The sequence below is a fragment of the Blennius ocellaris genome, assembly GCF_963422515.1.
Source record: "Blennius ocellaris genome assembly, chromosome: 4".
Taxonomy (NCBI): Eukaryota; Metazoa; Chordata; class Actinopteri; order Blenniiformes; family Blenniidae; genus Blennius; species Blennius ocellaris.
Genome location: NC_137653.1, coordinates 25,955,493 through 26,074,537, shown reverse-complemented (window position 1 = coordinate 26,074,537; position 119,045 = coordinate 25,955,493). Strand labels below are relative to the sequence as shown.

The window sequence follows — 119,045 nt, the reverse complement described above, 5'->3', positions numbered from 1 at the left end:
ATTTTTGGAAAAAATAGCGGACATTTTGCTGAAAGCCTCTAAAATATGTGAATAACGGCCGTCACTACTTGTCACCGTCTAATTTTGCTTAAATTCCTTTTTTTGTTTCCCGCCAAAATATAGCGATTCATCGGCCTGGAGTATAAAACTCGCAACTGACTTCTGGTTTGGTTTACAGAGTGGAGGGATTTTATTTCCAAGATGCTGAGGGGTTATATGTGCAGAACAAATATGGACCAGCGATCGATCTAATATTTAATCTCCAAAATGTTTTGGACACCCACATTTTTGGGGATTTTTTTGGGACGCCCAAAACACCGATTCCTGCCTCAAACCGTGCTCTCCGCTCTCCCTGCTGCCTGGCGTCGTGTGATACTCCGAATACTTGCACATCGCTGCATCCCTCATAAAGACAAAAGAGCCTTTTCTTTCAGATTTGCATTGCAGGTAGTTAAAGTTTCAACACGACAGACTGTACCTGGCGAGTCCAGGTCTCTGGTCTGTTTGAGTTTGAACTTCTTGAACGTCTCAGCCGAGACATGGAGAGAAGTTCTGCTCGTCACTGTTGCATAACACATGAAAAAAAAAACCTGTTCTCTGCTCCTCAGGTGTCTAAATTGGCTGCACTTTTAAAGAAAGTTCTGGAGATTGTCAGGTAAGAAGGATTCACCCGCAGGCCGGCGCGGGGGAGGAGGGGGGGGGGGGGGGGGGGGGAGGGGGAGGGGGAGGAGGCTGTAGGTTTGGATGTAAAGTCGGGAACGGCAAATGTCCTCAGGGGAAGAAATGTTGTTGGGTGTGTCTGATGTAACCGGTACGTTTGTAGGCAGTGACTGAGAGGAATGGTCATGTGACCCCCCCCCACCCCCCACCCCCCTCCCCCTGGTCCTGTCCGTCCTGCAGGTCCAGCCACGTGTGCGGAGAGTCGGAGCTGACCTGGATCCAGTTCTTAGACGGAGCCGTCGACCACAACCAGCAGAAAGCCAGAGACCTGATCCAGGAGGACAGTTAGTGTGTGTGTGTGTGTGTGTGTGTGTGTGTGTGTGTGTGTGTGTGTGTGTGTGTGTGTGTGTGTGTGTGTGTGTGTGTGTGTGTGTGTGTGTGTGTGTGTGTGTGTGTGTGTGTGTGTGTGAGACAATATCAGTGTGTACTGAAACACATGCATATAATAAAAGCATCATGTCTCAGCATGAGCGCGAGTCGTCAATCATGTGACTTGTTACTTTGGGCACCGATTCATGTTTTGTTTTTGTTTTTTTAAACAGTGGAGCTGAATTTGATTTCCTGCCAATTCCACCTGCAGCCTTTCATACAGGCAACATGTATAAAGAGCTCCTCCTGTGATATTAATCTAAACGACTCTTCAGTGGAAATGAGTGTTAAACTGTTGCTACGTTTGGTGGAATCTGTTCCTGGGCCTTCGTGTCCTGGAGCCTCGACATCATCACTCTGGTCACACCCACTGAGGCCTCACACCCATTTCTCCTGCAATAAAAAGCCTGTTGTTACACAATTTACTTTTTTCTCTCGTAATTCAGTACCAACACCCAGATTAACCAGCATCTTCCTCCTCTAACATCACATTATAGAGCATCTTCCTCCTCTAACATCCAGATTATAGAGCGTTGTCTTCCTCTAACATCAGATTATAGAGCTTCTTCTTCCTGTAACATCAGATTATACAGCATCTTCCTCTAACATCCAGATTATAGAGCATCTTCCTCCTGTAACATCAGATTATAGAGCATCTTCCTCCTCTAACATCAGATTATAGAACATCCTCCTCTAACATCAGATTATAGAGCATCTTCCTCCTCTAACATCAGATTATAGAGCATCTTCCTCCTCTAACATCCAGATTATAGAGCATCTTCCTCCTCTAACATCCAGATTATAGCTTTCTGAATGTAATTCAATTCTATCTAATGTCTCCAGCCTCTAATGAGCGACTGAATTAAAAAAATAAAAGTCTTGTAATCTTCAATGAGGTGATTACACTATAAAGTATTGAATGAAAGCCGAGATTACATTTACCAATTGAGTAATCCATAATTATGGGTACTTTGCACACCTCTGCAGACACAGAAACGAGATCTTTTCTCATGCCTGCTGGTTTTTCCGTGATTCATTCGTGTGTCATTGTTAACCGACAGGTTTGCTTCCCTGTCAGCTGTTTGGACCTTTACTAAAACGTCCCGGTGCAGCGCGGCGTGTCCTCCCACACGTGTCTGAGCCGTTAATCTAACATGATTTATGACCGGAGAATCCCCTCCGGGTACTTCCTGTACGTTTAATGACCTGCGTAGAATTTTAACATGATTGTGTTTTCAATCCTCCCGTCATGTACGGTGGAAATGCCAAGAGTCTCCTGAATATAGGTTAAAAGTTCATGGAAGTTGTGCCACTTCTCAAGGCCGTGTCTCCTCTCACAAGCAATGAGCACGTAATGCTTTACTGCAGGGGCGTCAAACTCTTTTTAGTTGAGGGGCCACGTCCAACCTAACCGGACCTCTGGAGGCCCAACAAGTCCAACAGAACATATTAAACTGCAGATATGGACAAATGTCAAAGTCTTTCCTTCTTTTGATCCTTTTGTAACTGCAAGAATTTGTCTATTCTGAAATATACAGATTAAAGTTAATCAGATAATATTATATTTGCACAAAACAAAAGCACATTATACCTGTACACCTGTATCTGGATATCATGTTTTTATTCAGGATTAAAACAATTTGTCATCATCTGGACATTGTTTTGAGTTTACGTGTCTAAAGTATAACTTCACATAAGTTGGACTCATTGTTTTATTGTGAAAGGTGTTGCGTTATGTGAACCTCCACAGACGCATTAATGTTGAAGGTCAAATTCTGACCAAGGGCGGTTTTGAATGTCATTTTTGCCAATCGGGTGTTTTTTGATCAGCCTCTGTCAGTTTTCATTTTTATACTTCACACTTCTAAATCATTTGGCCGGATTAGATCCTCTGGCGGGCCGGTTGTGGCCCCCGGGCCTCAAGTTTGACACCCCTGCTTTACTGTGTTAAAGGTACCTAAAAGTATTGGAATAGAAATTGAATGCCACATACAACCTCAGTAGATCTCTGAGGCTGGTCAGGTGAGAATGATAATGAACAAATACACACACACATCCACAATTTTCATTTCATTTTAAAAAAGTTCACCCTGAAACTGTCGAATGTTCTCTTTTTTGCAAACTTCTTTTTTTTTTATTTCCCTTCCGTCAATGTGTTTGTGGCGATGAGCCGGTGGATTCAGACGGGCGAGCCGACTCACTCCTCACACCTGCACTAGTTTTCCTCAAAGCACTTCCTGCGCAGCTTGAAACTAAAAGCAGACCGGCGAGTCTATGGGGTGATATTTGTGCCAACATTCTGAGCGAGCGATGGGAAAATTTGAGCACCAAAAAATTTATTGTGCAAGCACACTAATAGCATTTTGAGGAAATATTTAAATTGCACAAAGAAAAACTTGACATTGCACGATCAAAAATAATTTCTGCGCTCAGATTCTTCCTCTGCGTGCTCAACCTCTCTCTCTCTCTCGCTCGCTCAAATCTCTCCACCTCCGCTCAAGTCCTGCTGTGCGCTCGCTCAAAATGTGCAAAGCCCAAATGTGACAGACACGGTTGTCCACCAATCACAGAAATTTGGGGCGGGCGTGGAACTCTGATTGGTTCGGATTCTGGAAGTGCCTCATAACCAACGAAGAAGAAGAAGAAGAAGACGAAGAAGAAGAAGAAGAAGAGGGGAAAACAAACTGCGGGGGAAAACATGTTGTAATCCAGGATCATTATCTTTAGTTTTCCTTATTTCTGTTTTCCCCCGCAGTTTGTTTTTCCCTCTTCTTCTTCGTTGGTAATGAGGCACTTCCAGAAACCGAAGTAACCAATCAGAATTCAACGCCCGCCCCAAATTTCTGTGATTGGTGGACAACCGTGTCTGTCACATTTGGGCTTTGCACATTTTGAGCGAGCGCACAGCAGGACTTGAGCGGAGGTGGAGAGATTTGAGCGAGCGAGAGAAAGAGAGAGGTTGAGCGCGAGAGAGAGAGAGGTTGAGCGCGCAGAGGAAGAATCTGAGCGCAGAAATTATTTTTGAGCGTGTAATCTCAAGTTTGTCTTTGTGCAATTTAAATATTTCCTCAAAATGCTATTAGTGTGCTTGCACAATTAATTTTTTGGCGCTCAAATTTTCCCATCGCTCGCTCAGAATTTTGGCAGAAATATAACCCCGTACAAGTCAGGTCACATCAAACACGTTACACAACAACAACAACAAAAACAAAAACAGGGCGAATCCGCCGTCGCTGCTTCGTCTGGTGGAAGATTCCAACTCTCCGGCCTGGATTATTGACATCTCAGCTGAGGGGTGAAGCCGAGTTGAACGCTGCGATCAAAGTGAAGGATTCCCTGGTGAAACTGAAGCGCTAGGCCAGTCTGGTACTATTCCACTAAACTCCTGTTTACTGTCGGAGGAGAGCCACTTGAACTCATGTTGGACTGAACAAGACTGTTCATAAAACAGCTGAAGAGAGCTTCTCTCTCCTCTCCTCATGTTCTCGAAAACAACAGGCTCCGATTGGTCACTATTTCACTAAACTCCTGTTTACTGCAGGAAGGGACTGCGTCACATATGGTTGCTCCTCCCAACATTATTATCAGCACTTTATGGGTTTATGTCATTTCTTTAAGTTGAGCCGAAGTTGCCGTTTGTACGGCGACGGTGCAGGTGAAAACGCATCGGGGTTTTTTTTTTGGCATTTTGCGTTTGAGAAGATTCACGTTGAAAACGCCGTCCGTTCACTTGGAATTCGACCGAAGAATCCCTACAAACTCCGACGTTTCAGTGGACGGACGACCAAGTTGGATCGTTGCTACGGCGACTGTCAAAGTAAAACAAGTCATGTGCGTAACAACTCGTTACGTTTCAGAAAAGTTGCTTTTTCCACAGTCGGATCATTTTGCAAAAAGTTGGAGCCATTTTTTTTTTTTTTCTTTCCTTAAAGTTGCTTTTTCATGAGCTCAAAGCATCTTCGTCATATAAACAGACGCCCAACAATACTTTTACGTTTTCACTTGTAAACGCAGCCCAGAAGTCACAGGTTCACTGAGTACATAATGAAGTTGTGTGTGTGTGTGTGTGTGTGTGTGTGTGTGTGTGTGTGTGTGTGTGTGTGTGTGTGTGTGTGCGTGCGTGCGTGCGTGTGTGTGTGTGTTTATGGAGTTGTTGTGACATGCGCTGCATTCTTACTGGCTTTTATTCTTACCTTGTCCGACCTGTAATGGTCTCACCTCACCTGCCCCTCTCAGTGACTGGGTGTGTGTTTATGCATGGGTTTCTTTTCCTGACAGGTTTCATTGCCTTCAGGCTCAACCTCTTCCTGTAACATCATGTTTGAAATCTCGGTTTAAGGCTTCCAGTCTCTGCGGAGGGCAAAGGTGACCCTTGTTTAGGTCCATTATGGTCAGTTGAAGTACTAAATCACTATTTGAAAGAGAGAACATAACAACCCAGATCTCAGTATATTTTACTTGGAGTTCTTATTCTTTTGCTATTTCTACTTAGTTAAGGTTAGTGAAGAGTCTACATAATATTGTACATAATTATTTATCTTATTTTATTCTTTTCTTTTCTTTTCTTAGACTTATCCTATTTTATTTATTTTTTTATTCTTTGCTCTCTGTGTGCTGTTCCTGTCCTGTTAAAGCTGCTGAAACTCAAATTTCCCTGAGGGAGTCATCCCAAGGGATTAATAAAGTGAATCTGAATCAGAATCTGAATTTGATAGTTGAGTTAATTACACACTAATGAAGCTCATTATAGACACACATATCAGAACAAACATCGTTACCAAGCAAATTGATTAAAAAACAATGTTTTAAACCACCGAGTGGCAGAATCCAGTGTATTAGGTGTGATGAGTAAAGAGGAACATGCTCTAAAATTGTTATAAGTAGCTCGGAAACGATTCTGACAGTACCCACGAATAAATATCATTATAGATGCCGATATCGATACAAACACACCTCTGCCAATCAAAATATAAGAAAGAATACCTTCAACAAACTGCTGTTTTCTGCAGCAAGAAGTCATTAAAAAACAAAGTTTCTTTTCTCAGACTCCACTGCATCGTGGAGGAGGAACATGCTCTAGAATTGCAATCATGCCTCGGTTCAATGATCACATTTTTGAGCGACGCTCACTGGATTGAAGGGAAATAATTCAGCAGTTGTGGCAGTGAGGAAAGGGTTAACCGATGGGTTCCTGTGGCTGGGTTGGGAGTGACAGGACTTTTTAAAGGTGATCGGCCTGCTGGAGCCGCCTGACAGTGAAGCTGGGAGCCGGTCGGACACACTGCTTCTCCCCCCACCTGAGACACCAAACCTGCCAGCATGGAGACGGAGCCCAAACCCACCTGTGAGTACCAAACACCTGAACACCAGGTGTGACCGCTTCACCTGTATCAACCGAAGCTCCAGGTCTGAATGAAGGAGCCAAACTCACTCGTTCTCTCATTTCTTGTTTTCCTGCACAATTTGTTTTATTTAGTTTTTTCTTAAATGTTGTTCTTTAAGGATGTTTGTTTTATTTTGAGAGTGAAAAGCTAATCCAGGTCAGTGTGACATCACATGGTCCCAGTGGCTTTTCAGGTTTCTCCTCCATGTACTTCAAAAGCTGCTTCCAAGAGGAAAACAATAGAATTTTTCATTTTTTCACACGACGAGCGCAAACACCCCACGCAGAAAGTCGTACATCTCTTGAAATTGTGCAGCCAAGGAAAATTACATAATAGTACGCTATTTAGGGATCGGCTTCAGAAAGAGGAAATGACCTGCAGGTTTAAACTCAACCTGCTGAGAACTGACTTTCAGATTTTAACCCACATTTTGGTTAATCTGACAGATTTGAGCATTTTGCATGTGGGAAACGTGACTCAAGCGACACACACACCAAACTTTGAGTCACTTTAAGTTTTGTGTAAATGTACCTTTTGTGTTGATGTGAAGGAAGATTCAAGTGCCGACATCAAACAAGCCCCAACACACCTGCAGAGCAACAGCAGCTTGTTAATGCACGCACACACACACACACACACACACAGGGCCGCCCCTGGCCAAGTGGGGGTCCTTAGCAGGATTTTATTTTGGGGGCCCCCTTCCAATAACATAATAATAATAATAATAATTATTATTATTACTATTATTATTGTATTGACGTTTGGAAGCCATCTCTCTCTCTCTCTCTCGCTCTCTCTCTCTCTCTCTCTCTCTCTCTCTCTACTCTCCACCTGTAAACAACTGCCTGCCGGCCCATCTGACCGCTGATTGGTCAGATGGTGATGCTTCGCCCTTTCGTCTCTTTATTCTCTCTCTCTCTCTCTCTCTCTCTCTCTCTCTCTCTCTCTCTCTCTCTCTCTCTCTCTCCTGCCTCAGGCTGACTTGGTGGCGGTGTTCTATGCGCCTCTCGGCAAAATGCACCCACATCCTTTGCGCATTTGCAGATTATGATGATACTTTAATGATCCCGAGGGAAATTCAATTCACTTGCGCAAAATGGGGCCCCCCATGGATCGCGGGGCCCTACGCACAGCGTGTGTTCTGCGTGTAGGGAGGGGCGGGCCTGCACACACACACACACACACACACACACACACACACACACACACACACACACACACACACACACACACACACACACACACACACACACACACACACACACACACACAGATGCACCAGGTTGACTTTTATTTTGGAGTAAACTTTTGCAGAAAACCAAAGTGAAGTTTCTAAACTACGAATCACAAAATATGTAACGTTTCTCAGATGATTTAAGTTTTGTTCTTTGCCATGTGGAAGAATAAAGTTTTAAATTGACTCCGGAAGCCACAACCGCAGCCAAACATATGACTCGTCCTCTCTTTAGTATTTCAATGTGTGAAAAGTTACTTAACTGCAAATTTGGGTTAGCAAAGACAAAGCAAGACATGAGAAAAGGAGAAAAAAAAACAAAAAACAGAATAGACAATTTAACTGATTTGTTTTGCTTTAATGACGTCCTCCTGGCTCACCGTTGTGGCAATGAGCTGGTTCTTCTTCTGCTGGACTTCACTGCTGCATTCGTCACAATGGATCAGGATCAGGATCGGGATCAGGATCAGGATAGGGATCAGGATAGGGATCGGGATCAGGATAGGGATCGGGATAGGGATCAGGATCGGGATCAGGATCAGGATAGGAATCAGGATCAGGATAGGGATCAGGATCGGGATCGGGATCGGGATCGGGATTGGGATTGGGATCAGGATAGGGATCGGGATCAGGATCAGGATCAGGATCAGGACGCCTGCATGGTTTAGGTCCAGCCATGTTCTGAATCCTCCTCCGATCCACTTTCATACGGGGTCCCACAGGGCTCAATTCTCAGGCCTCCTTGCTTTTCCCACTGTGGGACAGCCAGACTCATGTCTCGTTAAAGAAGAACCATGATTCTCACTGACGCCTCGTGATGTTAAAACCCGGATGGCCTTTGAACCCTCGACCAATAGAACTGCAGTATGAAACGACGTCCTTCAAGCTCGCTTTGTGAAATTCACATCACAGGTTGGCCTCCTTTTCTGATCCACGACCGCCGTCCATCTTCGCGTCCTTTTCTTGGGGGGGGGGGGGGGATTTCTCTCCAAATACCAATTTCACATTTTTTTCAAAAAAAAAAGCCGCTGTCAGCTGTGAGAGCAGTGTGTTGAAGAGTAATCATGTATAAATACTCTTCGCCAATAGATGGCAGCACAGAACTTTGCCGTTGAAATCGAAACTGACAGACGTCAGTCTGGTTAATGTTAATCTGCACCACCTGCGGCTGCTCCCATCTTGTATCAAAGTACTGTGTCAGTGGCAGTGATGGAGAAGTTTTAGAAAAGGAAGAATGTGAACCAGGATCTCAGCTCTTCATCCATCAGGTCCAGGTTTCACACTGAGGGAGGCACTATTAAAAAAAGAAATTGGGAAATACTTTTTTTCTGTATTTATTTGATTCCTGTTGATAAAACTTTGATGAGAATGACTTTATATTGTTAATATAGGCTACAGAGTTTCACATTTTAACATTTTCGGGTGGTGGTGTGCCTCCAGATTTTTCCAAACAAAAAAGTGTGCCTTGGCTCAAAAAGGTTGAAAAACACTGCTCTAAATGATGGAAGGAGCCACCACTCTGCATCAGACAAGCCCCTTCACTCTACATTTTCAAAATGTATTTTAAAACCCACTGCACTTTAAACCCAGCTCGAGACTCTTGCCTTTTAATTGTATTTTTATTATTATTATTATTATTATTTGTACTTTATGTTTTCATGTCTATTTACCTGCAGCACTTTATTACAGCTGACGGGTTGGGTTTTTTTTTTCTTCTTCTTCTTCTTCTTTTCTCCTAATGACCTGATTGTGTGCAGGAGGAAACTGGTTATTAGACTTTCTGTCTAATGTTTGCTCAATGTGGCAGTCAGTTGGTTGCAGGTTCGACCCTGCAGGGCGTGCGTCTCACTCAGTAGCTCGTGCAGGACCGGCGTCCGTCGTGGAGTTTGCATGTTCTCAAATAACGATTCTGTTATGAAATACTGGATATGTGACCTTTCTAAAAGCGGCAGGTACAAAGAGGTAGTGTACACTGGTTAGATAACGTCAACATACCTGCAGTAACATCAAAGTATTTATGAGGTTTTCTCAAGCACACAAAAGCCCCAGAGGAAACACACCCAGCAGCGAAAACACCATCTGGGATCCCTGCTTGTCTGTCAAAACTCAAACTCACACACACACTTAATAGAGAATACTGAACAGGATCAATAAATAAAACTAAAAACAAACATACAATACACACAGATATTTACAGATTATTTTCACAATGGCCTTGTACCAACTTTATTGAAATGAGTTGCTGCCATCAAATGTATAAAACAAAAAAAGAAGCAAATATCGTCCCAAGTGTAAATGTTTGATATAAAATGATTTTTTTCTGCTTTGATTAACATTTAACACATATTTCTTTTGAAAACATCGATACACGTGAACGCCAACCTTTGCCTTCCTGCAAAACGGAATTCTTCATGATTAAAGCGTCAGTTGATCATTTAATCGGACGATGTTTGATTACGTTAAAAATACTGGGTGAGTTTCAATCACATCTGCTTCACATAATCTGGTAATCTGCACTGTGCACGTACATCTAATACAAGTTAATGTAAGGTCATTTGCTACCTGTTTGCTGGTTCGATTCCCACAGGCGACAGGTTATCACCTCCTCAGCTTTGCGTTCACACTGCAGCGTTTTGAAAATGGAACCATGTCGTAGTTAGTATGTTGGGCCACCAGTTGGTGGCACACACACACACACACGCACACGCACACGCACACGCACACGCACACGCACACGCACACACGCACACGCACACGCAGAGATACACTCTATACATATTAACAATGGGAGAACACAGACATTCGAGTACACATATGACCAAGTTGGATTGTTATTACGGTGACTGCCAAAATAAAATTCCCAGGGGTACGTCCGAAAAGTCCCTCCTATATCCTTACCTATGGTCACGGGGTTAAGGAAAGGTGTTCGGAGGCTTCCTAAAGCCGTTAGTAGAAAGGCCATCACGTTGGTGTGGCAGTCGGACCGCTCACTTAGTGATGTCATAGTAATGCGACAGCGTGACGTCTGGCGTAGCGGGGAAAGAACTACAAGTTTTCTAAAATGGACTACAAAAAGCACATTTGGGTTTCAGATGATTCAAAGTTGTTCGATGCAGATTATTGCTTTGGTAACTTACATGATATGCATCTTTTTTCCGCCAGCGTCATTTTCTGTAAATGCTCAGAAGAGCAGGTCCCTTTAACTGTTGTTGCCGCAAGGAATTGTGGGGCAACATGAGCTCCCCTCCTTTGATAAAAGATACATCAGTGCTATCCAAAGCTAAAGGAGGCTCTGAAGGAAGCAACAAGTCTCCTTTCCTTTGCTTATTGAGAATTCAGGCCATTCTTATCATGGCCACTAGACAAAACACTTCCGGGGTTCAGGAAAAGTCCATGGATAAGGAGTTTGGAGGGACATTTCAGACGTACCCCAGGAGAATATGGACTGGGAGTCATGACACCACGGAGGAAACTTTGACACTGATCACTTTGCTTTTTTCACTTGAGAACATTGTGTAGACGGGAGCTCAGGCTTTCTGAGAGGAGAGGGCGGGAATTAGTCCCTCCCTCATATACTCACAGCTGGATTCAGGCTGTGGAGCCGACCGGCCTAACCGACTGCCACACATCAAACTTGTTGCGTAAGTTGGGCAAAACAGTGTTTTTTGCTTGTGACCTCATTTCAGTGGGTCTGTCAAGTTTTCACCCTTTGCTGCAGGAACACAAAGCAGACCAGTGAGGTTTCCGTCCTTCTGATTCACACACGTCCTCCTTGACGTCGTAACTCCGCCCCAGCTCTTTCTGCACTCTATGGAGGGTGTTTACACCCTGCTCCGCCTCGCCCTCACCTACTTTCTGCACCTGCTGTGCCAACTGCCCGGCGTCCAACATGCCGAGGCAGGTTCCACCCACTCCAGCTCTCTGGCTGTTTGCTTTAGCGCTACAAGAAGTGGATTTAATGATCGAGAGTCTAACCTGTAAGGCAAACTATATTCAAACTGAGTATCCAGGCTTTTGTCGTTGTTGTGTTTCTTCTTAGAGCTCATGTAGACGGCCCACCACGGCCATAGTAAAGGGTTCTTCTGTGCATGCTCAGCCGGGCCAATCAGAACAAGGTTTCCCCCATGGTGACTCCCAGTCCATATTCTCCTGGGACTTAGTACTTTTATTTCTCGAATGTCCGTGTTCTCCAATCGTTAATGTTTGTATGTGCGTGGTTTCATTACAAAAACAACCAAGAGCACCCACTGGTGGTCTAACATGAAAAATACACCTTTTCGGAGTTTCTTTGTGAACAGATATCGTTTTTAAAACTTCGCTGTGTAAATGTAAAATCTTCCTAAAACTAAAACTGCAAAAACAATGTGTTTTCACTTGGAACATCATTACGAGGGTGCAGAGGTTTTTTTTTTTTTTTAATTCCTAATCCAACCTCACAACTGAGATTTCTTAATTTCTACGGAAAGTTCACCCTGTGTGGGTTTTCTATAAGTACCATGTTTTTCACACTATAAATCCCACTTATTTTTTTTTGTTATGTAGATTAGATTCGGAAGACACTTGTATCTCAAAATGTACTTGTACATACCACCTGTGACCACTAGATGTCTCTGTATGACAACAGAAAGCTTCTATAGTGCCACAGAAAACCTCCTTGATTGCTGTATTTAGCAGAGCAAGAAAACATGTTGCCGAAAAAAGAAAGATTTACACAGTAGAATATAAAGTAAAAGGATCAAATGTGCAGAAGGAGAGCAGCAGAAAGAATTCAGAATGTGTGACAAGAAGGGAACACAAAGAAGTGTGGGCTAAATTCACAGACGTTGACCTTGTGTGTGTATTTTTTGTGTTTTTCTTCCAGTTTTGAAGGGAGTGTATCTCTTCAATGGGTCCAACAACATAGCCCACCACACGGATGAAATCACCTTCAGGAAGCTGATCGTCCGCCGAGGCCAGAACTTCATCATGTCCATCAGACTCAACGGGGCCTTCAACCCCAGCGTCAACCCGCTCACCATCACGGCTCAGACCGGTCAGCTCACTTCTCAAAAACACCCGCTTTCATTGCTTCTGCACAAGTTCTAGCCATGTTTCTTCCATTGCTGTATAAAGGCAAAACGTTTCTAGAACAAAAAGGTTGTGGTGGTTACATTACCATTTTAATATTTCAACTTCGATACAGTTTGTGATTTAAAGAGGAAACACATGAAGCGTGACACATGAAATTGTAGTTTTTTTTCTTATTTCGGGATTTGCAGCAGCTCATTTCCAGCTTTGTTTTTTTTTATTTTTAAAGCAAACTATTTAAATAAGTTCTTCCCCTGTTGTACATCTGGGGGCAGTGTTGAGTCCACTCCTTGTTTGTTGCTAGCTACGGTGAAATGGGTCAACCGTGTTTCCTCTCATTCAGATGACTTAAGTCATTGACACCGAGGAAACTATTCCAATAAAATACCTTCTAATGAGCTTGGTGCATGCGTGAAATGTATGGCACAGAGGATAATTAATACTCGTGGATGTTTATTTGGCACACACCTGTACCTTTGACATTCCACTGTCATTTTTATATAAGCCCCAAAGGCCTCATGGCATGTTTGTGTGGAGTATATTATTACTCCTTTAAATCCAGCCTACATCCATTTACAAACTATTAGACAGTGTCTCATTGTTGTAAGATCCGGCTTTTCTGGATCCGTCGTGCCATCGTTCACCTCATAAACCCAATGAACCCGAACACACCTCATGCTCGCAGCAACACACCCACCACTGCATAATAGTGAATGTATTTGTGAATTGAATGGTGTGTCTGGTCGATGAGACATTTAAATCCATGGTTTGAGAAATTAGAGCAAAAGCACCTTGTGTGGTTAATTTATGCAGCACTGGTGGTCATATTCCACTATATATATATATATATTTTTTTTTTTTTTTTTTTTTTTTTATAACATTTTATAGGACATATAGTATATATCCCATTTTTGGAGAGCAAAAAAAAAAGCCAAGGATTTCCCATTTTGATGAGTATAAAGGTGGTTGGGCTGCTCAAGTTACGACCTTTTGTCGAGGACACTGCGATTTAAGTCTGAGGCATAAAAGCTGGTGACAGTGGATGTTTTTTATTTTTTTAAATAAAAGCCAAGGTTGGAACGTCAGGCTTATAAAGAAGCCGGTTGCATAATGTATATCCAGTCAAGGTGAGTAAATATCAAGGTGGAGTCGGGTATTTAGTGGGTGAGGACTGGTAGACGTCTGGGAGAAAGAAAAAAAATACAATGTTCACAAATGAGCTGTTTGGTCTGTTCAGGACTTTGAAAGAAGACCTTTAGTGGTCCTTGTTAGTGGTCCCTTCCCACTGATGACTTTTATCAGTTGATAATTAAAGGGGTCATATTTTGCAAAATTCCATTTCTAAAGGTTTTCCAGCAGTACTAATCGTCTCCACACCTGGAACGACGCCCCAGAAGTGAAGACAGTGTGTCCTCTCTCCCCCTGGCTTGTTGCAGGTTTTAAAAAGTGTGTTGCTTCAACCAGCCAATCAGAAATCAAACCCTATATAGTGTCATCGGGGGTTTAGCCAATCACAATCAAGGTAGGCTCCTCCCCTTTGACACCTGCTCTGGCACATGGCACCACGAAAGGAACCACTTCCTCCTCTTCCCAAGATGGGCATGTGTGGGCGGAGCCAGTCCAGCTCACACAGACACAGTAGATTCTGAATGTAGCTCCTATGATCCAATATTCTGATGGAGGAGGATCAAGGAGGAGCTGGAAACTTTGAAACATTTTTGGACCAATGAGACCAAGAGGAAGTGTCAGTATCAAAAAATCCATACTTCCTTCACCACACTTGTCTGTAAATAAGATATTTACATGATAGTTACCGACCTTCATGTTTGGAGCTGAGATAAAGTCTTTTTTTGAAAGAAAGTACCACTCTGTACTCTGTTTTGCTTTTCTCATAAATATGAGGTTACCTTGAGACATTAAGCTTTATTTTTTTCGAGATAAACTATTATTGGTGTTGTAACATCATGTCAGACCACAGCTATGGTTCTATGGATGATAGACTCCCTCGGTGGCTCCATTCTCTAGGAGAACATCCGAGCGAAGACCTGGGGACCATGTCATCCTTCAGTATCCCAGACAACGTGGGACGCACATCGTCGGCAAAGGTGGCGTGGAAGGCAGACCTCCAGAGTTACTCCCCGATAAAAAGGGGCGTCTTGACTGTCTTCATTATGCCTCCCGCCAACTGCCCCATCGGCAAGTACAAGTTGCTCGCCAAATACAAGGGAGAGGAGGCTCATCTGGCGGACCTGGTGGTCCTCTTCAACCCCTGGTCTCCTGGTAGGTTTCTCATCTCCCCGTCAAGTTATCTGTGAGCATTATTTCATCAGATCCCAGGTTAATGTGACCTGGGAGAGAAATACGGTGTCTGAGTCGCAGAGAACTCGATCCATTGAAACGATACGATTCACTCTCTTTGTAGAGGACACCGTGTATTTGGCCTTCGAGAAGAAGAAGAAAGAGTACGTGCTGAACGAACAGGGAGTGATTTATAAAGGGAGTGCCAACTACATCATGTCCATGGACTGGGACTTTGGACAGGTATGCACACAAAAGCACACACACACACATTTAACAGGAATGGAGGACCAACTTCTCTTTTTGTTGTCTCCCGAGTCCAGTTCGAGGAGGACATGGTGGACATCTGTATGACGATCTTGGACAAGAGCCTGAGCTACAAGGAAGACCCAGCTGGCGACGTCGCTAAGCGTGCCGACCCCATCCACGTGAGCCGCGTGCTCAGCGCCATGGTAGGACATATAAAGAATCCTTCTGATCTCCACCGGAACCTCAGGTTCTCTTTCTTTAAACTGTTGATATTAGGTTCTGAATTGGAGTTTTGAAACGACCTGGTGAAGAAAACGATAATCTTTCTGAACTGATGTTACGGCCTCAGTTTCACTGTGTTGGCTGAAAGTTTCCGTTTCATTCCAGGTCAATAGTCTACAAGATCAGGGCATCGTGGAAGGAAACTGGGGTGGCGACTATGATGACGGTTTCTCACCGGGACACTGGAATGGCAGCCATGCCATCTTGAGCAAGTGGTACAAGAGCGAGTTTGAACCGGTCAAATATGGACAGTGTTGGGTGTTCGCCGGTGTCCTGTGCTCAGGTAAGGTGCCCCTCCCCCGCTCGCACCCTGAACAACATGGAGACGGACGTTCAATCGATTGATCTACCGGCTGGCTGACTGTGTGGCGAGCGGTTGATTGATTGATTGACCGATTGCTTGCAGTGATGCGCCTGTTGGGAATCCCCAGCCGCGTGATCACCAACTTCACATCTGCTCACGACGTGGACAGGAATCTGGTGGTCGATACGATCTACTCAGAAGACGGGATGGTGGAGAGGGAGAGGAATGACAGCATCTGGTGAGAATTAAAAAGGTTTTCATCAGCGAGAATTTAAATTGAAAGAAATATATACTGTATATGAAGAATGAAATAATTATGGTCATTGGAGCAGTCATCTTGAGTAGGATGGACTGGTAATTGTGCCATAATAACCTTTAAATTTCAACTTTAAGCAGAGTACATGTGATGAAAATATCAACATTTTTCTGAAATGAGAAACAACTACTACATAAACTATAATAATCTCAACATAAAGTGAATTTCAATGAAATATTCTGGTGCAAAATACAGTGAAACTACCCCAAAAACTTATAGCCACTGCATTACGTTTGTTTGTTTGTTTGTTTGTTTGTTTGTTTGTTTGTTTGTTTGTTTGTCTTTAAAGGAATTATCATGTTTGGGTGGAGGGATGGTTCAAAAGACCAGATCTGTCAGAAAAAGGCGAGTATGATGGCTGGCAGGTTGTGGATTCAACACCTCAGGAGTACAGTGATGGTACGTTTTTTTTTTCTTGGGGGGGGGTTGTGTTTTTGCAATATGCAAATGAATTAATTAGTGATTCATATAATATTAATTTATTATTACGAATAGATTTCCCTTCTGATAGCTACATTTCACAAAAAATGACTAAAATGTTTAATGTACATATCAGCTAAATGGTTCTTCCAGCAAAAGTTTAATAAAGGTGATTTTAACAGACTTGTGTTTGTTTCATGCATGTTGTTGTTTCTCACTTGTTTCGCAGGGATTTTACGCTGTGGCCCATCCTCCGTCAAAGCCATCAAGCAAGGAAGGACGGATCTAAATTTCGACACCCCGTTCGTGTTTGCCGAGGTGAACGCAGACTGCATCGACTGGGTGGTGAGTGAGCAGAGCTGCAGCCCCCTGAGGCTTCACTTTCTCATTTCGAGATGAAACCCGATAGGACTTCCGGTCCTCAACCAGTCACTGACAGTTTCCTGCTCTGCTCTGCTCGCCTCCTCAGATCACTGGTGAAGAGGAGACTGATCTCTACAAAGTCAACTCCGACACCAAGAGAGTCGGACAGAACATCTCCACCAAGGCGGTCGGATCCAAACACAGGAGAGACGTAACGGACCATTACAAGTTCAAGGAGGGTGTGTAGCATTAGGTGCTAATGGTGCAATATGTGCAATATTGTTTGACAAAATGTGGTAGATAATTACACAATGAGTTGAAAATGTATTAAACTATTATATATTGCACCATCATTACATGATCAAGCATGCTGTGTGACGGCTGAAATTCACCTTCCTTCGCTAACCTCGGTATGAGACGTTGTTTAAATGACAATGAGTCACTTAAGGGTTAATGAGTCCCTCTTCTCATTGTAAACAGGAGTTTAGTAGAGTAGTAGCCTTGAGATGAACAGTGCTAATGCTCATTGAACCTCTCTAGAGGCGGGTGTGGATGAATGGGAAGGTTCGGCAGTGCAGAGTAGGAAGTCGTCCTGATAGAGAATCAGGTGAAACGGTATCTGTTGATGGTTTCAGGAGATGAGATGGAGGTAGACGATCCACTCAAAGACAAAAAGAAAGGACAAAACAAAAACAGTAGCAGGGTCATGAAAATCCATCTCCTCCACAGGAACGTCGGAGGAGAGGGTTGTCTTCAGGACCGCTGTAAATAGAGACTACACCCGAGTGGATGAGTCGGCTAGTGACGAAGAAGAAAATAGTGAAGCTGAAGAAGTCGATAACCCAAACGAAACCCCGGTTGTTGAGACTCCACCACCGGAACTGACTATACGATTTGAAGAGGTACATCTCGCCAATCCCAGACTTTCTTGTTTCCTTCATTGTTCCTGTCTGGATCGTGGATGTGCTGCGTGTTTCAGGCGACGCAGCCAGTGAACGGTAAAGATGTGAGCATGATTCTGGTGCTGCACAGTGAGAGCACCGTCCCCAGAGACCTGACCATCAACATCAGCGTCCAGGCCATGAAGTACAACGGCGTGCTGTCCGGAAACATCCAGAGCGAGAAGATCTCCAAAACTCTGCTGCCTGGACAAGGTGGCTCCTCTGTTCTGTTTTGTTATGGAGAAGCACATTTGCTCCAAGCCTCCACATGCACTGGGGACGGTGAACCAACCCAACGTTGTCCTTGTTTCTGTCGTCTCTTCCAGAATTGTCCTTCCCCATCGTGGTCCCGTATTCGGTCTACCACAAGCACATGGTGAAAAGTGAGAGCATGAAGATCGATGCCATCGTGTCGGAGAAAGACGTGCCAGACCACACGTACCTGGCCGAGTGTGACGTGGTGCTGCTGGAACCCGAGGTCACAGTCACCGTGAGTAGATCACCACCAGAGGCCGGCCTGGATCGCTGGATTGTCACGTCTCCTCTTGACAACATGCAGGCTGCAGTTAGCACTCTGACTGTCTCTAGTGGCGGCATCAGTAGAGCGGTCGTCTCCCAATAGGAAGCTTGCAGGTTCGGTTCCCATCGCCACCTGTCCACATGCCCAAGTGTCCTTGAGCAAGACACTGAACTCCAAATTCCTCCCATTGGAGTGACGACGCCTTGCAGCCTCCATTGGTGTGTGAACGTGTGTGTGAATGTGATTAATGATGTAAAGTGCTTTGGGGCTGCTCATGCAGTTTAAAAGTGCTATATAAAGGAAGTCCATTGTCTACCTCACGGTGACAATGTCCCGGTTTGAGGTCTTTCTGTGTGGGTTTTCTCCTGGTACTAGTCTCCTAGATCAAGATCAACTGGTAAAGTGTACGTGGGTAGATTTGTATAGTATTCTGTATGTAGGTAGGTACAGTATAATGTAGATAGGTAGGTATAGTGTAATGTAGGTAGGTGGGTAGGTAGGTAGGTAGGTAAAGTATAATGTAGGTAGGTAGGTATAGTATAATATAGGTAGGTAGGTACAGTCTAATGTAGATAGGTAGGTATAGTATAATGTAGGTATATAGGTACAGTATAATCTAGGTAGGTAGTTAGGTATAGTATAATGTAGGTAGGTAGGTAGGTAGGTAGGTAGGTAGGTAGGTAGGTAGGTAGGTAGGTAGGTAGGTAGGTAGGTAGATAGGTAGGTAGGTAGGTAGGTAGGTAGATACAGTACAATGTAGATAGGTAGGTACAGTATAATGTAGGTAGGTAGGTAGGTAGGTAGGTAGATACAGTATAATGTAGATAGGTAGGTACAGTATAATGTAGGTAGGTAGGTACAGTACAATGTAGATAGGTAGGTATAGTATAATGTAGGTAGGTAGGTAGGTAGGTAGGTAGGTAGGTAGGTAGGTAGGTAGGTAGGTAGGTAGGTAGGTAGGTAGATACAGTACAATGTAGATAGGTAGGTACAGTATAATGTAGGTAGGTAGGTAGTGTCGTGGATTTTTGATGAATTGCAGTCCTGGGCCAAGTGCAACGTCAGTAGTCTTCCACGAGCATATGACAATAATTCTCTAACTATATTGATACTCAGCTGGTCTACAAAACAAAGAAAACAGGCTGGGAGATGAGATCTGGATGCAAACAGAGTTGTATTGCTAAAACCCGGAGCCCAGGTCGACCAGTGGACACAAAGTCAGTACTTCTCGGTTCAGTCTTTAAATACACTCCTTCGGGGTCGTCCCCCTCCCATCATACACATCCCCTTTTCTTCTTGATCATTCAACGTTAGTTTGGAAAGAACCGTGTTTCTTCATAATGCACATAATGCGTGTGAGAGGCCCCTCCTTAGCGTTCTTCCGTTCATTGTATGTTTCAATGGTGTTCGTCATCTGGCTTTAGTCCGGGTTTTTCCATGGCTGTACTGGGATACAGTTATAATTGACTTCTGGTCTTTCCACGGCCTGAGATTGATTTTTGGTCCTTCCACGGCTATTCTGAGACACGGTTATAATTGTTCCAGCTTGCTTTCCATTTCCAAAAACATTTATAATCTTGTTACATTGTTTTGGTTCAATCATTATGCATAGTATGTTCGAATACACAGGCACTCAAAATGGTATTACAGAAAAGGATAGTTATTCAACAGTAGGTAGGTAGGTACAGTATAATGTAGATAGGTAGGTACAGTATAATGTAGATAGGTAGGTATAGTATAATGTAGGTAGGTAGGTATAGTATAATCTAGGTAGGTAAGTAGGTACAGAGTAATGTAGGTAGGTAGGCAGGTATAGTATAATGTTGGTAGGTAGGCACAGTATAATATAGGTAGGTAGGTAGGTAGTTATAGTATAATGTAGGTATGTAGGTAGGTATAGTATAATGTAGGTAGGTAGGTAGGTACAGTATAATCTAGGTAGGTATTGTATAATGTAGGTAGGTACAGTATTATATAGGTAGGTAGTCTACCTGTGTGGGAGAGATCTAGTATAAGTAGGAAGGTATAGTCAGTATTAGGCAGACTAGGTAGTCAACTATAGTATAGGTAGGCAGGTGTATTATCAGATGGTACGTATATTAAATTCCATTGAGTACAATATTGGTATTTAGATTTAGTATAGGAAATCACTCTAGGTATAGCATTGGTTGATGGGTGCAGTATTGATATTGAGGCAGATTATCTAGTCAACTTAATTGGTTATTGTAGAGGTAGTTGAGAGTTGGGTAGGGTATTGGCAGATATGTACAGTATTAGTAATTAGTATAGTCAGTAGTCAAGTATGGTCGAGGTGGGCAGGTGACGTCCATCATTGTGTTGACAGTAGATGTATAAAGTATGACTGGTGTGTTTCAGGTGAATGAGGAGGTCAAGATGTTCCGCAGGGCGATGGCGGAGGTCATCTTTGAGAACCCGGTGGAGGAGAGGCTGACCGACTGCGTTCTGACCGTCAGCGGGAGCGGCCTGTTGAAAGACGACTTTGTATGCAAGTGAGTGTGATTTTTAATTAACCTTTACTCACCATTTGGGCCAAAATGGACCCATTTTGACGTTTGACACCAGTAAAAACTAATTGGGCAATCAGCTGTTGTGTTTTCACACGGTGAGGTAAAGCAAGGCCTTTCATTTGAAAATGACGTTCGTTTGCACGGAAAACGGCTGAAATGCTGAAAATGATGTAGTTAGTATGATGGGCCACTAGTGGGTGCTGTTTGTTTTTTGTAATGAAACCACACGCAAGGAACAATGAGCTCTAAATGTTAACAGTGGGAGAACACAGACATTCTATTGGACAGACCACCAAGTTGGATTGTCAAAATGAAAGCACCCAGGAGAATATTTTCTTCTGATTGTCTCTACTGAGCATGTGCAGAATGACCAGTGGCAGCGTTTCCGCCATTTACAAGGAGCCTGAGAATTTTTTTCAAATAATTGCGTTTTCGCCAGTTTCCGCTGAGAAAAGTTGCGCCTTGGGAGACATTCTCAAAAAGTTTTGTTCTCAGCGGCTCGGAGCACCGTTGCCGTGTGAACAGACACACGAAACGCAATGAAAGTATTGCGTTTTCACGATGAGAGCCTCATCTAAAGGTCCCGAAGGCACGAAACACAAATGTCACGTTAATTCCACATGATGGTTTCAGGCCCGTTATCAAACTGTGCCTGAGCTGCTCCTTGTTTATGTCGCCGGCAGACTTCCAGATCTGAGGTCGGACAACCGGGTCCGTGTCAAGGTGTACTTTGTCCCCTACAAGAAGGGAGAACGGAATCTCCTGGTTGACTTTGACTGCTCCGAATTCAGAGACATCAAGGCCAGCGCCGCCATCACCGTCATCCCCTGAGCGCCGCCGCGTCTCACCGCACCTCCTGTTTCCTGTCTCACTTCTTTTCTTCTTCTGGGAGAGTGTAATGTGTTGATTGCCCGGCGTGTGAACGTAGGACGGCCAGAGCCGTGGGTGTGTTTTTCCCGCTGCAATGCTTTGGTGTTTTCCCAACACTGTGGATGAGAGTTCTTCTTGTACGCTGCCAGATGTGTGTGTGTGTCTTGCTGCTGCTGCTGCTTTCCAACAACACCAAACAAATGGAGCCCATAAACACTTTCTCTTTTTAAAAGTTCAACTTGGCGTGCTCTCCAATGAAGGACACAGAAAATCACGGAAAAAAGGTGCTTTCCAAGCAAACACTTCTGTTTTTTTTTTTCTTAAAGGTGTACAGGAGGATTTTCCCGAATTTTAGGAAAGAACCGCCCTCTCCACCTTTTGAAAAAATGCACATGCGCAACGCTGTACCTGCTCCCGAGACGGAACGCCTACTAAAACGTGTGCGAGAGACATGCACGAGCCCAGTTCTCGTCGTGCACGCTCTGTTTACAAGTCACAAGTCGGCATCGCTCACACAAGCTGACTTTACAAGAAGATTTGCACTTTTTCCACTATGTCAGACTCGCCACCGGTAAGTGAAAGTCTATTTACGACAAGCAAACCTTTTTAAAAGCTGAAGGCATAGCTCACCATATACACCTGAAAGCGCGCATGCGCAGAAAGTGAAAACTAATAGATCCACGCTACCTAGGCACGAGCACGTACGACGGCCTTACGTAATATATCACCAGAATGATTGACAATTGGGAGGACCAATAGTCTTGATGATCCACCCGGAAAAAGAACATCCTCTTGTACACCTTTAAGTTGTTATTCCAATTCAATGTGCAGCTGCTTCCGTCCAACAGACTTTAAAGTGACTCGTTTTGGGATCCAGTTCTCCGTCAACACAGTGTTACAACTGAAAACGCATCATTTTTTGTTTCAGACATGTTTTGACAACGATGTAGTGAGCATGGTGGGCCACTAGTGGGCGCCTGTTGGTTGTTTGTGGAATGAAACAACACACACACAGGTGCGCGAGAGAACAATACGCCATGAAGAAGAACTATTTACTTCAGCTCTAGTTGTGCATGCGAGTGGAGCCGCTTCCCCGTTTCTACTGAGACGTTTTCAAAAACGTGTGTTTTCAGTGACTCCGAGCTCCGTTGTCACTCAAACGGACGCCCAAAATGCAATGAAAGTTTTGTGTTTTCACTTAAAAACGTTAGCAGTGCAGTGTGAGTTCAGCCAAAAGTCATCAAGCTACTGAAGTCGAAGTGCTTGACGAGTTAATATAACGTCCATTTAAATTGTAATATGTGGTTCTCCTTCACATGCTTCATGAGACGCCGTTCCACATTCCTGATGTGGAAGTGTGTGAGACCGCCACTCGACGTTTTACCACCTTTGTGAGAAAGTGTGATTATCAGTGTGAACCAACCATATGAGACAGTTTACATCACAGACACACACCTGCTTTATCTGCGTACATTAACCTGCAGCTTTGTCAGAGCCGTCCGCTTGTTTTCTGAGTGGGGTCGGAAACTGAAACTCCCTCACTCACACTCACACACACACACACACACACACACACACACACACACACACACACACACACACACACACACACACACACACACACACACACACACACACACACACACACACACACACACACACACATTTTGAAACCCAGGTTCATGTGTCTCCTAACAAGAGGTTGAATGCTGCTTATCAGTGAACTTTGTTTTAAACAACTTCTTGGAGTGTCCAGCTGAGTGGGATGATGTTAAAGTGCCTCCTAGTGGTTCAAAACAAGTCTATTTTCTCAGGTTGTTCTGTGTTTCTAAATGTTCTGGGAAAGCAAATAAAAAGCTTTATGGAGGGTCGAGGGATGCCTGTGTCTTTCTTGATAACCTGAGAATCTGAGGGATCTTTGGACTTTTTTCTATGTTTTATATGTAAAATAGATGATTTGCCCATTTATTGGTTTCATCTAAGTCTTATTGTTGCCCAACATAGTAATACAGGACACACATACATATAAATATAAATACATGCATACATGTGGTTCCTTGTTTTTTTTATTGTGTATAGAACTTTGAGGAAGAAAAAAAATGATTTAAAGATTTTTCAGATAGATCTCTAGAGTTCAAAAGCTCAAACTCGCTGCAGATGATTTTCTTTACCTTCTTTGTTCTCGATGTAAAAAGGTTGAAACTAAATCTTATGGAATTTTCCACATTTTCCACATATCTTATACTCACCTTTAAATCCTCAATTCGGGCGTCTCATTTTCCACCAAAGTATTGAAAGTTATCCAAACTTTCAACATATCAACCACCAACTGAAACTTTCCGATTTTATTTTGTATAGATATATCTATGTCCAAATTAAATAAAATAAATACTGCATTCCAACCAGGAAATAAAACCTACAAGTCAACGAATGATCTAAATCTATTAAAGGCACTTATAAATTCATATTTGTTATATTCTATTGACTTTTGGGGACGTCAAAGAAATCTTTCCAACACATTTTTCCACTGAGAAATGGAAAGTATCGACCTAAACATTTTTCAAAAAGGGAATCTAAAAACAAAAGTAAAATACAGATGTGTAAATTAAGAATTGTTGTTAATTATTTTTAGTTAAACATAATTGAACCCACACCTCAACTGGAGGAACTCGTCAATCATCGGGTGGAGCCTCCAGTGTCACTCCCAGTGCCTCCGGTCCGCCAAGTCCATCTCCGATTCCCATTCTCCGGCTCCGGCTCCTCCTGATCTGACTGCGGTTCCCTCGGAGTATCATGAGCTGGCACCAATTTTCAGTAAGGACCTCGCTCAAACTCTCCCTCCTCACCGGCCCTATGATTGCTCCATCAACCTGCTTCCAGGGGCTCCGCTGCCGGCGGTGCGCCTCTATAACATCTCACGTCCCGAGAAGGAGGCGATGGAGACCTACATACAGGAGTCATTTTCCACTCATCATCTGGACGGACCATAAAAACCTGGAGTACCTTCGCTCGGCCCGCAGGCTTAACTCCTGTCAGGCGCGCTTGTCCCTCTTCCTCAGTAGGTTCAATTACACTCTGTCCTTCCGACCTGGATCCCAGAACATCAAACCCGATGCCCTGTCTCGGCTCCACTCCAGACCTCATCCCGCCGTCCTGCATCCTGGGTGCCGCCGCCTGGGACATTGAGGTACCGTCCGGGAGGCTCAGGGGGCAGACCCGGATCCTGGCACCGGTCCGCCGGACCGCATCCACATTCCAAACTCCGTGCGCTCCCAGGTTCTTCAGTGGGGGCACAACTCCAAACTCACCAGCGACATTTCTGGTGGCCTGGCATGGCCCGGGAGGTCCGGGAGTTCGTTGCAGCATGTTCCACCTGTGCCCGCAGTAAGTCCTCCCATCAGCCTCCGTCAGGTCTCCTGCGTCCACTGCCAATTCCCAGCCGGCCCTGGTCCCACTTCGTCACCGGGCTCCCCCCTTCAGATGGGAACACCAGCATCCTGACCGATGCGTGGACTGTTTTTCGAAGTCCATACACTACGTCCCTCTCCTGAAGTTGCCGACGGCCCGGGAGACGGCTGACCTCCTGGTTCTCCATTGGTTCAGGCTCCATGGAATTCCCATGGATGTTGTGTCCGACCGGGGACCTCAATTCGCCTCCCGGATGTGGCAGGTGATCTGCTCGGCCCTGGGGGCCACGACCAGTCTCTCCTCTGGATATCATCCACAGACCAACGGCCAGACGGAGCGGGCAAACCAGAACCTCGAGGCAGCTCTCCGGTGCATGGCTGCCCTTCATCCTGGAGCTCCCACCTTCCATGGATCGAATACGCCCACAACTCCCTCACCTGCACAGCCACTGGAATGTCGCCGTTCATGGTATGTCACAGTTTTCAACCTCCCCTGTTCCCAGATCAGGAGCTCGACGTGGCTGTCCCTATGGTCAATGACCACCTACATCGGGTCCGGTAGGTATGGAGATCGGCCAGGGCAGCGCTCTCCAGATCCGCGGAGTCCAACCAATGACTCGCAGACCATCACCGCACTCCTGCTCCTGACTACAGACCCGGGCAGATGGCATGGGTGTCCTCCCGAGACCTTCCCCTCCAGGTCGAGTCGCCGAAGCCGGACTCCCCGCTACAGCGGCCCATTACCGGTCGCCAAGGTGATCAACCCCACGGCTGTCCGCCTCCAGCTCCCCGACTCCCTCAAGGTACACCCTACGTTTCATGCCTCTCTCCTCAAACCAGTCTCCTCCAGCCCCCTGTGTCCTCCTGCTGACCCTCCACCACCCCCTCGGATCATTGACGACCATCCTGCCTTCACCGTGTCCAAGATCCTGGATGTGCGGCCCCGGGGTAGGGGTTTCCAATATCTGGTGGACTGGGAGGGGTACGGTCCAGAGGAGCAGTCCGGGCTTCCCCGTCGGCTCATCCTGGACGAGACGTTCATCTCTGACTTCTACGCCGAGCACCCAGACAAGCCGGGTAGGCCGCCAGGTGGAGACTGTTGAGGGGGGGGGGGGCTGCAGTGAGGCGGGTCTGGTGCCAAAAGATTGTGTCTCTGTTCAGAGTCACCAGCTCCTCTCTTGCGCTCCACGACTCCCTGCTTCAAGCATCCTTGGCCACCCCGCCTTGCTGTACAGCGCGCCTCCCTGCTGCAGTCTCCTCGCCTGCGCACTCTGCATCCCAGAGTCTCCGTTCCCTCATCTGCCAGGTCTTGCAATAGAAATAAATTATTGCTAATTGTACCTGCTCTGCCTCCTGGTCTGCATTTGGGTTTCAGAAACTCCACGCACCAGCTCTCAGCCGTAACATCGTCACTATTTCACTAAACTCCTGTTTACTGCAGGAATTGACTGCGTCACATATGATTGCTCCTCCCAACATTATTAACAGCACTTTATGGGTTAATGTCATTGTCACGGCTGGGAGCCGGTGCGTGGAGCTGGAACCCAAAAGCAGAACTCAAAGCAGAGAATTGGGTGCAAATGTCAGTTTTATTGCGCAAACAGGGAAAGGGGAGCTGGAACGGTGAGGGAACCCGGGGGAACTCTCGGGGGCTTCTTGGAACCGGGACGGGACCCGGGGAATCTCTGGGGGGCTTCTTGGAACCGGGACGGGACCCGGGGAATCTCTGGGGGGCTTCTTGGAACCGGGACGGGACCCGGGGAATCTCTGGGGGGGGGCTTCTTGGAACCGGGACGGGACCCGGGGAATCTCTGGGGGTCTTCTTGGAACCGGGACGGGACCAGGGGAATCTCTGGGGGGGCTTCTTGGAACCGGGATGGGACCCGGGGAATCTCTGGGGGGCTTCTTGGAACCGGGACGGGACCCGGGGAATCTCTGGGGGGGCTTTTTGGAACCGGGACGGGACCCGGGGAATCTCTGGGGGGGCTTTTTGGAACCGGGACGGGACCCGGGGAATCTCTGGGGGGGCTTTTTGGAACCGGGACGGGACCCGGGGAATCTCTGGCGTCTGGAAACAGGAACGGGGACCACCCCGGGGAGGGCACTCACTCCCCGGGGAGGACAACACCGACTTACCTGCGGCAGCAGCCAACAGGAGGACCAGGCAGCACGGACTGGAGACCAAGAATCCTCTGGCCCCGAACCCACCTCACTGCAGGGCTTAAGAGCTTGGAGCAATCAATTGCTTGATTGCCTGCAGGAGCGTCAATCAGGGCGGGTCCGGAGCTGGAGCGAGGCGTGGATCCTAACAGTCATTTCTTTAAATTGACCTGAAGTTCCATTTACACAGCGACGGTGCAAGTGAGAATGCATTGTTTTTGCATTTTGCGTTTGAGAAAATTCACGTTGAAAACGGCGTCCAGACGCCCAACAATACTTTTACGTTTTCACTTGTAAACGCGGCCCAGAAGTCATGAGTTCACTGAGTACCTAATGAAGCGGTAGAATATGGTGTGTGTGAGTGTTCATAGATTTGTCGAGACATGCGCTGCATTCTTTATGGGTTTTGCTCTTCCCTCCAACCTGTAAAGGTGTCACCTCACCTGCCCCGCCCAGTGAGTGGGTGTGTGTTTATGGATTTCACGCCTTTTCCTGAGAATGAAGTCCAAGTTTGATTACCTTCAGGCTCAACCTGTTCCTGTAACATCATGTTTGAAATCTCGGTTAAGGCTGCACCTTCCAGTCTAAGCTGAGGGCAAAGGAGACCCTGGTTTAGGTCCATTATGGTCAGTTGAAGTACTAAATCACTATTTGAAAGAGAGAACATAACAACCCAGATCTCAGTATATTTGATAGTTGAGTTAATTACACACTAATGAACTTCATTATAGACACAAATATCAGTATAAACATCGTTACCAAGCAAAATGATTAAAAAACAATGTTTTAAACCACCTAGTGGCAGAATCCAGTGTATTAGGTGTGATGAGTAAAGTGGAACATGCTCTAAAATTGTTTAAGTAGCTCGGAAACGATTCTGACAGTACCCACAAATAAATATCATTATAGATGCCGATATCGATACAAACACACCTCTGCCAATCAAAATATAAGAAATAAGAAAGAATACCTTCAACAAACTGCTGTTTTCTGCATCAAAAAGTCATTAAAAAGCAAAGTTTCTTTTTACTCGGTTCAACTATCACATTTTTGAGCGACGCTCACTGGATTGAAGGGAAAGAACTCAGCGGTTGTGAAGGGGCCAGTGAGGAAAGGGTTAACCGATGCGTTCCTGTGGCTGGGTTGGGCGTGACAGGACTTTTCAAAGGTGATCGGCCTGCTGGAGCCGCCTGACAGTGAAGCTGGGAGCCGGTCGGACACACTGCTTCTCCCCCCACCTGAGACACCAAACCTGCCAGCATGGAGACGGAGCCCAAACCCACCTGTGAGTACCAAACACCTGAACACCAGGTGTGACCGCTTCACCTGTATCAACCGAAGCTCCAGGTCTGAATGAAGGAGCCAAACTCACTCGTTCTCTCATTTCTTGTTTTCCTGCACAATTTGTTTTATTTAGTTTTTTCTTAAACGTTGTTCTTTAAGGATGTTTGTTTTATTTTGAGAGTGAAAAGCTAATCCAGGTCAGTGTGACATCACATGGTCCCAGTGGCTTTTCAGGTTTCTCCTCCATGTACTTCAAAAGCTGCTTCCAAGAGGAAAACAATGCGAATTAATAACATTTTTCATTTTTCACACGACGAGCGCAAACACCCCACGCAGAAAATCGTACATCTCTTGAAATTGTGCAGCCAAGGAAAATTACATAATAGTACGCCATTTAAGGATCGGCTTCAGAAAGAGGAAATGACCTGCGGGTTTAAACTCAACCTGCTGAGAACTGACTTTCAGATTTTAACCCACATTTTGGTTAATCTGACAGATTTGAGCATTTTGCATGTGGGAAACGTGACTCAAGCGACACACACACCAAACTTTGGGTCACATTAAATTGTGTGTAAAGCCCCGTTTCGACCGCACAAAAAGTGCATCCGCTACGGTTCGCGTTTTTCACCGCAGGAATGCGGAAACAACCGCTCCAAACCGCTCCAAAGGCGGCTGCTTTTCCGCTCCCCTATCATAGGGGTACCCAGGACCATGGAATGGGTCTGAATTTGAGGAGCGGTCTGTTGATTGGTCAGTGATTTACTACACGTCCTCAATATGTTAATATGTCGGCTGGATGAATTCTATGCGGTCAGTGTGGTCAGCTTTGCACTGGTTGTTTTTTGGGGTTTTTTCCCTTTTCTTTTCTTTGCTGCTCAACTTTAATGTTGGTGTGGGGCTTGGGACTTTGCATCGCGTTGGAGCTTTCTGTGTGCAGCCGTGGGAGCGCCGCGCACACGGGAGCCTTTAGCTTTCTGTTCAAACGCAGGAGCAGCCACTCCACTCCGGCGCTGATTGCGCTCTAGCAGCTCAGTGCCGGAACAGGAAGGCTCCGAGCTTCTCTGCATCACGTCCGCGGTCTGTCCCCGCGATGCAGCGGCACTGACCGCGGTTGAATTGAACGCTGACCGTGCACGCGGCGCTTCCACGGCCGGAGGGCGCACGCCGCGCCGTGTGTCTGTGGTTTCTGTTCAAACGCGAGGCAGAGGTGGTCAGCGTTCTGTTCAACCGTGGTCAGTGCCGCTACATCACGGGGACGGACCGCAGACGCGATGCCGAGGAGCTCGGAGCTCGGAGCTTCCGTGTTCCGGCGCGGAGCTGCTGGAGCGCGATCAGCGCCGGAGTGCAGTGGCTGCTCCTGCGTTTGCAGAAAGCTAAAGGCTCCCGTGTCGCCAGCCGGGGCGCACTCAGGTGCGGAACAAGTCGCCGGAGCGTTCTCTCTCTCAGAATCAACACGGAAGTTGCGGCTGCAGCTCTGCGGCTGCAAAATACAGCCACAACTTCTAAACAACAGTTTAGAAGTTGCCTAAACAACAAGTGCAAGTGCAAAGTGGAGGACGTAAACAACAACAGAGGATTCATAAGATCTAGATCTGCAGCCAAGCTGAGACGACTGTTGTAACGTCACAAAACTGCGGAGCTCTTAAGCCCCGCCCACTTTTTATGCTCCTCTTTGCTGTGGAAATGGGTACCGGACCTGAGCTCCGGTTTCGCTTTGCCGCGCCGCTCCGTTCCGTCCCCGCACTTTTGAGTGGTGGAAACTGGGCTTAAATGTACCTTCTTGACGCCTGTGTTGATGTGAAGGGAAATTCAAGTGCCGACATCAAACAAGCCCCAACACACCTGCAGAGCAACAGCAGCTTGTTGATGCACACACACACCCACACACACACACACACACACACAGATGCACCAGGTTGACTTTTTATTTTGGAGTAAACTTTTGCAGAAAACCAAAGTGAAGTTTCTAAACTACGAATCACCAAATATGTAACGTTTCTCAGATGATTTAAGTTTTGTTCTTCGCCGTGTGGAACAATAAAGTTTTAAATTGACTCCGAAAGCCACGACCGCAGCCAAACATATGACTCGTCCTCTCTTTAGTATTTCAATGTGTGAAAAGTTACTTAACTGCAAATTTGTGTGGGGCCTTGAACGTTTGATACGCTCCCCATCAAAGTCTTAAGACCAGCGAGGTCTGGAGCTTTAGAAGGTTTTAAGTTGAGCTTCAAGGTACAAAAGCAAGACATGAGAAAAGGAGAAAAAAAAAACAAAAAACAGAATAGACAATTTAACTGATTTGTTTTGCTTTAATGACGTCCTCCTGGCTCACCGTTGTGGCGATGAGCTGGTTCTTCTTCTGCTGGACTTCACTGCTGCATTCGTCACAATGGATCAGGATCAGGATCAAGATCAGGATCGGGATCGGGATCGGGATCAGGATCAGGATCAGGATCAGGACGCCTGCGTGGTTTAGGTCCAGCCATGTTCTGAATCCTCCTCCGGTCCACTTTCATACGGGGTCCCACAGGGCTCAATTCTAGGTCCTCCTTGCTTTTCCCACTGTGGGACAGCCAGACTCATGTCTTGTTAAAGAAGAACCATGATTCTCAATGTCTCAAATGTCTCAAGGCCGAGGGCTCCGTTCTTTTCTAGTTTCTTTTTCGTGATTCTGCGATTCAGCTGGTTTTCGTTCACGTCGTTGCCAAAGTTGTCCTGCAGTTTGTCTAAATGATGGAAGGAGCCACCACTCTGCATCAGACAAGCCCCTTCACTCTACATTTTATACATTTATTTTAAAACCCACTCGAGACTCTTGCCTTTTAATTGTATTTTTTATTATTATTATTTGTACTTTATGTTTTCATGCCTATTTACCTGCAGCACTTTATTATAGCTGTCGGGGTTGTTGTTTTCTTTATTTTTCTTCTTCTTTTCTCCTAATGACCTGATTGTGTGCAGGAGGAAACTGGTTATTAGACTTTCTGTCTAATGTTTGCTCAATGTGGCAGTCAGTTGGTTGCAGGTTCCAATCTGCAGGGCGTGCGTCTCACTCAGTAGATCGTGCAGGACTGGCGTCCGTCGTGGAGTTTGCATGTTCTCAAATAACGATTCTGTTATGAAATACTGGATATGTGACATTTCTAAAAGCGGCAGGTACAAAGAGGTAGTGTACACTGGTTAGATAACGTCAAAATACCTGCAGCAACATCAAAGTATTTATGAGGTTTTCTCAAGCACACAAAAGCCCCAGAGGAAACACACCCAGAGCGAAAACACCATCTGGGATCCCTGCTTGTCTGTCAAAACTCAAACTCACACACACTTAATAGAGAATACTGAACAGAATCAATAAAAAACATACAGGTATAGATATTTAGAGATTCTTTTCAGAATGGCCTGAAATGTGTTGCTGCCATCAAATGTATTAAAAAAAATCAATAAAGAATCAATAAATAAAACAAAAAACAAACATACAATACACACAGATATTTACAGATTATTTCCACAATGGCCTTGTACCAACTTTATTGAAATGAGTTGCTGCCATCAAATGCATAAAACAAAAAAAGAAGCAAATATCGTCCAAGTTTAAATGTCTGATGTAAAATATGTGTAAATGATATTTTTCAGCTTTGATTAACATTTAACACATGTTTCTTTTGAAAACATCGATTCATGTAAAAGCCAAACTTTGCCTTCCTGCAAAACGGAATTCTTCATGATTAAAGCGTCAGTTGATCATTTAATCGGACGATGTTTGATTACGTTAAAAATACTGGGTGAGTTTCAATCACATCTGCTTCACACAATCTGGTAATCTGCACTGTGCACGTACATCTAATACAAGTTAATGTAAGGTCATTTGCTACCTGTTTGCTGGTTCGATTCCCACAGGCGACAGGTTATCACCTCCTCGGCTTTGCATTCACACTGCAGCGTTTTGAAAATGGAACCATGTCGTAGTTAGTATGTTGGGCCACCAGTTGGTGGCACACACACACACACACGCACACGCACACGCACACGCACACACACACACACACACACACACACACACACACACACACACACACACACACACACACACACACACACACACACACACACACGCGCGCGCAGATATACAACTACATATTAACAGTGGGAGAACACAGACATTCTAGTACACATATGACCAAGTTGGATTGTTATTACGGTGACTGCCAAAATAAAAGTCCCAAGTCCCAGGGGTATGTCCTAAAGCAGTTAGTGAAAGGCCATCACGTTGGTGTGGCAGTCGGACCGCTCACTTAGTGATGTCATAGTAATGCGACGGCGTGACGTCTGGCGTAGCGGGGAAAGAACTACAAGTTTCCTAAAATGGACTACAAAAAGCACATTTGGGTTTCAGATGATTCAAAGTTGTTCGATGCAGATTATTGCTTTGGTAACTTACATGATCTGCCTCTTTTTTCCGCCAGCGTCATTTTCTGTAAACGCTGAGAAGAGCAGGTCCCTTTAACTGTTGTCACCACAAGGAATTGTGGGGCAACATGAGCTCCCCTCCTTTTATAAAAGATACATCAGCGCTATCCAAAGCTAAAGGAGGCTCTGAAGGAAGCAACAAGTCTCCTTTCCTTTGCTTATTGAGAATTCAGGCCGTTCTTATCATGGCCACTAGACAAAACACTTCCGGGGTTCAGGAAAAGTCCATGGATAAGGAGTTTGGAGGGACATTTCAGACGTACCCCAGGAGAATATGGACTGGGAGTCATGACACCACGGAGGAAACTTTGACACTGATCACTTTGCTTTTTTCACTTGAGAACGTTGTGTAGACGGGACCTCAGGCTTTCTGAGAGGAGAGGGCGGGAATTAGTCCCTCCCTCATATACTCACAGCTGGATTCAGGCTGTGGAGCCGACCGGCCTAACCGACTGCCACACATCAAACTTGTTGCGTAAGTTGGGCAAAACAGTGTTTTTTGCTTGTGACCTCATTTCAGTGGGTCTGTCAAGTTTTCACCCTTTGCTGCAGGAACACAAAGCAGACCAGTGAGGTTTCCATCCTTCTGATTCACACACGTCCTCCTTGATGTCGTAGCTCCGCCCCAGCTCTTTCTGCACTCTATGGAGGGTGTTTACACCCTGCTCCGCCTCGCCCTCACCTACTTTCTGCACCTGCTGTGCCAACTGCCCGGCGTCCAACATGCCGAGGCAGGTTCCACCCACTCCAGCTCTCTGGCTGTTTGCTTTAGCGCTACAAGAAGTGGATTTAATGATCGAGAGTCTAACCTGTAAGGCAAACTATATTCAAACTGAGTATCCAGGCTTTTGTCGTTGTTGTGTTTCTTCTTAGAGCTCATGTAGACGGCCCACCACGGCCATAGTAAAGGGTTCTTCTGTGCATGCTCAGCCGGGCCAATCAGAACAAGGTTTCCCCCATGGTGACTCCCAGTCCATATTCTCCTGGGACTTAGTACTTTTATTTCTCGAATGTCCGTGTTCTCCAATCGTGAATGTTTGTGTGTGCGTGGTTTCATTACAAAAACAACCAAGAGCACCCACTGGTGGTCTAACGTCAAAAATACACCTTTTCGGAGTTTCTTTGTGAACAGATATCGTTTTTAAAACTTCGCTGTGTAAATGTAAAATCTTCCTAAAACTAAAACTGCGAAAACAATGTGTTTTCACTTGGAACATCATTACGAGGGTGCAGAGGTTTTTTTTTTTTTTTTTTAATTCCTAATCCAACCTCACGACTGAGATTTCTTAATTTCTACGGAAAGTTCACCCTGTGTGGGTTTTCTATAAGTACCATATTTTTCACACTATAAATCCCACTTATTTTTTTTTGTTATGTAGATTAGATTCGGAAGACACTTGTATCTCAAAATGTACTTGTACATACCACCTGTGACAACTAGATGTCTCTGTATGACAACAGAAAGCTTCTATAGTGCCACGGAAAACCTACCTGATTGCTGTATTTAGCAGAGCAACAAAACATGTTGCCGAAAAAAGAAAGATTTACACAGTAGAATATAAAGTAAAAGGATCAAATGTGCAGAAGGAGAGCAGCAGAAAGAATTCAGAATGTGTGACAAGAAGGGAACACAAAGAAGTGTGGGCTAAATTCACAGACGTTGACCTTGTGTGTGTATTTTTTGTGTTTTTCTTCCAGTTTTGAAGGAAGTGTGTCTCTTCTATGGGTCCAACAACATGGCCCACCACACGGATCAAATCACCGTCACGAAGCTGATCGTCCGCCGGGGCCAGGGCTTCATCATGTCCATCAGACTCAACGGGGCCTTCAACCCCAGCGTCAACCCGCTCACCATCACGGCTCAGACCGGTCAGCTCACTTCTCAAAAACATCCGCGTTCATTGCTTCTGCACAGGTTCTAGCCAGAAAATACACGAAACTGTTTCTTTTTTACATATTTGGGCAAATGGCTTGAATCTATTTTCTTCCGTGTTTTATTCCATTGCTGTATAAAGGCAAAACGTTTCTAGAACAAAAAGGTTGTGGTGGTTGCATTGCCATTTTAATATTTCGACTTCGATACAGTTTGTGATTTAAAGAGGAAACACATGAAGCGTGATGCACGAAATTGTGGTGTTTTTCTTACTTCGGAATTTGCAGCAGCTCATTTCCAGCTTTGTTTTTTTTTGTTTTTTTTAAAGCAAACTATTTAAATAAGTTCTTCCCCTGTTGCACATCTGGGGGCAGTGTTGAGTCCACTCCTTGTTTGTTGCTAGCTACGGTGAAATGGGTCAACCCATGTTTCCTCTCATTCAGATGACTTAAGTCATTGACACCGAGGAAACTCGTCCAATAAAATACCTTCTAATGAGTCTAATTTATTTATTTATTTATTAAAAAATTTTTAATAACATTTTATAGGACATAGAGTATATATCCCATTTTTGGAGAGCAAAAAAAAAAAACCCAAGGATTTCCCAATTTGATGAGTATAAAGGTGGTTGGGCTGCTCAAGTTACGACCTTTTGTCGAGGACACTGTGATTTAAGTCTGAGGCATAAAAGCTGATGACAGTGGATGTTTTTTATTTTTTTAAATAAAAGCCAAGGTTGGAACGTCAGGCTTATAAAGAAGCCGGTTGCATAATGTATAACCAGTCAAGGTGAGTAAATATCAAAGTGGAGTCGGGTATTTAGTGGGTGAGGACTGGTAGACGTCTGGGAGAAGAAAAAAAAATACAAAGTGTGTCCTCTCTCTCCCTGGCTTGTTTCAGGTTTTAAAAAGTGTGTTGCTCCAACCAGCCAATCAGCAATCAAACCCTATACAGTGTCATTGTAAGATCATGTCAGACCACAGCTATGGTTCTATGGATGATAGACTCCCTCGGTGGCTCCATTCTCTAGGAGAACATCCGAGCGAAGACCTGGGGACCATGTCGTCCTTCAGTATCCCAGACAACGTGGGACGCACATCGTCGGCAAAGGTGGCGTGGAAGGCAGACCTCCAGAGTAACTCCCCGATAAAAAGGGGCGTCTTGACTGTCTTCATTACGCCTCCCGCCAACTGCCCCGTCGGCAAGTACAAGTTGCTCGCCAAATACAAGGGAGAGGAGGCTCATCTGGCGGACCTGGTGATCCTCTTCAACCCCTGGTCTCCTGGTAGGTTTCTCATCTCCCCGTCAAGTTATCTGTGAGCATTATTTCATCGGATCCCAGGTTAATGTGACCTGGGAGAGAAATACGGTGTCTGAGTCGCAGAGAACTCGATCCATTGAAACGATACGATTCACTCTCTTTGTAGAGGACACCGTGTATTTGGCCTTCGAGAAGAAGAAGAAAGAGTACGTGCTGAACGAACAGGGAGTGATTTATAAAGGGAGTGCCAACTACATCACGTCCATGGACTGGGACTTTGGACAGGTATGCACACAAAAGCATGCACACACACATTTAACAGGAATGGAGGACCAACTTCTCTTTTCGTTGTCTCCCGATTCCAGTTCGAGGAGGACATGGTGGACATCTGTATGACGATCTTGGACAAGAGCCTGAGCTACAAGAAAGACCCGGCTGGCGACGTCGCTAAGCGTGCCGACCCCATCCACGTGAGCCGCGTGCTCAGCGCCATGGTAGGACATATAAAGAATCCTTCTGATCTCCACCGGAACCTCAGGTTCTCTTTCTTTAAACTGTTGATATTAGGTTCTGAATTGGAGTATTCAAACAATCTGGTGAAGAAAACGGTAATCTTTCTGAACTGATGTTACGGCCTCAGTTTCACTGTGTTGGCTGAGAGTTTCCGTTTCATTCCAGGTCAATAGTCTAGAAGATCAGGGCATCGTGGAAGGAAACTGGAGTGGTTACTATGACGACGGTTTTGCACCAGGCCACTGGACTGGCAGCCATGCCATCTTGAGCAAGTGGTACAAGAGCGAGTTTAAACCGGTCAAATATGGACAGTGTCGGGTGTTCGCCGGTGTCCTGTGCTCAGGTAAGGTGCCCCTCCCCCGCTCGCACCCTGAACAACATGGAGACGGACGTTCAATCGATTGATCTACCGGCTGGCTGACTGTGTGGCGAGCGGTTGATTGATTGATTGACCGATTGCTTGCAGTGATGCGCCTGTTGGGAATCCCCAGCCGCGTGATCACCAACTTCACATCTGCGTACGACGTGGACAGTAATATGGTGGTCGATATGATCTACTCAGAAAATGGGCTGGTGGAGAGGGAGAGGAATGACTGCATCTGGTGAGAATTAAAAAGCTTTTCTTCAGTGAGAATTTAAATTGAAAGAAATATATACAGTATATGAAGAATGAAATAACTATGGTCATTGGCGCAGTCATCTTGAGTAGGATGGACTGGTAATTGTGCCATAATAACCTTTAAATTTCAACTTTAAGCAGAGTACATGTGATGAAAATGTAAAATATTTTCTGAAATGAGAAACAGCTACTACATAAACTATAATAATCTCAACATACAGTGAATTGCAATTAAACATTCTGTTGCAAAATACAGTGAAAGTACCCCAAAAACGTATAGCCATTGCATTACGTTTGTTTGTTTGTTTTTAAAGGATTAACCATGTTTGGGTGGAGGGATGGTTCAAAAGACCAGATCTGTCAAAGAAAGGCGAGTTTGATGGCTGGCAGGTTGTGGATTCAACACCTCAGGGGTACAGTGATGGTATGTTTTTTTCTTCTTCTTGGGGGTGGGAGGGGGGGGGGGGGTGGTCGGGTTGTGTTTTTTCAATATGTAAATAAATTAATTACAGATTCATGTGATCTTAATTTAATATTATGAATACATTTCCCTTCTGATAGCTAAATTTCACAAAAAATGACTAAAATGTTTAATGTACATATTGTCACGGATCACGGACAGGACCCAAGTGCAGGACTCTGGAGGCAGGCTGGGTTCAATCAAGTCCTTTATTTCATATTGACAGCACTTGACTCAATCACTGGACAGGACAGACGAGACATGGAAGACTAACAAACCAACAATGACTAAACACAGACAGGACATATATATAGGGTAGGGTGATGACTGGAAAGTGGCCACAGGTGCGGTGCTGGAGCGCCCAGACCTATGGCCCGCCCACTCTTAAAGGAGACCTCAGTCTACCTCCCGACAGTACCCCCCCTCCACGACCGGCTCCAGACGGCCCAGGCATCTCAGGATGCTGTCTGTGGAAGTCCCTGATCATTTCTGGGTCCAAGATGTCCCTAGCAGGTACCCAGGCACGTTCCTCAGGGCCATACCCCTCCCAATCCACCAGGTATTGAAAACCCCGTCCACGCCGGCGAGCTGCCAGGAGCCGCCTGACAGTAAAAACCTCCTCACCCTCTACAATACGGGGGGGAGGAGGAGCTCTTGAGGAGGGCACCAGGGGGCTTTGCCCGGCAGGTTTAACCTTCGGCACATGAAAGGTGGGGTGGACGCGAAGCGAGCGGGGCAAGCGAAGGCGGACTGCAGAGGGACCAACCAGCTTCACTATGGGATAAGGTCCAATAAACCTTGACGCCAGCTTTTTCGCGTCTGAGCGGATAGGCAGGTCCCGGGTGGAGAGTCACACACGCTGACCAACATCGTAAGTTGGTGCGGGAACCCGGCGCCGGTCTGCAAGCCTCTTGCGTTCTGAAGAACACTGCAAGAGCTTGCCTCTGGCCTTAAGCCAAGCGCGCTTGCATCACCACACCATTGCCAGAGCTGAAGGGACGCTAACCTCCGATTCCAGGGCAGGAAACAGCGGGGGTTGGTTGCCATACACACACTCAAAGGGAGACAGACCAGTGGACGAACAGGGCAGGGAATTGTGGGCGTATTCTACCCAGACCAACTGCCTGTACCACGAAGCCGGACTGTCAGAGACCAGGCAACGAAGGATGGACTCCAGCTCCTGGTTCACCCTCTCTGTTTGGCCATTTGACTCTGGGTGGTACCCGGACGAAAGGCTCACCGTAGTACCCAACAGCCTGCAAAACTCCCTCCAAAACCAAGACATGAACTGAGGCCCCCTGTCAGAGACAATGTCCCGCGGGAACCCGTGAAGGCAGAACACCTGCGTGAGCATGACCTCTGCCAGCTCGTTGGCCGATGGGAGTTTCGCTAGGGGCACGAAGTGGGCCATCTTGGAGAAACGGTCCACTACGGTGAGGATGGTGGTAAACCCTTCCGCGTCCGGGAGGCCAGTTACAAAGTCAATTGACAGGTCTGCCCATGGTCGGGTGGGTACCGGGAGCGGCTGCAGCAGGCCAGAGGGGCGAGACCGAGAGGTCTTGTTACGCGCACAGACAGGGCAAGCCCAGACATATTCACGGACTTCCCTGTTCATTGCTACCCACCAGAAGTGCTGTTTCACCACAAACATGGTGCGCTGAGTTCCTGGGTGACATGACAGCAGGTTCGTGTGGGCCCATTGAATAACACTAGATCGTACCGGGGGACACACAAACAGGCGATAGGGAGGACAACCTGGCGGCACCGTCACCCCCTCCAGAGCCCGCCGGACCTGCTCCTCAATCTCCCACGTCACCGCCCCCACCACACAGGTCGGAGGTAAAATTGGCATGGGGGAGTGAGGAGCAGGATCCGGCTCAAAGACCCGGGAAAGGGCGTCAGGCTTCACATTCTTAGACCCCGGCCGATATGAAACCACAAAGTCAAACCTGGTGAAGAACAGAGCCCACCGAGCTTGCCGAGAATTTAACCGTTTGGCCGACTTGATGTATTCGAGGTTTCTATGGTCAGTCCATACCACAAACAGGTGCTCTGCGCCCTCCAGATAGTGTCTCCACTCCTCCAGCGCAGCCTTGATGTCCAGGAGCTCCCGATTGCCAATGTCATAGTTCTGCTCTGCTGGGGTCAGCCGCCTGGAAAAAAAGGCACATGGGTGCAGCTTCCCATCCTCACTGCTGCGCTGAGAGAGCACTGCCCCGACCCCGACATCTGAAACATCCACCTCCACCACAAACTGCTGTCCCGGGTCCGGTAGAAGTTAGCAAACCCCAAAAAACGGAGCAGTTGTTTGCGGCTACCCGGGGTTGGCCAATCAGCTACAGCCCTGACCTTCTCTCTGTCCATCTCCACCCTCCCCTCTGAGATGACGTGTCCGAGAAAAGAAACTGTGGGAGCATGAAAAACACACTTCTCTGCTTTCACAAACAAGTCATTGCTCAGAAGACGCTCCAAAACATAATGAACATGACTGGCTAGATCCGACGAAAAAAATCAAAATGTCATCGAGGTACATGAACAGAAACTTATTCAATGCGTCTCTCAGCACGTCATTGACTAGACCTTGGAAAACTGCAGGAGCATTACATAACCCGAAAGGCATCACCAGATACTCGTAGTGGCCAGAAGGAGTATTAAACGCCGTCTTCCACTCGTCCCTGTGCCTAATCCGGACCAGGTGGTATGCATTGCGCAAATCCAGCTTAGTAAAAAGCTTGGCTCCCTGCAGGCGTTCAAAAGCCGAAGTCATGAGAGGTAGTGGGTAGCGGTTCGTAACGGTTACCTCATTGAGGCCCCTATAATCAATGCACGGTCGAAGGGTCTTGTCCTTCTTGGCTACAAAGAAAAACCCTGCCCCAGCAGGGGAGGATGAGGGTCTGATTATCCCAGCCTTTAAGGCAGACTCGATATAATCCTTCATGGCCTGATTCTCGGGTTGTGACAGCGAGTAAATGCAACCCTTGGGGGGAGTGGTACCTGGCAATAAGTCAATTGCACAGTCATAAGGACGATGCGGTGGCAGAGATGTTGCCTTCCCCTTATTGAACACCTCCTTTAGATCGTGGTAGCAGCTGGGAACTCGCTCGAGATCCGGATACACAGGAACCTCCACAGCTGCTACCTTAACTCCCGACACTGACCGACAATGCTCAGCACAGTCCCTTCCCCAACTCAAAATAACCCCCGACTCCCAGTCAATATGGGGCTTGTGCAACCAAGGAAGGCCCAGGATAACTGGGTAGGACGGACTTAAACCTAAATGAAATGAAATCTCCTCAACATGGGAGGGACCAAACAATAACTGAACAGAAAGAGTCTTTTTATCAATAGAAAATATTTTGCGTCCATCTAAAGCAAAAGCCTTTAAGGGCAATGATAACAGTTCAGTGGGGATATTATGTCTCTCAGCCCACTTAAGGTCCAAAAAGTTTTCATCAGCACCAGAGTCAATGAAAACATCAATGTCCAAGGTGGGTCGGCATACCTCAGTTTAGCCAGCGTGAGTCTTCTTAAAGGCGCAGTAGAGGAGTTCTTAAGACTCACCGGGTCCCTCCTTAACCCAGGTGCACCTGTCCCTTTAAGAGGACACGCTGCAGCTCTGTGTCCGTGCTGACCACAGTACAGACACAGGCCGCCGGACAGGCGCCGATGCCGCTCCTGCGTGGAGATGCTGGTGTGGCCAAGCTGCATCGGCTCCTCCGGAGGTTGTGCAGCACTCGGGACTTGCTCCTGCTGGGAGGCGGGGCGGAGAGGGGCGTGATCCTCTCGTGCGTTCCTGGGTTCTCCTCCCCGCGGGTCAGTCTGCCTCAGGCGATCATGGACCGTCAGACGATTCTCCTTCTTGACCGCCAGGGCAGTGAGGGAGTCCAAGTCGTCGGGGAGATCCACCAGGAAGAGCTGGTCACTAACCGGGCTGACCAGCCCGTAGAGGAAGGTGTCCCGCAGTGACGCACCGTTCCAGGTGCAGTCTGCGGAGAGAGTGCGGAACTCAATCGCGTAGTCGATCACCGACCTTCTGCCTTGACGCAGCGCTGCCAGCGCTCGAGCCGCCTCCCGTCCGCCGGGACGCCGATCGAAGATCTTCGACAGCGCCTCTGCGAACTCGTCCACCGAGTCACACAGCCGGGATTGGCGGTTCCACTCAGCGGTGGCCCAAGCCTCCGCTCTGCCAGACAGGTGGGAGATGATGTACGCAACCCTCGACCTCTCTGTTCGAAACGCGCCCGGCTGCATCTCGAAGTGGAGACCACACTGGACCAGGAAGGGTCGCGAATCCCCGGAGCCCCCCGAGAAGCGCGCTGGGCTTGAGAGCGGTGACGGCGGCATCACGGCGGGGGCAGCAGTAGCTGGCGGCACTGCGGCGGCAGCAGTTGCAGGTGGCACCGCAGCGGGAGCAGCAACCCGAACCTCTGGGACCGAGAGGCGAGTGATGAGCTGCTGGAGGTGACCTGTGAGTTGGTTCAGTTGAATCTCCACTGACGTGTGTCGATGTGAAAGGTCGTGAAGACCCGCCGTTAAACCAGACAACTGCTCGTCGTGTTGAGTGAGCCGGTCTCCCTGCTGACCAACTGCTCCTAGCAGCTGGTGACCAGAGTCCGCTGGGTCCATGTTGGTTGGTTTGTTCTGTCACGGATTACGGACAGGACCCAAGTGCAGGACTCTGGAGGCAGGCTGGGTTCAATCAAGTCCTTTATTTCATATTGACAGCACTTGACTCAATCACTGGACAGGACAGACGAGACATGGAAGTCTAACAAACCAATAATGACTAAACACAGACAGGACATATATATAGGGTAGGGTGATGACTGGAAAGTGGCCACAGGTGCGGTGCTGGAGCGCCCAGACCTATGGCCCGCCCACTCTTAAAGGGGACCTCAGTCTACCTCCTGACACATATCAACTAAATGGTTCTTCTAACAAAAATTCAATAAAGGTGATTTTTAACAGACTTTTGTGTTTGTTTCATGCATGTTGTTGTTTTTCTCTTGTCTTGCAGGGCTTTCACGCTGTGGCCCAGCCTCCGTCAAAGCCATCAAGCAAGGAAGGACGGATCTGAAATTTGACACCCCGTTCGTGTTTGCCGAGGTGAACGCAGACTGCATCGACTGGGTGGTGAGTGAGCAGAGCTGCAGCCTCCTGAGGCTTCACATTCTTATTTCGAGATAAAACCCGACGGGACTGCCGGACCTCAACCAGTCACTGACAGTTTCCTGCTCTGCTCTGCTCGCCTCCTCAGGTCATTGGTGAAGATGAGACTGAACGCGAGAAGATCGATTCCAACACCAAGAGAATCGGACAGAACATCTCCACCAAGGCGGTCGGATCCAAACACAGGAGAGACGTCACGGACCATTACAAGTTCAAGGAGGGTGTGTAGCATTAGGTGCTAATGGTCCAATATGTGCAATATTGTTTGACAAAATGTGGTAGATTATTACAAAATGAGTTGAAAATGTATTAAACTATTATACAGTGCACCATCATTACATGTTCAAGCATGCTGTGTGACGGCTGAAATTTACCTTCCTTCGCTAACCTCGGTATGAGACGTTGTTTACAAGACAATGAGTCACTTAAGGGATAATGAGTCCCTCTTCTCATTGTAAACAGGAGTTTAGTAGAGTAGTAGCCTTGAGATGAACAGTGCTAATGCTCATTGAACCTCTCTAGAGGCGGGTGTGGATGAATGGGAAGGTTCGGCAGTGCAGAGTAGGAAGTCGTCCTGATAGAGAATCAGGTGAAACGGTATCTGTTGATGGTTTCAGGAGATGAGATGGAGGTAGACGATCCACTCAAAGACAAAAAGAAAGGACAAAACAAAAACAGTAGCAGGGTCATGAAAATCAATCTCCTCCACAGGATCGTCAGAGGAGAGGGTTGCCTTCTGGACCGCTGTAAATAGAGACTACACCCGAGTGGATGAGTCGGCTAGTGACGAAGAAGAAAATAGTGAACCTGAAGAAGTCGATAACCCAAAGGAAACCCCGGTTGTTGAGACTCCACCACCGGAACTGACTATACGATTTGAAGAGGTACATCTCGCCAATCCCAGACTTTCTTGTTTCCTTCATTGTTCCTGTCTGGATCGTGGATGTGCTGCGTGTTTCAGGCGACGCAGCCAGTGAACGGTAAAGATGTGAGCATGATTCTGGTGCTGCACAGTGAGAGCACCGTCCCCAGAGACCTGACCATCAACATCAGCGTCCAGGCCATGAAGTACAACGGCGTGCTGTCCGGAAACATCCAGAGCGAGAAGATCTCCAAAACTCTGCTGCCTGGACAAGGTGGCTCCTCTGTTCTGTTTTGTTATGGAGAAGCACATTTGCTCCAAGCCTCCACATGCACTGAGGACGGTGAACCAACCCAACGTTGTCCTTGTTTCTGTCGTCTCTTCCAGAATTGTCCTTCCCCATCGTGGTCCCGTATTCGGTCTACCACAAGCACATGGTGAAAAGTGAGAGCATGAAGATCGACGCCGTGGTGTCGGAGAAAGACGTGCCAGACCACAAGTACCTGGCCGAGTGTGACGTGGTGCTGCTGGAACCCGAGGTCACAGTCACCGTGAGTAGATCACCACCAGAGGCCGGCCTGGATCGCTGGATTGTCACGTCTCCTCTTGACAACATGCAGGCTGCAGTTAGCACTCTGAGTCTCTCTAGTGGCGGCATCAGTAGAGCGGTCGTCTCCCAATAGGAAGCTTGCAGGTTCGATTCCCATCTCCACCTGTCCACATACCCAAGTGTCCTTGAGCAAGACACTGAACTCCTCCCATTGGAGTGACGACGCCTTGCAGCCTCCATTGGTGTGTGAACGTGTGTGTGAATGTGATCAATGATGTAAAGTGCTTTGGGGCTGCTCATGTAGTTTAAAAGGGCTATATAAGGGAAGTCCATTGTCTACCTCACGGTGACAATGTCCCGGTTTGAGGTCTTTCTGTGTGGGTTTTCTCCTGGTACTAGTCTCCTACCACAGTCCTGAAACATGTGACTAAGATCAACTGGTAAAGTATATGTGGGTCTTAGGACCCACAAGCTGGAGCTGACCCTCAGACCTCAGAGTGCGCAGGGTTTGATCAATTTTGATGAGCTGATGATTTGTGTTGACAGTAGATGTATAAAGTATGGTGTGTTTCAGGTGAATGAGGAGGTCAAGATGTTCCGCAGGGCGATGGCGGAGGTCATCTTTGAGAACCCGGTGGAGGAGATGCTGACCGACTGCGTTCTGACCGTCAGCGGGAGCGGCCTGTTGAAAGACGACTTCGAATGCAAGTGAGTGTGATTTTTAATTAACCTTTACTCCCCATTTGGGCCAAAATGGACCCATTTTGGCGTTTGACACCAGTAAAAACTAATTGGGCAATCAGCTGTTGTGTTTTCACACGGTGAGGTAAACAAGGCATGTCACCAGGTCATAGCAGATGTTTTTCCTGCTTTAGAGAAGATTCATTTGATTTTATCATGAATTTATTTATAGTAGAGATTTTCACATTGAAATCATTTCAGCACATCGTTTTCCTTTCATTTGAAAATGACGTTTGTTTGCACGGAAAACGGATGAAATGCTGATAATGATGTAGTTAGTATGATTGGCCACTAGTGGGTGCTGCTGTTTGTTTTTGTAATGAAACCACACGCAAGGAACAATGAGCTCTAAATGTTAACAGTGGGAGAACACAGACATTGTATTGGACAGACCACCAAGTTGGATTTCAAAATGAAAGCACCCAGGAGAATGCTTTCTTCTGATTGTCTCTATTGAGCATGTGCAGAACGACCAGTGGCAGCGTTTCCGCCGTTTACAAGGAGCCTGAGAATTTTTTTCAAATAATTGTGTTTTCACCAGTTTCCGCTGAGAAAAGTTGCGCGTTAATTCCACATGATGGTTTCGGGCCCGTTATCAAACTGTGCCTGAGCTGCTCCTTGTTTATGTCGCCGGCAGACTTCCAGATCTGAGTTCGGACAACCGGTTCCGTGTCAAGGTGTACTTTGTCCCCTACAAGATGGGAGAACGGAATCTCCTGGTTGACTTTGACTGCTCCGAATTCAGAGACATCAAGGCCAGCGCCGCCATCACCGTCATCGCCTGAGCGCCGCCACGTCTCACCGCACCTCCTGTTTCCTGTCTCACTTCTTTTCTTCTTCTGGGAGAGTGTAATGTGTTGATTGCCCGGCGTGTGAACGTAGGACGGCCGGAGCGGTGGGTGTGTTTTTCCCGCTGTAATGCTTTGGTGTTTTCCCAACACTGTGGATGAGAGTTCTTCTTGTACGCTGCCAGATGTGTGTGTGTGTCTTGCTGCTGCTGCTGCTTTCCAACAACACCAAACAAATGGAGCCCATAAACACTTTCTCTTTTTAAAAGTTCGACTTGGCGTGCTCTCCAATGAAGGACACAGAAAATCACGGAAAAACAGGTGCTTTCCAAGCAAACACTTCAATATGCAGCTGTGCAAGTGTTTTGGGATCCAGTTCTCCATCAACACAGTGTTTCAACTGAAAACGCATTGTTTTTTGTTTCAGAAAAGTTTTGAAAACAATGTAGTGAGCATGGTGGGCCACTAGTGGGCGCCTGTTGGTTGTTTGTGGAATGAAACAACACACACACAGGTGAACAATACGCCATGAAGAAGAACTATTTACTTCAGCTCTAGTTGTGCATGCGAGTGGAGCCGCTTCCCCGTTTCCACTAAGACGTTGTCAAAAACGTGTGTTTTCCGTTGTCACTCAAACGGACGCCCAAAACGCAATGAAAGTTTTGTTTTCACTTAAAAACGTTAGCAGTGCAGTGTGAGTTCAGCCAAAAGTCATCAAGCTACTGAAGTCGAAGTGCTTGACGAGTTAATATAACGTCCATTTAAATTGTAATATGTGGTTCTCCTTCACATGCTTCATGAGACGCCGTTCCACATTCCTGATGTGGAAGTGTGTGAGACCGCCACTCGACGTTTTACCACCTTTGAGAGAAAGTGTGATTATCAGTGTGAACCAACCACATGAGACAGTTTACATCACAGACACACACCTGCTTTATCTGCGTACATTAACCTGCAGCTTTGTCAGAGCCGTCCGCTTGTTTTCTGAGTGGGGTCGGAAACTGAAACTCCCACACTCACACACACACACACACACACACACACACACACACACACACACACACACACACACACACACACACACACACACACACACACACACACACACACACACACACACACATTTTCAAACCCAGGTTCATGTGTCTCCTAACAAGAGGTTGAATGCTGCTTATCAGTGAACTTTGTTTTAAACAACTTCTTGGAGTGTCCAGCTGAGTGGGATGATGTTAAAGTGCCTCCTAGTGGTTCAAAACAAGTCTATTTTCTCAGGTTGTTCTGTGTTTCTAAATGTTCTGGGAAAGCAAATAAAAAGCTTTATGGAGGGTCGAGGGATGCCTGTGTCTTTCTTGATAACCTGAGAATCTGAGGGATCTTTGGACTTTTTTCTATGTTTTCTATGTAAAATAGATGATTTGCCCATTTATTGGTTTCATCTAAGTCTTATTGTTGCCCAACATAGTAATACAGGACACACATACATATAAATATAAATACATGCATACATGTGGTTCCTTGTTTTTTTTTATTGTGTATAGAACTTTGAGGAAGAAAAAAAATGATTTAAAGATTTTTCAGATAGATCTCTAGAGTTCAAAAGCTCAAACTCGCTGCAGATGATTTTCTTTACCTTCTTTGTTCTCGATGTAAAAAGGTTGAAACTAAATCTTATGGAATTTTCCACATTTTCCACATATCTTATACTCACCTTTAAATCCTCAATTCGGGCGTCTTATTTTCCACCAAAGTATTGAAAGTTATCCAAACTTTCAACATATCAACCACCAACTGAAACTTTCCGATTTTATTTTGTATAGATATATCTATGTTCAAATTAAATAAAATAAATACTGCATTCCAACCAGGAAATAAAACCTACAAGTCAACGAATGATCTAAATCTATTAAAGGCACTTATAAATTCATATTTGTTATATTCTATTGACTTTTGGGGAAGTCAAAGAAAACTTTCCAACACATTTTTCCACTGAGAAATGGAAAGTATCGACCTAAACATTTTTCAAAAAGGGAATCTAAAAACAAAAGTAAAATACAGATGTGTAAATTAAGAATTGTTGTTAATTATTTTTAGTTAAACATAATTGAACTTTTTTTTTTTTAAATGGATGGTAGGGTATAGGCTGAAATGAGCCCTCTGTATATTTTTTAAATAAAATGTTTAAATAAATTGGAGCATAAGTTGGTCACCAGTTAAATGGGAAACAAGTTGATGCGAAACACCAGCGTGGCTCACCAGAGTCTCTGTTCCCTCATCTCCCAGGTCTTGCAATAGAAATAAATTATTGCTATTTGTACCTGCTCTGCCTCCTGGTCTGCATTTGGGTTCCAGACACTCCATGCACCGGCTCTCAGCCATAACAGAATCTTCTGGCCAGAAAATGAACCCAGCGGACCTCAACGCGGTGGGAGAAGCCCTCTCCTCCCAGGGGCGCTACTTGGTCGGCACGAGCGTCTGCTTCAGGAGCTCGCTGCGTCCGTTCGAGACATTCATCAGCGGTTGGTCCAGCCGACTCCTATAGACGCTCTTGTGTCAGACCCCAGCGCCACCCCCTCCCCACGGACCCTGGCAGACTCCTCTCCCAGCAAGGAGCCCTTCGTTCCCCCACCAGAACCATACGCTGAAGTGCCGCCTCGTCTTCGACCTCCAGCCCTCCAAACATCCCTCTGACCGGGCCAAGATTGCCTACACCACCAACTTCCTGCGAGGGAAGGCGGCTCGGTGGGTGACGGCACTCTGGAACCACGCCTCACCGGTTATCCAGACCTGGGCCCGCTTTACCGAGGAGCTGGAGAAGGCATTCGATCAACCGGTAAAGAAGGGGGAGGCGGCACGGTGGCTCCTCTCCTTCTCCCAGGGCACCAGGTCAGCAGCTGACTACTCAATCGAGTTCCGGATCCGGGCGCAGGAGTGTGGGTGGCACGACGAGGCTCTCCAGGGAGTCTACGCCCAGGGCCTCTCGGAGGGACTCAAGGACCAGCTGGTGACCCGGGACGAACCCTCCTCACTCGACGAACTCATTGCGCTCTCCATCCGCCTGGACAACCGACTGAGGGAGAGGCAGCAGGAGCGTGCTGCTCGCCGATCCTTCCCCGCCGGACCCTTCTCCTCCCAGCCGACTCCCAGGTCCTCGTCTTTCCCGCCGGGTCCTGGAGCGTACAACGAGTCAGCAGATGTCGAGTCCTCAGATGAGTCGAAGCAGCTGGGCTGGACCCGTCTGGACCCCCGAGAACGACGCCGGCACCTCCAGAACCAGCTATGTCTCTATTGTGGTGAAGCCGGACATCTTCGGGACTCCTGCCCGAGTCTACCCAAAAGGTGCGGCTCATCAGTGACTGGGAACCCTCTGACGAGCCATACTTCCAGTATCCCGAGTTCCCCTGCCCGGATGAAGGTGCCCGCCAGCCTCCACTGGGATCAGCACTCTGCAACCCTTCCAGCCCTGGTGGACTCAGGAGCCGACGACAACTTCGTGGATGCAGGGGTGGCAGCCCAGCTTGGACTGCCGCTGAAGCTCCTGCCTTCTCCCCAGAGTGTCAACGCCCTGGATGGTCGGCTGATTGCCCGGGTTACTCACCACACAACAGCTCTAACCCTGGTCATCTCTGGGAACCACAGAGAGACTCTCCAGCTGCTGGTGATCCCTTCTCCGATCACGCTCCTCGTCCTGGGTTACCCTTGGTTGGACCAGCACAACCCACACCTCAACTGGAGGAACTCGTCAATCATCGGGTGGAGCCTCCAGTGTCACTCCCAGTGCCTCCGGTCCGCCAAGTCCATCTCCGATTCCCGTTCTCCGGCTCCGGCTCCTCCTGATCTGACTGCGGTTCCCTCGGAGTATCATGAGCTGGCACCAATTTTCAGTAAGGACCTCGCTCAAACTCTCCCTCCTCACCGGCCCTATGATTGCTCCATCAACCTGCTTCCAGGGGCTCCGCTGCCGGCGGTGCGCCTCTATAACATCTCACGTCCCGAGAAGGAGGCGATGGAGACCTACATACAGGAGTCATTTTCCACTCATCATCTGGACGGACCATAAAAACCTGGAGTACCTTCGCTCGGCCCGCAGGCTTAACTCCTGTCAGGCGCGCTTGTCCCTCTTCCTCAGTAGGTTCAATTACACTCTGTCCTTCCGACCTGGATCCCAGAACATCAAACCCGATGCCCTGTCTCGGCTCCACTCCAGACCTCATCCCGCCGTCCTGCATCCTGGGTGCCGCCGCCTGGGACATTGAGGTACCGTCCGGGAGGCTCAGGGGCAGACCCGGATCCTGGCACCGGTCCGCCGGACCGCATCCACGTTCCAAACTCCGTGCGCTCCCAGGTTCTTCAGTGGGGGCACAACTCCAAACTCACCAGCGACATTTCTGGTGGCCTGGCATGGCCCGGGAGGTCCGGGAGTTCGTTGCAGCATGTTCCACCTGTGCCCGCAGTAAGTCCTCCCATCAGCCTCCGTCAGGTCTCCTGCGTCCACTGCCAATTCCCAGCCGGCCCTGGTCCCACTTCGTCACCGGGCTCCCCCCTTCAGATGGGAACACCAGCATCCTGACCGATGCGTGGACTGTTTTTCGAAGTCCATACACTACGTCCCTCTCCTGAAGTTGCCGACGGCCCGGGAGACGGCTGACCTCCTGGTTCTCCATTGGTTCAGGCTCCATGGAATTCCCATGGATGTTGTGTCCGACCGGGGACCTCAATTCGCCTCCCGGATGTGGCAGGTGTTCTGCTCGGCCCTGGGGGCCACGACCAGTCTCTCCTCTGGATATCATCCACAGACCAACGGCCAGACGGAGCGGGCAAACCAGAACCTCGAGGCAGCTCTCCGGTGCATGGCTGCCCTTCATCCTGGAGCTCCCACCTTCCATGGATCGAATACGCCCACAACTCCCTCACCTGCACAGCCACTGGAATGTCGCCGTTCATGGTATGTCACAGTTTTCAACCTCCCCTGTTCCCAGATCAGGAGCTCGACGTGGCTGTCCCTATGGTCAATGACCACCTACATCGGGTCCGGTAGGTATGGAGATCGGCCAGGGCAGCGCTCTCCAGATCCGCGGAGTCCAACCAATGACTCGCAGACCATCACCGCACTCCTGCTCCTGACTACAGACCCGGGCAGATGGTATGGGTGTCCTCCCGAGACCTTCCCCTCCAGGTCGAGTCGCCGAAGCCAGACTCCCCGCTACAGCGGCCCATTACCGGTCGCCAAGGTGATCAACCCCACGGCTGTCCGCCTCCAGCTCCCCGACTCCCTCAAGGTACACCCTACGTTTCATGCCTCTCTCCTCAAACCAGTCTCCTCCAGCCCCCTGTGTCCTCCTGCTGACCCTCCACCACCCCCTCGGATCATTGACGACCATCCTGCCTTCACCGTGTCCAAGATCCTGGATGTGCGGCCCCGGGGTAGGGGTTTCCAATATCTGGTGGACTGGGAGGGGTACGGTCCAGAGGAGCAGTCCGGGCTTCCCCGTCGGCTCATCCTGGACGAGACGTTCATCTCTGACTTCTACGCCGAGCACCCAGACAAGCCGGGTAGGCCGCCAGGTGGAGACTGTTGAGGGGGGGGGGGCTGCAGTGAGGCGGGTCTGGTGCCAAAAGATTGTGTCTCTGTTCAGAGTCACCAGCTCCTCTCTTGCGCTCCACGACTCCCTGCTTCAAGCATCCTTGGCCACCCCGCCTTGCTGTACAGCGCGCCTCCCTGCTGCAGTCTCCTCGCCTGCGCACTCTGCATCCCAGAGTCTCCGTTCCCTCATCTGCCAGGTCTTGCAATAGAAATAAATTATTGCTAATTGTACCTGCTCTGCCTCCTGGTCTGCATTTGGGTTTCAGAAACTCCACGCACCAGCTCTCAGCCGTAACATCGTCACTATTTCACTAAACTCCTGTTTACTGCAGGAATTGACTGCGTCACATATGATTGCTCCTCCCAACATTATTAACAGCACTTTATGGGTTAATGTCATTGTCACGGCTGGGAGCCGGTGCGTGGAGCTGGAACCCAAAAGCAGAACTCAAAGCAGAGAATTGGGTGCAAATGTCAGTTTTATTGCGCAAACAGGGAAAGGGGAGCTGGAACGGTGACGGAACCCGGGGGAACTCTCGGGGGCTTCTTGGAACCGGGACGGGACCCGGGGAATCTCTGGGGGGCTTCTTGGAACCGGGACGGGACCCGGGGAATCTCTGGGGGGCTTCTTGGAACCGGGACGGGACCCGGGGGGACTCTGGGGGGCTTCTTGGAACTGGGACGGGACCCGGGGGGACTTCTTGGAACCGGGACGGGACCCGGGGGGGCTTCTTGGAACCGGGACGGGACCCGGGGGGGCTACTTGGAACCGGGACGGGACCCGGGGAATCTCTGGGGGGGGGCTTCTTGGAACCGGGACGGGACCCGGGGAATCTCTGGGGGGGCTTTTTGGAACCGGGACGGGACCCGGGGAATCTCTAGGGGGGCTTTTTGGAACCGGGACGGGACCCGGGGAATCTCTGGCGTCTGGAAACAGGAACGGGGACCACCCCGGGGAGGGCACTCACTCCCCGGGGAGGACAACACCGACTTACCTGCGGCAGCAGCCAACAGGAGGACCAGGCAGCACGGACTGGAGACCAAGAATCCTCTGGCCCCGAACCCACCTCACTGCAGGGCTTAAGAGCTTGGAGCAATCAATTGCTTGATTGCCTGCAGGAGCGTCAATCAGGGCGGGTCCGGAGCTGGAGTGAGGTGTGGATCCTAACAGTCATTTCTTTAAATTGACCTGAAGTTCCATTTACACAGCGACGGTGCAAGTGAAAATGCATCGTTTTTGCATTTTGTGTTTGAGAAAATTCACGTTGAAAACGGCGTCCAGACGCCCAACAATACTTTTACGTTTTCACTTGTAAACGCGGCCCAGAAGTCATGAGTTCACTGAGTACCTAATGAAGCGGTAGAATATGGTGTGTGTGAGTGTTCATAGATTTGTCGAGACATGCGCTGCATTCTTTATGGGTTTTGCTCTTCCCTCCAACCTGTAAAGGTGTCACCTCACCTGCCCCGCCCAGTGAGTGGGTGTGTGTTTATGGATTTCACGCCTTTTCCTGAGAATGAAGTCCAAGTTTGATTACCTTCAGGCTCAATCTGTTCCTGTAACATCATGTTTGAAATCTCGGTTAAGGCTGCACCTTCCAGTCTAAGCTGAGGGCAAAGGAGACCCTGGTTTAGGTCCATTATGGTCAGTTGAAGTACTAAATAACTATTCGAAAGAGAGAACATAACAACCCAGATCTCAGTATATTTGATAGTTGAGTTAATTACACACTAATGAACTTCATTATAGACACAAATATCAGTATAAACATCGTTACCAAGCAAAATGATTAAAAAACAATGTTTTAAACCACCTAGTGGCAGAATCCAGTGTATTAGGTGTGATGAGTAAAGTGGAACATGCTCTAAAATTGTTTAAGTAGCTCGGAAACGATTCTGACAGTACCCACAAATAAATATCATTATAGATGCCGATATCGATACAAACACACCTCTGCCAATCAAAATATAAGAAATAAGAAAGAATACCTTCAACAAACTGCTGTTTTCTGCATCAAAAAGTCATTAAAAAGCAAAGTTTCTTTTTACTCGGTTCAATTATCACATTTTTGAGCGACGCTCACTGGATTGAAGGGAAAGAACTCAGCGGTTGTGAAGGGGCCAGTGAGGAAAGGGTTAACCGATGCGTTCCTGTAGCTGGGTTGGGCGTGACAGGACTTTTTAAAGGTGATCGGCCTGCTGGAGCCGCCTGACAGTGAAGCTGGGAGCCGGTCTGACACACTCCTTCTCCCCCCACCTGAGACACCAAACCTGCCAGCATGGAGACGGAGCCCAAACCCACCTGTGAGTACCAAACACCTGAACACCAGGTGTGACCGCTTCACCTGTATCAACCGAAGCTCCAGGTCTGAATGAAGGAGCCAAACTCACTCGTTCTCTCATTTCTTGTTTTCCTGCACAATTTGTTTTATTTAGTTTTTTCTTAAACGTTGTTCTTTAAGGATGTTTGTTTTATTTTGAGAGTGAAAAGCTAATCCAGGTCAGTGTGACATCACATGGTCCCAGTGGCTTTTCAGGTTTCTCCTCCATGTACTTCAAAAGCTGCTTCCAAGAGGAAAACAATGCGAATTAATAACATTTTTCATTTTTCACACGACGAGCGCAAACACCCCACGCAGAAAATCGTACATCTCTTGAAATTGTGCAGCCAAGGAAAATTACATAATAGTACGCCATTTAAGGATCGGCTTCAGAAAGAGGAAATGACCTGCGGGTTTAAACTCAACCTGCTGAGAACTGACTCGTCCTCTCTTTAGTATTTCAATGTGTGAAAAGTTACTTAACTGCAAATTTGTGTGGGGCCTTGAACGTTTGATACGCTCCCCATCAAAGTCTTAAGACCAGCGAGGTCTGGAGCTTTAGAAGGTTTTAAGTTGAGCTTCAAGATACAAAAGCAAGACATGAGAAAAGGAGAAAAAAAACCAAAAAACAGAATAGACAATTTAACTGATTTGTTTTGCTTTAATGACGTCCTCCTGGCTCACCGTTGTGGCGATGAGCTGGTTCTTCTTCTGCTGGACTTCACTGCTGCATTCGTCACAATGGATCAGGATCAGGATCAAGATCAGGATCGGGATCGGGATCGGGATCAGGATCAGGATCAGGATCAGGATCAGGACGCCTGCGTGGTTTAGGTCCAGCCATGTTCTGAATCCTCCTCCGGTCCACTTTCATACGGGGTCCCACAGGGCTCAATTCTAGGTCCTCCTTGCTTTTCCCACTGTGGGACAGCCAGACTCATGTCTTGTTAAAGAAGAACCATGATTCTCAATGTCTCAAATGTCTCAAGGCCGAGGGCTCCGTTCTTTTCTAGTTTCTTTTTCGTGATTCTGCGATTCAGCTGGTTTTCGTTCACGTCGTTGCCAAAGTTGTCCTGCAGTTTGTCTAAATGATGGAAGGAGCCACCACTCTGCATCAGACAAGCCCCTTCACTCTACATTTTATACATTTATTTTAAAACCCACTCGAGACTCTTGCCTTTTAATTGTATTTTTTATTATTATTATTTGTACTTTATGTTTTCATGCCTATTTACCTGCAGCACTTTATTACAGCTGTCGGGGTTGTTGTTTTCTTTATTTTTCTTCTTCTTTTCTCCTAATGACCTGATTGTGTGCAGGAGGAAACTGGTTATTAGACTTTCTGTCTAATGTTTGCTCAATGTGGCAGTCAGTTGGTTGCAGGTTCCAACCTGCAGGGCGTGCGTCTCACTCAGTAGATCGTGCAGGACTGGCGTCCGTCGTGGAATTTGCATGTTCTCAAATAACGATTCTGTTATGAAATACTGGATATGTGACATTTCTAAAAGCGGCAGGTACAAAGAGGTAGTGCACACTGGTTAGATAACGTCAAAATACCTGCAGCAACATCAAAGTATTTATGAGGTTTTCTCAAGCACACAAAAGCCCCAGAGGAAACATACCCAGAGCGAAAACACCATCTGGGATCCCTGCTTGTCTGTCAAAACTCAAACTCACACACACTTAATAGAGAATACTGAACAGAATCAATAAAAAACATACAGGTATAGATATTTAGAGATTCTTTTCAGAATGGCCTGAAATGTGTTGCTGCCATCAAATGTATTAAAAAAAATCAATAAAGAATCAATAAATAAAACTAAAAACAAACATACAATACACACAGATATTTACAGATTATTTCCACAATGGCCTTGTACCAATTTTATTGAAATGTGTTGCTGCCATCAAATGTATAAAACAAAAAAAGAAGCAAATATTGTCCAAGTTTAAATGTCTGATGTAAAATATGTGTAAATGATATTTTTCTGCTTTGATTAACATTTAACACATGTTTCTTTTGAAAACATCGATTCATGTATAAGCCAAACTTTGCCTTCCTGCAAAACGGAATTCTTCATGATTAAAGCGTCAGTTGATCATTTAATCGGACGATGTTTGATTACGTTAAAAATACTGGGTGAGTTTCAATCACATCTGCTTCACACAATCTGGTAATCTGCACTGTGCACGTACATCTAATACAAGTTAATGTAAGGTCATTTGCTACCTGTTTGCTGGTTCGATTCCCACAGGCGACAGGTTATCACCTCCTCGGCTTTGCATTCACACTGCAGCGTTTTGAAAATGGAACCATGTCGTAGTTAGTATGTTGGGCCACCAGTTGGTGTCGTTTGTTTTTGTAATAAAACCACGCACACACACACACACACACACACACACACACACACACACACACACACACACACACACACACACACACACACACACACACACACACACACACACACACACACACACACACACACACGCGCGCAGATATACAACTACATATTAACAGTGGGAGAACACAGACATTCTAGTACACATATGACCAAGTTGGATTGTTATTACGGTGACTGCCAAAATAAAAGTCCCAAGTCCCAGGGGTATGTCCAAAAGCAGTTAGTGAAAGGCCATCACGTTGGTGTGGCAGTCGGACCGCTCACTTAGTGATGTCATAGTAATGTGACGGCGTGACGTCTGGCGTAGCGGGGAAAGAACTACAAGTTTCCTAAAATGGACTACAAAAAGCACATTTGGGTTTCAGATGATTCAAAGTTGTTCGATGCAGATTATTGCTTTGGTAACTTACATGATCTGCCTCTTTTTTCCGCCAGCGTCATTTTCTGTAAACGCTGAGAAGAGCAGGTCCCTTTAACTGTTGTCACCACAAGGAATTGTGGGGCAACATGAGCTCCCCTCCTTTGATAAAAGATACATCAGCGCTATCCAAAGCTAAAGGAGGCTCTGGAGGAACCAACAAGTCTCCTTTCCTTTGCTTATTGAGAATTCAGGCCATTCTTATCATGGCCACTAGACAAAACACTTCCGGGGTTCAGGAAAAGTCCATGGATAAGGAGTTTGGAGGGACATTTCAGACGTACCCCAGGAGAATATGGACTGGGAGTCATGACACCACGGAGGAAACTTTGACACTGATCACTTTGCTTTTTTCACTTGAGAACGTTGTGTCGACGGGATCTCAGGCTTTCTGAGAGGAGAGGGCGGGAATTAGTCCCTCCCTCATATACTCACAGCTGGATTCAGGCTGTGGAGCCGACCGGCCTAACCGACTGCCACACATCAAACTTGTTGCGTAAGTTGGGCAAAACAGTGTTTTTTGCTTGTGACCTCATTTCAGTGGGTCTGTCAAGTTTTCACCCTTTGCTGCAGGAACACAAAGCAGACCAGTGAGGTTTCCATCCTTCTGATTCACACACGTCCTCCTTGACGTCGTAACTCCGCCCCAGCTCTTTCTGCACTCTATGGAGGGTGTTCACACCCTGCTCCGCCTCGCCCTCACCTACTTTCTGCACCTGCTGTGCCAACTGCCCGGCGTCCAAGATGCTGAGGCAGGTTCCACCCACTCCAGCTCTCTGGCTGTTTGCTTTAGCGCTACAAGAAGTGGATTTAATGATCGAGAGTCTAACCTGTAAGGCAAACTATATTCAAACTGAGTATCCAGGCTTTTGTCGTTGTTGTGTTTCTTCTTAGAGCTCATGTAGACGGCCCACCACGGCCATAGTAAAGGGTTCTTCTGTGCATGCTCAGCCGGGCCAATCAGAACAAGGTTTCCTCCATGGTGACTCCCAGTCCATATTCTCCTGGGACTTAGTACTTTTATTTCTCGAATGTCGTGTTCTCCAATCATGAATGTTTGTATGTGCGTGGTTTCATTACAAAAACAACCAAGAGCACCCACTGGTGGTCTAACATGAAAAATACACCTTTTCTGAGTTTCTTTGTGAACAGATATCGTTTTTAAAACTTTGCTGTGTAAATGTAAAATCTTCCTAAAACTAAAATTGCGAAAACAATGTGTTTTCACTTGGAACATCATCACGAGGGTGCAGAGGTTTTTTTTTTTTGTTTTTACCTGAAAAAATTTGTGAAAAGAATTCCTAATCCAACCTCACGACTGAGATTTCTTAATTTATACGGAAAGTTCACCCTGTGTGGGTTTTCTATAAGTACCATATTTTTCACACCATAAATCCCACTTATGTTTTTTTGTTATGTAGATTAGATTCAGAAGACACTTCTATCTCAAAATGTACTTGTACATACCACATGTGACCACTAGATGTCTCTGTATGACAACAGAAAGCTTCTATAGTGCCACAGAAAACATCCTTGATTGCTGTATTTAGCAGAGCAACAAAACAAAAAAAGAAAGATTTACACAGCAGTGTAAAAGGATCAAATGTGCAGAAGGAGAGCAGCAGAAAGAATTCAGAATGTGTGACAAGAAGGGAACACAAAGAAGTGTGGGCTAAACTCACAGACGTTGACCTTGTGTGTGTATTTTTTGTGTTTTTCTTCCAGTTTTGAAGGAAGTGTGTCTCTTCAATGGGTCCAACAACATGGCCCACCACACGGATGAAATCACCGTCACGAAGCTGATCGTCCGCCGGGGCCAGAACTTCATCATGTCCATCAGACTCAACGGGGCCTTCAACCCCAGCGTCAACCCGCTCACCATCACGGCTCAGACCGGTCAGCTCACTTCTCAATAACGCCCGCTTTCATTGCTTCTGCACAAGTTCTAGCCAGAAAATACACGAAACTGTTTCTTTTTTACATATTTGGGCAAATGGCTTGAATCAATTTTCTTCCGTGTTTTATTCCATTGCTGTATAAAGGCAAAACGTTTCTAGAACAAAAAGGTTGTGTTGGTTACATTACCATTTTAATATTTCGACTTCGATACAGTTTGTGATTTAAAGAGGAAACACATGAAGCGTGATGCACGAAATTGTAGTGTTTTTCTTACTTCAGAATTTGCAGCAGCTCATTTCCAGCTTTGTTTTTTTTTTATTTTTAAAGCAAACTATTTAAATAAGTTCTTCCCCTGTTGTACATCTGGGGGCAGTGTTGAGTCCACTCCTTGTTTGTTGCTAGCTACGGTGAAATGGGTCAACCCATGTTTCCTCTCATTCAGATGACTTAAGTCATTGACACCGAGGAAACTCAGTGTCAATTATAGTTAACTAAATTTAATTAATTAAAAAATTTTTTATAACATTTTATAGGACATATAGTATATATCCCATTTTTGGAGAGCAAAAAAAAAACCCCAAGGATTTCCCAATTTGATGAGTATAAAGGTGGTTGGGCTGCTCAAGTTACGACCTTTTGTCGAGGACACTGTGACTTAAGTCTGAGGCATAAAAGCTGATGACAGTGGATGTTTTTTATTTTTTTAAATAAAAGCCAAGGTTGGAACGTCAGGCTTATAAAGAAGCCGGTTGCATAATGTATAACCAGTCAAGGTGAGTAAATATCAAGGTGGAGTCGGGTATTTAGTGGGTGAGGACTGGTAGACGTCTGGGAGAAGAAAAAAAAATACAAAGTGTGTCCTCTCTCTCCCTGGCTTGTTCCAGGTTTTAAAAAGTGTGTTGCTCCAACCAGCCAATCAGCAATCAAACCCTATACAGTGTCATTGTAAGATCATGTCAGACCACAGCTATGGTTCTATGGATGATAGACTCCCTCGGTGGCTCCATTCTCTAGGAGAACATCCGAGCGAAGACCTGGGGACCATGTCGTCCTTCAGTATCCCAGACAACGTGGGACGCACATCGTCGGCAAAGGTGGCGTGGAAGGCAGACCTCCAGAGTAACTCCCCGATCAAAAGGGGCGTCTTGACTGTCTTCATTACGCCTCCCGCCAACTGCCCCGTCGGCAAGTACAAGTTGCTCGCCAAATACAAGGGAGAGGAGGCTCATCTGGCAGACCTGGTGGTCCTCTTCAACCCCTGGTCTCCTGGTAGGTTTCTCATCTCCCCGTCAAGTTATCTGTGAGCATTATTTCATCAGATCCCAGGTTAATGTGACCTGGGAGAGAAATACGGTGTCTGAGTCGCAGAGAACTCGATCCATTGAAACGATACGATTCACTCTCTTTGTAGAGGACACCGTGTATTTGGCCTTCGAGAAGAAGAAGAAAGAGTACGTGCTGAACGAACAGGGAGTGATTTATAAAGGGAGTGCCAACTACATCACGTCCATGGACTGGGACTTTGGACAGGTATGCACACAAAAGCACACACACACACACATTTAACAGGAATGGAGGACCAACTTCTCTTTTCGTTGTCTCCCAATTCCAGTTCGAGGAGGACATGGTGGACATCTGTATGACGATCTTGGACAAGAGCCTGAGCTACAAGGAAGACCCGGCTGGCGACGTCGCTAAGCGTGCCGACCCCATCCACGTGAGCCGCGTGCTCAGCGCCATGGTAGGACATATAAAGAATCCTTCTGATCTCCACCCGAACCTCAGGTTCTCTTTCTTTAAACTGTTGATATTAGGTTCTGAATTGGAGTTTTGAAACGACCTAGTGAAGAAAACGATAATCTTTCTGAACTGATGTTACGGCCTCAGTTTCACTGTGTTGACTGAGAGTTTCCGTTTCATTCCAGGTCAATAGTCTAGAAGATCAGGGCATCGTGGAAGGAAACTGGAGTGGTTGCTATGACGACGGTTTTGCACCGGGCCACTGGACCGGCAGCTATGCCATCTTGAGCAAGTGGTACAAGAGCGAGTTTAAACCAGTCAAATATGGACAGTGTCGGGTGTTCGCCGGTGTCCTGTGCTCAGGAAAGGTGCCCCTCCCCCGCTCGCATCCCTGAACAACATGGAGACGGACGTTCAATCGATTTATCTACCGGCTGGCTGACTGTGTGGCGAGCGGTTGATTGATTGATTGACCGATTGCTTGCAGTGATGCGCCTGTTGGGAATCCCCAGCCGCGTGATCACCAACTTCACATCTGCGTACGACGTGGACAGTAATATGGTGGTCGATATGATCTACTCAGAAAATGGGCTGGTGGAGAGGGAGAGGAATGACTGCATCTGGTGAGAATTAAAAAGGTTTTCATCAGTAAGAATTTAAATTGAAAGAAATATATACAGTATATGAAGAATGAAATAACTATGGTCATTGGCGCAGTCATCTTGAGTAGGATGGACTGGTAATTGTGCCATAATAACCTTTAAATTTCAACTTTAAGCAGAGTACATGTGATGAAAATGTCAACATTTTTCTGATATGAGAAACAGCTACTACATAAACTATAATAATCTCAACATACAGTGAATTGCAATTAAACATTCTGTTGCAAAATACAGTGAAAGTACCCCAAAAACGTATAGCCATTGCATTACGTTTGTTTGTTTGTTTTTAAAGGATTAACCATGTTTGGGTGGAGGGATGGTTCAAAAGACCAGATCTGTCAGAGAAAGGCGAGTTTGATGGCTGGCAGGTTGTGGATTCAACACCTCAGGGGTACAGTGATGGTACGTTTTTTTCTTCTTCTTGGAGGGGGGGGGGGGGGGGGTCGGGTTGTGTTTTTTCAATATCTAAATAAATTAATTACAGATTCATGTGATCTTAATTTAATATTATGAATAGATTTCCCTTCTGATAGCTAAATTTCACAAAAAATGACTAAAATGTTTAATGTACATATTGTCACGGATCACGGACAGGACCCAAGTGCAGGACTCTGGAGGCAGGCTGGGTTCAATCAAGTCCTTTATTTCAAATTGACAGCACTTGACTCAATCACTGGACAGGACAGACGAGACATGGAAGACTAACAAACCAACGATGACTAAACACAGACAGGACATATATATAGGGCAGGGTGATGACTGGAAAGTGGCCACAGGTGCGGTGCTGGAGCGCCCAGACCTATGGCCCGCCCACTCTTAAAGGAGACCTCAGTCTACCTCCTGACACATATCAGCTAAATGGTTCTTCTAACAAAAATTCAATAAAGGTGATTTTTAACAGACTTTTGTGTTTGTTTCATGCATGTTGTTGTTTTTCTCTTGTCTTGCAGGGCTTTCACGCTGTGGCCCAGCCTCCGTCAAAGCCATCAAGCAAGGAAGGACGGATCTGAAATTTGACACCCCGTTCGTGTTTGCCGAGGTGAACGCAGACTGCATCGACTGGGTGGTGAGTGAGCAGAGCTGCAGCCTCCTGAGGCTTCACATTCTTATTTCGAGATAAAACCCGACGGGACTGCCGGACCTCAACCAGTCACTGACAGTTTCCTGCTCTGCTCTGCTCGCCTCCTCAGGTCATTGGTGAAGATGAGACTGAACGCGAGAAGATCGATTCCAACACCAAGAGAATCGGACAGAACATCTCCACCAAGGCGGTCGGATCCAAACACAGGAGAGACGTCACGGACCATTACAAGTTCAAGGAGGGTGTGTAGCATTAGGTGCTAATGGTGCAATATGTGCAATATTGTTTGACAAAATGTGGTAGATTATTACATAATGAGTTGAAAATGTATTAAACTATTATACAGTGCACCATCATTACATGATCAAGCATGCTGTGTGACGGCTGAAATTTACCTTCCTTTGCTAACCTCGGTATGAGACGTTGTTTAAATGACAATGAGTCACTTAAGGGATAATGAGTCCCTCTTCTCATTGTAAACAGGAGTTTAGTAGAGTAGTAGCCTTGAGATGAACAGTGCTAATGCTCATTGAACCTCTCTAGAGGCGGGTGTGGATGAATGGGAAGGTTCGGCAGTGCAGAGTAGGAAGTCGTCCTGATAGAGAATCAGGTGAAACGGTATCTGTTGATGGTTTCAGGAGATGAGATGGAGGTAGACGATCCACTCAAAGACAAAAAGAAAGGACAAAACAAAAACAGTAGCAGGGTCATGAAAATCCATCTCCTCCACAGGATCGTCAGAGGAGAGGGTTGCCTTCTGGACCGCTGTAAATAGAGACTACACCCGAGTGGATGAGTCGGCTAGTGACGAAGAAGAAAATAGTGAACCTGAAGAAGTCGATAACCCAAAGGAAACCCCGGTTGTTGAGACTCCTCCACCGGAACTGACTATACGATTTGAAGAGGTACATCTCGCCAATCCCAGACTTTCTTGTTTCCTTCATTGTTCCTGTCTGGATCGTGGATGTGCTGCGTGTTTCAGGCGACGCAGCCAGTGAACGGTAAAGATGTGAGCATGATTCTGGTGCTGCACAGTGAGAGCACCGTCCCCAGAGACCTGACCATCAACATCAGCGTCCAGGCCATGAAGTACAACGGCGTGCTGTCCGGAAACATCCAGAGCGAGAAGATCTCCAAAACTCTGCTGCCTGGACAAGGTGGGTCCTCTGTTCTGTTTTGTTATGGAGAAGCACATTTGCTCCAAGCCTCCACATGCACTGAGGACGGTGAACCAACCCAACGTTGTCCTTGTTTCTGTCGTCTCTTCCAGAATTGTCCTTCCCCATCGTGGTCCCGTATTCGGTCTACCACAAGCACATGGTGAAAAGTGAGAGCATGAAGATCGATGCCATCGTGTCGGAGAAAGACGTGCCAGACCACAAGTACCTGGCCGAGTGTGACGTGGTGCTGCTGGAACCCGAGGTCACAGTCACCGTGAGTAGATCACCACCAGAGGCCGGCCTGGATCGCTGGATTGTCACGTCTCCTCTTGACAACATGCAGGCTGCAGTTAGCACTCTGACTCTCTCTAGTGGCGGCATCAGTAGAGCGGTCGTCTCCCAATAGGAAGCTTGCAGGTTCGATTCCCATCTCCACCTGTCCACATACCCAAGTGTCCTTGAGCAAGACACTGAACTCCAAATTCCTCCCATTGGAGTGACAACGCCTTGCAGCCTCCATTGGTGTGTGAACGTGTGTGTGAATGTGATTAATGATGTAAAGTGCTTTGGGGCTGCTCATGTAGTTTAAAAGTGCTATATAAAGGAAGTCCATTGTCTACCTCGCGGTGACAATGTCCCGGTTTGAGGTCTTTCTGTGTGGGTTTTCTCCTGGTACTAGTCTCCTACCACAGTCCTGAAACATGTGACTAAGATCAACTGGTAAAGTATATGTGGGTAGATTTGTATAGTATTATGTATAGGTAGGTAGGTAGGTACAGTATAATGTAGATAGGTAGGTATAGTATAATATAGGTAGGTAGGCAGGTACCTACCTACCTACCTAGGTAGGTATACTAGCACCTATTGTAGGTAGGTAGGTATAGTATAATGTAGGTAGGTACAGTATAATCTAGGTAGGTAGGTAGGTATAGTATAATGTAGGTAGGTAGGCACAGTATAATATAGGTAGTTAGAGTATAATGTAGGTAGATAGGTAGGGAGGTACAGTATAATCTATTTAGGTATAGTATAATCTAGGTAGGTAGGTAGGTAGGTATAGTATAATGTAGGTACAGTATAATTGAGGTAGGTAGGTATAGTACAGTATAATGTAGGTAGGTAGGTAGGCACAGTAAAATCTAGGTAGGTAGGTATAGTATAATGTAGGTAGGTAGGCACAGTGTATCGAGGTAGGGAGAGAGGTAGGTAGGTACAGTATAATCGAGGTAGAGAGGTAGGTAGGCAGGTAGGTATAGTAAAATCTAGGTAGGTATTGTATTATGTAGGTAGGTACAGTGTAATATAGGTAGGTAGTCTACCTGTGTGGGAGTGATCTAGTATAAGTAGGAAGGTGTTGTCAGTATTAGGTAGACTACCGTATTTTCACGACTATAAGGCGCACATAAAAGTCTTAGATTTTCTTCAAAATGTGCGGCACGCCCTATGGTGCAGTGCGCCCTTTGTGTGTGTTGTTGTTGTAAGGCGGACGTAGTAGGGAACACCATGAGAACGTTAAAGGGGGAAGTGTGGGCGTGGATTGTACCGGGTATATAAATGAACGGGTATGTGCGTTATGCAGAACATCGTTGTTTTAACAACCCTGAAAATGGCAAAGAGACACACTTATGAAGCACAGTTTAAACTGAAGGCCATCAGCTACGCGGCGGAACATGGAAATCGTGCAGCCGCGAGAGAATTTAAGATTAATGAATCGATGGTTCGTAAGTGGAGGAAGCTGGAAAACGAGCTCCGACAGGTGAAGAAGACGCAGCTGAGTTTCCGCGGACATAAGGCGAGGTGGCCCGAGTTGGAGGAAAGACTCGAGCAGTGGATCATCGCGCAAAGAACGAGTAGGAGAAGCGTTTCGACGGTCACCATTCGACTAAAAGCAGTAACGCTAGCAGAAGAAATGAAAATGGAACATTTCCAAGGAGGTCCGTCTTGGTGCTTTCGTTTCATGAAACGGTGCCATTTTTCCATCCGGACCAGGACTACAGTAGCGCAGCAACTTCCAGCGGATTATAATGAAAAGCTGGCCATCTTCCCTCCTACTGCAGCAAACACATCCAGCCCAGCCACATCACTAACATGGACGAGGTGCCGCTCACTTTCGACATCCCGGTGAGTCACACTGTGGAGAAGAAGGGGACCAGCACGGTAGCGAGACGCACAACGGGGCACGAAAAGTCTTCTTTTACTGTTGTGCTTGGCTGCCATGCTAATGGACAGAAACTGCCTCCTATGGTGATTTTTAAGAGAAAGACTTTGCCTAAAGAGAAGTTTCCATCAGGAGTCATCACTAAGGCAAATGAAAAGGGCTGGATGGATGAGGAAATGATGAAAGAGTGGCTGAGGGAGGTGTATATAAAGAGAACAGGTGGTTTTTTCCACGCATCACCATCGCTGTTGATCTGTGACTCTATGCGTGCTCATCTCACAGCCGATGTGAAAAAACAAGTGAAGCAAATGAACTCTGAGCTTGCTGTCATTCCGGGAGGCCTGACAAAGGAACTCCAACCGCTGGACATCGGTGTGAACCGGCCGTTCAAAGAAAGGCTGCGAGCGGCGTGGGAGCGATGGATCACCGATGGAGACCACAGTTTCACTAAGAGTGGAAGGCAGCGCCAGGCGAGTTACGCCACAATTTGCAAATGGATTGTAGATGCTTGGGCTAGCGTGTCTGCTGGCACTGTTGTTCGAGCTTTCGCAAAAGCCGGCATCATTTCCAAGGAGCCGCACGGCACGGAAAGTGACTCTGACAGTGAAGAAAGTGAACCTGGTATGTTTGATCGAGATTTAGCACAGCTGTTCAATTCAGAAACAGAGGATGAGGACTTCGATGGGTTTGGTTGATGACGATTACAGGTAAAAAAAAATGTTAGTACTTTGTAATCAATACTTAAATAAAGCACAACCAAACTCAGTTTTGCTCCCGCTCTATTTTTAAATACGCACACTTGTATGCTTGTGTGTGTGTGTTGTTGGAAGGCGGACACCATGAGAACGTTAAAGGGGGAAGTGTGGGCATGGATTGTATATAAAACCCGCGCCCTATGAGCAGGTGCGCCTTATGTGTGTGTTAAATGCAGTAATGGCATACATAACTGAGACTGCGCCTTTTTGTACGGTGCGCCTTTTGGTCGTGAAAATACGGTAGGTAGTTAACTATAGCATAGGTAGGAAGGTGTATTATCAGATGGTACGTATATTAAATTCCATTGAGTACAATATTGGTGTTTAGATTTAGTATAGGGAATCACTCTCGGTATAGCATTGGTTGATGGGTGCAGTATTGATGTTGAGGCAGATTATCTAGTCAACTTAATTGGTTATTGTAGAGGTAGTTGAGAGTTGGGTAGGGTATTGGCAGATATGTACAGTATTAGTAATTAGTATAGTCAGTAGTCAAGTATGGTCGAGGTGGGCAGGTGACGTCCATCATTGTGTTGACAGTAGATGTATAAAGTATGACTGGTGTGTTTCAGGTGAATGAGGAGGTCAAGCTGCACCGCAAGGCGATGGCGGAGGTCATCTTTGAGAACCCGGTGGAGGAGATGCTGACCGACTGCGTTCTGACCGTCAGCGGGAGCGGCCTGTTGAAAGACGACTTTGTACGCAAGTGAGTGTGATTTTTAATTAACCTTTACTCACCATTTGGGCCAAAATGGACCCATTTTGACATTTGACACCAGTAAAAACTAATTGGGCAATCAGCTGTTGTGTTTTCACATGGTGAGGTAAACAAGGCATGTCACCAGGTCATAGCAGATGTTTTTCCTGCTTTAGAAAAGATTCATTTGATTTTATCATGAATTTATTTATAGTAGAGATTTTCACATTGAAATCATTTCAGCACATCGTTTTCCTTTCATTTGAAAATGACGTTTGTTTGCACGGAAAACGGATGAAATGCTGATAATGATGTAGTTAGTATGATTGGCCACTAGTGGGTGCTGCTGTTTGTTTTTGTAATGAAACCACACGCAAGGAACAATGAGCTCTAAATGTTAACAGTGGGAGAACACAGACATTCTATTGGACAGACCACCAAGTTGGATTTCAAAATGAAAGCACCCAGGAGAATGCTTTCTTCTGATCGTCTCTATTGAGCATGTGCAGAACGACCAGTGGCAGCGTTTCCGCCGTTTACAAGGAGCCTGAGAATTTTTTTCAAATAATTCTGTTTTCGCCAGTTTCCGCTGAGAAAAGTTGCGCGTTAATTCCACATGATGGTTTCGGGCCCGTTATCAAACTGTGCCTGAGCTGCTCCTTGTTTATGTCGCCGGCAGACTTCCAGATCTGAGTTCGGACAACCGGTTCTGTGTTGAGGTGTACTTTGTCCCCTACAAGACGGGACAACGGAATCTCCTGGTTGACTTTGACTGCTCCGAATTCAGAGACATCAAGGCCAGCGCCGCCATCACCGTCATCGCCTGAGCGCCGCCACGTCTCACCGCACCTCCTGTTTCCTGTCTCACTTCTTTTCTTCTTCTGGGAGAGTGTAATGTGTTGATTGCCCGGCGGTGAACGTAGGACGGCCGGAGCGGTGGGTGTATTTTTCCCGCTGTAATGCTTTGGTGTTTTCCCAACACTGTGGATGAGAGTTCTTCTTGTACGCTGCCAGATGTGTGTGTGTGTCTTGCTGCTGCTGCTGCTTTCCAACAACACCAAACAAATGGAGCCCATAAACACTTTCTATTTTTAAAAGTTCAACTTGGCGTGCTCTCCAATGAAGGACACAGAAAATCACGGAAAAACAGGTGCTTTCCAAGCAAACACTTCAATATGCAGCTGTGCAAGTGTTTTGGGATCCAGTTCTCCATCAACACAGTGTTTCAACTGAAAACGCATTGTTTTTTGTTTCAGAAAAGTTTTGAAAACAATGTAGTGAGCATGGTGGGCCACTAGTGGGCGCCTGTTGGTTGTTTGTGGAATGAAACAACACACACACAGGTGAACAATACGCCATGAAGAAGAACTATTTACTTCAGCTCTAGTTGTGCATGCGAGTGGAGCCGCTTCCCCGTTTCCACTAAGACGTTGTCAAAAACGTGTGTTTTCAGTGACTCCGAGCTCCGTTGTCACTCAAACGGACGCCCAAAACGCAATGAAAGTTTTGTTTTCACTTAAAAACGTTAGCAGTACAGTGTGAGTTCAGCCAAAAGTCATCAAGCTACTGAAGTCGAAGTGCTTGATGAGTTAAAATAATGTCCATTTGTGAGACCGCCACTCGATGTTTTACCACCTTTGTGAGAAAGTGTGATTATCAGTGTGAACCAACCACATGAGACAGTTTACATCACAGACACACACCTGCTTTATCTGCGTACATTAACCAACAGCTTTGTCAGAGCCGTCCGCTTGTTTTCTGAGTGGGGTCGGAAACTGAAACTCCCTCACTCACGCAAGCACGCAAGCACGCAAGCACGCACGCACGCACGCACGCACACACACACACACACACACACACACACACACATTTTGAAACCCAGGTTCTATGGGGTTATATTTGTGCGCGAGAGAGAGAGAGGTTGAGCACGCAGAGGAAGAATCTGAGCGCAGAAATGATTTTTGAGCGCAATCTCAAGTTTGTCTTTGCGCAATTTAAATATTTCCTCAAAATGTTATTAGTGTGCTTGCACAATTAATTTTTTGGCGCTCAAATTTTCCCATCGCTCGCTCAGAATTTTGGCACAAATATAACCCCATAAGGTTCATGTGTCTCCTAACAAGAGGTTGAATGCTGCTTATCAGTGAATTTTGTTTTAAACAACTTCTTGGAGTGTCCAGCTGAGTGGGATGATGTTAAAGTGCCTCCTAGTGGTTCAAAACAAGTCTATTTTCTCAGGTTTTTCTGTGTTTCTAAATGTTCTGGGAAAGCAAATAAAAAGCTTTATGGAGGGTCGAGGGATGCCTGTGTCTTTCTTGATAACCTGAGAATCTGAGGGATCTTTGGACTTTTTTCTATGCTTTATATGTGAAACAGATTGTTTGCGCATTTATTGATTTCATCTAAGTCTTATTGTAACCCAACATAAACAGGACACACATAAATATAAATATAAATACATGCATACATGTGGTTCCTTGTTTTTTATTAGTTTTTTTTTAATTGTGTGGAGAACTTTGAGGGAGAAAAAAAATTATTGAAAGATTTTTCAGATAGATCTCTAGAGTTCAAAAGCTCAAACTCGCTGCAGATGATTCTCTTCACCTTCTTTGTTCTCGATGTAAAAAGGTTGAAACTAAATCTTATGGAATTTTCCACATATCTTATACTCACCATTAAATCCTCAATTCGAGCGTCTTGATAAAGGGTTAAAAACATTTTCCACCAAAGTATTGAAAGTTATCCAAACTTTCAACATATCAACCACCAACTGAAACTTTCCGATTTTATTTTGTATAGATTATATCTATATTCAAATTAAATAAAACAAATGCTGCATTCCAACCAGGAAATATAACCTACAAGTCAACGAATGATCTAAATCTTTTTAAGGTACTTCTAAATTAATTTGTTATATTCTATTGACTTTTGGGGACGTCAAAGAAAACTTTCTAACACATTTTTCCACTGAGAAATGGAAAGTATCAAGATAAAAAAATTTCAAAAAGGAAATCTAAAAACAAAAGTAAAATACAGATATATTAATTAAGAATTGTTGTTGATTATTTTTGATTAAACGTAACTGAGGGATTCATAATTGAAATGATTCCGATGTAAAACACCCATTCAATTATTTGTTATTTAATTTTTTTTTAAATGGATGGTAGGGTAAAAGCTGAAGTGAGCCCTCTGTGTGTATATATATACATATATCTATATTTTTTTTTCAAATAAAACGTTTAAGTACATTGGAGCATGAAACAGCAGTTTATTTGAATCAACGCGAGAGTTTGAAATTTTAAAATAGAAACTGTACAACTGACGCGCTCCTGCGAGTGGTGCGTTTAAAATATTCGGTATAAACGAAATACAATTCTAAAGTGTAGCCTCAAGAACAAATATTCGAAAAAAAGCAATGAGGTAATATTATATAATACTTCCCAACTAATGTTTGTAGTTTTTAGATTCAATAACAGCCATTTTCTGCGATTTTAGCGGCAGAGAATTTGCTGTCAGCCATTGAAATCCCACACTTCCGATGGTCCTTGGACGCAGCGTTCAGCCGAAGCGAAACCGATACGTTCGAGCGGAGTCGGAGAAGTTCGGAGAATCACCGGGAGAGTTCTAAACGTCTCCCCGCGTCCCGAGCCGGTCAACAGACACACGAAGAGCCGGGGAAGCACACCGAGTGATGAACACACTGACGGCGCTCACTCAGGATACAGACAGCAAACGGAACCGGTAGTCGTCCCGGTGTGTGGAGTAGAAGAAGAAGCAGACAGCCGGTAAGAAGCGCTGCTAACGTTAGCCTAGCATGGTTAGGTGGCTAGCACCGGGTGTTTCGGATTAATTGGTTCCCCTGTTTACTGGTAACCGACGTAATTTAACGTCCCTTATTGCTGCTAGAAATGGCAGATGTTTAAATACCCGACAGAAATCCGCAGCTGTCCCCGTTCATTTGTATTAAAAGTTCGAAGTTTCGTACATTGTGTGAACCTTATTTTAACATCCGCTGGTACGAGCAGCAACAACGTTGGTCACCAGTTAAGTGGGAAACAAGTTAATGCGAAACACCAGCGTGGCTCACCTCGCTGGTCTATGACAATTTAAATGACGTTTTTGAGTAAAACAAAAATATAGATGACTTGTTTACTGTCGATCTGATGTCACAAGGAAAACCTGTTTCATCAGCTATCTAACCTGCACTACCAACTAACTGGTTTGTAAACGACTATATTAATTTATTTCTTTAAGTTCGTATCTTTGCTAAAGTGCACAGGACATTTTAACAAGATTAACTTTCTTGTATACGTTTACTAATACACAACATTTCATCAGCTACACAGACATTACATCCCCGTACATAATAACACAAGTCAGATGAACACAAAACTTGATTTTATCACCAACGCGACCATCAAAATAAACCCGGGCCCCATTTTTGTTTCTTGGTTTGTTTGTTTTGTTTTGTTCCACACTGTGATCAAAGATGATGACCGGTGTTTGATGTGTTCCCAGTTCGGTAGGAGACATGCCTCAGAAACACAAGTCCCAGTCCTGGTCGGAGCTGAAACAAGCCGGTAACGAATGTTTCAAGACGGGTCAGTATGGCGACGCCACCAACTTCTACAACCAGGCCATCAAGGAGCTGGAGAAGTCCAGTGAGTGTTCACACCGTCAGCCGAGACGCCGTTCACACCGCCACGCTTTCAACTGGGAAACGCTTCGTTCCAGAAAAGAGGCCTCAGACAAGTCGCTGCGTCACAATGTCCTTGTTAATGAAAGAACAATATTGGCATATTTTCATGGCGTTTTGTGATTTTGAGTGTGTCTTTATTAGAGGATTACTCTTGTTTCAATACACTGGAGCCGTTCTGTTTTGAGATGATTTGGATGTTGTGGGTTTTTTCCCCCCCTTCAAGATAAGAAGAACCCGGATGATTTGGCCATCCTGTACTCGAACCGCGCAGCCAGCTACCTGAAGGACGGAAACTGTGGGGAGTGTATTAAAGACTGCAATGTGTGAGTGTCTGATTGTCGTTTGCCTGTTTTATACAGCAGTTGTATTCTGTGATATTTCTATTGTGCCTTTGAGATTTAACCTGCCAGCCTTGAGGGCAATAATACGATCCCAGACGTGAGACAGGTAGTTGTACGATGCTGTCACAGACAAGGCGTTAATTTTAATTACTTGATTTAAAATGTTTAAACAACTTATTCTTACGTGATTAATACAGTTTTGTTCTGGGGTTTTAGTTTATTTTTTTAATCCCGAGCAATGAGGGAATAATATTAAGTTACAAAGTTCACTGCTCGTTGTACAAAATTCAAGTGAAAGTCACGAGCACGCTTTGTGAAGCCGAGTTTAAGGACCACAGAAGTAATTCTGCAGCAAAGCAGCATGTTGTCTTGCTGATTGACCAGTAACCAAACTGCTAAAGCTGCATAAAAAAAAAGCATAGTAAACACAAGTTAGATTTGACATAAGTACATGTGTAATATATCAAATTACACTTTCTGTAGATAGCAAGGATATAAAGTTACAGTAGTTTAAACAAACCATGCTTTTCTCCATTATAATTATACAAAAAAAACATTAATTTAAAATGACTTGTACTTATAAACACAGTAAAATAATTGTAGAGTTCCTCAGTGTCTGGATTGTGACGTTGTGTATTCGGTCTCAGGTCTCTGGAGTTGATTCCTTTCAATGTGAAGTCTCTGCTGCGTCGTGCTGCGGCGTACGAAGCTCTGGAGCGTTACAGGCTGGCCTACATCGACTACAAAACGGCCCTGCAGATCAACTGCGCCATCGCAGCCGCGCAGGACGGCACCAACAGGTGATGGATGAATGATCTGTGATCCAACCTGGCGGAGATGTCTCGGCGCTGACTCGGTTTGTTTCAGGATGACGAAGGCGCTGACAGAGGCAGACGGCCCCTCGTGGAGGGAAAAGCTTCCTCCCATCCCCACCGTGCCTTTGTCCGTCAAGGAGAAACTGTCCCAGGCCACAGTGAACGCCACGCAGCAGCAGAACGGCACCATGCAACCAAACAAACCAGGTACAAACACCTGCTGGTGTCGTCTGACCGGCGTCTTCTACTGTGAAGAGCGGCACTCGTCACTTTCATGAGAGGAGTCATATTATTCCAAATCCACTTCCTAATGGTTCTCCAGCAGTACTAATCGTCTCCATACCTGGAACGACGACCCAGAAGTGTAGAAAGTGTGTCCTCTCTCCCTGGCTTGTTCCAGGTTTTAAAAAGTGTGTTGCTCCAACCAGCCAATCAGAAATCAAACCCTATATAGTGTCATCGGGGGTTTAGCCAATCACAATCAAGGTAGGCTCCTCCCCTTTGACTCCTCCCACAATCAGGCAGCTCTGCTCTGGCACATGGCACCACAAGGGGAAGTACTTCCTCCTCTTCCCAAAATGGACGTGTGGGCGGAGCCAGTCCAGCTCACACAGACGCGGCAGATTCTGAATGCAGCTCCGAGGATCCAATATTCTAATGGAGGAGAATCAAGGAGGAGCTGGAAACTTTGAATATAATGATTTTAGACCAACGAGACCATGTGAAAGTGTTGAGGTCGGATAATATGACTCCTTTAAGCTGATGTCAGTGTTTGTTTCCCTGGTCCTTCGTTGTCTTCAGCTCCCAGCAATAAAGACATAAAGAAAGCTCAGACCCTGAAAGAGGAAGGAAATGCCCTGGTGAAGAAAGGCGAGCATAAGAAGGCCATCGAGAAGTACGGCCAGAGCCTGAAGCTCAACCCTGCAGAGGTCACGACCTACACCAACCGGTGAGGCGCCAACGCAAGAGGAAGAACACTGTTGAGACTCCGTGGTTGTTGTTGTTTACATCGTGTGTGTGTGTGTGTGTGTGTGTGTGTGTGTGTGTGTGTGTGTGTGTGTGTGTGTGTGTGTGTGTGTGTGTGTGTGTGTGTGTGTGTGTGTGTGTGTGTGTGTGTGTGTGTGTGTGTGTGTGTGTGTGTGTGTGTGTGCGTGTGTGTGTGTGTGTCAGGGCGCTGTGCTACCTGTCGGTGAAGCAGTACCGAGACGCCGTCAGGGACTGCGACGAGGCTCTGACGCTGGACGGCAGGAATGTGAAGGCGCTCTACAGGAGAGCTCAGGCTCACCACGAGCTCAAGGTACCGGTCTGCACGTCCACCAACACAACCCCAGACCTTCGCTTCCAGACGGGGGAGGAGTTCTCCGGGTTTTTAAAGCTTCACTTCCAGAGTCCCTGTGGGGGGGCGACTCTTCAGTCTCCCCCTGTTTGCAAGAGCAGAAAGTGACACCAGAGGCTCTGAATCGCATCATGTTGTCTGTCCAAGCTGAGGAACAGGACGGGGGGTTAGAACAACCTCTGTTTGGACGGGACGGTATTAACATATTAATGAACAATCTCCTCACCGGGTTCCTGTAAATAATCATGATTGCTGCATAATGTAGCGTCACAGAGCTGATCGCCGCAATGCGTCATGGGAGTTTCTGTCTGTCGTGTTCTAGAGGTCATCGTTGAGGGTTATATTAGGTTTCTAGTGTGAAGAGCTCGATTGTTTAAGCTGCATTGCTTTGTTTTTTTTAATCTTGAAAATGTTTCACAGCTTTTTTTTTTTTATAATCTCTCAAAGTATTGTTGGCAAATGGGTGTTGTTGTTTTTTTTTTACTGACAATGGAACTCGAAAAGAATATGTCTCACTCAGGGAAGTCTTTGTTGTTATGACTACTGGCAGGGTTTGGAAAAGAGCTAATAGCTTCAGAAGAACGTTCATTCTGTGTGAAACTAAGCTTGTGAGTGGGATTAAGTTCCACCTGCCCATGTCTGATGTTATTCTTGAGATTAATGCATCATGATTTAAAGCCTTTAATTGAGTCTTGAGGGTGGATTACTCCTTATTATTTCATAGATTTTTTGAATACCAATTAAATCAGAATCTTTCTTTCATTGTTTTCTCTGGTACATAGTAAACCTGTTTTTATTTACATTTAATTTGAAGCCCAACAGTAGACCAAAGTGTTGTGGCGAGTGGTGGAAGGGTTGTCGTGGGCTGTGTTAAGCACATTAGCACGTCATCTGCAAATAGAGCTGTTTCCTGTTCTCCTCCATCAGTGTTTATGCCTTTTAATGTTTCTATTTAGTTTTATCCATCGGCTCTGTGGGTCCAGATAGATGGCAAATCCTTGTTCTCATATTAAAGAATTTGAGAGGCTTCCATTAGTTTTAATCCCTGCTATGGGTGTATTATATGTATTTATAGCTATATAGACCGTATATAGATATATATGTCCCTCCTGACAGTCAGATGCTGTTTCCACATCCAGTGTTCAACCAACACTGTCCTGTGTCTCTTTGTTTGATCGATCAGGCCTGATCCTGTGTTTCATATCTGCTAGGATAGTTTCTACTCATCTGGCCAGGATAGCAGTGAACAGTCTGCAGTCTTGATTTAGAGCACTAAAGGGTCTATAGTTAGAGCACTCCCTTTCCTCCTTTCCCTCCTTCAGAATAACTGAAATGAAGGCTTCCCTCTTGTCAGCATAGAGTTTTGATCTTCTGTCACTCGAGGTAAATTTAAGGATTTTTATTACTTTTCTTTGGTTGAGAGTTTTTGCATCTGTAACTGCAGATGCAACTATTTTATTTAGTTTTTCAAGATTTGTCCATTACTTTCCCTCTGATTACAGCTTTACATTCGTCCCACAGCACATTGTCACTTTCCTCCACCTATGTGTGACTGTCTTGAATAAGTTCCTCCTATTTAGGTCTCATCCACGACTCCCATGTCCAACCAAACTTGTTTTAATTCTTCTGAGTCCTGTAACTGACTCCTGGGATGTTTGACTCGTCCAGTGGGTGTCCAGTGACCTCTCTCATTTCAGAGGCGAATGGAAGCGAGCAGCTTTTCTCGTAAAAGTGCCTCAATAAAATCAGTCATAGATCTGGAACTGTCCTCCTCCACCCCCTGATGTTTCCCCTCCCCGAAGGTCCCTCCTGATCCACCAACCTGCTCCTGATCCTCCTCCACGAGCTGTTAGCTCCTGGTACTCCCCCATTAGCTGTTAGCTCCTGGTCCTCCCCCACTAACTGTTAGCTCCTGGTACTCCCTCACTAGCTGTTAGCTCCTGGTACTCCCCCATTAGCTGTTAGCTCCTGGTACTCCCCCACTAGCTGTTAGCTCCTGGTCCTCCTCCACTAGCTGTTAGCTCCTGGTCCTCCCCCACTAGCTGTTAGCTCCTGGTCCTCCTCCACTAGCTCTGTTAGCTCCTGGTCCTCCCCCACTAGCTGTTAGCTCCTGGTACTCCCCCACTAGCTGTTAGCTCCTGGTCCTCCCCCACTAGCTCTGTTAGCTCCTGGTCCTCCCCCACTAGCTGTTAGCTCCTGGTCCTCCCTCACTAGCTCTGTTAGCTCCTGGTCCTCCCCCACTAGCTCTGTTAGCTCCTGGTCCTCCCCCACTAGCTGTTAGCTCCTGGTACTCCCCCACTAGCTGTTAGCTCCTGGTCCTCCCCCACTAGCTCTGTTAGCTCCTGGTCCTCCCCCACTAGCTCTGTTAGCTCCTGGTCTTCCATCATTAGCTCCTGGTCCTCCCCCATTAGCTGTTAGCTCCTGGTCCTCCTCCACTAGCTCTGTTAGCTCCTGGTCCACCCCCATTAGCTCCTGGTCCACCCCCATTAGCTCCTGGTCCACCCCCATTAGCTCCTGGTCCTCCCTCATTAGCTGTTAGCTCCTGGTCCTCCCCCTTTAGCTGTTAGCTCCTGGTCCTCCCCCTTTAGCTGTTAGCTCCTGGTCCTCCCCCTTTAGCTGTTAGCTCCTGGTCCTCCTCCACTAGCTGTTAGCTCTTGGTCCTCCTCCACTAGCTGTTAGCTCCTGGTCCTCCCCCATTAGCTGTTAGCTCCTGGTCCTCCTCCACTAGCTCTGTTAACTGCTGGTCCTCCCCCACTAGCTCTGTTAGCTCCTGGTCCTCCCCCACTAGCTCTGTTAGCTCCTGGTCTTCCATCATTAGCTCCTGGTCCTCCCCCATTAGCTGTTAGCTCCTGGTCCTCCCCCTTTAGCTGTTAGCTCCTGGTCCTCCCCCTTTAGCTCTTAGCTCCTGGTCCTCCCCCTTTAGCTGTTAGCTCCTGGTCCTCCTCCACTAGCTGTTAGCTCTTGGTCCTCCTCCACTAGCTGTTAGCTCCTGGTCCTCCCCCATTAGCTGTTAGCTCCTGGTCCTCCTCCACTAGCTCTGTTAGCTCCTGGTCCTCCCCCACTAGCTGTTAGCTCCTGGTCCTCCCCCACTAGCTGTTAGCTCCTGGTCCTCCCCCACTAGCTGTTAGCTCCTGGTCCTCCTCCACTAGCTGTTAGCTCCTGGTCCTCTCCTACTAGCTCTGTTAGCTCCTGGTCTTCCATCATTAGCTCCTGGTCCTCCTCCACTAGCTGTTAGCTCCTGGTCCTCCTCCACTAGCTCTGTTAGCTCCTGGTCCTCCCCCACTAGCTCTGTTAGCTCCTGGTCCTCCCCCACTAGCTCTGTTAGCTCCTGGTCTTCCATCATTAGCTCCTGGTCCTCCCCCATTAGCTGTTAGCTCCTGGTCCTCCTCCACTAGCTGTTAGCTCCTGGTCCTCCTCCACTAGCTCTGTTAGCTCCTGGTCCTCCCCCTTTAGCTGTTAGCTCCTGGTCCTCCCCCTTTAGCTCTTAGCTCCTGGTCCTCCCCCTTTAGCTGTTAGCTCCTGGTCCTCCTCCACTAGCTGTTAGCTCTTGGTCCTCCTCCACTAGCTGTTAGCTCCTGGTCCTCCCCCATTAGCTGTTAGCTCCTGGTCCTCCTCCACTAGCTCTGTTAGCTCCTGGTCCTCCCCCACTAGCTGTTAGCTCCTGGTCCTCCCCCACTAGCTGTTAGCTCCTGGTCCTCCCCCACTAGCTGTTAGCTCCTGGTCCTCCCCCACTAGCTGTTAGCTCCTGGTCCTCTCCTACTAGCTCTGTTAGCTCCTGGTCCTCCCCCATTAGCTGTTAGCTCCTGGTCCTCCTCCACTAGCTCTGTTAGCTCCTGGTCCTCCTCCACTAGCTGTTAGCTCCTGGTCCTCCTCCACTAGCTGTTAGCTCCTGGTCCTCCTCCACTAGCTGTTAGCTCCTGGTCCACCCCCATTAGCTCCTGGTCCACCCCCATTAGCTCCTGGTCCACCCCCATTAGCTCCTGGTCCTCCCTCATTAGCTGTTAGCTCCTGGTCCTCCCCCTTTAGCTGTTAGCTCCTGGTCCTCCCCCTTTAGCTGTTAGCTCCTGGTCCTCCCCCTTTAGCTGTTAGCTCCTGGTCCTCCTCCACTAGCTGTTAGCTCTTGGTCCTCCTCCACTAGCTGTTAGCTCCTGGTCCTCCCCCATTAGCTGTTATCTCCTGGTCCTCCTCCACTAGCTTTGTTAGCTGCTGGTCCTCCTCCACTAGCTCTGTTAGCTCCTGGTCCTCCCCCACTAGCTCTGTTAGCTCCTGGTCTTCCATCATTAGCTCCTGGTCCTCCCCCATTAGCTGTTAGCTCCTGGTCCTCCTCCACTAGCTGTTAGCTCCTGGTCCTCCTCCACTAGCTCTGTTAGCTCCTGGTCCTCCCCCTTTAGCTGTTAGCTCCTGGTCCTCCCCCTTTAGCTCTTAGCTCCTGGTCCTCCCCCTTTAGCTGTTAGCTCCTGGTCCTCCTCCACTAGCTGTTAGCTCTTGGTCCTCCTCCACTAGCTGTTAGCTCCTGGTCCTCCCCCATTAGCTGTTAGCTCCTGGTCCTCCCCCACTAGCTGTTAGCTCCTGGTCCTCCCCCACTAGCTGTTAGCTCCTGGTCCTCCTCCACTAGCTGTTAGCTCCTGGTCCTCCTCCACTAGCTGTTAGCTCCTGGTCCTCCCCCACTAGCTGTTAGCTCCTCCTCTCTCCACGCTCGTTGGCCTTCCTGGTTTGTGTTCAACTCGAGTTCCTGTGTGTGTTCGTGGTACTTGGGCAAAGTTTCCCGTCGGTTCCTCCACCGCCGAGTCGTTTCGGCCTCCTAAAGTTTTACTTCCTGTCGCTCCACAGAACCTCCAGGCCTGCATGGGTGACCTGCACTGCCTCCTGCAGGAGGAACCAAACAACGGCGCCGCCCTCAAGCTGCTGCAGGAGGTGCAGAAGCAGTGAGGAGGTCTCGCTTCCCCAGGAGCTCCCACCCACACACACACACACACACACACACACACACACCCTGCTGCGCTTTCTGACAACTGTTTGTACAGGAAAAGTTAGGTTTGTCAAATTTCTACTCATTCGGTGTTTAAAGTTATTTATATGAACAGAATTTAAACGGTCTTTAGATTTAAATGAAGAATAAACTTTTACCTTCAATTGTAAGCGGTTGTCACACCGTCAGCTGTCAGTGTGTGTGTGTGTGTGTGTGTGTGTGTGTTTAATACAAGCCTGATGCATCGTCACCAATAAACCCGAGGTGGGACGGCGTCGAGGTGGACGTCAGTTTCACTGGAAAGCGAAAACCTTTCTCCTCGTCTTGGTTTGAACCAGAGGACGTCCCGTCACGTCTGAGCTGAACCCTGAACCCATCCAAGTGTTCTTACTCTTCTTACTCTGCCCAGTCCGCTCCTGTCATTATTACCCTGCAGTCGCTCTCCATCCTGCCTGAAGCCCCGCCCCCCCCCCCCAAGCCTCCCATCACACTTCCTGCCGCGGACGATCGCTTCCACTCATGCTTGCACGGTTGACCTTTGACCCCGACTGCGTTTGTTTTCGGCGGGAATCAATTACATCCTGTTGAGTTTTAGTTGTTACGGTTTGTCACCTACTTCTGTTTTAACAGCAAATAAAAATGAGAAATCTTCATGACTGGTCTCTTTATGTGTCGGTGTTCTCGCTACACTGCCCTCTACAGGTTCGGCTGCTCATAGCAGCTCGACCAGGCGTATATGTGCGTCCGTGTAAAACATTTTTTTATTTTTGTAAACTTAGAGGGAGGCGTCAATGAGATCTTCAAAGTTTCCTGTACTTGTCCCCAGGTTGGTGTCTGGGGACCATCGCGTCTCGTTTACAGACAGTTGTTCCACATGTCCAATTTGACCACAGGTGAAGCTGTAGGACCGTCTCACCCACGTTCTGTGGCAACGGGAGGAACCTGAGCTTCAGGCGTCGTGGCCCCTCTTTTCACATGATTATTCTAAAGCTGTGACGTAGTGAAGCACTGAATGACACCTGGATGGACGACGACGCAAGGCTTCACCTCAAAGTTACACCACAAAGCTGAAATGTCTAACCGCTGTCTCGGTACCCGAAACCAAAGATTGAGCCTGAAGCCACCTGGTGAACTGGAATCCTGACTTTCTACAACCATTCCATTCTAGTTGCCATGGCAACGAGAAGGTGACCACCACCGCATTAATGGAGCTTTTTGCTTGAATTTACCTGGCTTTTATTAAGCATCCAGGACAGGTTACTATGGCGACATACACATAAAAGTCAAAGTTTAGTTATTACTGCCGGAAAACTTTTAGAAAGTGGATTTTGCACAATATGACCCCTTTAACTTTACAGTCAAGTTTGTTTTAGCAAAAAAGTTAACTGATGAAAACCAACCCATAAGTCACTCGGCCAAGTCGACTGCAGCTTTTTAATACAAAGCTCAGGTTAACTGGTCAGCCTGCTGCCATGGCAACACACCTCAATGAAAAGTTGACCAGTGCAGTCATTTTGAAAATGCAGAATTGACGCTAAAATCTCATTCAAATTAAACGTGCCTTGTAAGAACATGCCGCTGCTCAGTTTATTTTGCAACATGAATACAAATCTCTATTTGCGTTCTAGCGGGTCACATGACCACGGTGCTTTTCTGAAGCGCCTCTACTGCACATGTTCAGTTGAGCCAATCTGAACGTTTGCTCTGTGGTGTCATGACTCCCAGTTTCATATTCTCCTGAACCTGGTACTTTTATTTTGACAGTTACTGTAATAACCTAAATTGGTGGTTTTGACAGTTACTGTAATAAAATAAAATCAACAATTTGGGTTGACAGTCATATCAATCCAGCTTCGTAGTTTTATTTTGACAGTCACCATAATAACAATGCAGCTCGGTGGTTTTATTTTGACAGTCACCGTAATAAAAATCCAGCTCGGTGGTTTTATTTTGACAGTCACCGTAATAACAATCCAGCTTGGTAGTTTTATTTTGACAGTCACCATAATAACAATGCAGCTCGGTGGTTTTATTTTGACAGTCACCGTAGTAAAAATCCAGCTCGGTGGTTTTATTTTGACAGTCACCGTAATAACAATCCAGCTTGGTGGTTTTATTTTGACAGTCACCGTAATAAAAATCCAGCTCGGTGGTTTTATTTTGACAGTCACCGTAATAACAATCCAGCTTGGTAGTTTTATTTTGACAGTCACCGTAATAACAATCCAGCTTGGTAGTTTTATTTTGACAGTCACCGTAATAACAATCCAGCTCGGTGCTCTCCCTCCTTTAACGTTTAGAGCACGTTGCACAAAAAAAACAACCAACAGCACCCCCTTGTGGCCTGGCATGCCATCTACATCCTCTACTGGTTCGTTCACATCGTTTTTCTTTTGAGGAAAGCAGATAAAAATAAAGCGCCCCCCCTAAATAACGCTGCACAGCTTCGAGGGGTCCCATAGCGCCAAATCGCATGCAGTCCGACGAGGCTAATGACAGTAATAAACAGAAAAGATGCTGATTCGGAACTGATAAAACCTTTATTTCACTTTAAATTGTCTTTTACATTTTGTCCTGTTAATAACATGTAAGGTGAAACTAGAGTTGGAATTGTTTTTTTCTGTTTTTTTTTTTAAAAGACATACACAAATCTAGTATTACGTCAATAACCAGAGAGGGGGAGGGGCAGTATCGAAGAAGGGAGGGGATCTTTTTTTTTTTCTTTTCTCATTTTTATTGGTGTCCTTAAGCTAACTCTAAATTTTCACAACCACGTGCGCGCTAAGCAATAAAATCAGTCACAGAAGCAAACTTTTTTTTTTCCGTCGTTTTTGGGTTATCTTTTTTTTTTAATTCCTTTTTCGTTATTTTAAGCAGAATACTGGTCAGTAAAAACAAAATGATTTCAGATACCAGATATACAGACAGGCTCGGTGCCACATTCACTACTGCATGGGATCTTTTTTTTCCCCCTTAGAATGCGAAGAATAACTGCCTTTTTATTTCTTTTTTTGTTCAGCTAACGAGAAAAAAGCGGCAGGGAGGTGTCTTTTTTTTTTTTTGGGGATAACCTTTTTAAACGTCAGTGCATGAAAACATTTTGTCCCCAGCAAAAAATTAAAATAAAATCAAAACATTGAGACACATGATTCTTCTACACCTACAGGGTGGAATGTTGAGATGGTTCATGACAAGGATATTGTGACACTGAGGAGGAAAAAGTCGGAAAAAGAAAGACTGAAGGGATACTGAGCAGGCGTCCTGCAGGTCTGGGCCTCGGTACGGCACTGTATGGTGGTACGGTACTGTGGTACAGTACGACGGTACTGTATGGTGGTACAGTACAGTTGTACGGTATGGTGGTACAGTTCTGTACGGTGGTACAGTACAGCTGTACGGTACTGTACGGTGGTACAGTACAGCTGTACGGTACTGTACGGTGGTACAGTACAGCTGTACGGTACTGTACGGTGGTACAGTACAGCTGTACGGTACTGTACGGTGGTACAGTACAGTGGTACGGTACGGTGGTACAGTACTGTACAGTGGTATGGTACAGTACGGTGCGGTACAGTGGTATGGTACTGTATGGTGGTACAGTACAGTTGTACGGTACGGTACGGTGGTACAGTACAGTGGTACGGTACGGTGGTGCAGTACTGTACAGTGGTATGGTACAGTACGGTGCGGTACAGTGGTATGGTACTGTATGGTGGTACAGTACGGTGGTACGGTATTGTACGTGGTACAGTACGGTTGTACGGGCAGTGTGCGGTGAACGCGACAAACTGCAAGGAGACTTTCATTTTTGCCAGTTGTAGTTTAAATAAGAGAAACTTGCCAAGACATCAGATCGGGGGGGGGGGGTACCGTTTGGTGTTCATCATGAAAAACTCCGTCTGACCCACAGGAGCTCTCCTGCAGACCGGCTGTGGTTCGGATCACAGCTTCATTGGATTTTTTGTTTAAAAACTGTTCACGTTAAACTGTTTCCTGCGTTTCATTCCTAGTTGGGATTAAAAACGAGGCTTTTTCCCTTCAGATGACCCTCATCTTGTTACTGAGCTCAGCCAATCAACTTCCTCCTTTTACATTCCCTTGTCAGGATTGACCACAGGTTCAGCCTTTCTTCCTTCCAATTGGTTTATTCTCGCAGTGGAATTGGACAAAAGCTTTTTAAAGCATTCAGGAGATGTTGTCCGGGGCGGGTGTCTGGGGGAGGGGGGGTGGAGGTCTGCAGCAGGGAAGATGGAGGCATGCACCGTCACTGGTCGATCAAACCATTCAGCAGCGAGTGGAAACTTTTTTGGGGACGTCTCTGAATCGTGAGCAGGAGGATGCGGGGGGGAGGGGCAAAAAAAAAAAAAAAAAAAGTACCCAGAAAAAGAAACAAATATTAAAACAGCAGCTGACTTGACGTTTTTGTTTGTTTGTTTGTTTGTTTCTTCTGCAAAGCGGGTGTTCACGGACAACATCGACGAACCGTTTTCCAAAAAAGACAGATTTACAGTTAAACTCTAAAAATGTTTTACAATTTTACAGTTTTCAAAAAACCCAGAAGTTTGATTTGTTATAGAAACACACAGAATAATTAATAAAAAAAAAAAATAAAAAAAAAGCAACCGCAAAAATAAAGTGGGGAGGGGAGCAGGTGAACGTGTGAAGGAGTTTCGATGCAGGGACAGTTTGACATGAGGCGGACCGGACCGGACCGGACCGGACCGGACCGTGTCGGAGGTGAAGGTGGAATGTATCTTTAATATTCTCCAAATCTTTGTGGGGGTGTCAAACGAAACGGGGGTCCAGGTGTTGGATCACACAGCTGCTTGGTGGTTGTTTTTAATTTGTCAGTGTCACAATACAGCCTTGTAGGAGGACCCTTCTGTATAAACCTCAGCAGAACAGCACTGCTGCGTCCAACACACACACGCATACACACACAGACGCGCACACACACACACACGCGCAGACACATACACACACACACGCACCCTCCCGGATCGCTCCACGCTCGGCCTTCTCTTTAGTTTTAAGTCACCAAACAACAATCTGGAGGAAAAACTAAACATCACAGTGTTTGTTGAAAATAAACGGACAGTTTAATAACCTTTTTTTTTCGTTTTTGTTTAAAGTGGAATAAAACCAGCCAGTTTTTTTTTTTTTTTTTTTGCCAGTACACTAAGAAAAGCCAAAAAGAGAAGGGATGGACGACTATATAAATGCATTAAATCACTATAGAGGGGAGGAGTGGGTGGGGTAAGAAGCGTACTGAGATGTAAGGGGAGGGGGGGGGAGGAGGAGGTGAAGAGGAGGAGAATCAATATCTTCGGTGGTCGGGGGTAAAAAACCCTCCCTGCGTGCTCAAAGACGAGTCGGAGCCGTCCGCTGGAGTGCCATGATTAAAGGGAGGGTGGAAACAAAGGGAGGAGGGGGTGATGGAGTACTCCACTCCCCCCCACACACACTCATCAGTTGATTTATTTAGTTTTTTTTTATTTTAGTTTTTTTAAATATGGGTGTTTGGAGGTCAGGTACTATTCATGCTGTAGGTTATACAGAAGGGAAGTCGGGAGGCTGGGCTTGAAAAAGTGGGACGAGGGAATGAAACGGGCTGTTTATGTGTACGAAGAGAGGAAGAGGAGGAGGAGGAAGAGAGATAAGAGGAGGAAGAGTGTGGGGATGGGTCAACAGTGAAGTGCGCTCTAGTTTTCTCCATCGCCGGTTTCACCCTCGTCGCCCTGGTTTTCTGATGTCCACAGCTGGAAGACACAGAAAAACAAAAACACGTCAGTCAACAGAAACATCCGTTCTGCAGCTCGACTTCTGTTCATTCAAAACTCAGGTTTTGGAAAGAAACTAGTGAAACATCAGTGTGAGGAAACGTGACCTAGACAGCCTCCTGCCACCAGGGGGCAGCGGAGGTCATTCTGCTTCATTGTGCGAGAAGAAAGGGAAAAAAAGCTCATATATCATATGTTGTCTGTGAAAAGCAAGAACAAAAATGTGGAAAGGATCAACTGGATCTTGTGTTTACAGCTTCAATAACCAACAACCTGACTTGTGTGCGTCAGCGCTGAGTGGTGAACATGAACGTGTGTGAGAATGTGGCTGAAGCGTGACGCGCCGGGCTCGCTCCCGGCCACAGACAGCAGGTGGCGCTGTGGCCGGGCGTGTGCACTCACGGTGAGGTTGTCCCTTAGTAGCTGCATGATCAGCGTGCTGTCTTTGTACGAGTCCTCGTTCAAGGTGTCGAGCTCGGCGATCGCCTCGTCGAAAGCCTGGCAAACATTTTAAATCCCATTAAAACAGTTTCACTGCATCATTATAACAACAATAATGACACAACCCAAGATTTAAACTTCATGTCAATACGTGGAAGCAGCAAATACACTTCATATTGTAATATTACACCTGGTGAGTCGTCTTGATGTCTGACGCCTGTTTCACTGCAACGCTGCCATCTAGTGGCAAAGTGCTGCTATGACCTTTACTTGTCAGATGAAAGCAGCTGGTTTCCTTTGCAAACGTGTTTAATTTCTTTTTATCCTGACGACTTAAAAACATGACGTGGTTCTTTGAAAGGCTCTGAAATTACTTCAAAACATTTTCCGCAGCCCGATTCTTTTCTTCCTCACGTCGCCACCGGCTGAGAACCACCGACGACACATTTCATTATTTCTCGTTTTTAAGCTGTTTAATAAGTTGGAACCTTCATGTTATCGGAGCTTTAAACTACAGTTTTAAGCGTTGAGGTGAGTTCAATAGAAATGGAGGCGGCTGAGCTTCTCTATGGAGCCGCTGGGTGGAATGAAGCTCCAACCACTATTAGACTGACTCCACCAGATGGCGCAATGAAACGTGTTTTCAAACATTTGCCCCAACAGACAGCGCCATCTAGTGGTTGATGGCCGTCACTACCACTCGCTCCCTCGCTACCTTCTGAAGACGTGTGCTCTCTGGGTTCTCATTCCAGTCCAGAACTCACACCGTCATGTATGGTACCGCTTATTTAATCACGTTTCTCCCAGGAAAGCACATTGATCAAACTTGTTTTTAAACTAGTCCATATAAATATAATGGACTTTTCCTGAATGGGTACTAAGCTTCAGCTACTTGCCAATACTAGGTACCAACATGCGTACCTATATCAAATGTACCTCGTGCTCCAGGTGAAGCTAAATCATTTTCTCGTCTTGCAAACTGGACAGGATGAAGGATTTTGTGAATAATAATAATAGTAATGGGGTGAGGACGGACCTGCTTGGCCAGGGAGCAGGCCTGCTCGGGCGAGTTGAGGATTTCGTAGTAGAAGACGGAGAAGTTGAGGGCCAGGCCCAGCCGGATGGGGTGTGTGGGCTGCATGTCCTTCTTGCTGATGTCGAAGGCTTGCTGGTAGGCCTGCTGAGAGTTCTGCACCGTGTCTGCGCCACAAACAGTCACATGGTCAACCAGGAGGAACCTCCAGACGCCACACACACACACACTCAACTTCTGTGATTGGGCAGACATTAGATGTGGGTGTGGTTATTGTGAGAAGCCAATGCACCATCTACCCCCCCCCCCCCCCCCCCCCCCCAACCCCCTTTTTCCTGAGACAAAAGGCTGGAATCAGACCCAATTCTTTGTCTGGAGACAATTTCTCTGACGACTGTTCATCCACAAGTTCTGAAGGTGTTCAGCAGCACTTCAGACGTCACAGGAGCAGAAGAAGAGCCTTTTCCTCCTCCCATGTGAGGGAGAGAAGGACTTCAGAAGCCTCATGTGGACTAATCCTCCACGGACCGTTATCGGGGTTCGAGAGCAGCTCAAATGAAAAGCTGTGATCTCAGACGAGGGGGCCGAGTCCGTGTAGCTTCGGCTCGTCTCCATGACAATCGGAGGAGGAAAGATTAATAACCTGGCAACAAACTCCACGGGTTACAATCTCCTGGCAACAGTCTGAATGAGCTGCTGGACCCATTAGCAGCAGCAGCGTAAGCAAGGGGACAGAAATAGGGGAAAAAAAAAAACAAAGGCCGGCGCCGACAGACCACTCCCCGTATGCATCGTCTGACGTTCTGTTGGGATAAAACCTACATTCGAAAACGATATTAACATACGGAAAAACAATTAACCTTCCCGTAAATATTTTTAATGTTTGACAAATTCGAACATGAATTAGTTGCATTTCCTTAACCTGCAATTGATCATTGTAACTCCTTTTATTAATCCACAATCAAATATTCACCAAGTTATAGAAAAGCCTTTTAAAGGATATTAACAGGGTCCAGCCCAGTGGTGTCCAACAAGACAGAGTAAGTTCTATTTTAATTTGAAATCAACCTACATTTCATAAACTGTTCTCGAAAGCTTGAAGAACTCCTAATTTATCCTCAAACACATAGTCCAGGAGCCAGTTTCCACCTTGATATAGAAACTGAAGTTTTTCTTTCAGAGCACAAGAGACGGGAAACTATTTTGACTAAACTAAACATTTACGACAGAAAATGACTACGATCTCAAAATGAAGCCAATGAAACCTTCTGGGACAAAAAGACAATGAAATAAGAAATAAGAAACTTGGTCGTCACAACGTCTCAGTGTCTCATTCTTTGTTTGAAAAATCACGGTTTTCTTTGATTCTTCTTGGTGGTTTGGCCGGTTTTGGCCCCCGGACCTTCTGTTGGACACCCGCTGGAGGTCATTTACATCTTTAGAGTGTCGGCAGTGTACTCATTTCTAGAAAACCTCTTTCCTTCTCTTCAGGACCTGATGTAGAGGTTTAAGTGCAGTTTTCACAACTTCCATAGATCTAAAACACGCAAGTTGTCAGACGTGGATCTTCCTTCCTGCTTTGAACACGATTAATGGCGAGAAGATGCAGAAATTCCAACATCAACATCCGCAACGTTATATAATGCAACTCCGGCCTGAACCAATCACAGCCGGCGGCTCATTTGAAAAACACGCGAATCGATTTCCGCCAGTGACGAAGGGAAGTCACGTTGGCCACATTTGAACACTGAAGGGATAAAAAACTTTAATACAGTTTTTTGCCCACACACATTGGTTTTGCTCCATCGCGGTTAGATTTTCCCTGATTGCACCAAATCAAACTCTTCAAACCAAATGAAGAGGAAAAGGTCTCCAACACGTCGAACCAACGCGTCACAACTGAAGGCTGGACGACGGCTTCCAAAGGGAATCAAGCTTCGTGGAAAACAACAAAACACAGTGAAGAAACATTTATTGTCCAAGACATGGCAAACTATTGACGTTTGTTCAAGGAGCTAAAGAGGACACCGATTAGCAGACGGGCAAACAGGAAACCCTTCTCCCGTTAACCCGAGTTCACACCCTGAGTAACAAACATAACTCTGCTCAATCGTCTTTTAATCCCTTAAGACCCGGAGCGACACGTACGCAGTTCTGCCTTCGGGACGGACCGTAGTGTCACCGTGCTGCGACGCTACCTGCCGGGGAGGCAGACTATGGACACTCACCCTTCTTTGAGTCCCCAGAGGCCACCTCCGACAGGTATCTGTAGTAGTCCCCTTTCATTTTGAGGTAGAACACCTTGCTCTCTGCCTGAGATGCGTTGGCGATGAGGAATTTGTCGAGCAGATCCTGGAACAGACAGAAGAGCAGAAGGGTTGGTGAACAGACACAAGGTGGGGGAGAGAGAGAGAGAGCCAGGACAAGACCCAGGCCAGTGAGACCAGGAGGGAAGCCCGGTCGCCAATCCATCACAGCCCAGACACTCTTCTTCCCACTTCTAGTGGACAGACCACGTCAGACTCTTATTATGACAACTCATGACAACATCACTGATGTGCAGCGCAGGACCAGCATTTCTTCCACCTGCGAGGGCCGGAAGCTTTTTTCATTTTTTTTTATTATTTCCATTGCTCTGTGCAGCTTTTCTCTTTGTTGCCATGTGAACGGGGCCTAATAAAGGTCTTTTGTCCCATGAGGGACACACCCAGTGACGTAAGCCTGCAGCAGGCCATTGGATGAGCTGGCAGACGCCACGCAGACCACAGAGGAAGAGCGTCTGCAGCGTGGGCTCGTCCTCCACTGGAGGTTAGAGTGGAGGCCAAGGGTGTCAAACATGAGGGCCGTGGGCCAACACCGGACCGTGCGAGGCTGCAGCCGGACAAGCAACCGGGGAAGTGGGAAAGGAAAATATTATACTAGTGGATGAAACGACAAGACCCGAGCCGAGATAAAAGCGAGTTACCTGGTTGTTATCAAACTAGCTTCAAAGCCCCGCTGTCACGGGGAGTTTGTAGAAACTCCCACAATGCAACAGCGACATCAGAAGGTTATTGGACATTTCACTGGTTTGCAAAAACATCCAAGCGTTTCTTGACATTTTCTCTTCGAAACATCAAAGCGAAGATTTACAATTTAAACTTAAAAGGTCACTATGGTTCTTCTGGTCTCGGTTGACGTTTTGCTCATTTAAAATGAGCCAAAACGTCAAACGGGACAGAACGAGAAGGATTAAATTCACCAGCAGGAACATTTTCTCCCTCAATCACAACCCGGGAGGAGGAAATGTGCTTCTGAAAGTGTGTTTGTCGTTCTCGTGGAGGCATCTGATCAGTGAAGGGAGGGTTTTACCCCGATCATGTGATCAGCGCCGCCGTTACCGCAGAGCTTCTCCTCACTGAGACCGGCTTTGTTTCTTCCGTCTCAATTCAAACCCGGAGCCGTGGAGAAGTCTGCTTCAGCCGGCTCAATCCAGCAACTTGCCCCACGGGTACCGAGAGGGAAACCTTAAACCTGGAACCAGGAAGCAGGAATCCACGTCCCGGGAATGACAGAGTCTGAGCCGGATTAAGAGGAACATTTTTTTGTCTTCCGATTCCGTTGTCAAGCAGTTTCATGATGAAAATAAATCATGAAGCGACAGAGGCTGGATTGGACCATTAAAGTAGAGACGGACTCGGCCCAAATGAGTCAACCACCAAAATATCCTCCATATTTGTAGTACGAGCCAATTTATATTTTCCAAAAGATAAGCCTGAGATCACTGAATTGGAATCAGTTCCATCAGAGGTAAACTTGTTTGTTTTTTTTAAATACACAAAATATCCCAAACTTACTTATTAATTTAATCATTTTTTTGTTTGAATTTGAGATTTTAGGAATTCACAGTAGAAACCCTTCATTTATAATTTGTTATCTATAAGTTAGTTAAAGGTTGTAGGTTAAATGAATAACTCAAGACATTTATAGCAGACAAAGTCGTTGTAACATGTTTAAGAAATTAAAATACGGGGTATTTGTGTGGAGAAGAACCATGGACTACGGCTGCCATGAGCAGCTTCAGCGGTCTCGGGATAGAACCAGAGCTTCCTCCCATTTACACGGCGACGGAGCCAGAATCTTCAGTCTTAAGAGCAGTTTTCAAGAGCTTTTTGTTTTCAGTGGCTCTGAGCACCAGTGTCACGTAAACGGACATCGAAAATGCATCTGAAGCTTGGTGTTGTCATTAGAAATTTAGTGCGGTACAACCCAGAGCCACATCATTATCCAGATTACTCACCTTCATGGGTTTCGATTCGTCGGTTTGCTAAAACTGGTGCGAGGGCCAAAGGTCACGGGTGTGGGGCGACATGAAAATCGGTTGAGGGACTTAAAAACGAGCCAATCAGCTCAGCACATTTTTTCTCACATTAAGTCATTATGAAAGTAGCTTTACATAACATGTCATTTTATTCTGTATATGTAGCCTTTACAGTGCAGGGTGTCGGTGTAAACACTGGTTTGACTTGAGCCCTTTTCAAAGGCGAGTCTCCCAATTGGACCATTGGTAGTTCGATTCCCTCGGGCAAAACACTGAACCTCTTGAAGGTTGATGATCGCCGTGTGTGAAAATGTATGAATGTGACCTGCAATGGAGTCCATTTACTTTGACATTCATCTTCAAATTGGCACGGGCAGAACTGCACTTAAAACATAACGATGCCGATTATGTGGAGGAAACGGGACTTTCTTTACTGCACAACACTGAACAGATAGAAACGCCCGAGTGTGTCACTGTGTGTGCTGAAGCATGTGAACACAGACATTAAACACTAAGATAAAATGGGGTATGAAAAAAAGAAAAAAACCCTGATTCTTCATAAAGCGCTCTCCCTTGAAGAGCTGATGCCCGTGACAATCTCGTGAGGGAAACTATTTCCACACACTGTTGGTACCGAGGAAGAGGAGGAGGCTGGAGTAGACAGATATTAATATAAGAGACTTGACCTGAAGAATTTCAGCTGACTGAAGAGTCTCTCACAATGACTCCACTCATTGGTTTGAGCTTTTGCGCCCAGCGAGGCCATCCGATTCACACAGTGAAGGAAAATAAGGGCCACTGTTCTGTCGGCTGGCGAGTTCTCCCCGGTCGACGTCACCGACACGCTTTTCTGTCCTGCAGATGCATCGGAGCGTCCCCCCGTCCCAGGCCCCCTGCTGCTTTAAGGACGGCTCGCCTCCACCCAGCCTCTCCTGCCTTCACTCCTTCAGCAGCACATCACTGCAGAGGCTTCCAGTTTGACCTTCAAGATATTATTAGACGTCTGCTCATGCGCTAAAAAATTGGAGCCTGTGTGACCTTGAGCGATTTCTGCCCCGCCCCCCCCCCTTCCCTCCATCAGGACCTGACAGTTGCTCGTGAGGCCTAAATCATAGCCGGGGCATTTGTAACCGTTTAAAAATGACAGACGGGGTCAATTCCTCCGACTGCTTCTTTTGAGGCCATGTTTCAGGCACAGAGCTACAATTTCTGCTCAGTGGAGTTTAAGGCCCCGTTTCCATGGCGACTTTAAGTGAAAACCTTTTTTTCCCCCCCGTTTCAGAAATGTTTCACACTCGCATGGCGACGCTCTGACTTTTTGTATTGATTACATTTAAAGAGGGTTTTTTTTTTTTTCATGGGTAAACAAAGGTACATCCAAGTTTCTTGCTTCGAATTGTGTTTAACCAAGAACCAGAAAGCGAAATGAGATCTGTGGGTGACGCTCCCACTCAAGAGGCCTTTTGCTTTTGTTTTCCAGCGTGGCTCTATTCCTGTCCTGAACGAGCGAGGCCACTCCACGTGAAAATGCACATTATGAACAAGAGCGCTCCTCACAAACACGCCTCTCTTATCACCTCTTATAGTACAAAGTGTCGTCGAGCTCACGCCGCCTCTTCGAGTAAAAAAAATAAAAAATAATAATAATGAGGCCGAGTGGGGGGGAAAACAGTAAAATGTAAGCTCTGTTTGACGGCGAGCTGCGTTATTAGCGTCTCCACAAGTTCCACCATGTGACTGTTCCTTCCTCGCCCAGGAGGAATCGGCCACAGCGAGCTTCCTTCTTCTACCGTCTTTGGTCTCCCTTCTTCTCCTGGCCCTTTCCACACCATCTCCCACTCCTTTTTCCCACCCCCTCACTCTCTGCCGGCCCGTCCCCCCCCCCCCCCCCCCTCCGTACCAACACGTCGTTGCAGATTTCTTGGAGTTCAGCCTCGATCTTCACGCGGTACTCGCGGGCCATCTGCTGTTTCTTCTCGTTCCCCTCCGTCTTCTGCTCGATGCTGGAGATGACGCGCCAGGAGGAACGGCGGGCCCCCACCTAACGCCGACAACAGAGCGGGGAGGAGAAAACATCTTACATGTATGGGTGGAGAATTGCAGCTCAAGTTATACACGTCAAGGTTCAACATCGCAAAAACAGAAAAAAATCACCACACCCATAGATTAGAATCATAAATGCGATATTTGCAGTATTATGTGTCCAAACAGAAGTCTAACCTTCAAACTACTAAAGAAAACAGAAATAGACACGAGAACTGTTCAAACCACAACTAAATGTGATTTATTAAACCAATAGGATGTTGCTGATCATGTTTATATATATTCAAAAAAATTGAAAAAAAATCACACTATGTAGCAACAGGAATCCACTAAGGCAGCCCTGTTTATGCAACATTTAATTGAAAATGTATCTTTATATGTGTTTTTATTTCAGAAGTTTTGCGTTAATGTGGCAACGGCAGAAATGCTGAAAAAGATGTAGTTCTCATAAAGTACCACTAGTGGCTGCCACTTGTTTTTGTAATGAAACCACAAACACACGCGCACAGACAAATACACACTCCCAACATTAACGGGAGAACTCGGACCTTCTCGTGGACAAATGAGCAATAGGTGGATTATTATTACAGTGCCTTGTCAAAATAAAAGTACCAAGTCCAGGAGATTATGAACAGGGAGCTATTACACCGGAGGAAACTTGGTTCCTATGTGCACAACATCTACCTACTACGGCCGTGAGGCAGGCGACGAGTAGCAGCGTCTCCGCCGTCGAGGGAGACTGAGTCTTTCCAGAAACCAATTTTCGCCTGTTTCCATGGAGACGGAGCGATTTCTGAAAGTTCCACTGTCGGAGCCACTTTCGGCGACTCTTAAGCGCCACTGTTGTGTAAACAGACAACCGAAGCTCAATGAAAGTTTGGGGTTTTAATTCAAATCGTTGCCATACGAAGGGGGCCCGCAGCAGCCTGTAAGGTATGTATGACGACATCCCATCCCAGAGTGACTTGTATGAAATCTCCTCCTACGTACATCTCGTAATGAAACAAGCCACAAAATAAACCGAGGATACTCAATGTTCACAAGCCTGGGGGGAAATTTTTTTTGAAAAAAAAAAAAAAAAAGAATCCTCAATGATACACAGAGCAGCAGTGCTGGAAAACCTGAGGCTACTCTTACATAATTTGTGCCTCAAAAGTTTGACTCTGAAATCGTCCAAAAAGCACAAATGGCCACAGCCTCTGCAATGCAACACCGAGTGAGTGATGGTTGCCAGGATGAGCTAAAGTCAGAGGGCGCCGTCCAATCCTGCAACCTGCACATTACGTACTGAGTAAATGTTTGCATTTCGAAAAAAAGAAGAAAAAAAAGGTAGTGTTTAAAAAGACGTTTTCAGCTTTCACTGCTGTGTTTAACACACTGTGACCAAATTTAAAAACAAACAAAAAAATCACAACCTCTCATACAATCCTGTTGACCTGCTCAATGTGATCGCTGATTTTAGGGACCGAGGGAAAAAACTGGAGGCGTATTTCTGTTTCATCCATTGTCAGTGAATTATTTGTGTGAAATGGTTTATTGTAGCAGATGAAGGCAGAGTAGATTTGACATAAAGAGTTAAAAACCTGTCCCAGATAGAGATTTACCTTAAAAATAGGCTGGTGTAATTCAGCATCTGACTCAAATAAAACCCCAGGCAGATTTCTCAACTGTCGAGCATGCTGATGGTGGCACGGCGTCCTGAGCAGCAGCCTTCCATTTCTCTTAACACTGTTGAGGCTCTGCTCTCTGCTCCTGTCCAAGTTATTCATGGAGTCCTAACATTGGGACTGGACGTGATGCAGACGTGTCTCACTACTGCTGGCTTCAACGCCACAGCGGAATGCTGGTTCACGATATGAATTTGATTCAGAAGATCCATCTTTAATGAGAAAACCAAGTCGTTTTATTCTTAATTATGTTGATTTAGAACAAAAAGGGATGTTTGACAAATTTGTCAACTACACAAACATTTTCCGAGCTTCGAAAAGGAAAATTCCGTCAGTATTTTCCAGATTGTGCCTGAAAACGTTGTACATATTCAAAGGCCTTTAATAAAAATCTCCCAACAACCACATCAGATTTAAATGCAGTTCTGGAGGTTAGCACTTTGGGCCCAGACAGTTGTTAAAACTAAGAGGAAGCAGATCTAGTTGAGAGTCGCTGCGTGACCTCAGGGGAGGTGAGATCAGGGTCTCTGGGTGAACGACGCTCAGCTAACCCGACTCTGGCAACAACCATTCTGTGCAGGCTGATCTAAAAAAGCCAGAGTTAAATGTGACTGATTGTTGTTCCAGTGGCAGGATCATAGCGGCTTAACAGTGTAATGGTGAAACGTGGAAGAAAAAACACTAATTACTTTAACCAGTTTGTAGTCGACTAATTGTGTGTCGAACTAATCGAAGGAACTTGCGTTTGGGAACCTTTACTGCTCCTATTTACATGTAGAATTAGAAAATCATTTGTGGAAACACTCACAATAAAAGCTGAATGTTTGGTTTGCAGTTTTATGTCAAGCAAAGTGATCCTGAAAAACAGTCTCCATCATCACTACACATTCCTGGTGGGGGGGAAAAACCAAAACCTCCAGACAGTTGACGGATGCCGTACCACGTTCTTGTAGGCGACGGAGAGCAGGTTGCGCTCCTCGTTGCTGAGCTCGATGCCCTGCTCCGTCACCGACTTCATGGCGGTCGCCATGTCGTCGTAGCGCTCGGCCTGCTCTGCCAGCTTGGCTTTCTGCACCAGGTCGTTCTTATCCATCTTTTAGGCTGCAAGAGACAGAGAGCCGAGAGAGTTAGAAGCTCGCCGCGGAGAGTCGGAACTTTACTGCAGAGGCTGCACGTGCTCCAGCTACACCAGGCATTTGGAATAAAAACATAAGGTAAGAGGCGGCAACACCAAGGGCAGAAAAACAAGTGTAAGAAACGGAGGTGTGGAAAGCTGGAGGGCCCAAGATATTAAGTACAGCATGTTACAGAACCAGGAAGGAGAAACGACGACTAGAAGCCAGTAGAAAGAGACGAGCCAGGATCACTAGAGCTGGGAGAAACACTTTGTTAAAATGTGTGTAAACACAAATTGGACCTTGGTTTAAAAAGGAAAAACAGTAGCGGTAAAATGGAAGCAAAAGGATGATTTATAAAAGATCACGTATAAAAAAAACAAAAAAGTAGCAGTGACTTAATGGCTCATCATAAAATGTCAAAAACTCAATTCCAGTGAAATGGCTGCTCCCTGTTCCTTCATCCCCGAGGGCTTTCTGCTCTCCAGATGAATCTGTTGGTCTAAGTAGGCCACAGCCTTGCCTTCATCTCTTTCACATCACATCATCAACTCCTCGGCGAGCTTTAAAGCAGGATTTCGTGCGATGCAACCTCGAAGATTGTACATTTGAATGCATTCAGAATAGCCACCCTGTCACAGTTCACGTTAAAACGCGGCCCTTCACCCACACCAGAAACCAGCCTCGCCGCAGCCAAGTGAGGCGACGGCACACAGTAGACCAGGGGTGCCCAGCCCTGGTCCTGGAGGGTCAGAGTCCTGCAGGTTTTAGTTCTCTCCCTGCTTCAGCAGACGTGAACCTGGTGATGATGTCACCACCAAGGTCATGAAAAGGCCCAATAGCGAGCCCCTCGGTGCAATCAGCTGTGCTGCAACTGGGAGGAGCTAAACCCTGCAGGACGCCGGCCCTCCAGGACAGAGTTTGGACACCCTTGCATTAGATGTTTAGGTCAGTGGCCAACCTTCCACCAGAGGGACATGACAAAATAAATTTAAAAAACCCATCTGAGTTCGTGCATCTATGAAGCTTACCTGACCTTTGACCTCCCTGTGGGAGCATGGGATGAGAAAGACGCTTCCCTATGGAAGGTAAAAGAGGTTATAGGCTACAATACCGTAAGCAGACTATTGTAAGTCCACACTACTCTTTCAACGCGAGGCATCCAGTGGGAGAAACCGAGGACTTTTCCTTTCAGTTCAACTAGCCGATTCCCTTCAAATTGGCGTCAACCAATCTTGATGCACTTATTAATTGTTATCAAAGGAAAGAAGCAAATAAGAGATGCAACAAAGAAATCAACGTGTATTAAATGTTTATGGGAAATCGCCTTATTGTTCTTTGCAGCAACTTAAAGCTCTGTTGCACCTGCAACCGTTGTTCCAGTTAGTTAAACCAGATAGTGAGTTTATTCCTCAAGCACAAAGTGAAACTAAAAGCCTTCGCACAGGAAACCGGCAGCTTCTAGAAAAACTGCAGTTGGTGTTTTGTAGCCTCGCTCACTAGTTCCCTTATCACATGGGGAGGAGACCTGGGCCGACGTACCAACACTGCGATATGAGAGGTGATTTGAGTTTAAAATGCAGCTTTGAGCAGTTATCCTGGCATCGACTGGTATTTTAAGGCTTCCTGTGGTTAATGATGGTTGCTATTTGAAGATTTAGCAGCATTTACCAGTCTTCACGAGAGTGCTAATGAAACTAATCTACACATCCTGTCTTATTCAGACATTGGCAGTGCTGGTATATGTATGAAAAGCACATAATGGAAGTTTACTTGAGCGCCACCAGATGGCATCGAAAAATCCATGGCATCTGATCAGATGTCCATTTAATGGTGGTGTATCCAGTAGCTACTATTTAGATTTATTAGGTTGTTTGAGGCTTTAATACAAGTCTTGCATTTAATTGACGTCAGATCAGTGCACAGATTCATTTTCATTTTCATGCTCAGTTTAATTGCAGATGCAAGTGAGCTGCTGATAATCACTGTTCAATCAATACTAGTGGTTCAAGCCTCACCCACAATCACTTTTCACAAGAGGGAGGATGCAAAAAGACAACCAAGAGACCGTTTCAAACTTTGATTACATGAGGCAGATACGTTTGATTGTGTAAAGCCGCAGTGAAACGCTAGAATATCCTCAATATGATTCCTGTTTGGGTGTTTTCGCCACAAAGAGAACACACATTTCGACAATTACAGAAAATGGCTTTGTAAATGCAAGTCATCCTTCATGCCAATGACAAATCTCTGTTAAATGCAATTAAACAAATGTAATGAATCTTATGTGACGTCAACAAATGGCAACGTTGCTAGATTTCTAAAATGTGTTCCATCAAACTCCGCTCATCTAACAAATGAGTAGCATCCCACTTATTCCTACACATGGATGTTGCAGCTTCAATGTTGTAGGAATTATTTTCATTTAATTGAACCTGAAGAAGCTGAAAAGACAACCTGACATGTCTAAAAACTGCCAGTTACAAATTAATTATCCAAATGAACCAGCTATCCTGATGCACCTCCTATGGCTCTGCCCAGTAATTACTAGCCTCTCAGCGGGGAGTGCACTGATGGCACGCCCAGCGCTGATTCAAGGGCTCAAAAGTAGAAATCAATTATTGGCTGATATTGAGCGAGGCTCCATTAGTTTTCCAAAACCCAAAATGGTAAGACCATTAGGCTCCAGGGTCATTATGAATTCAGAAACCCATTCTGTCCATATCAGTAAACTCAAAGGGGGGGAAAAAAACAATCCCTTAAGGGTCACAAGTGCAACACAAGGGAAGTTAAATTGCCTGAAACGGTGTCTACCCCCCCCCAACCAACAAGACCACAAAACTGTGACGAACCTTAATGTGTCATTTGTGTCCCAGCATACAGGCAAAAACAAATTTTTCTTTGGAAATGAAATGATTTAACTGGAGGCAACTTTTAACTGATATTGAAAGAACCAAAATTTAAATTAAGCTCTACCTTACGAGTAAATATTTGATCATTATTATAATAGAGTGATTGGATCACAAACAGTATTAGGGTCAGCAAAACCTTTAAAACGTGAGTTTTTAAAACGAAATGGTTTAGGAATAACCCTTGAAAGTAACACACCGAAGGCAAATCATACATATAAATGTCCTACTTCTGACGCTTCCATATAATTTCAAACCAAGAACAATGACACAAACTATTAGACTGGTTGTGTGCGTGGGACGACTGCGTCCTATTGCGCATTTTAAATATCCAACTTTATTTTACCCGTTGGTGTCATTTGTACAGTCGTGTTGTGACATTAGCATCTCGTTAGCATTTAGCACGGGGGTGGGGGGGGGGGGGGGGGGTGCCGCCGCTCCTCACGGTTCCGAGCGCATCCCCGCCCTCACATACCGGTTTAAACCGATCCGTTTCGGTCGACCCGCGCGCCGTAACATCTACTCGATTACATTTACAATCTTACGAGCTGATTTAACGCGGATCGTCCGCAACGAGAGCAGCGAAACCGGGAGACACCATCTTCAAACGGCAGAGCTGCGCGCATCCACCCACGGCTTGAGGGGAGGAAAAAAAAAAAAAAAGAAAAGAAAGAAAAAAAAAAATCCACCGCCCGAGGACACCTATTTTCCATCTTTTGACGCGAACGCTTAAAAACCATCCGCATTCAAGGGGGAATGTTGAGGTTGCGGCGCTGGTGGAGGCAGTGTGCTAACAGCTACGCCCTCTTGTCGCATTCCCCTGCGGAATTTTAAGATGGAGAGATAGATTAGCGCCAGCTAGCTCCGAGCTAGCCGGACGTCACGGCGCTAGCAGTTAGCTCCGGTGGCTAACGGGACCTGACCCACTTCATCCGAGTCACGCCATGAAACGCCGCGGCAGCTCCGCGACAGAACTAAAAAAAAAAAACACATTAAAAGAATACGGGTCGCACGGGAGCCCGTGTTTGGGGGAGAAACCCCCTCCCCTCCCGTGAAATGTGGAAGATTCGAGCCCCTGCATCGCCTCAACACGCCATGACGGAGCTCGCAGGCTCGAAGACGACCCCCGCAACCTGCGCCCAATCAAGTCCGCAGCGAAAATGCGGAGAAACGTGTCCTCCGCTGCGGCATTGCCGTCCCCAGCGAAGCGGCGTGCGTTTTCAACGAGTAATGCGACATCCTCGAAGCGGCCGGGGGCTCGGCTCCCACCGCTCCCGCTAAGCTGTCAAAATGGCCAAACTTGGCTTCGCCCTCCCCTCACGCGAGCACCGCGCAACATGCATCGACGGGAGTCCGGGCCTGCCACGTTAAAACATGCACGGCCACGCCGCCAGCACACATAGAGCACGGGCAACCTCAGAGCAGACGGTTTTCGGTTGGGGTTTTGTGTGTGTGTGTTTGTGTGTGTGTGTGTGTGCGTGTCTGTGAGGGTAATTTCTCGGTTCTGTCTGGTCACATTCACGGCCTAAATCCTCGCACCCAGCCCCAAACCACAATAGGCACCTTCCGCCGCAGAGGCCCCCACCGTGGCTGCCAAAAAACACCCCGCTCGACGCGGAGACGCAACAATAATCGAGCGATGTGCTGGTCGACTCACATTCGGAGTGTACTAGGAGTCCGGTTCGGTCCGGGTTCGGTTCAGTGAACGATGAGTTTGTCCAGCCGTCCTCCGCTCGCTGCTCGGGCTATTCAGGGCAGTACCACTTCCGCCTGGTCTGACACTTCCGCTTCCTCTAAGCCCCACCCCTCCCCCCGCCAGTATCCACGGCAACCGCGCCTCGGGGTTTTCTAAGCACCTTGCAAGGGGCTTTGACGTCAGGAAGACCATGGCAACCGCTACAGGATGACGTGCGCCGGTCTCCGTGGCAACTGTCTCCACGAGGCCGCTGCCGTCGTATCTGAGTTCACCCTCGTGTCAGCTGACACAGCTCTGTGTGGGTTACACTGATTTTTTCCCCCCCTCCCTCTTTACAAGCCTTTATACTTGATAACAAGCAGGTCTGTTTCTCCCACCACACCACCTACACAGCCACTGCAACTGAAGCACGCAGCCCATCAACAGTATCTTTACAGGTGGATCTTATGCAGTTTTCACCTGTTTCAGCTAACTAAATTTTGCAATAACAAACAATTTCTCTGGGACATTAGTGTGGATACAGCTGGTGATTCACTATCTCCATCATCAGACCAGTATGTAATGCTGTGATTTGATGCCTGTATGCTGGTGGCGTACCACTGCACAGTGAGACAGCACTCCATCCATCCATCCATCCATCCATCCATCCATCCATCCATCCGATCCCAGCTCACTTACACCCTGGGGAGACAGGTTCACCAGTCCGTCTGTCACAGGACAAACACAGAGACAAACAACCGATACATACTCACATTCACACCCAGAGGGAAATTCTGGGTCACCAAATCACGTCAAATGTATGATTTTGGACTACGGGAGGAAACACGAGTAAAACTCCACACAGAAAGGGCTTGGCCGGTATTTAAACCCACATCCGTCCACCATGTGGACGGATTACATGGCAACGCTTTGAAGATGATGTCCATTAATGTGGAAAAGGGCCACTAGTGGGTGCTGGTGTTAGTTTTTGGAATGAAACCACACACACATGCGCTCACAGATCAACATACTATTAACATTAACAATCGTGAATTACAGGGGCATTCGTGTGGACAGACCATGAAGTTGGGTTGCTATTATAGGCGATTCTTAACCATCAAGTCAATATGGACTGCACGGCCATTGTTGTTATTGTCAATCTACTCTCGTGTGTGCAGAAAAGCTATTTACTACTACTAGAGCCCGAGTGTTTTCAAAATGCGGCATTTTATTACATATGGTATATGGAGTCAGAGTGTTTTCAAAAACTTTCAACTTAAAATTGATAAAGTACCTTAAAAAAAGGTTTAACTTGGGAGCTGTGTAAAAAAAAAATTAAATTTCAGCTACTCTGAGCAGCATTGTTGTGTCAACGGACACCTGAAACGGAATGGCAGTTTTGTGATTTCACTTGAAAACGTTGTGAAGATGGAGCCTAAATTCATTCACGTTTAGTTTGTTAGGTATTTTGCTTTCCACTTTTCAGGCAAGTAGGTTTTTACAACATACTTTAGATGTTTCGAAGGGTTCAGAAATGTTGATATGTTTAGAGTAATGCTGAAATCGGCTACATGCCCCTTAAAATGGTGTAGTGCATGGATGGATGGATGTTGGCAGCTATATGCTTTGGGAACCTGTTGGTGGACTATCACAGTGACAATACCAGATTTGTATTAAATGGACAAATCAGTTGAATTTTAAGGCTTGATTTGACAATTAGCTCTTCACCGCCTTTGAGCCATCCATCCATCCATCCATCCATCCATCCATCCATCCATCCATCCATCCTTTTGCCCATGCAGAGGTGAGGGATTTTAGGGGAATTTGTGCAAGAGCATTTTTTTAATAAAATCATTTAACAATGATTATTAGTTCATTAGTAACACGTTACTTTCATATGACCACTTTTTTCAGTAACTCGTAATCTAACGTGTTACTATTTCCAAACCAGCAATCAGATTACAGTTCCTTGTCCAAGTCACTGTGTGTTACTATTGTAGTGTCCAGCAGGGAGAGTTTCTTGTCTGCAATGCCACTTTATTATTTACCAGAACCGACCACTCCTCTGTTCTCCTCCAATCTGTGACAGACACACTGAGCTGCAGGCTCACCTGACCCGCCCCCTTTCTCCACTCTCAGCCAATCACAGGCCAACTCATGGTGCGTCAGGGAACACAAAAGAATTGGAACCAACTTATGTCAACAATAAACCTTAAAGTTGCAATAAGCCCCCACCCTTTTTCAATCAATCAATCAATCAATCAATCAATCAATCATTCAATCAATCAATCAATCAACCAACCAAGCAATCAATCAATCAATCAATTAATGCATCAAGCAATCAAGCAATAAACCAACCAAGCAATCAATCAATCAATTAATGCATCAAGCAATCAAGCAATAAATCAAGCAAGCAATCAATAAATCAATCAATCAACCAATCAACCAATCAATCAATCAATCAATGAATCAATGAATGAATGAATCAACCAATCAATGAATCAATCAATGAATCAATCAACCAATCAATGAAAGACTTTATGGAAGAGGGCATTAAAGTCACATAGAGCAGGCAGTGCCAATAAATAAATAAATAAATAAATAAATAAATAAATAAATAAATAAATAAATAAATAAATAAATAAATAAATAAATAAATAAATAAATAAATAAATAAATAGATAAATACCAGTAACAGTAAAAATGTGATAATAAAAGCATTAGTCAGATATAAATACAACAAAGAATGAAGGTCAAAGGTTAAATATTAGAGACATGGTGCAGGAGGCAGGGATCAGCAGAGTTGTTTATGTTCAGACGACGGGGGGTGTTGTCAGCAGCTGCTGAAAGTAACTAAAAAAGTAACTTGTGCTCTAACTCAGTTACTTTTAAAAACAAGCAATCGGTGAGGTAACTAAGTTACTTTTTAAATGAGTAACGAGTAACCAGTAATCAGATTAGTTGCAGGTGAGGACTGAGGAGTGTGAATCATACGCTCGCCATAAAGCGACAGACTCCTCCTCCACTGGGTCGCCCAGTTCTTTGTAATTCTTCGTGGCTCGCAGTGAAAATAAGTTGGGGTGCCTCTGAACTGCACGCTAAAATCATAATAAACGTGGTTTCACAGGTTCAGGGTGGTCCTGGGTTGTTGGTTGGATTCCTTGGCGTGAGAGCACCTTAACATTGGCAGCCACCGTCGGGGTAAATGTGACTGATCATGAGGGGCAGTTGGGGATTAAAGATGAGAGAAACAGGCTTGAGTTTGGAGGTTTGAATCCCCGAGCAAGGCTCTAAACCCCCATCAGCTCCCAGTGAGTGGAGTTCAGGTCAGTTTGGAACAGGAAGGGTTAATACATCCCGCAAGGGGATTGACTGATGCAAAGGAGGTGTTCTTTCTTCAGGGGTGTCACGGATAAGACCCGCCGACCAGGACCGGCCTGCAGGACCTAAACATCCTTCATATTTCACGGGCGTTTCCACACCTCTGTTACTTCTCCAAATCGCTCGTGCTCTTTAATGTATTTTGAGCTCGGCCACCGAGCAGCTTCGGCATTTAATCATGTGGTTTATTGTGAAGCATCTTGTTTTAGTGGCTACTTGCGTCAATAAAAAACTTTTTTAAAAGGACATTTTATGACGATATTTCATACCTTTATTTCTTGAAATGTGTATGATTGTGGTTCACAGAGAACAAAAACCCCAAATTCTCGATCAGAAACTTAGAATATTTTATAACTTCAATTATAAAAGGGATATTTCCAACAGAAAGGTCAGGCTCCTGAACAGCATGTTCATTTCTATGCACTCAATGCTTATTTGGGCCTCCTTTTGCATGAATTACTGCATCAAACTGACGTGGCGTGGTATGGAGGCGATCAGCCTGTGGCACTGCTCAGGCGTAATGGAAGCCCAGGTTGATTTGATAGCAGCCTTCAGGTCATCTGCATTGTTGTGCCTGGTGTCTCTCATCTTGCTCTTGACAACATCCCATAGATTCCCTGTGGGGTGCAGGTCAGGCCAGTTTTCTGGCCAATCAAGCACAGTAACACCACTTTGAACCAAATCAGCATCTCCATAGAACTTGTCAGCAGAAGGAAGCACAAAGTGCTCTAATGTTTCCTGGTCAATGCTGCGTTGACTGTGGACTTCAGAAAACACAGTGGAGAGACACAGTTTCTTCTACTGGTGTTTGTCCACTGCCTTTAAAAACCTAACGGTCCTACCTAAACTTAAAGTTAAGTCTTCTATACTTTTATAATAGTTTACACAATGATTATCATCTGTGTGTGTGTGTGTGTGTGTGTGTGTGTGTGTGTGTGTGTGTGTGTGTGTGTGTGTGTGTGTGTGTGTGTGTGTGTGTGTGTTGTACAGTCATAATCTTACAATCTGGTCACCTATCACACATCAGACTTGAACTGATTAAAAAATGCGCTGTACCAGAAGCTGCTGCTTTCCTGTGCTGCATGTCCCATTACTCACCACTAGGTGGAAGCAAATACCACTACAGTAACTCAACATGGGGTGAGTTGATTGAAATGTTCACTTCCAGCTCTTTAAAACTGACCATTATAAGGTAATCGCAGTAAATGAACACACTGTATTCCGACATCCACTGACAATGTAACCTCGTTTAATGTTTGTTTACTATAATTTGCAAAATATGTCATTTTGTTGAGTTTCACACTTTTCACTAGATTGTATTGTCCATATATACTCTATGTAACATTCAGTGAGTTAAGATGGACTGTAAAAGCAGACAGACATGAGAGAAACAAAAATATTTCAGAGAAAATACCTTGCAAGTAACCAATCATTGTCTTATTAGGACAAAATCAAAGCAAGTAGGTAGGTAGCAGTGCATTTCAGACCCAGGCCTTCATTAGTGCTGGTCAATCCAACCCTCAATAACTTTTTATGGCAACAAAAACCACGTTACTGCAGAAATGCCATATAAAAGCCTTTGCATCACAGATAGATACTCGTGTAACCAGAATAAATGCCTTTATGAATGAAAAAAATACAAGTTCTCGTCTCTCCTGCTGCAGCTGCATAAAAAAAAGTCGCTGCTTTTCCCAAAACGTCTGGGGGTCGAGGAGGATAAATAAATAAACAAACAAAAATAAATTAATAAATAAATAAAAAGGGAAATATATTTCAAAAATAAAGCACATTAAAAATTAAAACACAACCACACCATCAGACAATAATAGCAAATAAAAAAAATAAAAACAAAATAAATAATCATAAAAAGTTAAAAAAATTGTAATAATGCAAAATGAAGGTCTTTCAGTGACGAGTTACTCCACGGCATTGAAAGTATTGTAGTTCAAATAAATCGGTTTGATTATCAAGGTATAATAATATTTCCCCCAATTCAGTACGTTACTATGACCAAAGGCTCAGCCTGACTGAGTAGTGAAGGGGATGATTGTGCTCGTGATGTAAGCTTCAAGCTTCCTCGGGGTCAGTGAAGGTCTTTTCTAGTCGTCGTTCAATGTGATGTGTAGTTTCGCCGGGTGGAGGATGCCAACTCAAACTCCGTCCAGGCCTCTGAGCTGCTGTTTGGCAGAGTTGAAGGCTTTGGCCACGCGGGCTGTGAAGTCAGGGAAGACTGAAATGGACACGTTGTTCACCGTTATCCTTTGTTTTTCTCCAGCGAGACACAGGATTTCAGCACGCTCGTTGCAGTTAATGAAGCTGTGCCACAATTGTCCTCGGGGACTGTCCCGCTCTTGGCATTGATTGCAAGGATCTGTGAGATCTGTCCACCAGAGCAGCATCCTTTAAGCCGAAGGCATGGGGCAGCAGGCTGCACGCAGTGGCTGGAGAGCAGCCGCTGGAACCCTCCGGTACTCCTATAATCCTTATGCCTTCTTGATCTCAGCTCAACATCCTCACACTTGTCTTGAAGAGAGTCAGTGAGGGCCCCCAGACATCTAACTTCCCGTTTCAGTGTCTCAACATGATCAGAACAGGCCGTCAAGCTGCGCTCTATTCATTCAGAGTGTCACGTATGGTCGCCGCTTCTGTGTTTAGCGTAGTCTTAAAGTCCTCTGACAGCAGGCATATCCGCTCTGAACTTTCCATGGGAATTAATGGGAATAAAACAAGACAGCTGTGGCTACAACGCATGATTATGAATAATACTACAACTACTGTCATCAGCCCAGGACAGCTGTGGCTTCAACGCAGCTCACCTCCACCTGCGTGACTGATGTGAATGAATAATGGTTTCTGTCGCGGTTTCAGTCACCTCGAAAAAAGCATTTCCTTAGCAGCTTGCTTTACTGTAGGAGTTTTTAAAATATATATTTAAGTTACTTTACAAGCCATTTACTTCCTCTGAGCCCCTGAAATTATTTACTACCAATCTATTTGTAGGTGACAGGAGTTAAAATTTAATCTGTCGTGTTAAAACATGTGATCCATCTGTCATGCAGGCCTCAACACAACAATCTGTGCTTGATTGTAGTCTCATTTAGTGACTTTTCAAACTCATTATTGAAAGTACATTTGTTCTCAAATCATTTTATTCATGTGGCCACGTGCATTGTCAGCTCAGTGACAATTCAGTTAATTTACAAATAGTTATTTAATTTCGAAAATGTGCTAAATTCCCCAGCTTAAATTTCCATGGAAAGTTTCCGGAATGTTTCCGGAAACTAACCAGAAATTGTCTGCCCCTTTGCAACCCGAGTAACGATAGACGCCATCTCGTTCTCTCGCACTGCTCTGACCTCCGTTTTCAACATTTCAACTCACGTTTGAAGTGTCGGTTACGTGCTCCCTTCTCACTCACTCCCGAGCTTGCTCATCCCCCTTTCTCCCTTATTTTAAGTAATAGTGTTATTGTACAATTGTCTTTTATTCTAAGTATTGTTGTTCTTCATGCCATCTATGAATGTGCATGTTATGCAACTTTGAGCCCTGTCAAAGACACATTTCTGACACCCTTTGGGTCAGACAAAAAAATTATGTCTGTCTGTCTGTCCGTCCGTCCGCCCGTCCGTCCGTCCGTCCGTCCGTCCGTCCGTCCGTCCGTCCGTCCCTCCGTCCGTCCGTCCGCCTGTCTGTCTGTCTGCCTGTTTGTCTATCTATTAGATGTTGTTTTATCTAGATTCCAGATTCTGCATGTTCCTAAACTGTGGCTGGCTCAAGAACAACAGATCTAAGATGGTTGTAAATTAACACATTATTTATTAAACGGACATTCTCACCACATGGTCAATTGCACAGGACGGCCTTGCCCTCTAACCAACTTACGGCTGGGAAAGAGAAAGATTCAACACAAATAACCTAATTTATCAACTCTGGGTGCAGTCTTTCTGGGAACTGCCTCTTGTAACCGTTTAGTCACTTCCTGTCCTCTCCAGCCCAATCACAGCAGAGGACTGCTTGTGTGCTTCCCAATAGTCCCTCCTCTCTCCAAAGGCAGACTCAAGCCTCCAGCCTCAGGTTGCAGATGTGTGTGTGTGTGTGTGTTTGTGCTGGACAAAGTCTGCTAGTGGAATGAGGAAGAAGATAGTTCAACAGCAGTTTGCATCTATAAAGTTGCGTGACCACCAACTGCTGGTTTTATCGATCTTGTTTGTGTGCTGCTATGGAGACGAGATGTCACAAAATCACAGGTGAACCAACGGTTTGCAGTTGCCATTGTACCCAGTATCATGACATCAAAGCATTGATTATCAAAGCATTGATGTCATGGTACCCATTGCGATGACATCAAAGCTTTGATGTCATGGCACCCATTGCAATGACATCATGGCTTTGATGTTACCTTTAAATATCATAGCTGACTCGCTGATGTTCACTTTGACAGATCGTTGCGCAGTCTGAACAAACACATAGGTACAGTGCTACTGGAACCTTTAAAGATAAACCCTATAGCACTGTTTCACAACATGGAGAGCACACAGCAAACACCAACTTCATCTGCCGAAATTGAGGAATTACAAGACAATCTAAAATATATGCGCATCTTAGCCCAACGGAAGCTTGAGAAAATACTTAAACGCTTGGTTTACTTAGAAAGAACAACAATATACAATGAGAAACTCTTAAAAGAAAAGGATCAGGAGATTCTGGATTTAAAAGAAAGGTTAAAGGAAGCTGTGGATCTGAATGCCCTGGATATTAAGAAGCTGAAGGATCCAGATGCTGAGGAGCTGAAGACTATGGAGCTAAATGCTGAGGAAGTGAAGGCTTCAGTGGCCGAGGAGCAGAAGGCTCCAGAGACTCTGGAGCTGATGGCCCTGGAGGCTAAGGAGCTGAAGGATCCAGAGGGTGAAGAGCTGAAGGCTCTTGAGGTTAAGGAGAGAAAATCTCAAGAGGGTGAGGAGCTGAAGGCTCAAGAGGCTAAGGAGCTGAAGGCACCGGAAGGTGAGGAGCTAAAGGCTCAAGGGGGTGAGGTATTGAAGGCTCAAGTGGGCGAGGAGCTGAAGGCTCAAGAAGGTGAGGAGCTGAAGGCTCAAGCGAGTGAGGAGCTGAAGGCTCGAGAGTATGAGGAGCTGAGGGCTCAAGATGGTGAGGAGTTGAAGGCTCAAGAGGTTGAGGAGCTGAAGGCTCCAGAAGGTGAGGAGCTGAAGGCTCAAGATGGTGAGATGCTGAAGGCTCCTGAGGGTGAGGAGCTGAAGACTCAAGGAGGTGAGGAGCAAAAGGAACCAGAGGATGAGGAGCTGAAGGCTCATGAGGGTGAGGAGATGAAGTCTCAAGAGGTTGAGGAGCTGAATGCTAATGAGAATGAGGAGCTGAAGGCTCAAGAATGTGAGGAGCTGAAGGCTCAAGAAGGTGAGGAGCTGAAGGCTCAAGAAGGTGAGGAGCTGAAGGCTCAAGAGGGTGAAGATCTCAAGGCAGTGGAGGTTGAGGAGCTGAAGGCTCAAGAAGGTGAGGAGTTGAAGGCTCAAGAGGGTGAGGAGATGAAGTCTCAGGAGTATGAGGAGCTGAAGGCTCAAGATGGTGAGGAGTTGAAGGCTCAAGAGGGTGAGGAGATGAAGTCTCAAGAGATTGAGGAGCTGAATGCTAATGAGAATGAGGAGCTGAAGGCTCAAGAATGTGAGGAGCTGAAGGCTCAAGAAGATGAGGTGCTGAAAGCTCAAGAGGTTGAGGAGCTGAAGGCTCAAGAGGGTGAGGAGCTGAGGGCACCGGACGGTGAGGAGCTGAAGGCTCAAGAGGCGGAGGAGTTGAAGGAACCGGAGGGTGAGGAGCTGAAGGCTCAAGAGGTGGAGGAGTTGAAGGAACCGGAGGGTGAGGAGCTGAAGGCTTCGGAGGGTGAGGAGCTAAAGGCTCAAGAAGGTGAAGTGCTGAAGGCTCAAGAGGGTGAGTTGCTGAAGGCTCAAGCGGGTGAGTTGCTGAAGGCTCAAGCGGGTGAGGAGCTGAAGGCTCAAGATGGTGAGGAGTTGAAGGCTCAAGAGATTGAGGAGCTGAATGCTAATGAGAATGAGGAGCTGAAGGCTCAAGAATGTGATAAGCTGAAGGCTCAAGAAGGTGAGGTGCTGAAAGCTCAAGAGGTTGAGGAGCTGAAGGCTCAAGAGGCTGAGGAGCTGAAGGCTCAAGATGGTGACTTGATGAAGGCTCAAGCGGGTGAGGAGCTGAATGCTCAAGAAGGTGAGGAGCTGAAGGCTCAAGAGTATGAGGAGCTGAAGGCTCAAGATGGTGAGGACTTGAAGGCTCAAGAGGGTGAGGAGCTGAATGCTAATGAGAATGAGGAGCTGAAGGCTCAAGAATGTGAGGAGCTGAAGGCTCAAGAAGGTGAGGAGCTGAAAGCTCAAGAGGTTGAGGAGCTGAAGGCTCAAGAAGGTGAGGTGCTGAAAGCTCAAGAGGTTGAGGAGCTGAAGGCTCAAGAAGGTGAGGAGCTGAATGTACCAGAAGGTGAGGAGCTGAAGGCTCAAGAGGGTGAGGATCTGAAGGCTCAAGAGGCTGAGGAGCTGAAGGCTCTGAAGGTTGAGGAGTTGAAGGCTCACGTGGGTAAGGAGCTGAGGGCACCGGACGGTGAGGAGCTAAAGGCTCAAGAGGGTGAGGAGCTGAAGGCCACGGTGGGTGAGGAGCTGAAGGCTCCAGAAGGTGAGGAGCTGAAGGCTCAAGATGGTGAGGAGATGAAGTCTCAAGAGGTTGAGGAGCTGAATGCTAATGAGAATGAGAAGCTTAAGGCTCAAGAATGTGAGGAGCCGAAGGCTCAAGAAGTTATGATGCTGAAGGCTCTAGAGGGTGAGTTGCTGAAGGCTCAAGCAGGTGAGGAGCTGAATGTATCGGAGGGTGAGGAGCTGAAGGCTCAAGAGGGTGAGGAGCTGAAGGCTCAAGAGGCTGAGGAGCTGAAGGCTCTGAAGGGTGAGGAGCTGAAGGCTCCTGAGGGTGAGGAATTGAACGCACCGGAGGGTGAGGTGCTGAAGGCTGAAGAGGGTGAGGAGTTGAAGGCTCACGAGGGTGAGGAGCTGAATGTATCGGAGGGTGAGGAGCTGAAGGCTGAAGAGGGTGAGGAGCTGAAGGCTCAAGATGGTGAGGAGTTGAAGGCTCAAGAGGGTGAGGAGCTGAATGCTAATGAGAATGAGGAGCTGAAGGCTCAAGAAGGTGAGGTGCTGAAAGCTCAAGAGGTTGAGGAGCTGAAGGCTCAAGAAGGTGAGGAGCTGAATGTACCGGAGGGTGAGGAGCTGAAGGCTCAAGAGGGTGATGATCTGAAGGCTCAAGAGGCTGAGGAGCTGAAGGCTCTGAAGGGTGAGGAGCTGAAGGCTCCTGAGGGGGAGGAATTGAATGCACCGGAGGGTGAGGTGCTGAAGGCTCAAGATGGTGAGGAGATGAAGTCTCAAGAGGTTGAGGAGCTGAATGCTAATGAGAATGAGGAGCTTAAGGCTCAAGAATGTGAGGAGCCGAAGGCTCAAGAAGTGACGATGCTGAAGGCTCAAGAGGGTGAGTTGCTGAAGGCTCAAGCAGGTGAGGAGCTGAAGGCTCAAGATGGTGAGGAGTTGAAGGCTCAAGAGGGTGAGGAGCTAAAGCCTCCAGAAGGTGAGGAGCTGAAGGCTCAAGATGGTGAGGAGCTGAAGGCTCTGAAGGGTGAGGAGCTGAAGGCTCCTGAGGGTGAGGAATTGAACGCACCGGAGGGTGAGGTGCTGAAGGCTGAAGAGGGTGAGGAGTTGAAGGCTCACGAGAGTGAGGAGCTGAATGTATCGGAGGGTGAGGAGCTGAAGGCTCAAGAGGGTGAGGAGCTGAAGGCTCAAGAGGCTGAGGAGCTGAAGGCTCTGAAGGGTGAGGAGCTGAAGGCTCCTGAGGGTGAGGAATTGAACGCACCGGAGGGTGAGGTGCTGAAGGCTGAAGAGGGTGAGGAGTTGAAGGCTCACGAGGGTGAGGAGCTGAATGTATCGGAGGGTGAGGAGCTGAAGGCTCAAGAGGGTGAGGAGCTGAAGGCTCTGAAGGGTGAGGAGCTGAAGGCTCCTGAGGGTGAGGAATTGAACGCACCGGAGGGTGAGGTGCTGAAGGCTGAAGAGGGTGAGGAGTTGAAGGCTCACGACGGTGAGGAGCTGAGGGCACCGGACGGTGAGGAGCTAAAGACTCAAGAGGGTGAGGCGCTGGAGGAACACGAGGGTGAGGAGCTGAAGGCTTCGGAGGGTGAGGAGCTAAAGGCTCAAGAAGGTATGGTGCTGAAGGTTCAAGAGGGTGAGGAGCTGAATGCTAATGAGAATGAGGAGCTGAAGGCTCAAGAAGGTGAGGTGCTGAAAGCTCAAGAGGTTGAGGAGCTGAAGGCTCAAGAAGGTGAGGAGCTGAATGTACCGGAGGGTGAGGAGCTGAAGGCTCAAGAGGGTGATGATCTGAAGGCTCAAGAGGCTGAGGAGCTGAAGGCTCTGAAGGGTGAGGAGCTGAAGGCTCCTGAGGGGGAGGAATTGAATGCACCGGAGGGTGAGGTGCTGAAGGCTCAAGATGGTGAGGAGATGAAGTCTCAAGAGGTTGAGGAGCTGAATGCTAATGAGAATGAGGAGCTTAAGGCTCAAGAATGTGAGGAGCCGAAGGCTCAAGAAGTGACGATGCTGAAGGCTCAAGAGGGTGAGTTGCTGAAGGCTCAAGCAGGTGAGGAGCTGAAGGCTCAAGATGGTGAGGAGTTGAAGGCTCAAGAGGGTGAGGAGCTAAAGCCTCCAGAAGGTGAGGAGCTGAAGGCTCAAGATGGTGAGGAGCTGAAGGCTCTGAAGGGTGAGGAGCTGAAGGCTCCTGAGGGTGAGGAATTGAACGCACCGGAGGGTGAGGTGCTGAAGGCTGAAGAGGGTGAGGAGTTGAAGGCTCACGAGAGTGAGGAGCTGAATGTATCGGAGGGTGAGGAGCTGAAGGCTCAAGAGGGTGAGGAGCTGAAGGCTCAAGAGGCTGAGGAGCTGAAGGCTCTGAAGGGTGAGGAGCTGAAGGCTCCTGAGGGTGAGGAATTGAACGCACCGGAGGGTGAGGTGCTGAAGGCTGAAGAGGGTGAGGAGTTGAAGGCTCACGAGGGTGAGGAGCTGAATGTATCGGAGGGTGAGGAGCTGAAGGCTCAAGAGGGTGAGGAGCTGAAGGCTCTGAAGGGTGAGGAGCTGAAGGCTCCTGAGGGTGAGGAATTGAACGCACCGGAGGGTGAGGTGCTGAAGGCTGAAGAGGGTGAGGAGTTGAAGGCTTCGGAGGGTGAGGAGCTAAAGGCTCAAGAAGGTATGGTGCTGAAGGTTCAAGAGGGTGAGGAGCTGAAGGCCACGGTGGGTGAGGAGCTTAAGGCTCCTGAGGGTGAGTTGCTGAAGGCTCAAGCGGGTGAGGAGCTGAAGGCTCAAGATGGTGAGGAGCTGAAGGCTCCAGAAGGTGAGGAGCTGAAGGCTCTAGATGGTGAGAAGCTGAAGGCTCCTGCGGGTGAGGAGCTGAAGGCTCATGAGGGTGAGGAGCTGAAGGCTCTGAAGGATGAGGAGCTGAAGGCTCAAGAAGGTGAGGCGCTGACCGATCAAGATGGTGAGGAGCTGCATGCTCAAGAGGCTGAGGAGCTCAAGACTCACGAGGGTGAGGAGCTGAGGGCACCGGACGGTGAGGAGCTGAAGGCCACGGTGGGTGAGGAGCTGAAGGCCACGGTGGGTGAGGAGCTTAAGGCTCCTGAGGGTGAGTTGCTGAAGGCTCAAGCGGGTGAGGAGCTGAAGGCTCAAGATGGTGAGGAGCTAAAGGCTCAAGAAGGTGAAGTGCTGAAGGCTCAAGAGGGTGAGTTGCTGAAGGCTCAAGCGGGTGAGTTGCTGAAGGCTCAAGCGGGTGAGGAGCTGAAGGCTCAAGATGGTGAGGAGTTGAAGGCTCAAGAGATTGAGGAGCTGAATGCTAATGAGAATGAGGAGCTGAAGGCTCAAGAATGTGATAAGCTGAAGGCTCAAGAAGGTGAGGTGCTGAAAGCTCAAGAGGTTGAGGAGCTGAAGGCTCAAGAGGCTGAGGAGCTGAAGGCTCAAGATGGTGACTTGATGAAGGCTCAAGCGGGTGAGGAGCTGAATGCTCAAGAAGGTGAGGAGCTGAAGGCTCAAGAGTATGAGGAGCTGAAGGCTCAAGATGGTGAGGACTTGAAGGCTCAAGAGGGTGAGGAGCTGAATGCTAATGAGAATGAGGAGCTGAAGGCTCAAGAAGGTGAGGAGCTGAATGTACCAGAAGGTGAGGAGCTGAAGGCTCAAGAGGGTGAGGATCTGAAGGCTCAAGAGGCTGAGGAGCTGAAGGCTCTGAAGGTTGAGGAGTTGAAGGCTCACGTGGGTAAGGAGCTGAGGGCACCGGACGGTGAGGAGCTAAAGGCTCAAGAGGGTGAGGAGCTGAAGGCCACGGTGGGTGAGGAGCTGAAGGCTCCAGAAGGTGAGGAGCTGAAGGCTCAAGATGGTGAGGAGATGAAGTCTCAAGAGGTTGAGGAGCTGAATGCTAATGAGAATGAGAAGCTTAAGGCTCAAGAATGTGAGGAGCCGAAGGCTCAAGAAGTTATGATGCTGAAGGCTCTAGAGGGTGAGTTGCTGAAGGCTCAAGCAGGTGAGGAGCTGAATGTATCGGAGGGTGAGGAGCTGAAGGCTCAAGAGGGTGAGGAGCTGAAGGCTCAAGAGGCTGAGGAGCTGAAGGCTCTGAAGGGTGAGGAGCTGAAGGCTCCTGAGGGTGAGGAATTGAACGCACCGGAGGGTGAGGTGCTGAAGGCTGAAGAGGGTGAGGAGTTGAAGGCTCACGAGGGTGAGGAGCTGAATGTATCGGAGGGTGAGGAGCTGAAGGCTGAAGAGGGTGAGGAGCTGAAGGCTCAAGATGGTGAGGAGTTGAAGGCTCAAGAGGGTGAGGAGCTGAATGCTAATGAGAATGAGGAGCTGAAGGCTCAAGAAGGTGAGGTGCTGAAAGCTCAAGAGGTTGAGGAGCTGAAGGCTCAAGAAGGTGAGGAGCTGAATGTACCGGAGGGTGAGGAGCTGAAGGCTCAAGAGGGTGATGATCTGAAGGCTCAAGAGGCTGAGGAGCTGAAGGCTCTGAAGGGTGAGGAGCTGAAGGCTCCTGAGGGGGAGGAATTGAATGCACCGGAGGGTGAGGTGCTGAAGGCTCAAGATGGTGAGGAGATGAAGTCTCAAGAGGTTGAGGAGCTGAATGCTAATGAGAATGAGGAGCTTAAGGCTCAAGAATGTGAGGAGCCGAAGGCTCAAGAAGTGACGATGCTGAAGGCTCAAGAGGGTGAGTTGCTGAAGGCTCAAGCAGGTGAGGAGCTGAAGGCTCAAGATGGTGAGGAGTTGAAGGCTCAAGAGGGTGAGGAGCTAAAGCCTCCAGAAGGTGAGGAGCTGAAGGCTCAAGATGGTGAGGAGCTGAAGGCTCTGAAGGGTGAGGAGCTGAAGGCTCCTGAGGGTGAGGAATTGAACGCACCGGAGGGTGAGGTGCTGAAGGCTGAAGAGGGTGAGGAGTTGAAGGCTCACGAGAGTGAGGAGCTGAATGTATCGGAGGGTGAGGAGCTGAAGGCTCAAGAGGGTGAGGAGCTGAAGGCTCAAGAGGCTGAGGAGCTGAAGGCTCTGAAGGGTGAGGAGCTGAAGGCTCCTGAGGGTGAGGAATTGAACGCACCGGAGGGTGAGGTGCTGAAGGCTGAAGAGGGTGAGGAGTTGAAGGCTCACGAGGGTGAGGAGCTGAATGTATCGGAGGGTGAGGAGCTGAAGGCTCAAGAGGGTGAGGAGCTGAAGGCTCTGAAGGGTGAGGAGCTGAAGGCTCCTGAGGGTGAGGAATTGAACGCACCGGAGGGTGAGGTGCTGAAGGCTGAAGAGGGTGAGGAGTTGAAGGCTCACGACGGTGAGGAGCTGAGGGCACCGGACGGTGAGGAGCTAAAGACTCAAGAGGGTGAGGCGCTGGAGGAACACGAGGGTGAGGAGCTGAAGGCTTCGGAGGGTGAGGAGCTAAAGGCTCAAGAAGGTATGGTGCTGAAGGTTCAAGAGGGTGAGGAGCTGAAGGCCACGGTGGGTGAGGAGCTTAAGGCTCCTGAGGGTGAGTTGCTGAAGGCTCAAGCGGGTGAGGAGCTGAAGGCTCAAGATGGTGAGGAGCTGAAGGCTCCAGAAGGTGAGGAGCTGAAGGCTCTAGATGGTGAGAAGCTGAAGGCTCCTGCGGGTGAGGAGCTGAAGGCTCATGAGGGTGAGGAGCTGAAGGCTCTGAAGGATGAGGAGCTGAAGGCTCAAGAAGGTGAGGCGCTGACCGATCAAGATGGTGAGGAGCTGCATGCTCAAGAGGCTGAGGAGCTCAAGACTCACGAGGGTGAGGAGCTGAGGGCACCGGACGGTGAGGAGCTGAAGGCCACGGTGGGTGAGGAGCTGAAGGCCACGGTGGGTGAGGAGCTTAAGGCTCCTGAGGGTGAGTTGCTGAAGGCTCAAGCGGGTGAGGAGCTGAAGGCTCAAGATGGTGAGGAGTTGAAGGCTCAAGAGGGGGAGGAGTTGAAGGTTCAAGAGGGTGAGGAGCTGAAGGCTCAAGATGGTGAGGAGTTGAAGGCTCAAGAGGGGAAGGAGCTGAAGGTTCAAGAGGGTGAGGAGCTGAAGGCTCCAGAAGGTGAGGAGCTGAAGGCTCAAGATGGTGAGAAGCTGAAGGCTCCAGAAGGTGAGGAGCTGAAGGCTCAAGAAGGTGAGGTGCCAAAGGCTCAAGAGACAGAAGTGCTAAAGGTACCGGAGTGTGAGAAGCTGAATTCTTCTGAGGGTGAGGAGCTGAAGGCTCCAGAGTGTGAGGAGCTGAAGGGTCAAGATGGTGAGGAGTTGAAGGCTCAAGAGGGTGAGGAGCTGAAGGCTCCAGAGGGTGAGGAGCTGAAGGCTCCAGAAGGTGAGGAGATGAAGGCTCAAGAAGTTGAGGAGCTGAATGCTAATGATAATGAGGAGCTGAAGGCTCAAGAGGGTGAGGAGCTGAAGGCTCAAGATGGTGAGGTGCCAACGGCTCAAGAGACAGAGGTGCTAAAGGTACCGGAGTGTGAGAAGCTGAAGGCTCCTGAGGGTGAGGAGCTGAAGGCTCCACAGTATGAGGAGCTGAAGGCTCAAGATGGTGAGGAGTTGAAGGCTCAAGAGGGTGAGGAGCTGAAGGCTACAGAAGGTGAGGAGCTGAAGGCTCAAGATGGTGAGGAGATGAAGTCTCAAGAGGTTGAGGAGCTGAATGCTAATGATAATGAGGAGCTGAAGGCTCAAGAGGTTGAGGAGCTGAAGGCTCAAGAAGGTGAGGAGCTGAATGTACCAGGGGGTGAGGAGCTGAAGGCTCAAGAGGCTGAGGAGCTGAAGGCTCTGAAGGGTGAGGAGCTGAAGGCTCCTGAGGGTGAGGAAATGAACGCACCGGAGGGTGAGGTGCTGAAGGCTGAAGAGCGTGAGGAGTTGAAGGCTCACGAGGGTGAGGAGCTGAGGGCACCGGACGGTGAGGAGCTACAGGCTCAAGAGGGTGAGGAGCTGAAGGCTCAAGAGGGTGAGGAGCTGGAGGATCACGTGGGTGAGGAGCTTAAGGCTCCTGAGGGTGAGGAACTGAAGGCTAATGAGGGTGAGGAGATGAAATCTCAAGAGGTTGAGGAGCTGCATGCTAATGAGGAGCTGAAGGCTCAAGAGGTTGAGGAGCTGAAGGCTCAAGAGGGTGAGGAGCTGAAGGCTCAAGAGGGTGAAGAGTTGAAGGCTCACGAGGGTGAGGAGCTGAAGGCTCACGAGGGTGAGGAGCTGAAGGCTCAAGAAGGTGAGGAGCTGAAGGCTCATGAGGGTGAGGAGATGAAATCTCCAGAAGTTGAGGAGCTGAATGCTAATGATAATGAGGAGCTGAAGGCTCAAGAGGTTGAGGAGCTGAATGCTCAAGAGGCTGAGGAGCTCAAGGCACACGAGGGTGAGGAGCTGAAGGCTCAAGAGGGTGAGGAGCTGAAGGCCACGGTGGGTGAGGAGCTGAAGGCTCCTGAGGGTGAGTTGCTGAAGGCTCAAGCGGGTGAGGATCTGAAGCCTCAAGATGGTGAGAAGCTGAAGGCTCAAGAGTGTGAGGAGCTCAAGGAACACGAGGGTGAGGAGCTGAAGGCTCAAGAGGGTGAGGTGTTGAAAGATCAAGAGGGTAAGGAGCTGAAGGCTCAAGAAGGTGAGGTGCCAAAGGCTCAAGAGACAGAGGCGCTAAAGGTACCGGAGTGTCAGAAGCTGAAGGCTCCTGAGAGTGAGGAGCTGAAGGCTCAAGAGTGTGAAGAGTTGAAGGCTCAAGAACGTGAGGAGCTGAAGGCTCAAGAGGATGAGGAGCCGAAGGCTAAAGAGGCTGAGGAGCTAAAGTCTCTGAACGGTGAGGAGCTGAAGGCTCAAGATGGTGAAGAGCTAAATGTTCAAGAGGTTGAGGAGCTGAAGGAACTGGAGGGTGAGGAGCTGAAGGCTCAAGAAGGTGAGTTGTTGAAGGTTCAAGCGGGTGAGGAGCTGAATGCTCAAGGAGGTGAGGAGATGAAGTCTCAAGAATTTGAGGAGCTTAAGGCTCAAGAAGGTGAGTTGCTGAAGGCACAAGAAGGTGAGGTGCTGAAAGCTCAAGAGGTTGAGGTGCTGAAAGCTCAAGAGGTTGAGGAGCTGAAGGCTCAAGAAGGTGAGGAGCTGAATGTACCGGAAGGTGAGGAGCTGAAGGCTCTAGAGGGTGAGGAACTGAAGAGTCAAAAAGGTAAGAAGCTGAAGGCTCAAGATGGTGAGAAGCTAAAGGCTCATGAGGGTGAGAAGCTAAAGGCTCATGAGGGTGAAGAGCTGAAGGCTCCTGGGGTTAAGGAGAGGAAGGCCTCAGAAGGTGAGGAGCTGAAGGCTCCAGAGGGTGAGGAACTGAAGACTCAAAAAGGTAAGAAGCTGAAGGCTCAAGATGGTGAGAAGCTAAAGGCTCATGAGGGTGAAGAGCTGAAGGCTCTAGAGGGTGAGGAGCTCAAGGCTCCAGAGGGTGAGGAACTGAAGACTCAAAAAGGTAAGAAGCTGAAGGCTCAAGATGGTGAGAAGCTAAAGGCTCATGAGGGTGAAGAGCTGAAGGCTCCTGGGGTTAAGGAGAGGAAGGCCTCAGAAGGTGAGGAGCTGAAGGCTCAAGAGGGTGAGGAGTTGAAGGCTCAAGAGGGTGAGGAGTTGAAGGCTCAAGAGGTTGAGGAGTCGAAGGCTCACGAGGGTGAGGAGTTTAAGGCTCACAAGCGTGAGGAGCTGAAGGCTCAAGATGGGGAAGAGCTGAATGCTCAAGAGGCTGAAGAGCTGAAGGCTCCTGAGGGTGAAGAGCTGAAGGCTCAAGAAGGTGAGGAGTTGAAGACTCCTGAGGTTAAGGAGATGAAGGCCTCAGAAGGTGAGGAGCTGAAGGCTCAGGAGGGTGAGGAGCTGAAGGCACCGGAGGCTGAGAAAGATCCGGGGTGTCTGGAGTTGAACATTTCAGAGGCTAATATATGGGTATCAAAAGCTAAATCAAAGGATAAATTAAGCTCATCAATAACACTGGAAGAGGACACAATAGAAGACCTTCAAACCGACTTAGACGAGTGCTCTGGCCGTCTCGTTATGTCAACAACTCCGCAGACCTCATCTTCCAAGAGGAGCCACCCTGAAAACTCTCTCACAGCAGCTCCTTCTCCAAACAAACGGTTCGAGGACATCC

The 119,045-nt window shown here is 46.8% G+C and overlaps 5 protein-coding genes across 5 annotated transcripts; 4 read left to right on the top strand and 1 right to left on the bottom strand.

Moving 5' to 3' along the window:
• The first annotated feature begins 6,334 nt into the window (after positions 1 to 6,334).
• On the top strand, positions 6,335 to 69,191 carry LOC308129221 (protein-glutamine gamma-glutamyltransferase E-like). The gene is made up of 16 exons (XM_080495064.1): positions 6,335 to 6,433; positions 12,569 to 12,739; positions 14,800 to 15,054; positions 15,197 to 15,315; positions 15,396 to 15,524; positions 15,709 to 15,886; positions 16,010 to 16,145; positions 16,513 to 16,622; positions 16,873 to 16,988; positions 17,113 to 17,245; positions 17,736 to 17,908; positions 17,986 to 18,160; positions 18,274 to 18,437; positions 20,844 to 20,977; positions 21,679 to 23,543; positions 68,779 to 69,191. Exons 1-15 carry the CDS (start codon positions 6,409 to 6,411, stop codon positions 21,824 to 21,826), a joined length of 2,166 nt encoding a protein of 721 aa, XP_080351190.1. The 5' UTR covers positions 6,335 to 6,408; the 3' UTR covers positions 21,827 to 23,543; positions 68,779 to 69,191.
• LOC308129220 (protein-glutamine gamma-glutamyltransferase E-like) lies at positions 28,581 to 47,348 on the top strand. Its single transcript, XM_080495063.1, has 15 exons — positions 28,581 to 28,717; positions 34,882 to 35,052; positions 36,087 to 36,341; positions 36,484 to 36,602; positions 36,683 to 36,811; positions 36,996 to 37,173; positions 37,297 to 37,432; positions 37,764 to 37,873; positions 42,927 to 43,042; positions 43,167 to 43,299; positions 43,790 to 43,962; positions 44,040 to 44,214; positions 44,328 to 44,491; positions 45,065 to 45,198; positions 45,869 to 47,348. Exons 1-15 carry the CDS (start codon positions 28,693 to 28,695, stop codon positions 46,014 to 46,016), a joined length of 2,166 nt encoding a protein of 721 aa, XP_080351189.1. The 5' UTR covers positions 28,581 to 28,692; the 3' UTR covers positions 46,017 to 47,348.
• On the top strand, positions 53,816 to 69,191 carry LOC308128765 (protein-glutamine gamma-glutamyltransferase E-like). Its single transcript, XM_080494430.1, has 15 exons — positions 53,816 to 53,904; positions 58,470 to 58,640; positions 59,658 to 59,912; positions 60,055 to 60,173; positions 60,256 to 60,384; positions 60,569 to 60,764; positions 60,871 to 61,006; positions 61,338 to 61,447; positions 61,996 to 62,111; positions 62,236 to 62,368; positions 62,859 to 63,031; positions 63,109 to 63,283; positions 63,397 to 63,560; positions 66,772 to 66,905; positions 67,576 to 69,191. The coding sequence occupies exons 1-15, from the start codon at positions 53,880 to 53,882 to the stop codon at positions 67,721 to 67,723; spliced, it is 2,184 nt and encodes a 727-aa protein (XP_080350556.1). The 5' UTR covers positions 53,816 to 53,879; the 3' UTR covers positions 67,724 to 69,191.
• A 1,287-nt stretch (positions 69,192 to 70,478) lies between these two features.
• tomm34 (translocase of outer mitochondrial membrane 34) lies at positions 70,479 to 79,694 on the top strand. The gene is made up of 8 exons (XM_080495108.1): positions 70,479 to 70,681; positions 71,415 to 71,557; positions 71,819 to 71,918; positions 72,584 to 72,736; positions 72,804 to 72,958; positions 73,553 to 73,700; positions 73,922 to 74,048; positions 78,918 to 79,694. The coding sequence occupies exons 2-8, from the start codon at positions 71,428 to 71,430 to the stop codon at positions 79,014 to 79,016; spliced, it is 912 nt and encodes a 303-aa protein (XP_080351234.1). The 5' UTR covers positions 70,479 to 70,681; positions 71,415 to 71,427; the 3' UTR covers positions 79,017 to 79,694.
• A 1,544-nt stretch (positions 79,695 to 81,238) lies between these two features.
• Positions 81,239 to 100,132, bottom strand: LOC308129656 (14-3-3 protein beta/alpha-1). Its single transcript, XM_080495649.1, has 7 exons — positions 100,002 to 100,132; positions 95,261 to 95,421; positions 92,511 to 92,651; positions 88,539 to 88,662; positions 86,314 to 86,477; positions 85,239 to 85,334; positions 81,239 to 84,815 (listed from the first exon to the last, which is right to left on the bottom strand). Exons 2-7 carry the CDS (start codon positions 95,411 to 95,413, stop codon positions 84,759 to 84,761), a joined length of 735 nt encoding a protein of 244 aa, XP_080351775.1. The 5' UTR covers positions 95,414 to 95,421; positions 100,002 to 100,132; the 3' UTR covers positions 81,239 to 84,758.
• Between the last annotated feature and the right edge of the window lie 18,913 nt (positions 100,133 to 119,045).

What these genes read in the sequence shown, in the direction of transcription:
- LOC308129221 (XM_080495064.1), top strand. Translation starts at nt 6,409, where the DNA reads ATGGAGACGGAGCCCAAACCCACCT. An exon ending in GACGGAGCCCAAACCCACCT is followed by an intron (nt 6,434 to 12,568) that starts GTGAGTACCAAA and finishes TTTTTCTTCCAG; the next exon opens with TTTTGAAGGGAGTGTATCTC. An exon ending in CGCCGGTGTCCTGTGCTCAG is followed by an intron (nt 15,887 to 16,009) that starts GTAAGGTGCCCC and finishes GATTGCTTGCAG; the next exon opens with TGATGCGCCTGTTGGGAATC.
- LOC308129220 (XM_080495063.1), top strand. Translation starts at nt 28,693, where the DNA reads ATGGAGACGGAGCCCAAACCCACCT. An exon ending in GAGAGGAATGACTGCATCTG is followed by an intron (nt 37,433 to 37,763) that starts GTGAGAATTAAA and finishes TTGTTTTTAAAG; the next exon opens with GATTAACCATGTTTGGGTGG. An exon ending in AACCCGAGGTCACAGTCACC is followed by an intron (nt 44,492 to 45,064) that starts GTGAGTAGATCA and finishes GGTGTGTTTCAG; the next exon opens with GTGAATGAGGAGGTCAAGAT.
- LOC308128765 (XM_080494430.1), top strand. Translation starts at nt 53,880, where the DNA reads ATGGAGACGGAGCCCAAACCCACCT. An exon ending in CACCATCACGGCTCAGACCG is followed by an intron (nt 58,641 to 59,657) that starts GTCAGCTCACTT and finishes TCCATTCTCTAG; the next exon opens with GAGAACATCCGAGCGAAGAC. An exon ending in AGGAAAGGTGCCCCTCCCCC is followed by an intron (nt 60,765 to 60,870) that starts GCTCGCATCCCT and finishes GATTGCTTGCAG; the next exon opens with TGATGCGCCTGTTGGGAATC.
- tomm34 (XM_080495108.1), top strand. Translation starts at nt 71,428, where the DNA reads ATGCCTCAGAAACACAAGTCCCAGTCCTGGTCGGAGCTGAAACAAGCC. An exon ending in TGTATTAAAGACTGCAATGT is followed by an intron (nt 71,919 to 72,583) that starts GTGAGTGTCTGA and finishes ATTCGGTCTCAG; the next exon opens with GTCTCTGGAGTTGATTCCTT. An exon ending in AGGCTCACCACGAGCTCAAG is followed by an intron (nt 74,049 to 78,917) that starts GTACCGGTCTGC and finishes GTCGCTCCACAG; the next exon opens with AACCTCCAGGCCTGCATGGG.
- LOC308129656 (XM_080495649.1), bottom strand. Translation starts at nt 95,413, where the DNA reads ATGGATAAGAACGACCTGGTGCAGAAAGCCAAGCTGGCAGAGCAGGCC. An exon ending in CCGTCGCCTACAAGAACGTG is followed by an intron (nt 92,652 to 95,260) that starts GTACGGCATCCG and finishes TGTCGGCGTTAG; the next exon opens with GTGGGGGCCCGCCGTTCCTC. An exon ending in CTCTGGGGACTCAAAGAAGG is followed by an intron (nt 86,478 to 88,538) that starts GTGAGTGTCCAT and finishes TTTGTGGCGCAG; the next exon opens with ACACGGTGCAGAACTCTCAG.